This window comes from Danio rerio, chromosome 23 (genome assembly GCF_049306965.1).
Source record: "Danio rerio strain Tuebingen ecotype United States chromosome 23, GRCz12tu, whole genome shotgun sequence".
NCBI lineage: Eukaryota > Metazoa > Chordata > Actinopteri > Cypriniformes > Danionidae > Danio > Danio rerio.
In genome coordinates, this window is record NC_133198.1 from 9912708 (window position 1) to 10056886 (window position 144179).

At 36.5% G+C, this 144179-nt stretch overlaps 4 protein-coding genes and 1 long non-coding RNA gene across 24 annotated transcripts in view; 2 read left to right on the forward strand and 3 right to left on the reverse strand.

The window, feature by feature from the left end:
- Positions 1-17448: 17448 nt before the first annotated feature.
- mapre1b (microtubule-associated protein, RP/EB family, member 1b) lies at positions 17449-30329 on the reverse strand. 2 transcript variants are annotated; one of them, XM_005161949.4, is made up of 8 exons: positions 30267-30329; positions 28582-28705; positions 26505-26650; positions 26008-26206; positions 25703-25750; positions 23733-23839; positions 23492-23644; positions 17449-19439 (listed from the first exon to the last, which is right to left on the reverse strand). In XM_005161949.4, the coding sequence occupies exons 2-8, from the start codon at positions 28700-28702 to the stop codon at positions 19389-19391; spliced, it is 825 nt and encodes a 274-aa protein (XP_005162006.2). In that variant the 5' UTR covers positions 28703-28705; positions 30267-30329; the 3' UTR covers positions 17449-19388.
- On the forward strand, positions 29229-32774 carry LOC141380644 (uncharacterized). The gene is made up of 3 exons (XR_012399005.1): positions 29229-30624; positions 30863-31968; positions 32014-32774. It is a non-coding gene; the product is annotated as an uncharacterized lncRNA (long non-coding RNA).
- prkcbp1l (protein kinase C binding protein 1, like) lies at positions 32403-91816 on the reverse strand. 16 transcript variants are annotated; one of them, XM_073938078.1, is made up of 21 exons: positions 85673-85782; positions 85402-85589; positions 81321-81391; positions 76289-76434; positions 70332-70475; positions 67722-67835; positions 67511-67603; positions 66205-66292; positions 65393-65448; positions 65150-65227; positions 64680-64795; positions 60757-61229; positions 59180-59287; positions 57906-58061; positions 53312-53830; positions 47237-47671; positions 44863-44990; positions 43570-43650; positions 42817-42895; positions 40865-41104; positions 32403-33286 (listed from the first exon to the last, which is right to left on the reverse strand). In XM_073938078.1, exons 3-21 carry the CDS (start codon positions 81343-81345, stop codon positions 33108-33110), a joined length of 3258 nt encoding a protein of 1085 aa, XP_073794179.1. In that variant the 5' UTR covers positions 81346-81391; positions 85402-85589; positions 85673-85782; the 3' UTR covers positions 32403-33107.
- A 2225-nt stretch (positions 91817-94041) lies between these two features.
- On the forward strand, positions 94042-115205 carry slc16a7 (solute carrier family 16 member 7). Of its 4 annotated transcripts, none has more exons than XM_073938709.1 (7): positions 94042-94125; positions 94255-94315; positions 102492-102603; positions 102823-103057; positions 105744-105887; positions 110767-111573; positions 111700-115198. In XM_073938709.1, exons 4-7 carry the CDS (start codon positions 102841-102843, stop codon positions 111927-111929), a joined length of 1398 nt encoding a protein of 465 aa, XP_073794810.1. In that variant the 5' UTR covers positions 94042-94125; positions 94255-94315; positions 102492-102603; positions 102823-102840; the 3' UTR covers positions 111930-115198.
- Positions 115206-132272: 17067 nt separating this feature from the next.
- si:ch211-220i18.4 overlaps positions 132273-144179 on the reverse strand; it is a 15852-nt gene continuing 3945 nt past the window's right edge. The window contains exons 2-12 of the mRNA XM_021469902.3: positions 143000-143103; positions 142793-142901; positions 138856-138943; positions 138682-138769; positions 138114-138220; positions 137862-138021; positions 135803-135885; positions 135578-135685; positions 132939-133008; positions 132766-132858; positions 132273-132608 (exon numbers count right to left, since the gene is read on the reverse strand). Of these exons, the coding sequence (XP_021325577.2) occupies positions 132424-132608; positions 132766-132858; positions 132939-133008; positions 135578-135685; positions 135803-135885; positions 137862-138021; positions 138114-138220; positions 138682-138769; positions 138856-138943; positions 142793-142901; positions 143000-143090 (1182 nt within the window). The 5' untranslated portion in view covers positions 143091-143103 and the 3' untranslated portion in view covers positions 132273-132423. The remainder of the gene's footprint in view (positions 132609-132765; positions 132859-132938; positions 133009-135577; positions 135686-135802; positions 135886-137861; positions 138022-138113; positions 138221-138681; positions 138770-138855; positions 138944-142792; positions 142902-142999; positions 143104-144179) is intronic.

The window sequence follows — 144179 nt, forward strand, 5'->3', positions numbered from 1 at the left end:
TGCATAGGCTCATGATTGACCCAGCTGGTCCACATTAGCTAATCATGATCCTCCAATCAAAGGATCCCAAGTCACTATATATATCCTCATTTTCTTTCTACAACTATCTTTGTCTGGAAGAAACCCCCCTCCTACCCTTCTTCCTCCTTTATCCAGAATGGGCGGCGCGGTGGCTCAGGCCCCGTTTACACTAATGCGTTTTAGTTTGAAAACGCATAAGTTTTGCTACGGTTACGCCAACCGTCCACACTACGCCGGAGTTCTCGAGCGCCGAAAACGGAGCCTTTCGAAAACGGAGCGTTTCGAAAACGCTGGAGAAGCCGTTTTCATTTTGAAACGCAGCTGCTCCGTCAGTGTGGATGATGGAAAACGGAGACATCTGAAAACGGAGGCGGGGCTGCAGACGTTCGCCTCTCTGATTGGGGCTTTTCCTGAATATTAAGTAGCCTAACACACAGTTCAGTCCTGAATCTTCTCCGTGTAAGTTCAGACTTCGCAAGTTTGATCAAGGCTGCAGTCTCTTCTTCTCAGTTTGATATGGAAAAGCAGACTATACCGAGGACACGGGTAAATCTTCAAAGGGAACAGTGTACTTTATAACTTCATTCACATCACCCTGGCTTCGTTGTTTCACTTTCTCAACAATAAAATGTAAACATGATTTAAGGAACTGCCTATTTTCATTTTAATATTAGCAACTTAGACAGCAGACATGTTGAGGCGCCGTGCTGTATAAGATGAGCGTCATCTTCACTGTCTGGATATTTATAACAAAACGGAGCCGATAACAACACTGCCTCCTTTCAATTTCAGTGAAAATACGAAACATCCCCTCTCTTTTGCTGAGTATCAGTTTTAAGAATCGATAATGGCCATTTTAAAAGTATAACATACAATAAGTTTATACATTATAGGAAATAAAGGCAAGCGATAAGTCAATATACAGAATGTACGTGGTTACATTAATCATTAACTTATTTTTGCGCTCAGCCAAAACACGTTACCTGAGAACAAGTAATAGATTCCAATGACCAAAGTCAGGGAATATGTCGTTAGATAAAGACAACAAGATGAATGAAATATCCCGTTTAATAAATATAGTGAGATTAGATCCAGCGGGAGATGCTTGATGAGAAGTCCGACTAGCAGAGCTCTCATCTGGGTACATGGGCTGCAGCGCTTGCCCGAGAGCGTCTGTGTGGTCACGTGATGTGCGTTTTCAGCGTTTTGGTGTGGACGGAGAGCAGTTCAGAAACGCTGGGTAAAACGCGAGTGTGGACGCGGATCGTTTTCATTCTAAAACGCCGTTTTAAAACTAAAACGTACTAGTGTAAACGGGGCCTCAGTGACTAGCATTTTTGGCTCACAGCAAGCATACCAATGGTGTTGGGTCCTCGCTTAGCCATCTGGTATTTCTGTGTGGAGTTTGAATGTTCTCCCCGTGTCCGCGTGGGTTTCCCCCGGGTTCCCCGGTTTCCTCCCACCATCCAAATGTGCTTTATATTATTAAAATAAGCCTAAAACCTTTTATAATATCTCACTCTCAGGAAATTCGCCTTGGCCTCAGCAGCAGGAGAGTTTGAGATCGACCTGAGCTCAATCTCCCCTCGCCCTGCAAAAGGGGGGGGGGGAGCCCAGGGCTCGAGGATCCCTTGAGCTCAGGGCTCTCTCCCGGGACAGCATGCCTAACAAGCTATGTATAAACCATGAGCTAAGTGTGAACTCTTGAAGCAAGCTAGTGGCGACAGCGGCAAAGAAAAAACTTCACCAATTAGCGAAAGTGAAGAAACAAACCTTGAGAGAACCAGGCTCAGATGGGAGCGATCATTTCTCCACTGGCCAAAGGTCTTGTGCAGAGCTGCAGTCCAAGTGCCGGAGGCTGGAAGCTGAACATCAGCCAACTTGTCTGTTTAAACACCCAAATCCCAAAGTGGCTCCGTTACATAAATTGACTGATTCAGAGGTTGCATAGTAAGGGTGACGGTGTATGGCTTTAATGGAAAGGAAGGGAATGCAGACATTTTTATTTTAATTTCAAGGAGCTTTCGAGCCTAAATTAAACAAAAGCATAATTCTCTTGAACAGCTTTTGCAAATCACATTTGAGATTGGCTCAGTGTTAGCGTTACTAACACTTTATTATAGAAAGTTAAAAAATATGGGAGAAATACAGGAAAACGGGACGACAGCCAGACAGAATGGTAAAATATGGGAGAATTCAGACAGAAATGGGAGGGTCGAGAGGTATGTTCACTATGAGGATGGACATTGGCTGAGGGATTTAAGAATGACCAAAACAATCTGTCAAATGTTTTACAATGTGATCGTTGCACTGGTTTGTCCATTAATGTCATCCTATCACACCCATTTTTGTTCAAGCAATCAAGTGGTTTGTTTACTGAATTTAATCAGTAAATGTGTAAAACGTTTCTCCTTCTCAGTTGTGTGCATACGTTTTTTATGTGTATTTTCATCATTTATGCCCATCTTGCCATTTACATTCATTTCCATTTCATCCAAAATTCACATAAAAATAGTTTGATGGAAACAGATAGTAGAGTAAACTATATGTAGACAGTGATGAGAGTACCACAAATTTTTTTTTTATTTTTTGCCATTCTAATTTGCTCAAAAAAAAGAAAAAAAAAAACTCCATGATAGTGTTTTCACAGCTTTCAGAAAAAAATATGAGACAGATAACAGCAGTCAAAAGAGAGAAAAATGTCAAATTTATTGTTCCACCCTAATCACCTCGCATAAGCATTAACTAGTTATTTTGTAATTTGGTGCACAGATTTTATAATACAAGGTTTACCTTTATAAATGTACATACATTAAAAAATCCAAATATGAAAACTTTATTTAAGGATTTAATATGCCGTAGTAGACTGTTATACACATCTTCTTCTTGTGAAAAGGATCTATTCGTGTTTTTATTTTTCAAAATGAATGTTCGTCACTCATTTGTTCTTTCAGTGCCGAGCGTCTGTGAGATGGTGTGATAAAGTACAGAGAGAGTGTTGTTGTGTCTTAAACACAGCTCTGATGTGGCATCTTCATATACTTCAAATGCAGACGAGACCAGACAGGCCTGATCTAACTCTGACGGGACAGTTTGGGATCAATTGACTGCGTACACAAAAAAGGCTGAAAACTATATATTTAACATTGTATGAAGAAATTGGGAGTGATGCGTGTCCATGCTCTATATTGTTAGTGGTTTCTTACACCCACGTTTAAAAAGAATGGAATGTTTTATGCCTCAGAGTACAAAAATAAATTTGTAGAGTTTATAACAAATTCTGAGATGTAATAATGAGAAATACTTGCAATTGCAAGATATGGATACATTTTACTTATATGTATACTATATTCTTAAATATGTGAAAGACAACTGTGAGAAATAGCTGTAACCGAGGTATGAAATCCCTTTCATGAGATATAAACTTGCAATTGTGAGATTGGAAGACAGTTGAGAAAAATACCAATTATGAAAAATTGTCATAAATAGTCAATTAAAGGGCAGCTATGATGAAAATCTACTTTTGGAAGCTGTTTGGACAGAACTGTGTGTAGGTAAAGTGTATACACTGTCAAATTGGAGTAGAAACACAACAAGTATCTTTTTTTTTAATTTCTTGACAATAAAATAGGATCCAAAGTCCCGGTGATTTTGAGACACGTGACGTAGATTGACAGGTGCCATATTTTCATGATAAAATGCATACACATGTGCACAAAACAGTTATTGCTAAGAAACTGGGATTAAAATATTTGTTCCAGCTATCTGTGATTTTTAAAGTTTTGTTATGTTTTAAAGTTTTTTAAGTTTAAAACGTTTTTTAAACAGAGCATGTTTGTAATAAAGACAGTAAAATCACCATGTAATTCGACATCTGAGTCTGTCTGTCACTGTGCTGTTTATCCAACACAATCTCACAGCAATTCGTAACTTTTTGATTTAGTGGCTAATTAGTACAAATTCTTACCATTTAATTTGAACAATTCAGTAAGATTTGCTCATCAACCAATGACAGTTGGGTTTAGGGGTGGGGTCGGGTGCCACGCCTCCTTTTTAAAATCATACATTTTCGTACGACTGAACTCGTGCGGATTCATACGAATTAGCCACTAAACTTACAAAACGTAAAATACTTTTGTTTTCTTCGTGAGATCAGGCTGGTTTATCTGACTTAATGCATGATGAGAATCAGACATGCACGTCTCTTCAAGCGGAGGGAAGCAGCTCATTTTCATTCAAACTACTCAGACACCAAAATGGGCAGATTCTGGAGGCTATAATAAATTATCTGACGGGTATTTTGACATTCTGGAGACACCAAAGGCGAATCTTACATCTTGTAAAAGGCGTTAAATGTGCCATTTAAATCATAACTGAGACATGAAGTTGTTGTAAAATTGGTCAAAATTACCCTAAACCAGGGCTATTTAATTAGTTTGTCATGGGGGCCGGTTCATGAAAAGCATCCCAAACAAAGCGCCGGAGAGATATGACTTGCTATATGAGTGATGACACAACAGCATATAAGAGCCCATATGCTGTATATTTTTTCTCCCTAAGACACCCATGTTGGCTTTTTCTACATTAAAATGTTAATATATTGTATTTTGAAACTACATATTATTACTGCATATTGTCATATATTCTTACACTGTAAAAAAAAATAAAAAACCTAATTTTAAAGAAAATATCCCTAAATATTTTACAGTAATTTTTTTGTCATTTAAAAAAAATTGTAGAACTTAGTAAAATGACAAACAATCTCTCTAAATTCACAGTTTGACTTTCATTTTAGGTACTTTATCATTAAAGACAAATTACTGACATTTTTGTTTTTTATACATGGAAATTACAGTATTATTTATACAGTATTTTTTCTGTTATTTTAAATTGTATTCAAAAATCCGTAAAAATTATAAAACATATCTGTAAATTACAGCTTGACTGCTATTCTATGTACTATATAAGTAATGACAAATTACAGCAATTTTTTTATACAATAAAATTGCCGTATTATATACACAGTGTTTTTTCCTGTTTTTTATTATGTACATTTAAAATTACGTAAAATTAAAGTAATAAATTGTAATTACTTGCTCTGTAAAAAAAAAAAATAAAAATCGTAAAAAATGTCAAATGACTGGCAGCTATATATGGCTGCCAAACAAAAACCATAAAGTTATGGTAAAATTTCTTTGTTGAAATAAAGTGCAAAAAATAATAAATCTACAGATATTTTCATTAAAATGTTTACAGAAAAACACTGTTATTTTACAGACTTTTTCTAGATTATTATGATCAAATCCATTCAATAAAGTTACACACTAAGTGCGCTCACATGCACCTGTTCCGAATTTCTCTGATTGCACACACACAGTCGGAGGATCGTTATGAACTGATTACATGCACTTTAAAAGCAGCATAGACCAATTGCTTAGACTTGGTATACTGTTACTGTGAACATTATGACGCGTTTCTCTTCTTTTGCCTTGCTTTGTTTGTTAATTGTTTACGTTGCTGCCAGGACTGACCATTTGCCTGTTATTTGACCATGACTCTGGATTCCCTGCATAATGTTATATCTGTTTGCCCCTGTGTTGACTGTTGTTTGCCTGACTATCTCTGTGTAATAAACCTGCATTTGGATCTGCACTCCTTTGTCAACGTCCCCTTCACATTACAGTTTCATTTCATTTAAGATCCGTAACTGAATCATTCCATATAACTTAAACCTCTACATGTTTTACATAAACACTATTCAATAAAATGTAACAACTGTAATTTTAAAGTTGTAAGAATTTTAATCAGTTGTATCTCGTTTGTTGTTTTTTCCAAAAAATTTTAATTACATGATGAGCATGTTATTAAAGGTGTTTAATCATAATGATTTAGGGAAAATTCTTTTAAATAACATTGTCTTCTCTTGAACTTTAAGTGCAGTCACTTTATTGATGGTGTTTGATCATAATAATCTAGGTAAAGTCTATATAATAACAGTGTTTCTTTGTAAAACTCTTAGTGTGTAACTTTATTGAACGGATTTGATCATAATAATCTAGGAAAAGTCTGTAAAATAACAGTGTTTTTCTGTAAACATTTTAATGAAAATATCTGTAGATTTATAATTTTTTGCACTTTATTTCAACAAACCGTAATTTTATGGTTTTTGTTTGGCAGCCGTAGCTGCCAGTCATTTGACCTTTTTTTATTATTTTTTTTCTTACAGTGTACATAGTACATTAGAAATAACAAACCTGCATGTGGAAAAGACGTGATATAGAAACGGCTGCTGCTATAGTTAACCCTGTGTGCGTGTGTGCGTATTAGCCTCGGTGTACTTCAAACTTAAAACTAGCGCACAGGCAACTTGGCATTTTGCAGCGGTTTCGTTTCGTTCTGTGCAACAGAAATGTGGCTTAGAGAAGACTTTACGATTAATAAACTGTGATGAATTAAAGCGCAGTTAATAGTGAAATTGGCTAATTGTTGCATCCCTATTAACGATATCAGTGCATTGTACAAAAAACTTTTTCTACAAACATGTTTTCGGCTGCCCGCACCACTTGCTTATGATCACGCTCTGAGCCTTTAACTGCAGCTTGTGCTGTTATTGAACAGACGCACGTAACTTCAAAACTATAGCGGCCGTTTGTCGACTGAACTAAATTTTTTTTATTTCTTGGTCACTGTTTGGAGGGCCGGAACAAAGTGCCTCGGGCACTTTGTAATTTAACGGCTGTTATTTTATGGAAAATTTCTGTAATTTAACCTCTGTTATTCTACGGTAAATTCCCCTAATTTAACGTTTGTTATTCTACGGTAAATTTCTGTAATTTATCCTCTATTATTCTACGGTAAATTTCTGTAATTTATCCTCTGTTATTCTACAGTAAATTTCTGTAATTTATCCTCTGTTATTCTACGGTAAATTTCTGTAATTTATCCTCTGTTATTCTACGGTAAATTTCTGTAATTTAACCTCAGTTATTCTACAGTAAATTTCTGTAATTTATCCTCTGTTATTCTACGGTAAATTTCTGTAATTTAACTTCTGTTATGTAAGTATTGGTTAAGCTTAGTTCAAGTTAATATTAAAAACATTATTATAAAGTGTGACCAGTTTAGATAATTTTTTGTCACCTGTAAATTAATTTAAATATGGTTTTATATATTTATAACCTACATTTTACTCTTTTAACTCTACAATAGAAATGGGGTTTCTAAAAAAAGCCTGTTTCTAAATCTCCCAATTCATCTATATGGGATTTAAGCATACCATCACAAATGACAGTGAGACAGAGAGGAGCCTGTTGACGTTAAAAAGACAAAAGCACTCAGTGTTTATTCTCCCGCAACACACACACACACACACCTGCTGTATGTGTATGTGTCAGACTCCTCCATCCACACATTAATAATTACAGCATGACCTCAACACCTCTAATTCCTTATTAATACAAAAAAACAGACCCGACATCCACCAGCACTCAACCAATAAGGAGCAGAAAATCCTCCTGAACCCAAGCTCATATTAAAGGAAACAGCACAAGCCTGGACCTCAGCTTATTTCACCCCTAGCAAAGACACGAGCCAGCAGCGAGCCATTTCAGTTTCAACAACAAACTCGGTTCCAGTTGAAACAGTGTTTAAGTCCTAATCCTTGATTCACAATGGCATGATGGCTACTGATAAGACTTTCCAGCAGCCTAAGCCTTTCCACATATGTATTTTTAGCAAAGAGCGAATAGCTGGCTGCAAATGATGATCATAATCTGAACAAATATCCCCACAGGTATACGTATATAGGGTATATATAGCCTACAGGCCTATATTCATTTCTACCTTTATTGTGTTGGCTTCAATCCCAGAGAGGTTATTGTGTTAGCATGCTAGCAGCGTATCTGGCTGGATGGCGTGTTCGAACAGGTCTGTAGCATCGCGAAACTACTGATTTAACAAAGCAGTGCTTCCTCTCGCTCGCCCCTCAGTTTTGTTAAGCTCACATGCTTTGAAGTTCAGTCTGCCTGAAAGGAGAAAATCAGAGAGCGCTAACCGCCGATGAGGAACAAAAGGCCGGAGGTCTCGCCAAGAGAGCGTTGAAGCATTACAGACAGACAGACAACACTCAATATAGCCTTTATGATGAGATAGTGGATATGTGTGGTCAATGGGACGCGGAGTCTTACTAGCAAGCGCACACTGATTAGCAAGTGATTCGGAATTTGGACATTAGAGGATAATGTTTATAATATTTGAGGATTTTTGGGAGTCTGAGAGGAAGGAAAAAGAGGTTTTGTCCTTGTCTGAAAGCACAAAATAAAAACAATATGCTAAATCTTTAACTTTGCATCCATTTAGTGGTGAAATTGCTGCTTTAAAGGCAAATAATGGTATTAGCATCTGCATTTAAGACTGTTGGCATACATTTGAGTGAAATGCAGCAATATGAAGTGATAACAACAAGAAAAAGTGAGAGGGATCTGGATGCAGACCTGGTGCAGTGCAATCTAAGCTGCATCCAATGCTTTTTAATGGAGTCACCTAACCCCACCTCTAACCCTACCCGTCACAGTGACGTCACTCCCTTTTTTGAGTGCATTGTGTCTGACATTGCATCGCTGAGTGATACAATCTCAGCTTGCATCATAAAGGCTGCATCCAGATACTATTGGGAAAGGTCCTAAAAATATACTATAATTAGGGTTTTTTATTTATTTATTTAGTTTAAACTTCGATGCAGAACAGGCTTCCAAGGTACGAGGTTAAAAAAGTTACTTGATAGTACTCCAGACACTAGCATTAGCATGCTAGTGTTAACAGCTAAATTTCATTATGATTTAAAGGGCACCTATGTTGAAAGTCAACTATTTTAAGCTGTTTGGACAGAACTGTGAGTAGTTATAGTGTCTCCACAGTCATATTGAGGTAAAATAAACACAGTAAGTCTCTTTTTTTTTCCTGACATTAAAATGAGATCTAAATCCTTTCCATTTTGAGGCCCAACGCAACATGGCATAGGAGTGCGGTACTCCCCGCACACTGAATTGATTGACAGACACGTAGTAACATGTCAACAACACAGGATGTGCAGAAAGCAACTGGGATTAAAAGATCTGTTTAGCTCACTGTGATCATCTACGCCTCAAGAATGAGTTGCGGAACGCGTAGATAAATAGTGCTATTCGCAATTAGCCTAAAAAGACGCGTCAACATTTTGAGTTTACTCGTTTCATTCACGCATCAAATCCGCTTCATTCGCACGTCAAATTCACTTCAGAACAGACGTGGATTCGCGTCATAGGCAGAGCTTTTGTCTGCCTGGTGACTGTAGCTTTGTTGCTAAATGGCTAACATGGATTTTATTGAGAAAATAATTGTTTATGTGCTTTATGAAGGCTGAAAAACAGCGTCTATACATTTGGGGCTGTGTCCACTAGGTGCTTTCAGAAGTGCACCCAGCTCTGTGAGCTCATAAACTTCTCCAGAAACTTAACCTGGATGATGGAAGCTTTCAGCGGTGCTTCTGACTGAGCCGAGCCCAGTTTGATGAACTGTTGTCCGTGTAGGAAGGAGAATTTTCCCCTGGGACACCAACAACAGGCACTACGTCATAATCACGCCCCCACAAGGGCAAGCTCTTGATTGGTTAACGTGGCGCGAATGTCCGCTGAAGTTCTGTTTTTTCAATACCTCGCTCAATTCGCTGGTATTGCGTCATTTGCGCCTCGCCTTTCACACTTATCATGCCGCAGGATGTCTATTCTTTGCATTGGCTTAACATGTAAATCACTCGCGCTTGATGCTTCTTCCACGTCTGGTGTAAACGCAGCATTACAAGTTTAAAACATTTGGAAAAATAGTGCATGTTTATAATAAATACAGTAAAATCGTTGCGTAATTCATCACCACAGTTGCATAGTGTGAGTACAATTATAAAAGAAGACGCTTCAATCCTGGTTTGTTGACTTAAATCAAGTTTACTTTTTACATGAACATAACATATATCCATACAGCAGTGTATATTAACATGTATCCTGTCACATTTGTCATGCAAAAACAGTGCAAAGCTAAACGTATGCGTGTTTGCCAGTGAACTTTATAACAACATTGTATGTGACTCATCGTTGCAGAAAGGCTTGAATTAACGCCACAACAAATACATTAAATAACAGTTGGGAAAGTTCTTACTGTAGTAAGCGAGATCTGCTTCATTCTTGTCTGTGCTGTTTATCTACATGAAGACTACAGGCATGTGAGAAGAGTGGGCGGGGAGAACCGATTCATTTTCATAAAAGGCACAGGTAACAAAAAACAGCTACAATATCCAAACAGCTCAAGTTTTACAGATTTTAAAGGGTATAATGAATAATCTGATGGGTATTTTGAGCTGAAACTTTACAGACACATTCTGGAGACACAAAAGACTTATATTAAGATTTTTTATTAAGATCAAGATATTAAATCTTGAAAAAGGGGTAAAATATGTACCCTTTAAATTTTAGGCTCAACAAATTCTGTTTCAGCGACACTAAAATATAAGTTTCATTGGATCTACTAAATTTAATGAAGGTAACTGGTTGCAAACAATTTATATGGGTTGAGTTTAAACAAACAAATTAAGTCAAACATTACTACATTTAATTTGTTTAAATTCAGCCCATATAAATTGTTTGCAACCAGTTACCTTCATTAAATTTAGTAAATCCAATGGATCTTTTTCATCCAGTGACTTTTGTATGAGAAAAAATTACAAATGCATTACGTTTCCATGTTATATTTATTTTTACACAACACAATACCAAGTTTGTTGATTTTTCTTAAAACAATATTTAGTGGAAAAGGCCTGATGAAAACCTTTGTTGTCATTTTAAACAACTACAAATTCTGTGAAAAAAGTAGATTTTTATTTGAAATATGGTAGAAATGTTATCTGATGTATGTGTATCTCTCTATAATGAATCTAGCCATTATATGATTGAAACTGAGGAAAGGCCACTGGTGTTTTGTGACCTCTGCAATCGAATGGAGATAAATAAGACAAGCTGTGCTGCGAACAGAAAGAGATGGGAGATGGGAGACAGAGAACCTACCAAAACGTGAGTGAAAATAACAGCATGTCTTTCTGGTGAACAGCAGACTGCCGGCAGCTGTGAGATGGTGACTAAACTGAAGAGGAAGGCGACTGCAGCAGGTGAAATCACACATGACAGCTGTTACAAACACAGGACCAATAAATACACAGCATAAAAAATTGCACTGTCACTAATGCTCAAGTGGGCGACGCAGTGGCGCAGTAGATAGTGCTGTCGCCTCACAGCAAGAAGGTCGCTGGTTCAAACCTCGGCTCGGCTCAGTTGGCATTTCTGTGTGGAGTTTGCATGTTCTCCCTGCATTCGCGTGTGTTTCCTCCGGATGCTCCGGTTTCCTCCACAGTCCTAAGACATGTGGTACAGGTGAATTGAGTAGGCTAAATTGTCCCTAGTGTATGAGTGTGTGTATGAATGAGTGTGTGGATGTTTCCCAGAGATGTGTTGCGGCTGGAAGGGCATCCGCTGCGTAAAAATGTGCTGGATAAGTTGGCGGTTCATTCCGCTGTGGCAACCCTGGATTAATAAAAGAACTAATCCGACAAGAAAATGAACTATTGCTCAAGTGATAGACACTATGTTGCCAAAAACACTGAATGAACCTTAATAAAATATAAATATTATAGTAATAAAAAAATATATAAAACAAAAAATGTTAAATGTTAAAATTATCCATTAAACATAAAATTATAAAAAAAACTATTAAAGCACACAAAACTACATAAATATGGGATAAAATAAATATAAAAATTCTAAATATTAATAAATACTACACAAAATAAACTATTATAAGACTGCATTGAGATTTGCAGGTAAAATTCCGGTTAAAAATTTATCTTTTTTATTAATAAGGAAGGAAATTTCATTATAGATATATCATTAAAATTTCAAACATCAAAAACAGGGGATATTTAATTATTAAAGTAACTTTACTGTGAATATTTGATCTAAAGCTTGCAATACCTCAGGAGCTCATTTATTTTTTAAGTGATTAATTTATTGCCATTTTATCAGATAATTGTTTTGCACCAAAATTTATTTTAGTGTCTGATTAAAACATTAATTATTACCTTAGTAAATACATACCATTACAGCATAATAACATGGGTGTTTTGGCATGGCTCCCCCCAAATAATATAAACCAACATATTAAAATTAGATCTGTGACCTACGATTCAGTACATTATCTAGAGAAAAATGTTACCATGAACTACAAAACATCCCACTTAACAAAGAGCATTCCAATATGGTTCCCATTTGGTTCTCATGTGGTAATAGGGTATATGCGTAAGGACTTTTAATTTATCAGTTACCTGTGTTGAGCAATTCCGATGAACTGTGTGCCATTGCAAAATCTGCACAGTTAAAATCTGTTTTCTTTAATAATCAGCGATCTCCACTGGCTGAGTGATATCTGATAAAAAGTGGGTCTTAGATTGTACAAGAAGCACTGCATTACATTACCCCATTATATTCCCCCGCCATGTCTTTAAAATATCAACATTTATTTTACCCAAGCATATTCAACGGAGCTTCTGCTCTAGCCTGCTGATTCTGACGGACATGTGCGAGTAAACGGCTTTTTGTCTCGTTTTACGGTTGAGCGACTAAGTGATTGACAAAGTCTTTTTAACTGATTGTATTGTAATTACATTAAAACATCGATGGTGTAAAAGGAACCGTGTAAAATGGGAAAAACACACATTAACCATTCACCGGAAGTTTATCAGCATGGAAAGAAACACTAGATCTGCATATCCTCTATTCTAGGATGTTCTAGGAACAGGCACTGTATGTTTTTTTTTTGGTAACCAATAACTAACCTTTCCTTTTTTGTAATACCTAAAGTGAACCTAAAAGAGAATGTTCTACTGGGGCTGGGTAATATGGCAAAAATGCAGTCTCGATAATTATTTTCCATATTGAACGATAACGATATATATTTCAATGTAAGTTATTAATGCTTCCAGATTTAAAAGAGTACCACAGCAATGACTGAAGACAGAAAAAATAGAGGGTCCACTAAATGGCATTTTCAGTGGCTGAAAATTCAGCGCATCTCTAATGTCAACAACACACTTTTAGATTTCTATTGTTGCACCTTTCGGCTGAGTGATTGGGTCTTAGATCAATATGGAGTAAAAATCCAGAGCTTATCATTGTTTTTAACATAAATTTCATCACAATTCGATATTATATCTAATTCACCTGTACCGCATGTCTTTGGATTCATGGGGAAACCAAAGCACCCGGAGGAAACCCATGCAAACATGCCAACTCCACACAGAAATGCCAACTGACCCAGCCAGGGCTCGAAGCAGCGGCCTTCTTGCTGTGAGGCGATCGTGCTACTCACTGCACCCCCATAATGCCCAACTAACCAACATACTGGGAACAAACATTTTTTTTTTTTAGCTGGGATGCAACAACGACTAAAACATAAAATAAAGATAAAAGATTGTTTTTGAAAATACATGCGAGAACAGGACATGACAGCCTGATATTCTTCCGAACCGCATTATAGCATTTCAACATTTCAAACTCAAACATGGGTTCTCAGAAGCACATCTGTTTCTGAGATGTGTGAAACTCACACTTGGTCCTACACAGTTATTACTCTTCCACACAGGGACAAGAAGAGCTGTAATCTTCAAGACTCTAATAACGGAGCAACACGAGATTCCCATGCTTCAGCTGAGCCTTCTCAAGTGACGACCACTCTAAAACAGCTGTTTACCCAAACCAGCTAACCTAGTAGAGAGAATGGAAACAGCCCTGTTAAACATGTTCGTTTACCATTTTCAGTCTCAGACTTTTCATGTAGCATAGAGTTGATTCCTACCGCCACCTAGTGGTGATTTAACACAGCACGTTCGTTTTCCCATTGGAAATTTTTAAAATAAGATTTAAACCTGTAAACGGAACAAAATCCTTTCTGAATGATCCTCAACCAAGCTTTAGTGGATTTAGAATTTTTGGGGGGGTTATTTTTCATCTGGAAAGTTCAAAGACACCTTGCTTCAGTCTCCACTTCTGCTAAATCAAGCATCCGTATAACATCTGCTGATCCATGGGTCCACAAAACTAATGAATACATAAAACTTGCTTCCAGAACTTTTCAAAGGTCTTTCCAAATCATTCATTCATTAATTTTCCTTTGGCTTAGTCCCATATTTATCGTGTTGCCACAGCGGAATGAACCGCCAACTATTCCAACATGTTTTACGCAGGATGCCCTCCCACCCGTAACTCAGTACTGGGATACACCCTCACACAATCTCAATCATACGCACACCTACACACTATGACCAATTTAGTTCATCCAATTCACCTATAGCGACTTCTGAGCATTCGGAGTAAATCCACCTGAACATGGGAAGAACATGTAAACTCCACACAGAAGCTATAACTCGTCCAGCCGGGATTCGAACCAGCGACCTTCTTGCTGTGAGGTGGCAGTGCTAACCACTCAATCAGTTTCTGCATTTACTGGTAATGTGGTCAACACAGTGATGTTCAGCAAGATTCTGTTTTCTGCATTAAAATGTGTTTTCAGAAGGTTATCTTGCAAATCCCGGCCAACTGAGGGCAAACAAATCATTCCCCTTGATAACATCCTCCAAGGTTTTCTGGTAAAAAAAAACATCAAGCTCAGGAATGAAGCTGTCAGATGTGTCTCTAAGAACTGTCTATCTGTGGCCATTGACCTTCAAAGATAATCAAGCAACCTTTTTTATAGCTTTTATGAGACATGTTCAACAAATGCATACAGTGTAACAGCTCAAGCTAATTTAAAGGGGACCTAATGCAACCCTTTTTACAACGTGTAAAATAAGTCCCTAATGTTTCTAGAGTGTGTATGTGAAGTTTTAGCTCAAAACACTCCACAAATATATTTTTTATAACTCATTGAAACTACCTCATTTATTACTTTGATGCAAATTGTGCTGTTTTTGGTGACTGTCACTTTAAATTCAAATGAGATTGTGCTCTTTTCACAAGAGAGCGGAGCTACAAATGCCTGTGGCTCTGCATAGCAGCAGATTCAAAACAGGACTTATGTTATCTCTTTGAAAAGCAAAACAAGTCAAAAGAAGTGTCTCAGAAGAAGGCAGTCTATGGAAACCACAGGGTTCATTTGTGCATCTTAAAACTCCACTTTTATAATGCTTCTATAGCTCCCGGTCACACTGCACTTTTCGCCCCATGGACTGCAATTCATGCAAATGCAGCAGACATGCGTGACAAGTTTTGCAGTTCGCTGCATTGTAAAGTTCAAGCTTGGTGAACTCTACCCTGTGAAATTGCATCAAATGACTGCGTGAGACCAGTCGAAGATCAAAACATGACCTCTCTGGACAGAAATGAAAATATGGACCAATCACTTACATTTTTAATGTTGAATCATCTTGTTTAATCCCGCTCATTTTTGCAGCGTTGTACAACAGAATTTCCCATGCACAGCCTCCAGTGTGACCGTAGCATTAAGCTGCAGTCACCCTGGGCTTTTCCTCCCATAGACTTCTATTCATACGCACGCGAATGCATCAGACCGGAAATGCAGAGTCATGCGTCAAGTTTTGCAGGTTGCTGCAGTTCAAAAATCAAGCTTGGTAAACTTTGACCTGCGAAATTGCATCACTAGACTGCGTGAGACCAATCGAGGATCTAAACGTGACCTCTCTGCTCCATATTTTAAATTTCTGTCCAAATCGCTCACTTTTTAAGTGTCTAATCATCTTGTTTAATCCCGCTCCTTTTCGCAGAGCTGTACGACAGAATTTCGCAAACTCAAACTCTGGTGTGATCACAGCTTTAGTTGCTGACATCATCCTCAGCAGGTGAAAACTAATAGCAGACGGCTGCTTCTCACTCAGAGTCTGTTTATCCTAATGAGGGAGAGATTTTCACTAATGGGCAGGGCTTTTGCCCTCAAATAACACGCACAATGGGAGAATGTCAATCAAAGTGTTTCTGCAGATTGTTCTTGAAGTGTGATTGAAAAAAAATACAATTTTCACCATTAGATGCTGACTATATTAACACACTTTTTGCCACATAATTGTTTTAATTATGTGGTTTTTGCATAACAGATCTCAATTAAGAATTGTTAATGTTTGCAAAAGCTTAACTGTTTTAACACAATTTCGCACTATGCCACACAAAACATAACACACAAAAATTATATAATTTAAAAGTATTACTAAGTGACAGTGACTTTAAATTTTCTACTACAGAAACAAGTGGAATTTTTCAACGAAAAAAAAAAAAAAAAAACCTCTTCAGAAAAAATAGATGTTTCATGATGCATCACCATCTCATGATGCAGACCAGACTCAATTACTCTGCTTGTACAACAGTTACCACACCTAAAAACACTGTTCAGATGTTGCATTTCAAGACATTTGTTAGATTTTTGTCCTCAAACTTCTTCTGAGTGCAACTCATCTAGTCAGCTATATTCTTTTGATAAGATTTTTGTCTGTCTGCAGCTGCGAAATAACAAAATAATTCAGTGTAATGATAATGAACTGTAATGCAGTCATAACCTGCCTGGAAATACTTAAAGTCATGCATTTAACTGACAATAACCGATCAGAATTGAGCAACAGTCCAGTAGTATAAAACGAGAAAATAAAGTTTGTTGACAAACTTTACGGTGACTTGAGAAAGTTTGTAGTATGAATTAACATTTTGCTAATATGATTAGTATGTTTCCAGCATGGATTGGTATGTTGTTAGCATGTTGCTAGTATGGATTGATATGTTGTTATAATATCCAATGTAAAGTTAATAGTAGTTTTATATAATGGATGTCTATGGGACAACTGTCATAGCAACTGGGTGCTGCAATTGTTGTCATGGCAACAAGGGTGCTGTAAGTGGTTGCTAGGGTGTGGCTTGTAAGCTGAAACGTCATCAGTGACTGGCAGATTGGTAGTCTGAGTTAAATGACCCCAACATTTGTATGACAGTCTGGCGCAAAGTTATGAGGTCACAAAGTTTCGTCTAATATTAGGTGAATGAGACTTCCAAATTTTTTGGGTCAGTTTTTGGAAACCCAAAATCAGATCAGTTGGAAAAGATATAGCAACTTAATTCCGTACAGTTTGAAGGATTGGAGTTAGTTTAATGGTTGTAGTATGAACAGTCTAGGAGAAGATGCGTTCTTAAAATAGTCTAAGAAGATGAAATAATAAGTTTATGTAGTACAACAGCATGTTGGCTTTCTCAAGCCACCATGATGATTACAAATGGGCACATTCAAACCAATTCTAAAAACAAGGCGTTAGGTAATTAGTAAGCCATTCCTCGTCACTAGAAAAGACACCAACAGAAAGACATGTAAATACTGTTTTATTGTAAGAAATGGACTTCAGTTAAAAATGTGGAATTCTTTAACAGCCTGCAAGTACAAAAAAACAGGGAGAGAGACAGTTTGGTCGTGGCGCGGGGGCCCACAATGTACTGAGTACCTTCGCTACAGATTGTTCTTAAAGGCCACAGAGCATTGAAAGACAGGAAGGAATGGTGAATCACTGCATTTCACAGATATTACCTGCTTCCAAACTACTTCCTTCCACATTTTTATTTGGATCCACCTCATGCCAATATTTAGCTGTCCGGCTTATGTGAAATCACAATGAACTTTTTGTCCAAAAAAATAAAATAATAATAATGCAAACTCAGAGATGCGAGTGTCACTTGTTTTCTTATTATCTCCTATTTAGAACAGATCCAGCACTGTTAAATCCACTCGAGTGCAGCAGTGTTTCCAATCCAATCAACCCAAAACAACCAACAAAAGAGGCTTTTCAGCACAAACAGGCAGGTTCTTAAGGGTCAAGGTATTTGATAGCACCAATAAAACTCTGATTGCCGGTTTTGCATGTGCTATTGACGTAGATCAAACGCAACATTGAGAACTACACACAGAAAAAGTCATAGCAATAGAGAATGACCAGTGCAGATGAAAACAATGAAGCTACACATCAGAGAAAGTTGGCACAGTGATCCCGAATCAAAATCTTTTCACCAATCTCCTAAAAGCGACAAATGAAGTGAGCGATCAAACACAGGGCATCCAACTCAAAACGCAAGAAGAAAAGATTTCATCTAAAAAGCTCCTTTAGTCGATATTTTTAGTGTTCTGCTTTAAGAACGTCAGCTTGACATGGCTATTTGGGGAATGGATTTCAAAGAGTGCAATATTTTCTTTTAAATAACTCACGTTTTTATCTAGTGTACTTGTGAAAATTTGGGTCTGACAATATTCTGCTGCTACTACTTCTGAACTTAATTACAAAAGAAACTAAAGAAAAAAAAACTCTCAACGTTAACTTGAATTACAAACATTTGCCAGTAGAGACGATGCGGATGAAAGGATAGAAAAACGCATTAAATATAAGGCAGTAAAAACAGGTAGAAAACGGGCAGTGTTTGTCTTGTTAACTCAAATTTTGGCCTCGAGTCCACCAACGTAGTTCATACAGATAATTCTTTAAAACGAAAATAAAATTATAATAAAATATTTTTACCCGCGCAACTGTGGTTCTACAATACGCTGCGCTCTGTAGACCAAAGAGCACGACTGAGTGTTAGTACATGCGCCGACTTGAAAAACGACGCTCAACTACATCCAAAAAACAAAGAAAAGACAAACGTCAGACTGGGTCCACTCCCTCCAGACAGTCTGTATAAGGCACAGTCACTGAGGATAGACTGGAGCGGTGGTGACTGCTACCTGCCTTACGCCAAAGCAACCACCAAAACCATGAGTGGAAACTAGGAGGTCAGAGGGGTTTGGCGATGAACTAAACGCACGTTTGGTCATTCCGTCCCTCAGTTTTTGTGTCAGTAACGTACAAATAAGACGTGATCACAGATATGTACCACAGCAGTGAGGGGAGAGACGCCACTAGAAATCACTACAGACGATGTGTTTCGGAGACATTTAAAATAAGATAAATACATTTGCAGGTGTCTGAAGTTGCTGAAAGAGGAAAGCAAAGTTAGATTGTATATTACAAGAGATGAAACGCTCTCTTTCCTTGGGAGCGGAACAGGAGTATCGTGGCAGCCAGAGGTCTGAGGGCTTTAAAAACAGCATGATGTGTGTCTATGCATGCTTTAGCAGATGCGATGGGACTCGATATGGAGTTTGTTCGGAAAAGTCCAAACGCGTAACGTAATGTGTGGATAGGGGAGGTAAGTGACTGTGTGGACAGGGCAGGAATGGAGGGTGTGAGAGGAGGGTAAAACTGCAGCGAGACACGAGCATTAGAACTCCTCCTGGTCCTCTGACTCAGCGTCTGGTATGACAAACCCCTCCTGAGAGAGAGCGAATGAGAAACAAACAGAGACAGAGAGAGAGAGTGAGTCATCTGATAACACAAGCCCTGTCATTTAAAACTTGTTTAAATAATCTTTTCTTCTAGACTATATTTTGGGGTAAAATAAATTTATGTGAATATGTTATCAAAAGTGTCAAAATTTTCAATGCATACTAATTCATTAAATGATTTAGAGTTTAATGAGTATCTGCAACATATTTCATCACATATCATCCTTTATAGTTGGGCTGCACAATTAGTTAAAATGAAATAGAGGATCAGCAAAAGTTACAAATGTCATGCGTATTAGGGCTCGGCTATTAATCGAAAAGTAATTAAAATCGACATTCAGAACCTATAATCGATCTAATTCTTTCAGGTACATTTTTTCTATTACTTACCGCATGTGTAGTCACGTGATCCCATTCTGTTAAGGGTAATTTAAACTTCTGCATCAACGCACGAGTGATGCGCAGTCACAAACCTGCACACCTCTCAAAAAAATGTAACTACTAGTCGCACGTTTGCACTACACTGAAGATGAATGGAAGCTGCACTAAAGATGCCTTAATATGAGGGCTGCTCGATTTTGGGAAAAATCATAATCATGATTATTTTGGTCATATTTGTAATCACGATTATTTCAAACAATTATCAGTTGATGTCAAAATTATTAGCGCTTCTAAGATTAAAAAAAATAAATAAATAAATTTTCCCAAATTATGTTTAACAGAGCAAGGAATTTTAACAGTATTTCCTATAATATTTTTTCTTCTTGGCTTATTTGTTTTATTGTAGCTAGAATAAAAGCAGGTTTAAATATTTTGAAACCCATTTTAAGGTCAATATTATTAGCCCCCTTAAGCAATATATTTTTTGATTGTCTGCAGAAGAAACTACTGTTATACAATGACTTGTCTAATTACTCTAATTAAGCCTTTGAATTGCCTTTAATCTTAATGCTTGTATTTTGAAAAATATCTAGAAAAATATTATGTACTGTCATCATAGCAAAGATAAAAGAAATCAGTAATTAGAAAAGAGATATTAAAACTATGTTCAGAAATAAGTTTAAAAAAATTACTTTCAGTGGCGGAGTGGATAGTGCTGTCGCCTCACAGCAAGAAGGTTGCTGGTTCGAACCTCGGCTCAGTTGGCGTTTCTGTGTGGAGTTTGCATGTTCTCCCTGCCTTCGCGTGGGTTTCCTCCGGGTGCTCCGGTTTCCCCCACAGTTCAAAGACATGCGGTACAGGTGAATTGGGTAGGCTAAATTGTCCGTAGTGTACGAGTGTGTGAATGTGTGTGTGTGTGGATATTTCCCAGAGATGGGTTGCGGCTGGAAGGGCATCCGATGCGTAAAAACTTGCTGGATAAGTTGGCGGTTTATTCCGCTGTGGCGACCCCGGATTAATAAAGGGACTAAGCCGACAAGAAATGAATAAACAGAAATTGGGGAGGAAAAGGGTTGCTAATATTCAGGAGGGCTAATAATTCTGACTTCAACTGTATACATACAGTTATTTTACAATACAATAAATTTATACAACAGAATAAAAATATGAAACCAACTGTGCTTTAAGCATCTTCACTGTAAGAAAAACACTTTAGCTACAAAAATCCTTCAGTCAAGAGCAGAGAGGGATTTTCACGTTTTGTTTGATTAATGATAAAAACAGGCGGCAGCAGGAATATTTCGTGCTGTCTCTTGAATGGTTTCTCTTTCGCGTGTTTTTTTATTCTCAACTTGTTTGTTTATTACACAAATTAAGGTTAATATGAATAATCACTAAACACCGCGTTTTGACACCTATTTGACCATTAAAGCACTCACGTTAAGATGACTTTAGATGTCTGCGTTCCTCTGCTCATTGTGCAAATGAGACCGAATGCTGACCGGCCGCAGCTTCTCACTGTGCATGCGTGCCACACACACACAAAAGCACACGGTCTTTCGCACTTTTAAGAGCAACGCATGGTTACAGCTGGAAAGGGGGCGGTATATGATGCAATAATTGTTTATCTCGAATAATGCTTTTTCATAATCGTTTAAAGCCAAAATCGAAATCCGATTTTCGATTAATTGCACAGCCCTACTTGATATGGCATATTTTCTATTACAGTACAACTATTATTTACATTAAAATATTTGTTTACAGAAGATGCTAGAAATGCACTGTTTAAAATATTATTTACAGGATATACAAGTTATTTTATTTAGAAAGATGCTGCTTATTTTTTTACCTTTAATATGAAAAACACTAAAAATTTTATTTGAGATTTATTTTTTAAGATATATTTTGTTTCCAAAAGTTGGTTTCAGGCAATGTGTGTTTTAAATTCCGTTATTCATCAGTAGTGTGTTTTCTTCCATTATCTTAGAGTCAAGTAGTGCCTTCATGGAAAAATCTCTCACTTGTAATATGTGAGCATTTTTACTGTACAAAACTTAAGTGAACAATGAGGGAAAAAACTAAATAAATAAATAAAATAATCGTTTATTAATTGTAATCGAGTTAAAATGTTCATTTAATCAAGAATATTACTTTAGGACAAATCACCCAGCCCTAATGCATATCTTGTAAGAGAAGCACGGTTCTGTAATCAACAGTAAATTTCCTGCAAAGGCACTGAAAACATCCCACAATGAGACATAGGAAATCAATCAGAGCAGAGGATTTAACTGCTTTCACTGATTCAGCATGACAAACAAACACACAGCTACAAAATCATTTCTATTCATCTTTATACGAGTACTTAATACAAGTTTTACAAGTAAAAGCATGTTCTTAAATATGGTGAATGTGGCCAACAGCTGTCAAATCACAGAATGATTATCTTTAATTTTAGGCTCACAACAATAAAAACGCCAGTGATTTTTCTGTATAGCGAAACAGTAAATTATGGCTCTGTTTAGTTAATACTGGTACGTAAAATTAGGTGCTGGAAATTTACAGCTGATTAAAGAGTCAGCTTTACTGCCAAATGTGCAAGAAAAACCGCTTTGATTAATTGTGCAGCCCTACTTTATAGTCCATTAAATTTTTTGATGATTTTTTGATAGTCCATTAAATTTTTTGATGATAATAGTATATATATATATATATATATATATATATATATATAAGGTAATTTTCCATCAAGTTATTAGAGCAGCTTACTGTAGTATTGGTAACCTAGTAACCAACCGTAAACAAAACAAGTAATGGGACTTTTATCACATGCACAATAACACAGGATGATGGAAGCCCAAATACTGACTAAAGCCTTCCTCACACTGTAAGATCAAATATAGTTTCATGCACTTCTGATTGAAATTTGATATTTAGCATGTGCGAATGGCGAAATTTAGGAATTCACACATGGTGAAAAATGCTATTCAAATCACTCTTCAGGAGTGAAGATAACACCATTGTCACAGAAAACAATGCAGAAATTCTGTACAAAATAGTATCACAGGGTACACAAGCTATTGTGCTCACACTACACAAACCATGATAAGTAAAGGCCAATGCAGGACTTCTGGTAAGGACCCCAGGGTCGCATCCCAAATCTTTACAAGAAGCGCCATGTGATTTTTACCGATCACAGAGAGTCAGCACCTTAGTTTTACATGTCATCATTTTACATGTGGGCATTACTGTACTGTATGTAAAATGTGGACGCTCAAGGATTAGTGTGAGCACCATCTGCTGGTCTAGTTTTCCCAGGTCTTCCATCCAGGTACTGCCCAGGCTAAACCCTGCATAGCTTAAGTGGGCAACCAGTATTGGGCTATATAATTATATAGCTGTGACTTTTTGAACAGGTACAATATATTTTCAGTTTTCTATATTCAGTGTGTTGGCATTGAATTATTTGTCAGATACCAATCAGACAGATTGAGATTCTGTGTGAGATGATATTGTGGTAAAACAGCATCTCAAGAGTTTGTCCTAATAATAGAAGCTCACTCATGACATAAATTAATCACGGCTTTGGTATGTTTAAGGCATGCTTATAAAAGGGAATCCGTTTCATGTAAGATTCATTACTATGACATGTTATACTTACATCTGTGGCATAGAGAATATCCACAATCCTCTGCAGGGTTGGGTCTCCTTCACCCTCCTTCTCTTGACAGATCAGCTCAATGTTCCTCAGTTTGCCAAAGTAAAAGTCCCGCTCCTTCTCCATATCTTGGATCGTAGACTTCAAGATGTTTAACTGAAAGTCACCACACATGCATTTTAGTTGTGGAATATGACCTAACACAGAAACAGAATGATGCGAGTGTGTATACGGTGTAACAAACCTCTTGAATTAGCTCTGCTCTTTCCTCATCGCCACCAGCACCAGGTCTCCGTGCAGAGCCAGGCACCATCTTGGGTGTTACCTTGGCAACGGCCGCCCTCTGTGGTGCTGTTGGGATCAAGCAACTAGTAGTAAGAGACTGACAACTGAGTGTGAAACATATAGGGAACATCAGGCAGTGGTTAATAATGTTCTAACCATACAGCAGAACATTACAGGATCTTAAAAAATGAGCGTAGATAAAATTATTATTTTTTAATTTGTAAGGTAGAAAGCTGACTTGATCAGCAAGAAATCGTCCCTTCAGTCATGGTGACGTCAAGCATCATGCCATTTAGTTTTTTATTAAATATTTATTTTAATTCAGAAATATCTGATTTGGGAAGTAAATTAGGTTTTAAACATGATTTCTTGCTGACTTTACACCTGTCTACTAGCATTTTGTTACAACCAACAGTCTACAATCACAGCAGTCTCATCAAGTTTATCCTTCAATGAACAGTTTCAGTCTAGAACTTTCCATGTGGGTCAGTTAGTCGTTTAATATTGTAATTAAAAATAATTTGAACTTTCAATTCACTCTGACCCAACAAAATCAACAATCCACAGCAATCATGTTGCAGGTGTATTTCTTAACTGACACCTCTCATTGTCTACACCAGGGGTTTTCAACCTGTTGGGAATTTGAGGCGTGCACCCGATTAAATTATGATAAACATTTTTATGCGTTCACTACAGTGAATCTGATTAACATTAATTCCACAGCTGACTATCAGGCACCTGTAGAGTTTATCGAGTAAAATACAAATAAAATGGACCGGGTGTTTTTATTTTAATCTTTTTAATTAATGACAGTGAATGAAAGTACAACTGGTGAGCAGTCTGACAAAAAAAGTGCCCTGCTCATTTGATCCAGAAGGATGCCCTTCTAGATCTTTCACTTTATTTAAAAACACTACTGACTACGTTTACAAGGACATTGGTAATTGAGTTATTTGCCCTTATCTGAATAAGACAACAATATAATTTAAGTGTTTACGTGAAGTGCTACTTGAATGTTGTGTCCCCAGGTTTTCCACGTTTCCTGCAGTTTCATGTAACTTTGGGTGTTTCATCTTAAATTTTTTTTACTTTAACTGCAGTTCGGTAGTTTCACTTTCACTCATGAACATTTCATTCATGCCCCAGGACAAACTGGGGTATTGGACGCGAGCAATGGAGTAAGGACTGGTTAAAGAGTGCTGTTTTAATAGAATTAAATACTGCATGCTGAATGGAAAGAAAAAAACTTCCGCATTTCACAATGTGTGTGTTTGCAGACCTTTACTGACAACCATATGTCTGGATCTTGTTGCAAAATGCAAAGTCCTACATGACGGTAATAGTTTGATAGTAGTGTTTACTTTAATAATACCACTAATACATACATACTCCACATGTATTCATTCAATTTCTGTCTAGTTTGATTATGACTTCAGTCAAATTAAGGTAATCAAAAATAAATAAATTAAAAATAATAAATAAAAAACATTGATTTTTACATGGTAGACTCTTTATCAGAGTACTGACTAAATCATATTAAAATCAATTGAGGTAAAGATGGATTTAAATTCGCACATTCTTTCAGTGACAACTTGTGACATGCTTCCTATAGGGTTTACAATGCTTCCTATAGGGTTTACAACAGTCTAAAATCGCATGTAAATGACTCTAAAACAATATTAGCACTATTTATTTGACTGTGAACAATGTTGTACTTTGATAGCCATCGGCTGCTATTGTGATTTCGCTTTTTAATAAAAAATTTAACAAATCAGTAGAGACAGAGATGTTTCAGAAGAAACATGGCCAGACTGAAACTGTTCTATTAACTAAAAAGCAAACAGGAGATTCAAAGTGTTCCAGCATCAGAATCCCCTGCAGACACTCAAGACATATCAAAGCCCAAGAGCCCATCACACAGCTTCATACCGATTTCAACTGCTGGTTTGGTTGTCCTAACAGGGGGAGGCTGATGGACTGCAGTACACCAATGAACAGACATTTTTGAGAAAATTAAAACAAGAGCAAAAACAGAATGATCAAGTCTCTAAATGTGTCCAATAAAGAAATTAATGTAACTGAAAATAAACATAATACAATGCCTAATGGAAATCACTAAAACGAGGAAGCAAAATGTTTATATTGTGCATGTGCATTTTTTTGGCTGATACAATATGTATACAATATGCTGGGAATAAAACTGAGGTGTATAAAATGAGTTCAAAGTGACCAACCTGCATTCATGATCTTCTTGGGCTTGCTGAGGGCAGACATGGAGGGGTTTGGAACTGGCATTGTGTCCTGGCCCTGTCGCGCCTCCACTGGGTCATACTCTTTCCCATCATAGTTGGCGTCAAAGAACTTTTTAAACCACTGAACATACTCGAAATTGTCCTGAAATTTGCCCTTCACCAATTTGTCAACTGGGATAATCTGATGGAGAAAACATCCAAATATAAATACATGGATTTACCATTCATATTTTTAAAAAAAAAAGCATAAACAGAAGAATACCACCATATATGAAGAATTGTGTTACTTGCCCTGCTAGACAAATATCAAAATCTTCTCTTTTTTGACAACATTGTTGTAAAGCGCAAAACTTATAATTTAGGATTTATTCACTCTTATCTTTAAACCTTTTTTGAAACACATTTGTATGGATAAACTTCTGTTTTGCTCAACTTGCATGTATGGATAAACTCAAGGACAAAAAAGTTCCGCAACTCACCTTATCAACTCCCATCTTCTTAAAGGCAGCTTGCAATATCTTAAAATTGTGAATGTATTCATGCTCTAACTTTGCCCCAAATTTAACTTTCTTCAAAGGTATGCAGCCTGGGAACAGCATGTCCATGAACTGGCAGTAGGCTGCACCTATAGGGAAAGATAATAGAATACAAAGAGATCAATTAAAAGACATCATTTTACAGGAAGAGAAAGTTATTTGTTCATCGTTTTTTTTATTCACAGGACACGGTAGTGGATTTAAAAATATCTGACGTGTGTAAAGGTCTTTGGACACAAAAGTCCAAAATTTCCGTATGGGTTTTTCACGTTTGGAACCAAAACATTCATCACACAAAGACAAAGTAACCTTGCACACAGTCTGATAAATAGTCTAGGGGGCATGGGGGGGGGGGGGGGGGGTTAAATATCCAGCGGGAAAAATAAGTATTATTGAACATGTCATGTTTTATTCCTGGGAAAATTATTATTAAAGCCGTTGACATGGAATTGAACCAGATTTTGGTAAAAACCCAAACAATACAAACATAAAATATGACAAAACAAAAAATAACACCTGAACTAACTAATGAATTACAACTAAGAGATTTCAGCTGCTGTCTGGGCTTTCACTGCCTTTCTACACTACCCTTTCATCATGTGTTCAATACTCTTCTCAGCGCCATTTAATTTCATTATGGATTACTTAATTTGTAAGCTAATTAGATTTGTTTTCTTTATGGATTTCTTTGGTTGTTACCAACCAGTTAATAGTTCATTCCGCTGTGGCAACCCCTGATAAACTAAGGACTAAGCCGAATGAAATTAAATAAAAAAAAAAAAAAAAAGAATGAATACATCACATAACAATTAGGAGTCAAATCAAGCAGCAATGCCTTATTATTTCTCTTCAAAAAAAAAAAAAAAAAAAAAAAAAAAAAAAAAAAAAAAAAAAAAAAAAGGAATAAAGAGGAGTTCACATCATCACAGAGCAGAGCCGGGATTATCCCGAAATTCAAAGTTTAAGAAAATCAGAGGCATTTGGATACTTTGTTTACAATGTTGCAGACACATGACACACATTTCTGTAAACGCCACATTCTTTCTTTATATCACACACTTTGTCAAAAAGTGTTTTGGCTTTTGCTTGTACCCTAACCTGAATTTTTTAATGACTGACAAAAGTTTCAGTGTGTAAACATGATTGACAAAAATGTGTGGTTGAATTATTTTAACATGCAAACACTTTAGACTCAAATCTGAACTGTTAATGCATCTCTGTTGGTCATCTAATTGATACAGCATTAGCAGATTTTGTTGTAAGAGAGCTAATAAACCTGGAAGCACCACCAGCACAAATCAAATATTACAAATCTGTAATTCACCATTGTTGTTGTTACATATGAGGTTCTCCTCCTTTTTTCCAAAAGTCTTAAAGTATTATGAGAAATAAACCAAATCAACCAGCTAAACAGCAGCAAACTTTGATTTGAACAAACAGAGTGGCACAAATCTACATTCACAGTACAGCCCTATTTTAAGCAACATTCTGGTTTATACGAGTTCTATTTTTATTAATGGATTTCACTATTCTTAACTCATTCAGGGTCCTTATTTTAGTCAACGAAAAAGACAATCCCTTAACGCACTGCAAATCACATTCAATCATTAAAAAAATGAACAAAATAATAAACTATAAACCAAAAGTTCCTTTGAAAAATATATACACAAACACTGTAATATTTTGAGAGCATATTGTTACAGACTCAATAACATCATAACCAGTGCATTATGAAAAAGTCCATTGCATCCACAGCTCTTCTGGTATCGGAACATTACTACTCTAATGTATAATTAATGCAGTTTTCACAATTAACAGGGCTGTTATTATAAACAGTTACTTTTGAATATTAAAGAAAATTAAAAGTAGGCTTCAACAACGCAACATGCTATCAATTAAAAACCTCTGAACTTTAATGTTTCACTTTAAGGCTTATTAGTTATTGTTAAAAATGAAGTAAATCTAAATGAACTCAAATCATCCAGATCGTACAAAAAAAAAAAAAAAAAAAAAAACTCACCTGAACATAAAAGCTCAATCTTGGTAAAGTTCATCTGTAGAGACTCATTGATCCACGCAAGCATGTCATGACGACTCAGATTGTCGCTAGTCACTGAGGTGGAATATACGTTCACAGCCATGTCCTGAAATAAAAACGAGACATCAGGAGAAACCATGGGCTCAAGCAGACTCGTGCTGAAACTAGGGTGTAATTTAATACAGATCAATGTAACATGTGACCCTGGACCACAAAACCAGTCTCAAGTTGCAAAGATAAACGTCAGGCTATAGCCAATAAATGCATTATGTGGGTCAAAATGAGAGATTTTTCTTTTATGACAAAAACATTTGAGTATTAAGTAAAAACCACGTGACGTCCCATGAAGACATTTTAATAAATTCCGCACTATATATATATGTATGTATACACATACATATATACATACATTTAAATTATTTGGTTAGTTATGTGCATTTCTGAGAACTTTATTTTAGACATATTTTGGTAGTTTTCTTAATATTTCTTATCCCCCACCCCAGTTTTATTTTTAAATGTATGCCAAACAAATCAACTGTATAAACATTTACTTACTTTTCCAATTCCTTTTAACCTTCAGATTGTCAAATAATTGTATGTATCCCAAATACTGTCTCATCTCAACGAACCAAACACCAATGGAAAGCTTTTTTATTCATAACTCTCAAAATTGACACTAATGAGTGCTTTTGAGATCAAGTGTCACATAGTATAATAATCTAAAATAAGTCAAAATCTCAATTTTACTACAAAAGGTTATCAATAAGCACTTTGACAGTGTATAAAGGATGCAGCATTATGCACTTGATAACATGGGTGTCTCATAAGGGTGTGTACCATGAATGTTTAACCTCAGATTTAACCTCAAGATTTCTGTATTCCCTCCATAAACACAACACATAAACTCTTGCATTAAAAAACTCTTCATTCAATATACACACTGTTATCTAAGACAATTAACACTATGTAAAAACTACTGGTCTTCTAGTTAACATACTGGTTAGTGTAATGCATTTTAATGGCAGAGTCTAAAGACAGCTGAGAAGATGCTGAGGAAGAGGTTTAATAGTGCGTTGATGACAGTCCTTCTAGCTGTTATAAAACATGACAGATTACCCTATTTAGACAGCATTTTGTCCCCTAGAATTGTGTTTATTTTTTTGTTAAAACTACGCACATTTAATTCGAATGCGCATACGACGCTCTAAACGCTCTCTTGGTAGGCAGCTCGCTAGGATTTGAGACACAGCCCTGAGTCATACACCGCCTCAGCTGCTCCTCATTCAGGCCTCGCCTTCCTTTCAAGAGCCTTTAAAACATGCGTATTTGCCGATAATTACTACGAAAACTAGGCTAAAATAAATCTAGGCATTTATTCGAGCAACAAAGGCAAGCCTCGTCCTCCTCCGGACCGACGAAATACAAGACAAGCCCAGCAAATTCTTTTGTCCCATAAAACATCAGCAGCAGCATCAGCTTCCGTTAGCGGCCGGGGCTAACCGTTCATTTCAGCGCACTCGTTTAAAACAGACCGTCTTCGGTGTGTTTATAACGCTTTAACTACAATGTCATTAAATAACCCGCGTCTCTATATCGTCGATTCAGGACATAAAATAAGAAGTGGTAAACGTGTAACGGTATTTGAAAACGTCTTAGACGAGTTTTACCTCTTGTTCGCCGGCGCCTCTTTCTCTCAGATCATGCGTCGGTTTGTTCTTTGGCTGCTTGACGTCATCGCGTAGAGCTACGCAGGGAACGTATTGTGCAAAACATATATGGCAAATTAAGAGTCTTTCCTGGTCGTTGCTTATGCTCATCCTTCAAAACTTTATACCAAAATATGTCAAAACCTTGCGAAAAATAAATAAATAAACTTGCAAAAATGAGGAAGGAGAACTCATTTCTAATAACTGATTCATTTTATCTTTGCATTGATGACAGTAAATAATATTTGACTAGATATTTTTCAAGACTTCTATACAGCTTAAAGTGACATTTAAAGGCTTAACTCGGTTAATTGAGAGGGTGCTCGCTGCAGAGCCATTTGAGGAGAGGTGAGCTCCAGAGAGGGGGAGCATGAGCTGTCGCTCCTCCTCCTGTAAGCTGTTTTAATGCGTACACCAACCCCACCCCTAACCCTACCCCCAGTGACTTCACTCGTAGAAGAAGTGCAAAAAAGGTGGAGCTCAAGCTTAAGCTCCCCCTCTCTGGAGCTCACCTCTCCTCAAATGGCTCTGCAGCGAGCACCACTTGGGTTAATTAGGTTAACCAGGCAGGTTAGGGTAATTAGGCAAGTTATTGTATAACGATGGTCTGTTCTGTAGACTATCGAAACAAAACATAGCTTAGAGGGGCTAATAATTTTGACCTTAAAAAGGGTTTTAAAAATTTAAAAACTGCTTTTAATCTGGTCGAAATAAAACAAATATTTTCTCCAGAAAAAAAATATCAGACATACCAAGAAAATTTCCTTGCTCTTTTAAACATTATTTGGGAAATATTTAAAATAGAAAACAAATTCAAAGGGGGTTTAATAATTCTGATTTCAACTGTTAAACCTGGTCTCTGGCTGGCCTGTGTCGCACTCTGCAGCAACAGGTGTTCCTCCATGGCTGTCGGACCTATTCTTTGCAAATATTAAATTTTCTATTGGAAGTAAACCTTGTAAGACTTTGTCTCCTGATCACTACGAATATGAATTATTGTCCACATGAATATAATTTTTTGGTTTCATGTTTGAGCCTCTAAATAAAACTGATATTACAAATGATGTTTTAATTTTTAATAAATAAAATTGAATATAGGGCAGCATAGGTAGCATGTTGCCTCACAGCAAGAAGGTCACTGGTTCGAGCCCCGGCTGGGTAAGTTGGCATTTCTGTGTGGAGTTTGCATGTTCTCCGCCGTGTTCGCGTAGGTTACCCCCACAGTCCAAAGACATGCGCTAAAGGTGAATTGAATAAGCTAAATTGTCCATAGTAAATGTGTGTGAATGGGTTGCAGCTGGAAGGGCGTAAAACATATGCTAGATAAGTTGTCGGTTCATTACGCTGTGGCGACCCCAGATTGATAATGGGACTAAGCTGAAAAGAAAATGCCTAAATTAATGAATTTTCTATGTTTTATTAAACAACTTAAAAGCCACAAAGGCCTGATGGATGTCAACATTCATTCATTCATTTTCTTGTCGGCTTAGTCCCTTTATTAATCCAGGGTTGCCACAGCGGAATGAACCTCCAACTTATCCAGCAAGTTTTTACGCAGCGGATGCCCTTTCAGCTGCAACCCATCTCTGGGAAACATCCACACACACATACACTACGGACAATTTAGCCTAACCAATTCACCTGTACCGCATGTCTTTGGACTGTGGGGGTCCTTTGGAGCACCCGGAGGAAACCCACGCGAAGCCAGGGAGAACATGCAAACTCCACACAGAAACGCCAACTGAGCCAAGATTCGAACCAGCGACCTTCTTGCTGTGAGGCGACAGCACTACCTACTGCGCCACTACCTCGCCCGGATGTCAACATAGATTTTTTAAATCCTAATTTACATTTACATTTAGCAGACGCTTTTATCCAAAGCGACTTACAAATGAGGACAAGGAAGCAATTTACACAACTATAAGAGCAACAATGAATAAGTGCTGTAGGCAAGTTTCAGGTGTAAAGTCTAAGAAGGAAAGCATTAGTAATGTAAGATTTATTTATTTATTTGTTTTTTGAGTACAGTTAGTGGTATAACGACCCTGTTTAATTAGAAAATGCAGAAAGAACAGACAATGCATGAAACGCCAAAGGTTTGCCTCATGAAGACTTTATTTTTTCATACAGATATCATCTCTGCTTATTCTTTTGTATTTACAGTATGTAAACAAGAGAGTCCACAAGACAAGAGGAAAAAAGAAACATGCCCACAATAAGTAAAATCTTTTCCTTTACTCCTCTAGATTTTTGCTCCTTTTGTTTCTTCATGAAGAAACCTTTCATGGGTGAAAGACATTAAAGATATACATCCTTGAATCTTTCCAAGAAACGTAGTGACAATCCATTAGAAATCACAATCATACTCCCAACGTTTTTGACCTTGTACAAACACGCTCTGTTTAACATTTACCTTTGTATGAAATAAACTCGCTCTTCCCGAGGCACTTCTAAGTGCATCTTTCACATAAAGAGAAAAAAATGATATCAATCAAACACATTTGTCGACGTTTACAAAAGCTGATATGTATAAAAAAAAAGGACAACAGTTTTACAGTTGCATAATGTATATCAAAGGGTGCGTCTTTGTACTAAACAAGTCACAAATTCAAATACGAAATGTACGTGGAAATGACTCAAACTTTTATAGGCGTTATCCTAATGTGGAGTTTGATGTAGTGAACAGAAAGTGAACATGATACAGTCTGTCTGAAATGAGTCAAGGTCCTTTGGTGTTCACATCTGACTCTCTTTGAATGGCACCGTTCTGAAGATAAAAAATAACAACATCTTGAGCTCGGGTTATGAGACCGCAACCGAGGAGCTGCTTTTAGTGTTGTCTGTGGAAGGGGAAGGTCCTCGGTTTGCGGGCGATGTTTTTTCGGCAGATGGTGGTGGTTGGGTTTTTGGGGACTGTCCTACAGGTTTTCCGGCTGCATCTGAACTGGCTTCTGCTTCAGTTTCCTGCTGAGACGATGTGGCTGAGGAGATAACAGAGGAAATCATCCATTTAGACAATGGCTTTTTCCCCTTATTTGTAAGATTTTTATTCTCTAAAAGTGTGTTTTAGAGCAGTTGATATTATCTAAGAGTGTGTGCAGCAAACATGCCAGCAAACATGGTATGTCTGTGTGTAAGATGAATACCCCTGCACAGGAGCAACATTATGAGATTATTAATATGTAGAATAACTGAAAATGTAAAGCACTGATTATATATGTTAAACATGCATATGAAGGTATATGTGTCAGAAGTATTCAGGAAAATAACATATTATCAAGTTATTATGCCATCATGACAATGTACAGTTGAAACAAGAAGTTTACAAACACTCTAAAAAAGGAACATAACCATTTTTTTTTTTAAATCTGATGGTAAATCATACTAAACGTTTGCTATTTTAGGTCCGTTAGGATTACCTAAATTACTTACATTTGCTAAATGCCAGAATAATGAGAGAAATTTTTTTTTTGAGAATTTTTTTATATATTTGTAGACAGTCAACAGTTTACATACATTTTCTTGGTATTTTTTTTAGCTTTGCTTTTAAACTGTATAACTTTGGTCAAATGTTTTGGGTATCCTTCCACAAGTTTTTCACAATAGTTTGAAGGAATTTTGGCCCATTCCTCCTGACAGAATTGCAGTAACTGAATCAGATTTGTAGGCTGTCTTGCTAGCACAAGCTTTTTCAACTCTGCCCACAAATTTTCTATAGAATTGAGATCAGGGCTTTGTGATGGCCACTCCAAAACATTCACTCTGTTGTCCTTAAAGCACATTTTAACTATTTTGGCAGAATGCTTAGGGTCATGCTCTTTTTGGAAGACCCATTTGTGGCCAAGTTTTAATTTCCTGGCTGATGTCGTGAGATGTTGCTTCAGTATTTCTACATAACGTAATTTCTTCATGAAGCCACCTATGCTGTGAAGTGGACCAGTCTCTCCTGCAGCAAAACAGCCCCACAACATGATGCTGCCGCCCCCATACTTCACAGTTGGGATGGTGTTTCTAGGCTTGTAAGCTTTCCCTGTTATCCTCTAAATGTAACACTGGTCATTATGGCCAAACAGTTCAATTTTAGTTTCATCAGACCACAGGACGTCTCCAAAAATCTTGTTCCCAGTAAATTTAGCAAATTGTAATCTGGCTTTTTTTTTTTTTTTTGATTCTGGTTTGTTGATTTTCCCATGTTGTCACACAAGGAAGCAGTGTGTTTGAGGTTTTCCTTTAATACTATTTTACAGTTGTGCCTCCAATAAACTGAAATGTTTTCAATTAGCCAATCAGAAACTTCCAAAACCTTGACACCATCATCTGAACTTTTTCAGAGGCATTATAATCTTATTGTTTTTTTTAAACTTGACTTTCAAGAAAAGTTATAACAATTTCTCCAAAATGATCTCTCTTATTAATCTGCTTTTAAGCATAATAGAAACAAATTTGATAATCCAAACTTACCTAAAAGAGAACAAGTTTAGTCACATTAACATCTGCATTTTTATACAGTGTATGTAAACTTCTGGTTTCAACTGTATGTAAACACTTAGTTCTTTTGCATAAGTTGCATCTATGAAGTGATGTCAAAACCGTTGCTTACATAGGACAGAGCAAGCTGGCAGAGAGCCAAAAATATAACTGATGGTGGTGTGGAGAGATTATGAAGCGCTTTGGGTGTATTTGGCCATACACAATTAATGTGCTATATAAATACACATTACATTACATAACAGAGACATGACACAGGATCATATATGTGTGGACCAAGACGCACAAAGGTGAAACTGCATGTATAAAAGCAGGATGATGGTGGTAAAACACTTTGGATTGTCTGGGGGAGACATTTATTATGAATACAGTCTATTTTCTGGTATCCAAAACCTCCAGTCTGATAATGTCTTATTGAGGAAAAGGTCGGCAACTACAACAGTAACCCATTTATTATCTTCTCAAATGACATTACACTTTCATCAGATGCTCGCCAGATATTATATATCTGAAAATGTCACATTCAGCTATAAATAATTAAATATGTGCTTGCATAGACGTATATTGTGTGCAAAAGAAAGCAGAAAATCAATTAATTAAAAAAAATGTATATTTATATATGTATATTCTGTTATCATTCATTTTTACTCACCCTCCACTTGTTCAAAAACCCTTTTGAATTTGAATTTCTTTCTTCTTATTTTTGTTTTCCTACTATGGAATAGGTTTAAAACCAAATGAGGGACAAAAAGTAATAAGGTAAAAGGTTTTGGATGAACTAACCCTTTAACATCCACAATAAATTAAAATAATATAATTTAAACTGCAGAATAAACAATAAAAAGCAGTCCCAAATGAGTTTTTTCAATACAACATATCAATTTAGCATAGTGGTATGAGACACTGCAGCTCCTTAAAGATTTAAAAATCAATTCAAAATAAAGAATAAGACTAGCTGGATTTTCCTTTCAGACACTGTATTTTACCCCTGAATATAATGTCTTTCTCTCGCACATGAACCATGCTTTCACGCATCTTTCAAAATTCAGTTCACACTTGAATCACACTCAGCTGATGATTGATAATAAAGCGTGGTTGGAATACTGAGCTTAGAATTTCCTTAAGCCCGGGGCTTCCTCCCGTTTGAAGGGCGAGAGGAGAGTTTGAGCTCAGGTAGGTCTCGAGATCTCCCCTACTTGTAAACTGCTGAGATCTATCTGGCTAGCATTGCTTTAGGAATTTATTTTGAAGTACTCTGGAAAAACCCACGCAGAACACGTGGAGAACATGCAAACTCCGCACAGAAACACCAGCTGGTTCTTGCTGTGAGGCAACAGGGCTACCCACTGAGCCACCTAGCCGCCTTATCAGAGAAGAGGAGGAGTAGGGGTGGAAGGGGGGTTTCTTCAAGACGAAGATGACTGGAGTAGAAAGCTCTGGTGATTTATAGTGTGCCAGTATTCATCTGATTGGTGCAAGTATACGGAGCTAATACAGTACCAGCTGTGTTCAATCATAAGCACGTGATCCTCTCGAAATTAGTTTAAAAATAAACCACACTTGTGAATCACAAAAACACTCCACATCCCAATCAAGATGCTTCTATGACTAGCTGATTAATGCTGTATATAAAACTCTCACACAAATGTATCTGCTCATCTCTCACAATGAGAAAAGTTTTCATTATTTATATTAAACTTAGCTCTGGTTTATAGCGCAAAGCAAAGCATAATTTCATTTGTCTTCTTTTGTCACTTTCATTGAGGAGGATCATTTTGGATCTTATTTATTTTATAAGTTGTCATCAAATTACAGAATACTGTAGTGTTTTGAACACAATGATTGAGGGAGCGATGGCAAGATCAACATCACATTATCCCCTTTGGAAAGTCACAGAAATGCGATTTCATCATTTTGCTGTTGGGATAAATTTATTGCCACTAAAGGCTTCCATGCATTTTTGGGATTAAATTTCTTGATATCTTTTTGAACTCTTTTTGCACTCCTATGACAAAAGTGGCGCACATTTGGAAATAACATAATAGTAAAAAAAGAAAAAATATGTTTTTAAAACAATTGCTTTTTTTTTTTTTTCTTAGATTACAAGCTGAAAAACATGAAGCAGCTTTAGATAAATGAAGACAATAAAATAAAAAGCCATTCTGTTTTAGATTGTGGAAAATGTTCAGCATATCAGACAAACAGCACAATGAGTATAATGCTGTTGTAGGGTGTTGTATGTATGTTTTTGACTCCTATAAAGCATAAAAATAGCACATGTTTGCAGATATAAAGATACATGCAAAGTGAACATTCTTGTTTATCTGAAAAACAATAGCTGCGTCCCAAATGGCACACTATACACTATGCACTCATGCACTATGTACTTATGCACTTACACACTCAAAAGGATAGTATATGTATGTAGTGTCGTCCCAAATGGCACACTAATGTTTTTTTTACTAAGCGGAAATTCAAACCTTTGAATTTAGTTTCCCTAATGACGTTTGACGGTCGCCAAATCAGTGAAATAAACGACCGAATTATCATACTCATCAATAATACTTGCCATGAGTATAACCGCATTCACCATCGGGAGGTGCTATAATCACTCTTGTAGGAGAATTTTGCATTCACCATCCAAAATAAAGTCATCCAACATGTGCACCTGATAGCTCCTCCCCTTCCGCTATGTAAGCAAACCTGCGGTCGTTGAGTGCGTGAAGTGTCCATCATTACACAGTTCATTTTAGCAGCTGAATGAGTGCATCCTCCGGGTAATTAAAGTGCACTTAATATGACTAGTAGTAGTAGTAGTAGTCATTGTAGTAGTATCGATCGTAATTGTGATTATTGAAGTATTAGTTCCTGTAGTAGTTGATGTCGTTGGTATAGTGGTAGCAGAAGTAGTAAAAGTGTCGTTGTAGCAGTAGTAATCGTTGTTGGTGTAGTAGTACCAGTAGTAGATGTCGTTGATGTAGATGTTGTAGTAGCAGTGATTGCGGTAGTAGTAGTAGTAGTAGTAGTAGACGTTGTATTAGTTGTAGCAGACGCTGTAGTATCAGTAGTGGTAGTCATTGTTGTGGTAGTATCAGCAGTAGTAGACATTATAGTAGTAATAGTTGTGGTTGTGATTGTAGTAGCAGCAATAGTAGTTAATAATTATATAGTAATATAAGTAACTTTCTGCAGTAGTAGTAGTTAGGGTAGTACTTGTGATTTATTATCATTGTCATTTATTATTACTGTTGTCCTTTCTTTCTTTTTACTGTCATTATTTCTATTATACATTACTAAACATAGTTGTTACTCCCTAACTCTGACTGGTTTCTTTTGTATCTGTTTTACTTATATCTGCGAGACTAGATTCATTTATTGGCTAACATTGTTCCTAATGTATGTAATCTGACCTTCCACCAAGTTACCTTTACATGGACACACGGACACACACACGGACACACACACACACACACACGGACACACACACACACACACACACACACACACACACACACACACACACACACACACACACACACACACACACACACACACACACACACACACACACACACACACACCTAACAGTACCTGACTATATTGTTTTTTTTTTTTTTTTTTTTTATTGTTGTTTTGTTATGGTTTTTTGTTGATGTTTTTTGTATTTGTATGATCCCAATTTATGTACCTTTTTGCATATTCTAATAAAAAAAAAAAAAAAAGTGCACTTTTTAGAGTTTTCAGTGTGAACGCACTACTTACACTATTTATACTACAAAATGGCGTAGAACAGTGATTCTCAAACTGTGGTACGTGTACCACTAGTGGTACGCAGGCTTCCTTCTAGTGGTACGCGGAGGAATTAAATATGTCATGTACATGCTACACACATTTCAAAATTTATCAAAAATGATGTATATAATATGCCATATATGACAAATAGCCGATATTTCTGAGGTAATCTGCCACGTTTTTTTAACTGTGCAGAGTTGTAGCTGCTTTACTGGGCCTACTACGCTACTGTATTTCAATACTGCTCATTTTGGAGGTACTTTTTTTCTGAGGTGGTACTTGATGAAAAAAGTTTAAGAGCCACTGGCGTAGAATAATAAGTATAAGTATGCAAAGTCAGATATTCTGCTTTGAAAATGGGCCTTCAGTGCCAGAACGTCTGTCTTTGCTTTGGTCCCTTTAACCTGCCTAATGCAAATAAGCCAATCATATTTCAGCACCCTGGGTCATCTTGGTGGAAAGCAGCATATTGGATTCATAGTAGTATGGCAATAAATGTCAAGTAAAATGGCATTCAAGCTCACATTATTAGCATTTAACACTGAATAAAGTGAGGTGTACCTGAGGTGATCATTGTCAGTTTTCTGTTGTTCAGCTGCAAGAAATAAAAGCCATTTTTGAAGTATAAATTCGAGGTGTTGGTTAGAACAAAAACTTCTTATAATATGGAACATATTCTATCTTTTGCATGCCGTTGCTTTTATTTAAAACACAACTTAAAGCAGCCTTAAGGCTCCATCGTCAGGGACACTCCTGTTGGTCGTTAATCTGGCAACCTGGGCTTGTGTGCGTTTTGATCCAGGAATGCAATACCTAGTTCAACCACTGGGTGTCAAACTTACATACTGCACCTTTAAAACTGATCGAGTTGAGTTTAATATGATTATTGCTGTTGAAGAACAACCCACCGAAGAGCATCTCTCCCTCATGTATATAAAACGTTCTCATGGATGCTATAAAATCGGAGATGCTCATAATAAGCCTTTATTTTTGTGTGATACAATAACATTTATCTTTGCTATGTTAAAAGTAGTGATTGTGATAACAATCTGCATCAGCAATGCGTGACTATTTAAGAAATGCTTTTTATTTCAGTGACGTTGCGGCTGAACAACAGCATAAACTACTACGACAATGATCACCTACAGATTATGTGCTTTATTCTGTATTAAATAATACGAACGTGAGTTTAAATACCATTTTGCATACATGTATAGCCATACTACTGAAAGCAGCAGCAGATAGTTCACCTCAGATCTTGAAACTGAGGGTGCTTTCACACCTGTGAATCGATTCATTTGTTCCTAAACAGGGATTAAAATTGTTACATTGTTGCTCTTTGTTCTAGGTGCAATTCGCTTTCGCATGGCAAAGTTTCTAAACAGACCAAAATAGCTAAAACAAGTCATGTGTGAGTAAACTCTCCTCACATTGGTCAGTTTCACGGTTTATTTTGCAGAGTCCCACTCAGCTGTCATGCGTCCTTATTTAAGTTATGACGTTGAGCAATAAAACAATATAAGTGATGTGAAGACGTGTCTGAATAGCGAGGAGGGATGCGGTGGGGACGGATGACAAGGGTGCGCGACATGTTTGAAGCCTGGGAGGCAGATGCGCGATTTCCGGGAGATTATCACTCGTTGCGCTTCCATTCGAGTGTCTGTGCATTTGCAGGAGACTCCCAGAACTTCCGGGAGACTTGGGATGTCTGGAATGCCCTCCCGCCTTACTCATCATTCTCTCTTCATATAGCCGTATGCCTATTACATATCCATATTACATATGCCTATTACATATGGTCGGATCGCATCGCTTTCTCACTACAATCCATCCGCTCCAGAGTTTGTTTCAATTGAGCCGAGATCACCTCATTCAAGTGATCTCGGACCGATTGTTTTGACGCAGATGAGAGTGCAATTGCTGGATTCACATATGCCAAACGAACCCCGGCGCTAACTGGGCAAACGAGGCAGGTTCTGAAACAAAAGTCTAGGCGTGAAAGCACCTTAAAACAACTAGGAGACAGTTTGAAAATGAAAGTCAGAACTGTGACTCCACAGTGCCTACAAACAACATCAGTCACTCAGTAGCCTAATAATAACAACGATAAAGAGGTTTAATATGTATTAATTAGATTAAAAAGCCTTCACCATTTGTGCGAGTGAAGTAGCTGGTATTTTTATAATTCTGTCATGTTGGGACAAGTTTGGTGCAGCCAGACAAATAACTTGTCGTGTAACATGTTGTTAGGACATGGTGTAAGGCAGAAGAATGATTACCTGACTGTGTGCAGGACTTCATGTGTTCGGGCCAGTGTGCCTGCTGGCAGGGGTAATCGCAGTAACTCGTGTTCCAGCAACAGTAGAAAATGGCCTCTTTCTTACAGTTTGCACACCACTGCTTTTTCTTGGTCTCATCCACGGCCTGCTGTTTCTCCAGCTCCATCTGTTTCTTCACCTCGGACACCAGACGCTCTCTTTCCTGCTCCAGACTCTGCCTCATTTCAGCCATGGTCAGCTCTATATACACACACACACACATACACACACACACACACACACACACACACACACACACACACACACACACACACACACACACACACACACACACACACACACACACACACACACACACACACACACACACACACACACACACACACACACACACACAAACACACAAACATATATATATATATATATATATATATATATATATATATATATATATACATATACAGTTAAAGTCAGAATTATTAGCCACCTGTTTATTTTTTCCCCCAATTTCTGTTAACTGGAGAGATGATTTTTTCCAAAACATTTCTAGTAGAGATGCGCGGATGGCGGTTACAGCCGCGGAATCCGCGGATAAACCGCGGATCGAGCGGATGACGTGACGAAAAATAATATTTTAATTAAATTCGGGCGGGTGGTGGGCGGTTGTACTGTTTTTGTACACATAGCTGGCGCACCAACGAAAAAGCCTAAGACTGACTTCACAGAATGAGAGGAGGAATCGGATACACTAATTCTGGATGAAGTACAGAAGTCTTCATCTACAAACTTCCATATAGACGGATCAGCAGAGGAAAATCTACTTTCCTTTTGGGAGAAACAAGGCAGTCATTCCCACGTCTACAGCACCTTGCCAAGAGAATTCTATGCATTCCAGCAACAAGTGCTGCGAGCGAGCGCTCCTTCAGTGCAGCAGGGCGCATTGAGGCCAGGCGCTCTCGTCTGAATGTTGAAATGATTTGTTAAAATTAGTTTTCTATTAGGCTACAATAATAATTAAAAAATTGTACAGTACAGTGCGTTTAATTTAGGCTATTTATTTATTTTTGTCCCTGTGCGCCAATTGGAGACGGAGTTCACTGCTGATATTCTGAGAGCTTTATAGGGGTGCTTCTCATTTCTTATTTGTGTATCCTCGTTTCCTTTCCTTGCTTTCTTTCCTCGTCTTTCCACTCCTATAGGATGCGAGGGAAGGACGCAAGGAAAAGACTCAAGGACCGAGGAATCGAATCAAGTGAAAAGACACGTCCTCGTATTGTATCACTTCAAAGCGTCAGTTAATGCTGGATTTGACTTGCACGTTTGGATTAACTGCATGAAATTAAAGTCATTCTCTATTTTCTAATAATCAATAAAGAAACATTCATCTAATAATAAAAAGGAATAAGCCATTCAAATAAAGAGCTCAGTCAGCAGATGGCGGGCGGGTGCGGTTTTAAAATTTGGTCAAAAATGTTAGTGCGGATGGATGGCGGACGGATGATGAGTTTTGTGATGCGGTTGCGGATGAAATAATAGCCCATCCGCGCATCTCTAATTTCTAGGCATAATAGTTTTAATAACTCATCTCTAATAACCGATTTATTTTATCTTTGCCTTGATAAAAAAAGTAAATAATATTTGCCTAAATATTTTTTCAAGACACTTCTATATAGCTTAAAGTCATTTAAAGACTTAACTAGGTTAATTAGGTTAACTAGATAACAGGTTAATTAGGCAAGTTATTGTATAAGGGGGCTAATAATATTGACCTTAAATTATTTGATAATTTTTTAAAAACTGCTTTAATTCCAGCCAAAATGAATCAAATACGACTTTCTCCAGAAGAAAAAAATATTAAAGGAAATACTGTGAAATGTCCTTGCTCTGTTAAACATCATTTGGAAAATATTAGAAAAAGAAAGTTGCTACTGTAAGTGATAAAGAGATGTTACCCAGGTTGTGCTTCATTTCTGACAGCTCCTGCTGATGAAGCCACTGCAGTTTCTCAATCTCGATCCGCAACCGCCGGATCTGAACCAAAATCCACAGAGAACCATAATGAAGAACTGTCATAGTATCAATTAAGTCTGTCAAACTAAAAGTGCCTTGGAGAATGTTTAATGCTTTTTAAATGAATTTACTATTTACACATTGAGAAAGTATGGAAGCTCTTTTGTCATTGAATAAAAAAAAAATCAGTAATTCAGATTTTCTTTTCAGAATTTTATAATTTAGAAAATAAGATATTAAGTTAGTTGCGGGACAAAGTCAGAATTGTTAAACGTAAATTAGATGTGAGGTATAAACCTAAAACTGCAGGAAAAATAGTCAATCAATTAGAATTCTTAGTTTTTATCGTAAAGCGCTCATTTTAAAACTGTATGCAACATACAAAATCAGAGGAAAAAAAAAAACTGAAGAACTGTGAGATTTCCTTAAAATCCTGACTGTGCATTTTGCAATTCAGCGTTTATAAACCACAATCCTGACTCTAGTCTCAGAATTGTGACTTCATTTCATACATTTTTTAAGCGTTATAGCTTTTCTAACTTTCTAACAATTCCCACAGTTTATATTTTGCAATTTAGTCTTTCATAACTCAGAATTTTGACTACACAAGTAACAATTTTAGAAAAATAAACCCACAATTATAAAATTGTAATTACAAGAATAGAAAGATACAATTACCCTTTTCAGACACAAACCTCTGCAATGGTGTTTCCCGTCGTGCTCTTAGAAAGATCGTTGTAGATCTCTGTCATTGTTCCCTTGATCACGTCCATCATCTGCCATTATCAATGATAACAAGAGAGTCACACGCAGCTTAAAAATGATTTAGGCACAATTTGATTAACAGTCCTTAATGCTGTAGTATGTCAACGATATATATTAGCCCCCCTGAATGATTAGCCCCAATTTTTTTCCCCAATTTCTGTTTAACAGAGATAATATTTTATAGGGTGACATTTAAAGGTTTAACTAGGTTATTAGGTTAACTAGGCAGATTAGGGTAATTAGGCAAGTTATTGTATAATGATGGTTTGTTCTGTAGAATATCGAAAAAATATAGCTTAAAGGGGCTAATAATTTTGATCTTAAAATGGCTTTTAAAAAATTAAAAACTGCTTTTATTCTAGCCGAAATAAAACAAATAAGACTTTCTTCAGAAGAAACAATATTATCAAACATACTGTGAAAATTTCCTTGCTCTGTTAAACATCATTTGGGAAATATTTAAAAAGGAAACAAAAATATCAAAGGGGGGCTAATAATTCTGACTTCGACTGTATATAATCAATATATGTTCAAATACTTGATTTAAATTCTGATAAAAACATCAGAACTGATTTCATATAACAAAAGCACATTATGGAATCTTGTCTTTATTTAAATTCTTGTATTATTTTCTCTACACTGGTAAAATATCCATAAATTAAGTTTTGCATATTTTGTGATTTACATTAATGTATTTTTGATTTTTAATTACATTATAAAACCTCGATCTTTCCTTCAACAACTTTTGCTGATGAAAATGTGACTTTTACACACATTTTTAATAGTGTAAATTGATATATAGTCTAAAATGCTGGTTTAAATTATTGTACAAAAACCTGGTGATAATGTCCAGTACTTTACCACCTTAATTTTATGAATTTAGAGTTGAATTTTCAATATACAAAGTAGACAAAGCTGAGATCAAGGTGCCATAATGCAATTCACAATCCAAAAAAACCGAAACAAACACCTGTGAAACACAAATACGGAACCTGTTTAACAACAGATATTTTTACACTGTATAGGTCATTTTCATTCAAGTTTTGACATTCGTTATTTATATATCATTCAATTGAGCGCAGAAATGAGCAGTGGCCTACAATCAATGCAGTTTTCTTAAAGGTCAATTAAGAACTGCTGCATTGTTTATTGATGCATTTACTCTATTTATGGCCTATTTCTCTGAACAGTCTAACAGTTACTGAAGTGAAAATGAGACTCACTTTAGTGGTGTACTTGGCGATGTCGGCAGCGACATCAGCAGAGGCCGGAGGGGTGAGGAAATCTCCAGCTAGACTGGAAATGGACGATCCGGACCCCGTGTTAGCAGGTGAGCTGTCCTTCTGATGAACTGCACGGAAACAAAATTAAAGAATTGATGGCGATGTGAACCAATGTTATGGATTCAATGCAAATGGCATAGGATTTATCACCAGAGAAAATAATGTTGTTGAAAGTCTTTTAAAAGCAAAAATCACATTTGATAAATTTTGATAAATAGTTGATTTATTTTTTATACTACACCCAAAGAACAATATCAAAATAAAAGTTGTGTTTACTAAGCATGCGAGTATTTTACATTGAAAAATGTAAAACTTTATTAATTTATTCAAGAGTTTCATTTTGTTAGATAAATAAATGAACACCATATTAAAAGTACAGAATATTTATTTAAATTAGGATCAATATATTTTTTTTCAACTATTGTGTTTATATTTAGATGTGTTTTAATATATTATCGCAAATCTAAAATAAGTAAGGGATTAAACTTTATTTGAACTTCTCATAAACATTATAGTCATTAAATAAAATAATTAAAAATTAAATTAATATAAAATGTTTATTAAATAAATAAATAAACACCATATCAAAAGTACAAAATGTTTTTTTCAATTAGGATTAATATGTTTTTTTCAATCTATTGGGTTTATATTTAGATGTGTTTTAATATATTATTGCAAATCTAAAATAAGAAAGGGATGAAAACTTTATTTGAACTTCTCATAAACATTATAGTCATTAAATAAAATTATTCAAAATTTAATGAATATAAAATGTTTATTTTCCAATAAAACTTAATTTAATATGTAAATATTTGTAACGTTTTGTTTCTAAAAGCAATATGTGTTTGTACACATTCTAGTTGTTTAATAAAAGATGAATAAATGAAATAAAAAAATAGATGAAATAAAAAAATTAATAATAAATACTTAATACTAGATAAAAAAAATTATCAAGTGTTTTTATTAGTTTTCCATTTTTCAATAATTAGCAAACAACACAACAATAACAAAATACAAGAAATAAGCATGGTGATGCTGAGAAGTAATGGTAATAATAATTAAAATAAAGAAAAATAGATAAACAATTACAAATATTATTAAAAAACAATTAGGATATATATATGGTTTCAATGAAAATGCAAAGAGGCAGTTATAAGGGGTAGTGAGCATATTAAGTACTACACTGCTGCTCAGAATTTGCATTATACTGGTCCAGGTGATGAAGAAATGGTTGTCATATAATGTAAAACTTATCAAGATAATTAATAACTCCATAATGGACTCTTTCCATGTGCAATATTTAAGTGAGATAAGATAACCATGTTTTAATTTGAGGAATAGAATCTGATTTTTTACAGTTTTAGAATGACACTCTTAGCAATTATCATTCCATAAATTATGGTACTTAGTATGGACACATTATAATCAAGCAGAGAACGAGAGTCCACAAATATCGCAATTTCTGGGTCGGGTGTAAAGTTTTGGACAGGTCTAAAAGAGGTGGGTTAGGGAGCCTTCAGCAGAATTACACCGGTCACATGTAGGGGAAATGGTAGGAAAAATTCTGTGTAATTTAGATTTTGAGTAGTGCAGTCTATGCATTACTTTAAATTGAATGAATTGATGCCTGGAATTAATAGAACGAAGAATTGTAAAAGTGTTTCACTGAATTTTTCTCTAAACATGGCTGAAAGTCTTAAAGACTTTTTAGCCTCAAAGGTAGACATCAGATGAACTTTATCAAAATAAAAGTTCTGTTTACTTAGCATGTGAGTATTTTACATAGAAAAATGTTAAACTTAAATAAATCAAGATAAATAAATAAACATCATAATAAAAATATGGAATATTTTTTTAGATTAGGGATAATATATTTATTATTTATTTTTTATATATAATATAATAGATTTTTTTATTTGGATGTGTTTTAATATATTATTGTAAATCTAAAATTAGATAAGAAAGGGATTACACTTTATTTGAACTTCTCATAAACATTATAGTCATTAAATAATTAAAAAATTAAATTAATATAAAATATTTATATTTGCAAGAAACATAATTTAATATGTATGTTTTGTGACTAAAACAATAAGTGCTTATACACATTCTAAATTAAAAATTAAACATTTAATACTAGATTTAATTAAATTTTTTAACATATTTTAGATCAAAAAACGACTTATACAAATCATTCATTTGAAAATATTATATTTATTTAGATTATATAACATTTTAATATCATAAATATTTTACTTGGATTTGTAAAAATTAGTTTAAAACAAATCTTTAGAGTCGCCGCTGATGTAATTACCTTTGACTGATTGTCTGGTCTGGTAGCGCGTGCTGCTGCTGCTGTTGTTGTTGGCTGAGCTCTGGGACTGTGTTTGGCTCTGCGTTGCTGTCTGAGGAACAGTCTCACTTTGCTGCGGCTGCTGCTGTTTCTGCACCTTTTGCACATGCCATTTCCCAGCAGCAGGGCTCCAGGTGGCAGGCCGCTGGGCAGGTTGCGTGCTCTCCTTGGGCAGCAGAGGGCGCTGTTTCTTCACAACACTGGCAGTGGATGGGACGGTGGACACCGGTTGAGCAGCAGAGGAAGAGCTGCTTTGAGTGGTAGATGGAGCTGGGACTGCAGCTGGAGGCTTGATGGCTGATGATGCTGCGTCTTTTGGAGCAGGATTGGAGGATGAAGATGAAGTGGTATCCGTAGAAGGAGAAGCTGAAACGCTGGTAGAAGTAGAAGATTTGCCTAAAACAGAGGAAGATTCAGATTCAGTGTTGCGATTTGTTATTTAAAAAATGCTTTCTTAGATACTAGGGACGTTAATAATTAATTGATGATTGATTGATTAAATAAATACACTTTTAAAATGGGTAATTCAACCAAAATATTTTACTCTCCTTCATGAGGTTTTAAAGCTTTAGTTTATTTCTCCCGTTGAACACTATATAAGGTGACGCAGTAGGTACTGCTGTCGCCTTAAAGAAAGAAGGTCACTGGTTCGAGCCTCGGCTGGGTCAGTTGGTGTTTCTGTGTGGAGTTTGCATGATCTCCCTGCGTTCGCGTGGGTTGCCTCCACAGTCCAAGACATGCAGTAGAGGTGAATTGGGTAGGCTAAATTGTCCGTAGTGAATGAGTGTGAATGAGTGTGTATGGATGTTTCCCAGAAATGAGTTGCAGCTGGAAGGGCATCCGCTGCGTAAAAACATATGCTGGATAAGTTGACGGTTCATTCCGCTGTGGGCAACCCCGGATTAAAAAAAGGGGACTAAGCCAAAAAGAAAATGAATGAATGAATTAACACTATATAAGATATTTTTAAAAATGCTGTCGCTGGGACTTATCGAGTTCTCTAGTAAAAGGATGTCGATGGGTGCGTAAATGACGACAGACTATTCATTTTTAGGTGAATTATTCCTTTAAATCAATACACCTTATTAATTCCACCTATGAGAATTATGGCCTTTGTCTTTTTTCTGATTTCATTACGCTCAAAATTGTTGTTGACACTGGGCCAGAAATTCAACTTGTAAATAAATAATAAAAAGATAGCTTTTAATAAATAGTTTCAATGTCACATGACCAGATGAGTTTACTAAGTAGAAATTTGTTAATGGTTTACGTTCACAATTATTAAAAGGGTTTTAACAATTGAACTCTAAAGCAAATCCGACTATGTTCAAGAGTAAAACAAACATTAAAAAAAAAAATAAGATCAATCAAATGGGTTAATCATGGATGTCATTAAGGTGTATGGTTTTGACATTCATGTGGCTTATGGGTGAAATCTGTACAGCAGGTTGTGACGGAAAAAGGAAGTGTGCACATCTAAAAACACATGCATTATTTAATATATGTTGCAATAACAATTATATGTTGCATTTTGAAGTTTTAAATGTCAGAACTACAAGATACAAACTGAGAATTGTGATGGCATCAGACATTTTAGAAACACAAACTCTCCACTAATGTGCTTGGAGAAACAGAAACGCCTATTAGATTACCATCCAGGGATGTTATGTTGTGTTGTGTTACAATCATTGTGAACGGCATTATCAAATCATTAATTACCTGAAATGGATTAGCATACCATCTAACTCAACTGGTAGCTCATGAACGTGAATTATAGAATTATTTTATCCATGAGGTATGTAAAAACAAATGTAGAAGACTAATAAATAAATAAACAAATGGCATAAGCCTTTAAAGGTGCTGTATGTAAGTTTTTAACTCTTCTAAAGCATAAAATTATGTTTGCAGATATTTAAGAAACATGCTAAGTAAACATATTTGTTTATCTATTGATATTCTGCTTTAAAAATGTGCAATACGGGCTAGAATGTCTCTTTTCAGCACCTCGGGCTGCCTTGGTGGAAAATTAGAGACACTTCATGACTAAAACTGCGACCAAAACTGCAGCCACCAGTGGACAGTAGCTGACTCCGAAATGAGATGCAGATTCAGAGTGCCACATGAGGTTATTATTTAGCAAATAACATATAACATATTCATTACAAATGTAAACATTAGGTAAGCAGGTTATACTGTAACCCCGTATTCTAACAACACGCTACGTGATGAAATTTGCAGTGATAAGCAATTTGGCAATTTTGCACAAGACGAAACACGACAGAAATTTAAATACAGCAATTTAGAAGCAGAGAATAGTGCACTTACTGCACTCCAACAAAATGGTAAGGTTTATAATCTAATTAATACATATTAAACATTGATATGTTTTGGTTTTGAGACACGGTTCCCAAGTTCAATTTCAAATGTGAGGTAAACTATCAGCTTCTGCTTTCAGTTGTATGGCAAAAAAATGTCATGTAAAACTTTTAATTTTTTTCCCTTTTAATATGGAAAATATTTCTTTAATTGCGTGCCGTTGCTTTTTTTTAGAACACGGTTTAAAGCTCTTGGTGACGTCAATCTGGCAATCTGTTCTTAAGTGTGTTTTGAACCAGGAGTGCAATGCCTAGTTCAACCACTGGGTGTCAAACTTGCATACTGCCCCTTTAACAATATATGTTAATGATCTTTAAATTGCCTTTCACATTCTCCAGATTTCACCTAATATGCACAATGTCCTTTACATATTTCAGATTAAAAAACAAAACAAACAAACAAACAGTAAATACTATTTGATCATATGAAATGGTTAATAGTGTGTTTTTCCTGAGAAGCATGTTAGTCATTAACTTTAATCCTTTCAAAATCCTAAAACTGGACCTTGTGTCATCACTTACTCACTCTTGACTTGTTCCAAACCATTTTGGTTCTTTCTGTTGTATACAAAGAAAGATGTACTAAAGATTGTTGAAAACCTGAAACCATTGACTTCCATAGCATTTGATTTACCTTCTATGGAAGTATATGTTTACCAGTTTACAATATTCTTCAAAATTCGGGATGGGTATCGTTAAGGTTTTAATCGAAATACTACTTTTATCATTACCACTTATCGGTTTGGTACTTTAACGGTCCTCTTATCGATACTTTTGGTAGAGTTTTTTAATGAAAAAACTAATTGAACAGAATTAAAAACAGTTTATTTTATAATTAAGTTTTAAATGTAAATTAATAATAATAATTATAATAATAATAATATTAATATATATATATATATATATATATATATATATATATATATATATATATATATATATATATATATATATATATATATATATATATATATATATATATAATTGTAAAACAAATAAATAAAACAATTCCTGTACAAGAATGTAGAATGGTTTAAAGCACAGGTGTCAAACTCAGTTCCAAAAGGGTCGCAGCTCTGCACAGTTTAGTTTCAACCCTAATTAAACACACCTGATTAAACTAATTGAGTCATTCAGGCTTGTTTGAAACCTACAGGTAAGTGTGTTGGAGCAGGGTTGGAACTAAACTGTGCAGGAATCCAGGAATTGAGTTTGACACCCCTAGTTTAAAGGAATATGACTCACAGTTTTTAACAATTCTTCTGAAGAAAAATCAACATATTTGCCTTTTCTGGCAGAAGTCAGGATCTTTCTTGGTTTATTGCGCTCCCTGCAGTTGCAAATACCATCTTTTAGTTGCAAAATGCATTTAAATAATAAGATAATGTTTATGATTTTTCATGAACACATTTACATAAATGAGTCATCTGTGTTTTGGGAGTTAACAATGTAAAAATTAGCTGTTTTTAAAATAAGTTCTCAACAAGAATAGTTTATTATCAGGCTATATTTGTAAATACAGCAGATGTAAAGGTATTTTTAATGCTTTGGATTTATTTAAGCTATCGCAGAAAAAAATACTGTTTTCAATGTGACCGAATGTCTGTATTTATTAAACTATTAATATTTTACTAGTTTAAAGAGACCTTATGTGATTGACTGCTAGCATAACAGATGTGGATGATGTACCATTAGCTAGGCAGTTGAAAACTTTTGCAGTTTTTGCACTTTTGAAAGATGCTTTGCCAGAATAACTGTGTTTCCGCTTATACAAGAAAACAATTTGTTGAGTTTGTTGCAATGGCTATTGTCGCTGTCCACTCGGGAAATATAACCTATCTGACGCCCCATTCACATGGGGCTTCAGCGTCAACGCTTCCCATTCCCTTTGAATGGGTGACGTCAGGCATTGCCGAACTGCATTGTGGATTCTTCGATGCCGCTTCAGAGATGTTGCTCGCTGCAGAAATTGGGACTGGCTCAACTTTTCAAGCGCCGACGGAAGCGTCAGCCAATCAGATCGCTGTATGCAAATACACCAGCTAGACAGTGGCCTATTGCTGACTGAATTTCATTGGCTGATGCTTCTATGACGATTGCTTTAGTCCCAACTTCAGACACGCCTTCAGTCAAACGTTGACGCTGAAGCTCCGTGTGAATGGGGCGTGACCGTACGTTCACACCGAAAGCGGCGAGAGCGTCCAAGGTCGCTCTGGCCGCCCTGGCGACAACGCTCTCTGCCTTCAGCTCCTGCGGCGAGAGCGTCAAAACTCGCTACATTGATCTCATATTTAAAGGAGCCGTTGCAGCATATCAGTTACATTCCTGCATAAAACGTGTTTCTAGCGTGAAAATGTTGCGCACTTCTTATCAAATTCATCCAACAATGGAAGATCAAGTTGCGTGTTGCTTTGCTCTATTTATCCAATATGTGTCCATATGTCTGAAATTTCCTGAAGCAGCAGTACTGTTTTGTACTGTCACATCGCGTGAGATTCCCGCTTTTTAAAGATAAATATATAACATTAATGAACATCAGTAACTCGCCAGTAACTTATTTAATGCATGTTACTGTAGGAAAAAATTGTAAATAATTGGAAATCCAGCGACCGCAATAATCAAACCCTTGGGAACAACTGTGGTCGGAACCAAAGTTCACAGGTCTGTGTTCTCTGAACTGCTATCAAGCGATGGACGTCTTCATTCTGATTGCTTGCCGCCGAACCGCGTCATAGCTCATTACCATAAAGTTGACTTCATTTCAACTCTCCTCGACGCTCACGCCGGCGAAGACGCGCCGCGCTGCTCCTCGCCGCTTATCGCCGCGTATCGCCGCCGGCTCTCATTGAAAATGAATGACTTCCGGCTACTTTGACGCTCTCGCCGCTTTCGGTGTGAACGTACTGTGAGTCTCTCTACCACTCCACAAGCTTACCAGCTGTGTGTGCGCATGCGGGTTTGTGTCGTGAGTAATGCGTGTGCGCTCAGCACGAGTTTCTGCTGAGGGCGTGCGCATAGCCAAGAAATTAAAAGGGTTTTGTACTTGACACACTCGCCGTTGTACTATTGGGTGAAAACACAAGCATTTCTCATGTGAGATGAATATCAATTATTGCAAATATCAAATATTAGAAAAGGTTGGTCAGTTAAACTATGCAATTGAAAGTAATGTTTACTCAGCAATAATTCTCCAGTACTGATAGCAGAGCCATTAATGTCAGAGCTTATCGATACTTTAATCTTTTATAATTTAGCACCGATACCGATAAAGTACAGAGTTTCGGTACCCATACCTATTTAAAATATCTTCATTTGAGCTGAAAATAACAAACAAAAAAAAAAAACTAAAATCCAGTTTGAAACTTATCAAGATTAAGTAAATAATGACAAAATTAAATTTTTGGAGGTGAACTATCCCTTTAAATGTTTCTATCAATTGAATATTCATTGATCCTACAGTAAAACGTTTCCCTTTGAGCTAAGAAAGGAGGATTACGGTGTGTAAAGCACAATTTGCTTCTTCTGTCATGCTGGTGACAATTACTGCGGATTATTAAGGTTAACAACTAATTGATTGTAAATTAAAACAACGATTGTTCATGGAAATTTATGGAAATTGAAGTCCCAAATAGAGACAGAATCTAAAATGTGAGATATCTACCATCGGTTTTAACAACCGTCTGATCTTTCGGTGTCGAAACGGGGGCCGTTGGAGCGTCTCTCTTGGCTTTCTTCTTCTCCCTCCCGCCTTGTTCTTCCCCAAGGTCGATTACCAGCTCGCGCTCAGAGTCTGAGTCCAAATCTGGCTCTGAGCCAGCCGTCCGGACGTCCTTCGCAGACTTTGTCTTCTCCTTCTTGCTCTGCGGTTGAGGTTTGCTCTTCTCCTGAGAGTCTTTCTCTGCACCACCGCTTGACTTCTCTTTGGTCTGGGGATCCGAGGTTTTCTTCTCCCCACCTGATGCTCCTCCAGTGGTTGATGAGTCTTGGTCTTGTCCTTGAGTGGACAGAGTTCTGGGTCTCTTTTTTGAGTCTTTGTGGACGCTGTTGTTGTGGTTAGTGTTTTTGGGTTTCTGCTCGTCATCAGACATTTCTTCACTGTCGCTGGAGTCACATTTATCAGAGTCTTCCGAGTCAGAGTGCTCGACGCCGCCACACATGTCATCTGAGATCTCATTGATTCCTGTGGAAACAGAAAGAGACATTCTTTACTTCTAAATTTGACCAGACAGAACACCGACTTGAAATTTTTACACCAGTAAACAAGACACTGATGCTTTAAAATGTCAGTCAGACGATCATTTGGGTGGTTCTTAATCAAAGAACACAAATAAAGTTCAGGGTCGGGTTGCCGAAGCTGTTCTAAAGTTTGTTCTTAAACTGGGGCACTAGGGGCCAGTGTTGCCAGATATAAATGACTTCTTCCAATCCAAAAGCGGTCCAAAAAAAAAAAAAAAAAACGGCTAAAATAATAGATTAATATTTTATTTAATTTTAATTGATTTTAATTGAAATTAACCTAGTTATTTTAACTGTCATAATTGTTAACCATACAGCACTAGCCACAATAGTGGGCCACAGCGATCCTGCAGGTGGGTCGCGAGATTAAAAAAAAAAACTACTTAAATAGTGTACTATAATAATTTGATTTAATTAATAAATGCCATATTAAAATGATCGAAGTAATGGCATTTCCCATTTTCTGTGATTGAATAAGCTAATTCGGACTCAAAAACAGCCTCACTGTTAATCACAGACACATGGCTTAAATTTCTGCACGTCAACTAGGACTACGTTCTCAGTTGTACAAATCAAACCGTCACGCAAATGAAAGGAACGATGATTAGAGCTATAATAACCAGCTCGTGCCTCGTGTCTGCGACTTGTACTGTATCAGAGTCGCACAAGTCCATTGATTCATAAACTATGCGTGTTCACTTTGAGTGAACACTTTAAAATATCTGCATAGTTGTCCAAATTAACATCCTGCGAGTGTTTTATAATGGACCTGTACCCGTACAGTAGAATATAGCGAGACTTGGTGGTGTTTTAGTAAACAGATGTTCACAGTCAGCAAACACCAATAATGTCCAATACAAACCAAACCGCCTTCAGATCAATGCGTTTCAACAGATTTAGAGTGTTTTTGCAGCGTTTTACATTTATTTGAATGGATATGAATAGTAGATCAATAGATGAATAGTAGTCAATGTAATTCAAAGCAGCAGTTGTTTTTTGCCATCTGTTGTCCTGTCAGGTTCATTTATTGATGAAAAGGCCCAAATACTCTGCAGTTGTTATTTTTTACTAATATATAATATATATTATTGTATTATATATTATTATATTTTACATATACACACATATATATATATATATATATATATATATATATATATATATATATATATATATATATATATATATATATATATATATATATATATATACATACAGTTGAAGTCAGAATTATTAGCCCCCCTAAATTATTAGACAGCTTTCTTTTTATTGGAGAGAAGACATTTTCAACACATTTCTAAACATAAGTTTTAATAACTCATTTCTAATAACTGATTTATTTTATCTTTGCCATGAAGACAGTAAATAACACTTCTACAGCTTAAAGTGACCTTTTATAGTTTAACTAGGTTAATTAGGGTAACTAGGCAGGTTAGGGTAATTAGGCAAGTTATTGTATAATAGTGCTTTGCTCTGTAGATTATCGAGAAAAAAAATAGCTTAAAGGCTCTAATATTTTTGTCCCTAAAATGATGTTTAAAAAAATTTTAACTGCTTTTATTCTAGCCGAAATAAAACAAATAAGACTTTCTCCAGAAGAAAAAATATTATCAGACATACTGTGAAAATGTCCTTGCTCTGTTAAACATCATTTGGAAAATATTTAAAAAAGAAGAAAAAAATTCGAAAGGGGCCAATAATTCTGACTTCAACTGGATGGATGGATGGATGGATAGATAGATGGATAGATAGATGGATACTTTATAAAATAATGTAGAAAAAAAGAATAATAAAAGGCAAAATAAATGTTTTGCTGAAAAATAAAGCTTTAAAACAAGTCCTAGACAATCAGTTTTGGCCATAAAAAAATTTCAGAGAGGGAGGTGGGCTTCGAAGTGAAAAAGTTTGAGAACCCCTGGATTACTCTACCTATTAGAGTATGTTATTGAAATGGGGTGTAAATTCGTCCTATTTGGCATTTTTAATTCTTTTGAACATAATCAGGTGCTGTTTGTTAATCAAAACAATGCTTCTGTGTTTGTTCCTGCTGTCAATTGAGGAAAAAAATTATTGATAAGTGTTATGATAAACCGCTTTGAGTTAAACAACAGGTACTGCGTGATGCATGTGCATGCAAAGGGGAGTCAGATTTTGATCCAACTTTTCTTCACCTCCTCTTGCGAGTGGGCCCACGTGGTTTGCACTATGTACTGGTCACTACTATTTGAATGTAGTAGGAGCACAGAGTAATGTTTTGTTAAATAAGTTGCATTTAAATTTACGTTTCAAAACAGCCCAAATTTGGTCAACCCGCCTATACCATTTTTTGCCCACAGAATCAAATTTAAAACGACCCAATCTGGCAACACTGCTAAGGGCTTAGTAGCTATCTAGTTTGTAAATAAATTTTTTCTTACTTCAGTTTCACCACATGTTCTTAAGGCAAACCGTAGTTATTAGGTCATAAGCTCTTCGTAAAGTCATGCGTAGTTGCATTGAATGTTTTAATATCCAATAAGAAGCATTTAAATCCTTAAACTGCTTAAAAATTCTGCAACTAATGCATCTATATATGACTGTCCTATGAAAATGAAAGTTCATGCGCTATGAAAACATTTGGTCAATTTCTTACTGTAAATATATTAAAACTTAATTTCTGATTTCTAAGTAATATAATAAGTACTATGCATTGTACTCTCAATATTTATTATATTATCTCAATATTTCGACTTGTTTTAACCATCAAATTCCAGATTTTCAAATTTATCTAGGTCAAATATTTACTTATGCTAACAAATCAAAGGAATGTTTATTTATACAGCTGTCAGAATATATATAAATCTCAATGTTAAACAATTTTCCCCTATGACTGCTTTTGTGGTCAATGGTCACAATTTTAAACTTTTTATTTTGTTCTTAAATTCAAAGATCATCATATCATAAAAATTATTTATGGCAATGCAGGTTGGTTTGATTTTTAAAAAATGATGTATTTTTTAGAGCTGTGAACCTACACTAGTCTTACGGTTCGGTTCGGTTACGATTATCATGCCATCGATTCGGTTCAATTCGATATCTCGGTGCATTGACAGTGCTTTCCATACACAGTTTTATATTTTCTTCTCAGCAGCAGTTCTTGTATTAAATGTATGAATATATTTATATTTATATACTATTTGTAATACAATTTTGTCACTTAATACAAACAGTCAGAAATATAAACTGTACCTTTAAACAACACAAGCATTTAGCAAATAATGTAAACAAATATAAATATCCAGCACACTTTCTGATCCTTGTCTAGTTCTCTTACACCTCTTTGATTGGTCACACCCTAAACAAAAACGGTTGCGATTGGCTCTTGTATGCTGCGCTCTTCACAGATGAGTGATACTGATAAGCGGCAGGCGGCAGCGGCGATCACAGTTGATGCATGATAAACACAGTGGAAAAAACTCTGCAGGCACGCGCTCGTTTCTGTACCCAGAAGTAACGCTGTAAAACAGCCGAGAGCATAAGAAATGTCACGCCAGCAGGTCAAGTGGGCCATTGTCTGTGTGTGTGTGTGTGTGTGTGTGTGTGTGTGTGTGTGTGTGAGAGAGAAAGAGAAAAATGGAATACTTTTATTCTCTTGATCTCAGTGAAATAGGGGCTTTTGCTGTTCATGTCAGTGAAAGACTGATCCAGCAAACACACACAGTGAAATTGTGCACAGTTTCTGAGTTTTAAGTAGTTAGAGCATTGTAAATACTCATGCTCGCCTCCCTCGCGACAGAGCGCAAATGAGACAAATGACGTCAGTAATAACCGGTTATGATTAGTACTGAACCGATACCGAATTGTCAGCGTCTGCATCGCGGTGCACCGAAGAAACAATTAATTTTGACACCCCAAGTATTTCTATTAATATAAAGAAAATAAATGTGGAAATATTTCCAAAACCAAGATTTTATGGAAAATAAATGGTCATTATTAAAGTCTACAGTTAATAATTTTTCATGTATTTGTGTGTTCATTACCCAGCTGGGCCTTGCAGCTCTCTATAGTTTTATCCAAACTTCTGGTAGGTTTTTTGGGGGAGGTGAGGAGAACTGATGCCCCTTGTTGCTGCTGCTGTTGCTGTTGTTGTACAGCCTCGCTCAACTCCTTCAGGTCCATTTCAGCCTTAACACGATCTGAAAAAACACATTCAGCAGGAACATTCAATAAATAAACAGAAATCCTTTTGAAGTTCCTTAATCTTTCGAACTCTATAAAATTAATACAGTTGGCCACACTTACAGACACATATTTCAGGCATTCAAGACCAGATACAACATCTCAAACTTTAAGCAGAATACTGCAAATAAAAGCAAATCGAAACAATATCTGACATCAAATGTCATATAAATGTTGTTTCTGACACTCAAATGACATAAACATAATACCATGAGAATTTCTAACAACCAATAGAGTCTAATGACGGAGGTAAAATACATTTCATTTTCTCTATAAGGAATTATTTTTTCAAAATATGTGACAGACCTTTAAAAACAGACCTCTCATGTGTCCTCAGGCTGTAAATTGATTGTTACGCTTTTGTTGAACACATCTTTTGTAATTAATAACCTTATGTTTTAAACAGACCTGTTTGATAACCAAATTTGAGCAGCAAAACTACATTATCCACGGTGCTGTGCAAAAATTCCACATATCAGAGAGAGACAGCAAAGTCTATAAAGAGTAATTTGTGTTGATGCAGTATTACGTTAAGAGTAATTTGATCTCCCAATGCGCAAATATTTATAAATAAAATACTGATAATTTAAATCATACTTTTGTATAAATGCTAGAAATACACTTAAATGGGCAGATTTTATTTTGGAACGTTATTGTTAATTAAATATAATCATACATTTATTGTTAATAAATTTGAGGAATCAATGTTGCTTAAAAGTAGGCGGAGGCTACTTGTTTTATTTTGGGGGGTTAGGAGTATGCTGTTATATTTTGCATTGTCGTTGTATTTGCACTGTCTGTATTTTGCACTGTCTTGAGCCAGCACCTAAGCTTTTCACTTATCATAGCACATGTGCTGCTGATGATGTGTCAATAAAGGTGATTTGATTTGACTAATGTGCTCTATTGCAGATGGAAGGCAGGGCTTATTCTGTCTTAATTTCAATGGAAAAAAACAGTTCTGAATGAATGAGCTACCAGACTGTGCTCGCTAAATCTAAAACCTTTGATTAGTTTAGGTTTAGTGTTTTTCACGTTTTTCCCTTAGCGCTCATTGCTTTGATTCAAGACTCACCCAAATTGAGGTTAAGGATTCCTCCTGTGCCCGAGCTCCTCTCCTGTTTGACCGGTGTAGTTAGCAAAGGCTTAGGGCTGCCGCTTGTCTTCAGAGATGCAGGAGACGCTGTGGAAAAAATGGACATAAATGTGTGTTGTCGGTGTATTCACACACAAAAAAAAAAAAATAAATAAATAAAAGGCTCAATTTGTGTTAAAAATATTCAGAAAAGTATTAATGTTATATTTATGTTCTACATATTATATTACTAAAGCACAACAGCAGCTTGTTTACATTCATTGGATACAATCAGGGCCGGAGTGGGACTCCTTTTCAGCCCTGGAGTTTCAAGCCTTCGACCGGCCCACCTCAGTTCACGACTGACTATATTAAAATAAGATCATTTCCAATTCAGTTTCTAATTACACTATCAAGTCTTTTTAAAGCTTTAGAACTTCAAATGTTCAACAACCTTACAGTTTTATATGTCTTAACAGTTAAAATGAAAAAAAAAAAAGTTCAACTCAGATGAGGATCGAACACAGGTCGGCGGCGTGATAACGAAACGTGCTGACCACTAGACCACAATGACACTGCTCTGCTTGATTTGCCGGAATGATAATTCATCATTCTGCAGGCTACATTCTGCTCATGAGGCTGCGACACGATAAATAAGAAGAGCGGAGCTGCGGCAAAGTAATGGATAAAAAGAGTGAGGCTATGGTCAAATAATTAAATAAATGAAAAATATTGCGACTGCGACTGCTGCTTTCTCCGTTCACCATGCTGGAGAGAAACAGTCTGCGCAAATGAAGTGCAGAGTTGGTGTCATTGACTACAGCTCTCATCTGATTGGCTGAAAGGTACGAGTTGCCCTGCCTCTGCCAGGAAAGTCTCAAAAATACACACACACGTATCCAGGGGGAGTCGTACGTGAAAGAGGATTAGCACATTCTCATTCAGGATGAACTCGCAAGTTTTAAACATTCAAAACTTTTTGTACACACTTATACATCTGCAAATCGTGTTTTGCATTTGTGAAACGTATTTTATGAAAATGTATTTTTATTTTGTGCACGTACAAATTTTTTTGTGAATATAAATAAATATTTTACACAGGTGAATTTGATTTTATGCACGTGAATTTGGCTACGCATGTGTACATCGTGTCTTTTGCGTGAATTTCTTTTGAGACTAATCTGATTCCATACCTATTCGCGTGAGTAAGTTACATACAAAGTCAATGCAAATGTGAATAGAGGCGAATTATTGGTGTGTGGCGCGAATGACGTGTAATGAACACGAGAGAAAAAGCATCCAGTGTGTAAACTAAAGCTTATTTAAGTATCTGAATAGTCTTGACAGCTAAACGTAACTCATAAATATCTGCAGAAACCACAGCCTTGTTTACTGTTTATTCTCACCCACACATGCTGGTAGTCAGGCACAAGGTAATGCTGGATCGATTCAAATAAATTTTGGAACTCAAAAGATGAAAACCAAATATTTTACGGGATAGGATCAAATTAAGCACTGGTTGGTTTCAGTGTGGCAAATCAAAGTTGAGTGAATGATGACAAATCTAGAAAAATCACCTGTACAATCCATTGAGTCTTCACCAGCGCTGCAGTGACTTGACGACATTTTCGCCCCCCGTTCGTCCTGCTCCAAGTCTGACCCGGTGTGAACTGAAGAATTGGTGCTCATTGGTGACCTGGGCATGTCCGTCACAGAGATCCGACATCCCCCTCCTCCTGACATCACTGACTTACCGAGGAGCATCTTGGGGGATGCCGTCATGTCAAAGTTGAATTTGACTTTGTCCTGTTTTTCAGACTTCACTGTGCCTTTTTTAGGGTTATTAGGGTCCTGAAGCATCTGGAACAGGTTGTTGGGTGTGTAAGCCGTTCGGAATGGGGCATAGTTGAACACGCCATACTTCTTGCGCACATTTTCCACATAGACCTCCATTTCTTGCATGGCGCTGTTGAAAATGCTTTTGGTCTTCTTCACAGAGAAGGGGATCTCCTTAGACATGAGGTAACAGTTGTTGATTGGCACCCAGGCTCTAAAAGGTGAAAGAAAGAGGGGAAATTATTTATTTCATTCGCTGATTTTCCTTCGGCTTAGTCCCTTTATTAATCTGGGGTCGCCACAGCGGAATAAACCACCAACTTATCCATCATATGTTTTATGCAGTGGATGCCCTTCCAACTGCAACCCAGTACTGGGAAACACCCATACATACTAATTTGCACACATACACTACAGCCAATTTATTTTATTCAGTTCACCTATAGCGCATGTCTTTGGACTGTAGGGTAAACCGGAGCACCTGGAGGAAAACCACATCAACACGGAGAGAACATGCAAACTCCACACAGAAATGGCAGCTGAACCAGCCGGCACTCGAACCAGCGACCTTCCTGCTGTGAGGCAACAGTGTAGAGATCTGCGCGGAACTAAATTTTGAATCCCGCTCCTGCCCGCACCCGCCAGGTTTTATCCCGAACCCGACCGCTCCCGATTATATTAAGAATTTGTTGTCCCGCAACCCGACCCGCCCCGTTTTCTGCCCGCCGCGCCCGATCCCTAAAGAGCGCGGGAGAACAAAACCGAAAATGACCCAGCTATACAGTCCAGACAGCCAAGCTGTCTGTATAAACACACACACACACAGCACCGCACACACACACACAAAGCTCTCTCTCTCATACGCGCACGCTCACTAACACACACACAAGCACCAAGCAGACACACAGGCAAAGCTCTCTCTCTCTCATACGCGCGCGCGCGCAATAACACACACACAAGCAACAAGCACACACACAGGCAAAGCATAGCAATATCCGCGATATTGCTAAACAGCCCGCTCCCGTCCCAAATAAAACCCGTTACCGACCGCTCCCGCGATTTATTCGGACAGCCGCAGGAATGCAGACCTCTACAACAGTGCTAACCACTGAACCACCATGCCGACCATATTTTTTAATATAAATAAATAAAGTTTACATTTACTCTTGTTCTCTGAAAATTGTGTAAAATAAACAGTAAAATATTTCTCTAAAAATATTTGTAGACCATAGGTCAAGGTGGACACCCATGACATGTGGAGTCCCACATAGCTCAATTCTGGCACCTCTCTGCTCAACCTTTATATGCTCCCTCTTATCCAAGTAATGCGAAAGAACCAAGTTTCCATCTACAGCTATACTGATGACACTCCGATCTACTTGGGCTTACTGCCTAATGACTACAGCCCCATTGACACCCTCTGCCAATGCATTGATGAAATTAGCAGTTGGATGTACCAAAACTTTCTTCAGGTAAACAAATAGAAAACTGAAGTCATTGCGCTTAGGAATAGAGATGAGGTTCAAGGTGAATGTGTATCTTTGCTTTAAAGATGAAACAACAAAAAATAAGGTCAAGAATCTTGGTGTGACTCTAGAGTCAGATCTAAGTTTCAATAGTCATGTCAAAGCAGTAAGTAAATCAGCATACTATCTCAAACACATTGCAAGAATGAGATGCTTTGTTTTCAGTGAAGACTTGGAGAAAAATGCTTTTATCAGCAGCAGGGTGGATTACTGTAACAGCCTCCTCACTGGCCTTCCCAAAAGAAAATTCAGAGAGATGCAGCTCATCTAGAATGATGCTGCCAGGATTCTGACCAGAATCAGGAAATCTGAGCACATCACACCTGTCCTCAGGTCTTTACACTGGCTCCCAGTTACCTTCAGAATAGATTTTAAAGTATTATTACTTGTCTATATATCACTAAATGGCCTAAGAGCTCAATACATTACAGATATGCTGACTGAATACAAACTTACAGATCACTCAGATCTTTAGAATCATATAAACTAGAAATTCTAAGAGTTCAGTCAAAGCAGGGTGAATCAGCTTTCAGCTACTACACCCCCTCACTGCTTGACTCAGCTTCCAGAAATGATCAGATGTGCACCAACATTAGGCACATTCAAATCCAGACTGAAACACATCTGTTAAGCTGTGCCTTTACTGAATGAGCACTTTGCTACGTCCTACAGATCGCACTATTGTGTCTTTCTTTTTTTCATTCTTTTATAACCTGTTTTAACACATTTAATCTATTTTAATCATTTTTATTACTTGTTTTTTTATTTTCTTATACTTGTCTCTTTTATTTCTGTTTATTTAAAGCATTTCGAATTGCCACTGTGCATGAAATGTGCTTTATAAATAAGCTCACGTTGTCTTAAAACTACAACAACAAAAAAAAAAAAACAGTAATAGTGTGAAATATAAAATATCAGATCAACATATATTTATTTATAATAAAATATTTGTTTTAAAGTACTATTTAACAAGTTAGACATTTTAAAATGACCTATGAAGTTAGTTGTATGTTTTTGTCTGTGTAGTACATGTGTTAGATTTTCACAATTTAACATTTTAGAATTATTTAGATTTATTCATGGTAAATATTGTAACATTTAAAATGTTTTCATTTTTGTTTAAAATATCATGTTATTTATATAGTAATCATTCTTTGTCTAAATGGGGGGCGACACAGTGGTGCAGTGGTTAGCACCGTCGCCTCACAGCAAGAAGATCGCTGGTTCGAGCCCTTGCTGGGCCAGTTGCCGTTTCTGTGTGGAGTTTGCATGTTCTCCCCGTATTGGCATGGGTTTCATCCAGGTGCTACGGTTTCCCCCACAGTCCAAAGACATGCAGGTATAGGTAAACTGGGTACGCTAAATTGTTTGTAGTGTATATGTGTATATGTCCTGGTCCTCCAGGTTGGGGGTTGAGCATTGAGCTAACAACCCACTTCATAAAAAAAAACTAGAGGTTACAAAACACCAAGATGGTGTGGCTTAATATCAACTTTGATATAAATGGCCATGGGAGTAAGTAATTAACTCAATGCATTGTAAAAGTTAAGCTCTAAATCACCCAATGCTGCTTTTTTTAAAATCCCAAACAAAATCACTATTATTAAAGGTGCTGTAACTAAGCATAATAGCATTGAGAACACATGTCACTCACTGCTGTCCAAATCCATGCCTCATGAAGTTGTGAAAGCACACACTGAATAGATGACCATAGACATCCTTATAACACTAGATCATGTCATTCACCAGTGAGAAAACATTATAATACTTCATAATACTGCTATTTCAAACTTAAAAACCTTTTGAATTATTTAATCTTGCCCGTATCAAAACTTGTCAGTGCAAAATTTCATGCATGTAAGGATTTCCATGGTGACAGTCTGGTTGGCTCTGCTGACTGTGCATCATAATTTTTGACCCGCAATTTTTTTGATTGGATAAACATTTTTTAGTCCTATGCCTTGAATACAAAAAATACATTTAAATCATTTACATTAATCATTTCTATCGAAATGCGAAGACACTTTCAACCAGCACAACAAAAGAAATTTCTGAAGAAAGTCATCTATTGTAACTTTAAGTAAATCCATAATTCCTGGAAATCAGTATGAACACAGAATTAAGAGTAGCAAGATCACCTGTCATGCTGGCCAAAGAACCGTGCATCCACCTGTCCATCCTTGTCCCTCAGGGCTTTAGCAGGCCAAAAGGGAAAACCTTTCAGTTTGGCCCACACCAGAGGATGAGGCTGAGACTGCATGAAAACATAAGAGACATGACCATCAGCTACACCTGAAATACAGTCCAGATGTTCAACTGGATCAATCGGAATAATTCTTAACCAGAAACCAGCACTGGTCAGCACTCACATACTGTATATCAGTGGTCTCAAACTCAATTCATAAAGGCCAGCAGTTCTGCATAGTTTAACTCCAACCACCTCCAACTTCACCTGTTTAATAGTCTAGCAGTCTTGAACAGCTTGATTATTTGGATCAGCTGTGTTACATTAGGGTTTAAACTGTGCAGCACTGTGGCCCTCCAGGAATCGAGTTTGAGACCCATGCTGTATATAAACAGTACAATTTTAAAAAGAGGATCCTCTTACACAAGGTTCACAGAACCAGTTGTCCCTCTTCTGACAGGCGGACAAGTAACACTCCGGACAAACCTCAATTTCGTTCATCTGTAGATTATTTATTGACACTGTAAAAACTTTTACAAGACCAACCAACATAAATAAAAAACCTACGCATGCTTAGCTTAGTTTTACAGATCTTAAACATTTAAACTGTAACTCATTTCTTTATGTAATCTGTTTTACATTTTGTAATGAGATCAGAAAACTCACTTCGTGTTCACAGATCTTGACAATAACTTTAGCAGTTGCGGTCAGCTTGTGGTTCCCTGAAATAAACAAACTGAGACTTAATGATTGATGCAAGGAGAAATAATTGTATCAGATTAAAATGGGCTTTTGGACAATACAAATGTATCCTGTTAATTAAATTAAATTAAATTAAATTAATTTTTGTCTGAGCAAAAAATAAAGACTATCATACATTACCACCATGGTTTACAAAAAAATATCACTAATAATTCAATGTAACAATAGAATATGTATATCACACAGTTTGCTCAGGGACATTCAGATCAAGAATCATTTGATGACATGTTAAAAAACACTATTTGAGCATCGTTATAATCTTTTTGATCTGACATTACCTGTTAAAGCTCATGATTTTATCGATTTATCAGCAGGAATTCTCATATGTCATTATAAATACATTAATTAAGTCATTATAAATATAATATACTGCTCAAAAAATAAAGGAAACACTTAAACAAAAAAAAGTAACTCAAAGTGTTCCCTTTATTTTTTTTAAAAAACAGTATACAATGAAAATAAAATGCAGCATGCACACTTATTATTTGAATATGTTTTAATAAATACAGGTCAGAATATGTATACACATATTAGAAAAAAAATAAGTTAGAATGACAATAAAACATTACTTCACCCATATTTATAATGTTTTACTAGCACTTAATGTTTTTTATGTATATAAATTTACTTTCGTACATTTATTTTGACCCAAAGTCCAAACCCATACATCTAGATTTTGAGCCACATGACCAATGATTTTATGATCCAAAACTAACCTCCATTATAAATGATACAGTTGTGTAGAATCCACTTCACGTCGGCCAGAAATGCTTCTGTGCAACCGTACATTTTCTTCTTGATATTCTACACACACAGATTTCTCAGTTAGCTTTACATGCATTTTTCAAAAACACATTTTACCAGAAGAAAAATTCTCTTTAAAGCTTCACAGGGAACTCACTGAAACTGAGTGTTACTGAGTATTACTAAAAGCTAGACATAAAAATAAAAACCTATTTTGTAATAAATGAATTTACCACATACATTGACTGGCCACCTTATTAGGTACACCTTACTAGTACCGGGTTGGACTCTCTTTTGCCTTCAGAAGTGACTAAATCGCTCGTGGAATAGATTTTACAAGGTACTGGAAATATTCCTCAGAGATTTTGGTCCATACTGACATGATAGCTTCACGCAGTTGCTGCACATTTGTCAGCTGCACATCCATGACTCGAATCTCCCTTTCCACCACATCCCAAAGGTGCTCTATTAGATGGAGGAGGCCATTTGAGTACAGTGAACTCATTGTCATGTTTAAGAAACCAGTTTGAGATGATTTACATTATCCTGGTGAAGGTAGAATGTTGTAACACATCAGACCAGGCAACATTTTTCCAATCTTCTATTGTCCAATTCTGTGTGAATTGTTTGCCTCAGTTTCCTGTTTTTAGCTGACAGAAGTGCCACCTGGTGAGGTCTTCTGCTGCTGTAGTCCATCCGCCTCAAGGTTAGGCGTGTATTGCATTCAAAGATGCTCTTCTGCATACCTCGGTTGTAACCAGTGCTTATTTGAGTTACTGTTGCCTTATTAGCTCAAACCAGTCTGGCCATTCTCCTCTGACCTCTGGCATCGACAAGGCATTTGCGTCCACAAAACTGCCGCCAACTGGATATTTTTCGGATTATTCCCTGTAAACCCTGGAGATGGTAGTGCGTGAAAATCCCAGTAAATCAGCAGTTTCTGAAATACTCAGACTAGCCTGTCTGGCACCAATAACCATGCCATATTCAAAGTCACTTTTAATCACATTTCTTCCCCGTTCTGATGCTCAGTTTGAACTGCAGCAGATCGTATAATGTCTACATGCCTAAACGCATTGAGTTGCTGCCATGTGATTGGCTGATTAGAAATTTGTGTTAACAAGCAGTTGGACAGGTAAACCTAATAAAGTGGCCAGTGAGTGTATAGTTCCTCACCCAATAAATGGTTAAACTAAAAAATTCTAAAAATATCTTATTAGATTTAATCAGATTTTAAATGCAAAAAGCTTCTTGCAAAACAGAAAAGCCGCAATTTACCTTCTCAAGAGTACTCAGATCCATGGGGTGAAATATATACTCGGCATAATCCGGGTGTTGATCCAGTGACACTGGCTTCTGAAATGGTTCGGTCTGACGAAACCAATAGTTCATAAAGAAACACAGCAGCAGCAAAATCAATGAACCACTGTTACACTTAAACAGACACTGTCAAAATGAAAGCATGGTGTGATTAAATAATTTGACTCACCCCTGGCTGTTTCATCTTCTGCAGTGCAAACTTCAGCAGGTAGGACAGCTGCTCCAGATTCAGCATGGTCATTGCTTTACTCTGAGTCTCAATGCATTCAGCCACTGTTATTTTCTGAAGCAGAAAGTGAAATCACTGTACTGTTTATGTAAATCACACACACACACACACACACACACAGGTCATAATCATTCATGTGTAGTCAGGCATTCTTGAAAAGTGCATTGTGCTAATAAGTTAATATATATGAAAGTGTATATGTTAATTTCAAAGTAACTATATATTAATAAAGTAAATTGAAATACAATTATTTATAACTTAAAAGGAATAAATCTAATTATATCTAATGGTGGTAAAATGAATTAAACTGAATTTCATTTGCTATAAATGATACATGTAATATTATGATGTACAATGAAACATTGTACATTATGCATTGTAATACATTGATGCTAGTTGTAAAAATTAGCATCTGTACCAGAACAAACTGACTTGTGTTCAAAGTTCAGATTTCAAGATATATTAAGATTTAATATATTAGGAGTGTTGTCAGAGCAAATATCTGTACCTCAACACAACAAATTCAAACTGTTTGGCAAGTTTCTGAATAGTACCATTCATAAGCAAAAGCTTCTTAGCAAAGTAGCTAAAAGTGATAACAGTGAGACTGTGCTGTAGTTGCCTTTGTAGGCGGCTTCCTTTTTAAACAGCACACAAACAGATAAAGAACTGTCTGATATCACATACGCTTCAAAGAGGAAGAAAGCAATTTTAAAAATATAGCGATCAAGGGAGACTGACAGATTTTAGTTTGCGGTTAGCATGTTGCTAAGCTAATAAACTTAACAGCTCTACTTTTAATGAAACCGTCATTTAGTTATACAGTTGAACTATCTTAAAGTTAACTTTTTCTGTATTTAATACAATGTGTATTTATAAATCACCATTCTTTAAAAATAGTTTGTATTTTTGAATAAAAAAAAACATACTGTGACTCTAAAGAACATGTAAAGAAATAGGTTTTGTATAGCTTTATGTATTTAATATCTTTAAAGAAATAGTTTGTCCTTCAGAACACAAAAGATGGCAATCTGATGAACCAGGTATTAATAGCTAAAAGGATATTTTGAGAGTATTTTTGTCCATAAAATTAGACATTTTAAAAAATTAAAAAATAAAATAACTTTTTTTTAAAGGATATATTATTATACGTATTAATGATTTGAAACGGCTTTTTTTATTTGAATTTTGGCTCCAAGTTTTAGCTTTTACTTCTATTCATCTTTGAGTTTTAGTAATGATAGTACTTTCCACATGTTTCATTTTTACATCTGATATTCACATTTTATTTTATTTGTTTCAATTTACGAAAACTGTTTTATTCAGTTAACAATAACACTAATTTGTAATGACATGAAGATGAGTGAATAACTAAGATTTGTTTATTTGTTGTGAACTTTTTGGTGAAAGGGGAATTAAACCTATACACAATTTAAAGAACAAGTTTTCATATTTAGGCTTTACACAGTACAAGGCATACACAGTACAACAGTGTTTTTAAGATCTGAAAATGCAAACTTTTATAGAAAAAAAAAGATTAATAAAATAAAATAAAATAATATATTCTCCATCTCGATTTTGAGAAACATGATGGTGGTTTCGCGTATCTAAAAAAAAAAAGACATTTTTTGCATCTTTAATGCATCATTGTTATATAAACATATACATTTTAAATCAACTTCCACATTAGAAATGTGCCTACGCCACAAAATGGGCAACCAGCTCTCTAGGTTTTGAACAGCACCTAAATTTCCATCTGACCAGTATGTATCGCTATATATCACACGGCAATCTGGAGTACTTGATTCTGATAGTCAATCACAACATTCCAAAGTATGTTATTCCCAGATAACAACCACTTAGACTAATAATACAGGCTCATCTGGGTATGCTTTTGCTTGTCTGTTAGGCCATCACTTTTGACAGTTTGGCACCATCTTGTGACTGAATAATACATAGGTTAGTATATGCTCCATTCAGCCATTTCAGTTAACTTTGCTTTTACTGAAAGAATTAATAATATATTATGACTTGAGTCTGATTTTTACGGTTTGCAGTAGCTGTGTTATAAGCAGGATAAAGTGTATCCAGGCGGGTGTTTTTTTGTGTTTTTTTATAAATCAATTCAGTCAATCAATACATGTCATTCGTATCATTTGGGGAACAAATTCTCGGGGGGAGGGTTTCTGATCAAACAAGACTTTCTGCAGATTTTGTGTGATTCTAGCGTTTAGAAATGAAACTAAAAAGACAGCTGTTGTTTATTTTTACAGGTGATTTCTCATATGAAATTTAAATATATGCTTGGTCGAGCTATTTAGGAGGATTTGATGTTTCACCAACTAAACAGAATGGCCAAGTGGCGTTTTAAAGATCGCCAGAGTAAAATGACTTGCCTTAACTTAACTTCGGTCTTATACAACATTCTGCGTTAACAATCGCCTGGATGTACTTTATCCCTTACGTGAAGCAGCTCTAGACACTCTTGAACACATTATAATGTAAAACTTTACAAAAAACAATTCAGACGCAATCCAGGCGCAACAGTACCTCGCACTCTGGACAGAACCAGTCACCCTCCGGCTCAGCGGCCAGTTTGAGGCACTTGGCGTGGTAGACGCGCGGGCAGAGCTCACAGCAGAGCACCTGGCCCTCGCGGTGGCACACCCAGCAGTAGAAGTCATTCCGCCCGTCCTGCGGTACAACATCAACAGGGTCTGTGGTGAGTGCGGGCTGCTTGACATAGTAAAAGGGACCATGTCTGAGCTCACACTGAAATGCAGGCAAGAGAGACAGGGCAAGGGGTCAAATCACAAGCCACAACACTCGCAGGGGAAACATAGCAAGGCACTGCAATAAAATCAAGCATGGACAGGTAAGCAGTCACATGACCACTGGGTCAAAAGCAGCACACTGGAAAGACAATGAGCACATTTACATGCACAGCAGTACGCCAGAAACTCAAAAATCAGCTGACTGAAGGAACCAATTGTCCTTATTTACATGCAAATTAATAACCTGGTAATCCAAGTAAACTGTTTATTAATAAGAAAAAAGTTCATCTCCCAGCAGTGTTGTGAAAATTTACTAATTTGCATAATTTTAACTTCAGGTTTTTCAATTGTAAAATCAGTTTACATATTTTATAAATCATTAAAAACTGAGGAAGAGTTTTGCTATGTTAGTGGTAAACTTATTACCCAAATATGGACTATTTTCAAAAGACTGCTATGACTTATTTAATAATCAGCATCTTAAATACTTGCAAATTTTAATATTTCGAATTTTATTTAAAATGTATGAACATTTATAAAGCTATACTTTGTAATATATCATCTAATTTGCATCAAATTACAGAAAAAAAAAATCGAATTACCGCTTACGCAAGGTCTATCTAATGCAGTGTCTATGGGGCGGGACAGTAAAGTTGACGTTTTCTCTTCTGGCTACCGTTATCAGTCTCACACAATTTGTAATCTAAAAGTTTTGAAAACACAATCTCTGAGATTTTCCTTTATTATTTGAGCAAGTAGGAATGCAAAAACATATATTTGTTGTACTCTCTAAGCTCTAAGTTCGCCCAATTACGACGACTTCCAAAGCTGAAAAATTTAGAAATGTGAAAAGGGTCCACTATCCTATCAAGCAGCATTTTGACTATATTTCCATTGCTGCTGCATGAGATGAGAACACATTTATTTAAGTCTTTGTATTAAGAAAGCATCTAAGTTTATGTTATATTTCCTCTTCGCATAAACACTTGCTAAGTCTGGACACACTTTAGCATGCAGTAAGGGCACATTCCTGACACAGGTTTTTCAGTAGTTGCACCTAGACTGTGAAACCGCTTATATAAGAGCAGCTTCAACTATTTAATATGTTGGTTAATAAAACACATTTATTATCTCAGGCATTTCATTTTACTTGGTATTGAGGGATGATATTGAATTTTACTTTAAATGTTAATATTGTACCCTTTGTAAATAATAATAATAATAAAATAGTAAAAATAATAATAATGATAAAACAAATTACTGCCCGTTTCAAACGTTTATTTACAATGAAACAGCTCCAGATTAACATTTTTAGTAATTTTGAGTTTTCACATCCCAGTGTTGACAGGTATAGATTACTATGGAGGTCAATGGCAACTTCTGTTTTTGGAAATAACTTCTCTTGTGTTAAACAAAAGAATGAATGTCAAACAAGTTTGTAGCAATTGAAGGGCGAGTAAATAATGAACGAAATTTCATTTTTGGGTGAACTATGCCTTTAAGCAATTTATGACCTGACTCCGATAAAGGAAAAACACAAAGCGCTTAACACATCTACAAGGTCAGCTTTTGAATATAAGGCATGATCAAGTTAATAACGTGCATGTAAACACACTCACTGTAGGATTTCATTGCCATAAACACACTTCATGACTGATGTGTGATCTGAGAACCATGTGGTTTCTGAGATCAAGTGTGTTTAGCAAAGATCGGAACGGAATCCTGAATTAACATATATGATGCCAAATACAGATGAGCAGGATGACTTTAGACAAGAATTTATACAATGGAAGTGTTGCACATTACTAATTATCACTAGCATTTCCCAGTACTGGTTTGCAGCTGGAAGGGCATTCGCTGCGTAAAAAATATGTTGGAATAGTTGGCGGTTCATTCCACTGTGGTGACCCCTGATAAATAAGAGACCAAGTTGAAGGAAATTGAATGAATGATTGTAGTCATATAAATTTGCATGCTATTTCTAGATAAAACTAGTAAGCAAATCTACATTTGGCATCTTTCATGAAACTTTGTTGATATGCATTGCAACACACCACCACAATGACAGCACAACACTTGATCTTTAGCGGTTATTATGAAGGGAATAAAGAGTGGGACACCCCAAAAAAGCATTTAGACATCTGACATTTAATACAAGCTTCATCTGAAACCAAATTATTAGTAGTGAAAGCAAGAATCTAACTTCCCCTGAGCTGTTTTTGATGTTTATCAATTGATCTGTACACTTTAGTCCTGATATTTTGAGTCAGTTTAAGACTTATTCATGTAAAGAAATTACTCACTAGTTGTAGTAATGATGAATTAAATCCATGCAAGTTAATACAATTGCAAATAGTAATCTTTTTTTAATGTTCTGTTCATTTCACTAAAATATTTAGCCTGCACATCTGTCTGTTTAACTGTCTAATAAATAAATAATGTTTTCCTATGCATCAAATCATTCGAATGATATTAGTAGACCACGTGGCATTAAAGACTGGATGCTAAAATATTCAGTTCAACAGGGAAAATACTTTTGAAGTAAATCAAAATAGATATCAAAACGGTCATATTATTTAAAAAATATAACAACTTGGAAATTAAAGCTCTTTAAAAGCATTTTAAAATCGAACTGACATCTAAATAGTACACAAACATTTGAAATTTTTACTTTATAATAAATGCACTATTTTAACAAGTGAAATGGGAAATTCTTTAAATTAAACCTCACTTAATTTTAGGTTTATCCAATTAAATTCCCTAAACACACAACAAATATATATTTCACCCCCAAAATACTAAATGTATTTATTGTTTTATGCTCTGTGAAACACAGAAGACGATTTATTTTGCTTGTCACTTTGTTTTTTCAAATGATTTTGTCCAGATTTTGTTTAATGCACCTCAGCTAAAATATAAATATCTTCTCTTGTGTATCATAGAATATTTACAACAGCATGGGGGTGAGTAAATTCTTTATATTTGGTTCTGCTATTCGTTTAATTATGCAAGCTGCATCCAAATGCTTTTTGAGACCCCCATAGCTCATAGGAGAGAAATCCCCACAAGGGGTCGACTTTGTTCATGCAAATCAGTAATAGCACTTTGGTCCCTCATTGTGACCAGTGTTTTCTCATTTACAACTATAAACCAACATCAAACATGTGGGTCAAAGACACAAAGGTGTTTTCAAGCGTCAAAACAAAATGCCTAAATGTGTAAATTAGAACGTGTCCTTTTTAAGTTTGAGTTTTCAGGAAAAAAATAAAGACTATCATACCTTTATTTTTACCATGACATACATAAAACACCCACTAAAATGTTATTCTGTGTGTAACAATAGATATCATACCAAAAGTATTTAGAACAAGAATAATTTGTTGATATTAAAAGACTAATTAATTTATACTTTCAGCAAGAAGTTTTAATCATTCAAAATATAGTTAATAATGATAATAAAAAAATATATATTTAGTATAATTGCTTATTCTTTTATATATTTGAATAAGTATAAGCATGTTGTAAAATAATTTACATTTTGCGATGAATGGCAATGGATTATTTCACCCCGAAATTAATAAATAATACATTTATTTGAAACTACAGACACTTCACTTGGATTTACAATCCATGTGAAGTTTTTTCATTTCAGTATGTTGATGTTCTTCCAACTGAAATGGTATATTGACTAGGGAGTGGGGCTAACGGTCAGAGGGGCTTGATTTACAAGATTGTGGCTGAATCAGTCAAAATAAATTACATTAGAGAAAGGCCACCACCTCAAAAACAGAAATGGATTGTCAGTCTTTGATTGAAGCTTCCCAAAACAAACATTTTGTTTTTCAGTAGCTTAACTTGCATGTATTAATTGTTCACATGAAGAACAACACTAGCTATGCTAATCCAAAAATGCAAATGTCACATAAAAGATTTGCGAATTAAGCAGCGTTTCCATTTAATGAGTCTAAATCGTCACTTCATGATTAACTGGCGCCAAATATAAATGGTAAAACTAAGTTTACTGCGGTAGGAGAAGCTGCGTGAATCTTTTCTTTATAAAAGAAATGACTTGCGCTTTAGAAGATACGTAATAAACATGTGGTGGCGTTTGAAGGCGTAAGACGCGAAGCACAGATGCTTTTGACAGTTCTGGAGGTAATTAATTATGAATAACACTAATACTGAAATGGTTACAGCATTTTAGAATGACCAAAACAACACTTAATCTCCTAGGGCTTAGTGGCCACATACGTGGACAGCTCATTTTGGCTCTTAAGTGGCTATTTAAAATACTTTGAATGTTTTATATTTTGTTACAGAAATACAGTGTCATCCTGCAACTGTTTTGCAGCATATGAAATGTCCCAAACACTATTTTTAGCTGTCCAAAACTGGTAAAAAAAAAAAAAGTTTTTACTCAAAAAATGGTTATGTTATATATTTTATGTAAATTCAGACTAGAAGTCTGCATATAAATGCAATAAACTTCCAAATAAAGCGCGGAGCGGTCAGTAACTAGTTTAATTTTGTATGGGAGCGGGCGGTCTAACAATATCGCTCCCTACTCCCTAGCGAGCAAGCACGTGTATGTATGTGTGTGAATGAGACAGCGAGTGTGTGTGTGTGTGTGTGTGTGTGTGTGTGTGTGTGCGCGAATGAGAGAGAGCTTTGTGCTGCGTGTGTGTGTGTGAATGAGAGAGAGAGAGAGAGTGATGCCTATGCGTGTATGTCACTTGCTTGGTGCTTTTGTGTGTGTGTGTGTGTGTGTGTGTGTATGTGTTTATACAGACAGCTTGTTGGCTGTCTGGACTCTGTAAAGCTGGGTGGTTTTCGGTCCTTAGCGGGAACGGGCGCGGCTGGTAGAAAACGGGGCGGGGCGGACAGTGGGACAACAAATGCTGAATATAAGCAGAATCGGTCGGGTTCTGGCTAAAACCTGGCGGGAGCGGGATTCAAAATTAGTCTTACGCAGATCTCTAATTCGGACCACGAGTCCACATATATGGACAGAATTTTTCTCTAAAAGTACATCATATTAAAAGATGATACTTAGGTTTTATTCTAATTAGGTTCCAATATGCCCAAATAGCAGAGGGGGAAAAAAAGTAAAACACCTTCGGGCTTAAGAGGTTATAATGTTTTACAATGTGCTCAGCCTGCTGGTTTATCTATTAACACATTTTATATCATCACATGATCTCTTATAACAAAAATCACATGACTTTAATGCGCACACTGGAATTTGTTTGGTAAAAGTGTTTCTATCAAAGTTTATGCGCATCTTTTCTTATGGAATAAAAAGTTTATCCTACTCAGTTATGCTCATGTTTTTTATGCGCACTTTCAAAATTTATGCGCATCTTGGATCCAAGGTGCGCAAAAAAATAGGTGGATGGTAACATAGCTACTGTAACCAAAATAATCATTTTTGATTTTGATTCTATGTGGACTTTAAGAAGCTTTTTGTGTGCAAACAATTTTTAATACATTTTATTTGACGCAGAAACCAAAAATATCTTTGACCCACATAAACAATCAACCCTGATTTGGTCATTTGAATAGAAAAATGCAAAAAAAATGCAAAAGTACACAAGAAAAAACAAAAGCATGACGTATAAACAGAAAGTCTGATAATGTTTGTTTTTTTTCATTCATCATTTGAATGGAAAGTCTTTGCTCAAACCAGAACAAAAGGATGAAGATGAGAGCAGTGGAGCCTGTAAGAAAACATACTTGATCTTTATTGCTGTTGACTAATCCTGGTTTCTTCTTCTTCTTTGTGGGACTGGGTGACGTGTCGGAGGGAGAGTGTCCATTTGAGGAATGTGGAGGACTTGGTGCTTTTCTCTTCTTCTCTGTTGACTCTACATCAGAGACGGCTGCAGAGAAAACCAAAAACTGCTTAATTATGCAAAGCCTACCTTAATAATACACCCAGGGTTCCCTCTCTAAACCAAATGTCAAATTTGTTGACCTTTTTCCTGAGTTTCAATGACTAATAAGCTGAATTTCCCAAACTTGTAATGAATAGAAAAAAATAATCAGCTTTAGTATCTCTATAGAATTTAGCGAATTTGCATAATATTTAAGAAAGTTTTTAAAGAAAGTTTTAATTGGCACAAATAACCTTTGGACAGCAAGGACACTTACAATTCCTTCTGTGCCGTCTGCATTGCTTTGAGTTTAAAAACATTATAACAGAGTATATGAAGAGTTGTCATACAGTGACCCACTTTAGATGCATCAGGTAACATTACTGAAAAGCAAATTCAGCCAAAGCCTATTTGAACAAGGCTACGTTCATTATATCAAATCACTAAAATTGACATTTTTAACATGATGTTGTTGAAGAAATGTTAACAGTCATTTTAGTAGATATTTAGTAGGCTTTATATGATTAAGAAGTAAATACTTTCTCTCTTTGTTCCTCTCAGAGTTACTTTTAATACAGAGTAAGTAATGTGTATTTATATAGTGCATTTATCGTGCATGGCCATACACCCAAAGTGTTTCACAATCATGAGGGGGGTCTCTTCACACCACCACCATTGTGCAGCATCTACTTAGGCCCCGTTTACACTAATGCGTTTTAGTTTGAAAACGCATAAGTTTTGCTACGGTTACGCCATCCGTCCACACTACGCCGGAGTTCTCGAGCGCCGAAAACGGAGCGTTTCGAAAACGCTGGAGAGGCCGTTTTCATTCTAAAACGCTGCTGCTCCGTCTCAGTGTGGATGGGGAAAGACGGAGACATCTGACAACGGAGGCGGGGCTGCAGACATTCGCCTCTCTGATAGGGGCTTTTCCTCAATATTAAGTAGCCCACACACAGTTCAGTCCCGCATCTTCTCCGTGTAAGTTCAGACTTCGCAAGTTTGATCAAGGCTGCATCTCTTCTTCTCAGTTGGATATGGAAAACATACCGAGGACACGCGTCAATCTTCACAGGGAACAGTGTACTTTATAACTTCATTCACATTACCCTGGCTACGTTATTTCACTTTCTCAACAATAAAATGTAAACTTGATATAAGAAACTGCCTATTTTTATTTTAATATTAACAAACAGACAGCAGAAATGTTGAGGTGTCGTGCTGCATGAGCGTCATCTTCACTGTGTGGATATTTATAACAAAACGGAGCCGATAACAACTGCCTCCTTTCAGTTTCAGTGAAAATACGAAACATACACTCTCTTTTGCTGAATACCAGTTTTAATAATCGATAATGGCCATTATAAAAGTATAACATACAATAAGTTTATACATTACAGGAAATAAAGGCAAGCGATCAGTCAATATACAGAATGTAGGCTACGTGGTTTAATCATTAACTTATCTTTGCGCTCAGCCAAAACACGTTACCTGAGAACAAGTAATAGATTCCAATGACCAAAGTCAGGGAATATGTCGTTAGATAAAGACAACAAGATGAATGAAATATCACGTTTAATAGTGAGATTAGATCCAGCGGGAGATGCTTGATGAGAACTCCGACTAGCAGAGCTCTCATCTGGGTAGATGGGCTCCAGCGATTGCCAAAGAGTGTGTGTGTGGTCACGTGATGTGCGTTTTCAGCGTTTTGGTGTGGACGGAGAGCAGTTCAGAAACGCTGGGTAAAACGCGAGTGTGGACGCGTATCGTTTTCATTCTAAAACGCCGTTTTAAAACTAAAACGCACTAGTGTAAACGGGGCCTTAGATGATGCAACGGCAGCCACAGAACAATGCCGTTAGTGCGTTCACACACACACACATGCTATAGGTGGAAAAACAGTGATTCGGTGCCAATTCGATGAATGGGAATGATTGGGAGGCCATGATGTGTAAGGGTTGATGGAGGGAATTTGGCCAGAACACTGGGGTTACACCGCTACTTTTTACGAAAAGTGCAATTGCCTTTTTGTGACCACAAAAACCAGGATCTTGGTCTAACATCTCATTTGAAAGACGGCGCTCACTGACAGTATAGTGTCCCCTTTACTTTACATGGGGCATTAGGACCCACACAGACCACAGGTTGAGCGCCCCTGCTGGCCTCACTAACGCCACTTCAAACAGCAACCTAGTTTTCCCATGTAATCTCCCATCCAGGTACTGACCAGGCTCAGCCCTGCTTAGCTTAATAGAGTAATCGGTCTTCAGCTTCTGGGTGATATGGCTGTGACCAATAGTCTTTGAGACAAAAACAATGTAATTGAAAACTAAGAAATTATACCTTACTAAATTAATAAATGAAACTAAATTTCTGTTTATTTATACAGAAAAAGAACACCAAATTCTGCAAACAATGCAATAAATTGAGAAATTTTGGTAGCAAATCAGTTTTTTTGACTGCAATTTCAGAATCTCGTCTTTTGCGTACAAATTTTTTAGCAATTTGGCATTAAATTGCACGTGGTGACTACCTGCATGTGTGCTTGTTTGAATAAGTGCGAGTGAAAACAAGCCAGCAAGACTGTATGGGGTTAGGCAGACATTTAGAGGTTATGTTTCACTGAATACATTTACATGGACATTAGTAAGATTATTTACCTTAATCTGTTTATTTATTTACTTATTAATTGCCACATCAGCAACTTATGGCTATTTCATGGCAAGATGTATATACATAAAAATAGTACATGATAAAAACAAATTCGTATTACAATAAAAAATTACTATAACAAAAATATAAATAGAAATTAATAAAATTCACAAAAATATATATTTAAAGTTAAATATGTTTTTTTAGTTAAATTTTTGCTAAATAACTTAAGATTCTTTCTGGTGGTACCTTTTTAAAAATGTCTATCAAAGTACTCTCCCTATAAAAATTGTCTAATGGTTTTCAAACTTTTACATTTCAACAAAATATGTTTCATGGTAAGAGCAGCTTGGCAGTAATTACATTTAGGTGGTGCTTTGCTATTCAGTATATACAAATTGAGTCAACAGAATGTCCAATTCGACATCTAGTGTAGACAGTTTGTTCACGCTTGGTGTCAAAATTATCATTTGCAAAGTGTCGTTCATTTATTTTCAGGTTTATTTCCTGATATTCTGTGTCCCCTTTCGTTTGCCATGTTTTGTTTATTTCCAGACTAATTGTATAGGTAGGTTTTTAGGTTTTACCTTAATCCAAATAAAGCAATAATATAATTAGGGATTTTTATATGAGCTGCTTTAAGAACGTTTCTTTCAGGTTCCTGTTTTACATGTTTTAGTACATAGACCGATTAATGTCATTATGTCACCAAGCTCCATAACGCTTCCTTTGGAGTTTCACGTAATTTTGTTTCAGGTACTGGATGAAAGTATGAAGTAAGGACCAGTTGTAGAGTGTTGTTTTAATGGAATTTGACACCGAACGCCGCATTAAAAGTATCCTTCCACATTTCACAGACAGAATAAAAGTGTGTTAAGTGATGATGATGATGATGGCGGGTGTGACGAGTCTCCAAGAGTTCCACGTCTGTGTGTATGTGCAGTTGGAGATGTCTGTACTGACTCTGTAGGTATAGAGAATGCTGTCAAACAGTTGTGTGTTTATGGAAAATCCTGGCTTAAAATGCGGTGGAAAATCCTACATGATAGTAATAGTTTTATTCAGGGTTTTACATGTCTGTACAGCACTTCAAAAATGCAACTAAAATAGGAATACTCCATGTCTTAATTCAATTTGTGTTTAATATGATTATGAGTCAGATTAATGTCATCCAAAATCTCTGTTTACATGGCAGACTCTTAATCAGAGTATTGTCTTAATCACATTAACAAATTGGTGTATAGGTGTCCATGTAAACGTACTTGCTGCTTGCATTTAGTGACATAATGCTTTGGGAAAAGGGGCACAGTGGTTCGCACTGTCGCCTCACAGCAAGGTCACTGGATCGAGTCCCTGTTGGGCCAGTTGGAATTTCTGTGTAGAGTTTGCATGTTGTCCCTGTGTTATAGTGGGTTTCCTCCAGGTGTTCCGGTTTCCCCTACAGTCCAAAGACTTGCGCTATAGGTGAATTGGATTAACTAAATTGGCTGTAGTGAATGTGGGAATGTGAGAGTGTAAGGGTGTTTCCCAGTATTGGGAAGGACTGGAAGCGCTGTATAAAATATATGCTGGAATAGTTGGCGGTACATTCTGCTGTGGTGACCCTTAATAAAAAAAGGGATATAGCCAAAGGAAAATGAAGGAATGAATTGATGAATTGTTGGGAAAACAAAGTGTGTGGGTGCCATCGATTACAGCAGCTTTTACTTGCTCTTTTTTTTCCAAAAATTATTCACTTACAAATTAAGCAATGGTCAAAATATTCAGAAATTTTTATAAGAGGTACAATTTTAAATGACAAGCAAATTCTTTAATATTTTCCCCTAATACTTGGACAAAATATAAAACATTCCCTGACTTTCAATGTCTGAAATAGACCCTTTAAAATTGAAATTCCAGAATTTCCATGGTCTGTGAGAACCCTGAACACCTCACTTGCTGTGATTGTGGCCTTTGATTGTGACCTTTCAAAGACAACACCAAAAATACATCAAATCAAACGCCTGACTAACCCACTAACACAAAGCTCCAGATACTAACAAACAACTGCCATGATGAAAGAGGAAATCACATGCCACGTTTGATGTGGCTCATTCATTTCATCTTGAGTATTGAACTCTCACAATCGCACATCTAAATTTGGAGTCTTTTATGTAAGATTAAAGCACATTTTGAGAGGCCAAATCAAATTCATACATCAAAAGGAGTCAAAATCGTAGAATAAAGTGGGGGGAAAATACCTTTGGGTGGCACGGACACCTCCATCCCGTCAACAGCATCGGACTCCGTCTTTACTTCCTCCACAGCCAAACTAAATGAAGCAGAGAGAGGGAGAGCAAAGGAAAATGCTGGAATAAGACACTGAAATCTCATGAGGTCTACCCCTGAGATAAAAGACTTGGGTGATGTAATCTAATCTCCAGAGTTATGTTGTTGTTCTTTATAGCAATTGTCCTCCATTCCACATCTCAACCACTTTTGCTTTGGTAAAAAAAAAAAGACACTGAGAACGACATGCTTTTTCTAAGCAGTGCTGAAACAGACCGAGGGCCTGTAGAGGAAATTTACAAGAGAATATTGAGTGTTTTAACCTTAGGTCATTTGGCGAGGCATAAACTCTCTCTCTCTCTCTCACTGTGTCTAGTTATAGAGCAACACCTCCCTCAGATGAAGCAAACATGTTCATGGGGAATATATTGCTGTGAATAGGTCCACTCACGGGGGATTACGACGAAGACAACGACTTCTGAACAGTGGCTTTAAGTCAGACTCAGTCTACTTCTGGTCTGAGAGGATTTGGCTTTACCAAAGTTCAGCCATAATACCATCAGCTTCTGACAGTGATGCATGAAAATGTAGCCTATACCTGATGGTATTTACATTAGGTTCATTAGCTATGAGTAGGCCCACGTAGATCGCTGAATCAATTGATTCACTTGTGTAAATTTGTGTAAATATATGTCGTTTTTGAGTTTTTACATTTGTTTCAGTACACTTATTGAATAATATGCAAATGTTTAGATGATTTATGAACAATTCAGTTTATAAACTAATGCTTTACTAGATATATGCAAGACTTACCGAAGATTAGTTTGCCAAACAAGTGGTTCTAAATGAATGTGAATTGTAAACCTTAAAAAAAGTTGTTTTTATTCATGTCTCAAGTATTTAGTTACTATGCTCTCGAAATAATTCCACAGTTTTTACCAAACTCTGTGCAGAAATAGCAAAATAAGTCTGGGTCATAGATTTCCTCTGCCTTGCCGTCTGAAAAGAAACATGCAAGAAAGGCAATATAGGAACAGACAAGATTTTGAAGTAAACCAAAATAAGGCGGTTTAAGATTCAGCATTTAAACTAAATTTCTAAACCAGTTAAATTAATATTTCAAATCAATTTAAATACAACAAAAGTAAACTTACAATATAACATATTTTCCATTGAATGATTCAACATGAACAAATGAAATATGATCAATTAAGCTTATTAACGAATAAGTGTTACAATTAATCATTAATTTTATTACAACAACCAACAAACAAAGACAAAATTTATTGAAAATAGTGAATTTGATGGGTCTAAAACTGGGCATTATGTTTGCTAAAAATCTTTAAAAGAATATTAATAGAATATTATTATTGTTTTCTTTGTTTCTTTATCATGAGCATCAGAAAATGTTAACCATGAAACAAAGTTTCCCCAAACTACCAACTACAACTACCAAGAGAAGGACAGAAAGTGCTTCTTCACCATATGATACAATGCAAAAAGTGCTCTAGACCAAGAGCTCAGATACTAATAGATATCTTAACCCTTGTGCACTGTTCCAAGTTTACTACTCTTTTGTTATGTTCGAAATTATACCATCCACTGAATTAAACTGCTGTAAAAATGTATCAGACAAATGTTGTTTTACATTGCATTAACATTACATAAATCTGTCTATCAACCTCAGTCCTGTTTAAAAATACTATATTGTTTAGAAAATTACAGGATTTTAACTCTTTAATTGCCAAATTCATAAATCTGGTCACTGATTTAATAAAAAAAAAAAAAAAAAAAAAAAAAACACAAAATGATGTATTTTCTATAAAAAGTAACTTTTGAGTGAGCACAGCCATTTGTAAATTAACTTTCAGTCTGATTCCAAGTATTTCTTGCTGTACAAAACTAATTTAATACCGCAAACTGCTATAGCAGTTTATTATTTTATTATTTATTTATATAATATATTATTTACCAAATTAATTTAATGTTTTGTTAAAACACCATATTGTTGTAATAACAAAAAAATATTTTTTAGCGCAACCAGTTTTCTGCATTTTGTTATTATTATGTCTCACACATTCACAAACTTATTTTAAAAATTAGGCCAATTGGTCTCTTTGGTTCTGTATTGGTGGCATTAGCTAGATAGTCCCACCCACAATGAAATCTCATAGGACAGATGAACATTTTGGACATTTTGAGTGTGAATTTTCAATTAGTATTGTTGCTTTTCTCTTATCATATAAAGGCCTTTAATACAAGCAAACATTTTCCAGCACAATTCTGACAATATTTGCATGAAACCGTTTGACGGTTCATATTTACCTTATTTTTCACAGATGAGGCCGTTTGCAAATGACTTCTGATTGTAGTTATTGCAAGCTGGTATTTTTTTACCATACTATTTTAACATAAAGGGTCCTATCATACACCCAGCCCGGACGTTATACTATTTTCAGACCAGTGCAACCTTAATTTTCCTGTTTTTCTCCACGTTTTTTAAATGACATCTATTTGCGCCACTTTGTGAACTCATGGGTGTTTCAGTCTTGAAAAGAGGTGTGTTAAGGCACATTGCTATTTTGAGAAAATAAAATAGACTGTGCAATAAACCAGATTCTATATACTTGTGCTGCAGATGGTCTGTTTAACTGTTTTCTCACTACTGAAGCATTCAATTTTTCCACTTACAAACTCCACCATGTAAATAGCAAATGTGCCATGGCGCAACGCAACTGACTCTTTAAGAGAATGGGCTAGATTCTCAAAACACACCCATAACTCATTAAGAAAATAAGCTCAACCCTGTTAGACCATGCACCGGGGTGCAGACAGAGCGTATTTTTCCTTCCTTAAAATAGCAAAACTGGATTTGAACACATCCTTAATGCTTTTGCGCCCTGCACTTTAGACTTTGCACCTAGATCATTAAAATACAGCCCATAGTGTTTATTATAAGCAACAATTTGTAGCGCAAACATTTATTGCATATTTATGTTACAATTAATTTTATCATTATTCCCTTTACGCAGCTAACGAAACAAGTCTTGCATGTTAGTTTATCTATGGGTTGAAAAACAAGGTAAATATTGAAATGTAAAGGATTTAGTTGAGAAGACTACTAAAGAGTAATTTGCACAAATAATTTAGCATTTTATGCAACTTATGTAATGATTTGTAGAAAAATCTTTGTGTTTTGTTCGGCTCGTGCCCAGTACTTGGGCAAAAGAACTTCTAATCATATAGGCTTAAATTTAATATTATGAATAAAACTTTAAATTGAAGAATCTTAACAAAATATACGGCACAAATTCAGCAATAATGTAATCAGATCATAACAATAGTTAATAAAAAAGGACAAGATAGAAGAATTTAACAACAGCAAAAAAAAAAAAAAAAACTGACTACTTAACACTCTACTACACCATGACCACAATGAGGCCTTATTCACCACTAAAACTGAGAACCCCACTATAGTCAGTCAATCAATCAACAAAAAACCTCCTCAACCGCAAGAGTAGGACGGAAATGATGGGTACCAAAACGAAATGCGTAAATGACAGGTGAAAGAAAAGAGGCGGACCAAGGCCAACGGCACAAACACAATCCTACAACGACCAGGCCTTGATCCTGGCCTTTGTGTAGAAGAAAGGAAAGACTAGAGAGGCTTAAAAGCCGGTAACGGATCTCTATTACATCAGGATTAGACTGACAGGATTGATCATCAGGCCACTATGAGGCCTTAGTCTTTCACTAATTTTCATTGACAGGGCCACAGTTTAACACTGCAGGGAAAAAATACACGTTCTCTTGATTCTTTAGGACAAGAAAATAAAAAATTCATCAGATAAATCCAAAATGCCACATAATCTTCCACAGCGAGGAAAAAAACTCACCTTTTTCACAAGAAAATATTCCAGCAAAAAAAGAAAAAAAGAAAAGTCATAAGTAATCAGCAGATTGAGTCAGAAACGACAGTAATGACATTAGGAGAAAGACTATCCGCTTCAGAAAATCTGAATTAGACATAAGATGTCTGAGAAAGAAACGCACATCTAAGTGTGTACCCAAGGGCCTGAGAGCTCTCCATTTTGGAGTTTAATGCGAGGCCGAAAGGAGCCGCATGGATAAAGTTTCACATTAGGGCCAAGTCACAGCAGAAACTCCCATCCACTAGGCCTCCCTTTTCCTTTTGGCTTCGGAAAGGTCAAGCCAACTGTGTGGCTGAAAAATCCAGATCCCTACACAGAAATCAAAGAAACAGGAAGTCCTGAGGCTGATCCGGTGAAGAGGAAGAAAAGCACCAATCTGCAAGCAAACCTGCCTCCGAAACCAGATCTTCTAGAACGATCTGAGACAAGCAGAGGTCCTCGCAAACAGACCAAATAAAGAGAAAGGCAGCTGTGAATGTGGAGATAACTGGTCAGAGAGTGAGCCGAGGTCTCTCTTTTTTTCTCTCTCTTCGCAGGAAATGAGAGTGCCTCCCTTCCCCCACCGCTCCGTTCGGCTCGAGCTCCCCTTCCCCCCTCCCTCTAGGCCACAGACGCGGGCTCTGGCACGTCCATGGCACAGGAGCTTACAGTAAACAGGGAGAACGAGAGAAAACCTTGCGTTTAGGCCAGTCTCAAGAGCCACAGCTGAGAAAAAAACAAGTCAAGTGGTAATGCACTTGAGTATCAACATGCAAACTAACCTCATGCCACACAGATGAGGCAAAACCTTCCTCTTGAGCTGTTAAAAAAAAAAAAAAGTAGTGTGGCCGCTTTGCGAATCACTTCAAGGGCAACACGGTTGCTTCCTGTCACTGATGCTGACGTCGATATGATTTGACTGCTTCTGTTGCTCTTTACTCAGGCAAAATAGCCTCGTCAAACCACTGTAGGTCATTTATTCCTCCAAGTGGAACCTAGCCGATTCTTTACAACGTCTTTTCCTTGACAAGAATCCCAGTCGCAGTGGTGTAATATCCCTGGGAACACACAAAACCTGAACTGCACTGTATTAAGACAAGCTAGGTTAACAATTTATACAAATCTACACTGTAAAAAATGTTGGGTTCCACACAACTCCCACATCTAGTCCCAACACAAATCGTTTTTACAAATTTAAGTGGATTAAACAGAATTATTAAGTTGCCCCCCCCCCCCCCCCCCCCGCAAAAAAAACATAAGAATTGTGTTGTTCCAACTGATTTTAAACAAGTAGTTTGAACAAGCAGCAAAAGTCTTTTTTGAGTGTAGGCAACTATATTGTGATAGCAATTACAATAATTGTCCATAATTACAAGAGCCAACTCACAAACCATTTGCTGTTTGATAAACAGGCGAAATATGATACGTATTGGATGGGGTTTTTGAAACGCTGCCATAAATATCATTAGAAGGGCTAAGGATCCTTTGGGAATGTGGCAGGAGGCTTTTAGTCCCGTGTGGTTTGTGCTCGCTTGTTTTGTCTTTGGGATCAGCTGTGTGTGTGTGTGTGTATATGTATGTGTTGCGGTGCTATTTTATTGTTAACTTCATCGTAAATCTTCAACCGAGATGAATAATATGCTAATTTCATCTGAATAAAAGGCGAGTTTTATGTCACAGCCTGCTCCTGCTGGGTTTTGTTTTTACACAAATTCATTTGAAACTGAAACTGAATTCAAATTTGATGCATTTCAGCTCAGCTAAAGAGCTAAAAACTAAACATCTGCTCGTAAACGGAAATGCAATCGGATCATAGTTCTGATGACCTTTAAAACCTACCATATGTCTGTTCGCATGCAAACAGACAAAAGTACATACGTTTATGCATAATCAGTGTGAAGCTGATGAACTCTTTCTACAATATAACCCACATGTCAAAAACAGTAGAACCTTAAATTACAAAATGGCATCTCTGGCTAGTCATACCTGCTCACACTATATGTGACTATACATTAAAATGCATGCAATTCAAAAGCAAAGTAAATAAATAATTATTGTTGATTTACTTAATTAAATTACATCCTGAAAATAAAACAAAACACAAATGCCTTCATAATATCTAAATAATTCTTCAAATTCAACTGAAACCCCGAACAAAATCATCTGGTTAGGCATGGGCATTTATAAGATTCTGACGGTATGATAACCTTGGATAAAAACATCACAGTTTCACTGTATTGTGATTACTTCCCTAAAACATGTTCGTTTTAAATGTCTTTCCCCTCCCTTTGAACACAATATATTTTATTTTGGGAAACATTTATAATATTTTGCAACAGCAAACATGTCAGGCTAATTGATTAAAATAAATCATTGACTTCTGCTGTCTTCATTTGTTTCAAAAACACTGAATTCTGTACAATGTAAAACGGCATCTTTGGAAATCTTTTCAGCTAGTGATACTGTTGTCCTAAAAAACATCTTGCATATATCGTAGGAACGGTATAGCAGAAAACTTTGGCAGTTTTTAAAATTCTTGACTTTTACAAACCGTGGTATACCCTAAAAACGGTTATCGTCCCATGCCTACATCTGGTCCTTGAGATCTCATGATGTACTTATTAATTTTTTTAATAACTCAGCAGTGCTAATGCTCACTTCACATAATCATAGTGCTTTTGAAAAAGGCCAAGCCAAAAAAAAAAAAAAAAAAAAAAAACACAAACGCTGCTCACTAAGAAAATGAAAGTGAATAATTAATCTGATCAACTCTAAAACCTGTCATACGGCTTTTGCCATTGTGGCTGTCTGCATTTAGTGTCTGTATTTAAGCAAACTACGGGCCTTTGGAAAACAATTTAGAAAACACACACATATACATATATATACACACACACACACACACACACACACACACACACACATATATATATATATATATACATACACACCATTTTGAGGGATGTAAACAAAAACAATGGTCCTAACGTACTTCCTGTTTTACATTTTTAATTTTTATAGTTTTCGAGAAACCAAAAAGTGTCACATATTGATAAATAATGTTTATATATATATATATATATATATATATATATATATATATATATATTTTTTTTTTTTTTTTTTTTTTTTAAATGTTGTTTTGGCAATTAAAAATCATCTATAAAAATAATCCATGCTTGTTTTCAGACTCAAATTTGTTCCAACACTGAAAAAACCCATCCTAAAACTACATGAGATACCATCCCAAATGACCAATTACATATATTATTTAATTCCTCATGTGTTAACATGCTTAGCAATAAAGCTCTTTCAGATTCGGATAAATTCCCTACATATATATATGGAATAAAAATATTTAATATAAGAAAAAAATATTTTAAATTCAGCTCTCACTCTCTCATTGGTCATTCTTGTCCTGAATTACCCATCCTGCCCCTCTGTAAAATGACCACAGCTGGGACTCCCAGCTCTCTCATAGGGCCCAAGCAGATGCCTCCATTTTCTGTGGCGTGGCTTGTGACACAAACACAGACAATGGGACAGGCAATCCGCTTACCAAAGTACATCACTCAAAGCACACCCCCCTGATCTTTTACCACCACCCCCACCCCCACATGGGGCAGACCAACAGAGAGGGCACACACACACACACCACATCCAGAAATGACTGAGAATGTTTGCCACTTCAGCAATGACTGATAGCTGCCTATGTTTGCCACGAAACCATGTGACTGAGCAGCAGCACACAGGCCAAAGCTCAGGAGAGGGAGAACTGACCCCCCTCTCTTCCCCTCCTCCCTCCTCCTCTCTGCCCTGTTTTTCACACACAGGCCTCTCTCTTTTTTTTGCTAGGCCTCCCCAGTCACTGGAGAAGCAAATCTGCAATTCAGAGTGTTAGCAGTGGATGAAAACAGAACGATGACGAGAAAGGACAGACGTAATAAAACATCAGGCTTACCTCTGTGGATGCATGGCTGAAACAGTGTAATGTCAATACTTATAAAACATGGAGGACAAGCCTTTAGACAAGGGAGGGCTCTCCTCTCCACACTCAGAGCTCAGGCCTGTCTGATCAGAGCAGGGCCGTGACTGGCTGCCCTCCCACAAGCAGGATGTAAGGCCGCATCTGATTGGCCGAAGCGCTTCCTGAGTAATTATCTTTGTTCGGCACTGGCAGGATCAGCAGTGACTGCTGGAAAGAGCACAGAGGAGAGGGAGAGAGAAAACTAGGCCTCGTTTACTCAAAACATATGCTTGTTTATAAGGAGTCGGTGTGGAAAGGCGGCTAAGCGTCTTTTAGCTGTGTGTTCTGGGGTTAGGTTTGTGTGTTGGAGTGCTTTAGTTTGTGTTCGTGCGTGTGTGTGTGTCGATTCAGTGTGGAGCCATAGGCCTTTGTTTAATCCCTCCCCCCACCGGAGCCGCTTGAGAAACAGGAGACACTCCTTTAGTGAAAACCCAACCAGCCCTGAGCAAAAATAGTGCAGTCATTGTGACTTCCTGTGCTTGAACTGCAGCCTATTTATGAGTGACATGTGAAGCAGACCAAATACTCACACTAAAAACGAGAAATGCCATGCTGTTTTTGTGTCAGTTAGCAAAATGAACTACATTTGGATTGTATATAATGTATATAATTTGATTAGCAAGCATTTTAAGCAAACATTCATTCAAAACTATTCAAGAAAAGATTGAACTCAACACAATATAGGTGCTAGGTGATTTCCTTACACTCTTAACCCTTGACTGCCCCACCAAAATAAATGTGGATAGCATTTCTTAACTCCTAATGCCGCTAGTTAACACACTCAATGCATTTTTTTTCAAGGCGTCGCATAATTTCTAAAATATTAGCCTCTACCAAATGGTAAATATGTCGGTTTATGGTAAAAGTACCGGAATTAATACATATACTACAAAAAAATCTGAAAATATAAAGTGTAAGACCAATTTATTTAAAAAAAAAAAAAATCAAAATACGACATTTTTGAATACTACATCATCTTTATTTTTAAATGTATGCCATAAAATATTTCAGATTCTCATTTAACATGTTTAAAATGAAAATCGAGAGTAGTAGTGCAGCAGGATTATGTTTGCTTATTTTGTAAACCAACATTATTTAAAGCAGTCAAAATAAAGGGTTAAAGTGGTGGTTCACCCAAAAATGAACATTCGGTCATCATTTACTTACCCTTCACCTAGTCAAAATCTGCTCGAGTTTCTTTCATTTAAAAGCAGATATTTTGAAAAATGATGGACCCACAGACTGCCATAGTTCCAGCAACCAGCACTCTTTTGTGTTCAACAGAAGAAAGAAACTTATAAAGCTTTAAAACGACATGAGGGAGAGTACATTTCGAGGTAACTTTCCTTTTTGGGTGTTGTAACCCTTTAACTTTTAAATGCTATTCGTATTAAGGCTTTGGCACGTTAAGAGTGACTAGTATTTTTTATTAATAACATGTTTAGGCCTTCACAGCCAAAGCTTCAACTAGGCCTCAAAACAACACCGCCTGCTCAGTTACACTGACATCTACTGGAGACACAGAGCACCGATTTACAATCTGAGAAATCACCATTAGGGCTGACAGAGCAGGATATGATCTGTCATAACTGCTAGACCAGAGGTGCCCAATCACTGTCCTGAAGGGCCGGTGTCCTGCAAAGTTTAGTTCCAACCACAATCAGACACACCCGGGCTAGCTAATCAAGCTCTTACTAGGCCTCCTAGAAAAATCCATGCAGGTGTGTTGAGGCAAGTTGGAGCTAAAATCTGCAGGACATTGGCCCTCCAGGACTGAGTTTGGGGACCCCTGTGCAAGGCGAATAAAAATCTGTCTGAAACAGTGGTACTACTGAAAGTAAAACTCTTTAAAATTGGATTTTGGTAAGCGAAATAGTAGTGAAATATAAACAGTAGATGAGTAGAACAGTATAATTAATACATGAAAATTAAATGAAAGAAATATTGCGTTGGCAATTAAATAAGCTAATGTTAGCTCACCATAATTATTAAATTTAAAATAAACAACTAATAATTGTCACATCTAAAATACCACAACAACAAGAGAAAATAAAAACTTAGGAGTTTTAAGTGAAGTAAAACTGTATATAAATATAAAACAAATGACAAGCGCATAACAAATAAGATAAAGCACAAATTAAAACTAATCTTATATATAAATCGCCACAGTGGAATGAATCATCAATATATCCAGCATGTTTTTATGCAGAAAGCGGCCTTCCAGCTGCAAACTATCACTGGGAAACATCTATACACTTTTACACTACAGACAATTCAGCTTACCCGCTTCACCCAAAGCGTACGTCTTTAGACTGTGGGGGAAACCGGAGCACTTGGAGGAAACCCACACGAACACGAGAGAGCATTCAAACTTCACACAGAAATGTCAACTGACCCAGCTGAGGCTCGAATCATCGTTCTTGCTGTGAGGCGATCGTGCTACCCACTGCACAACAATGACGCCACATTAAGAGTAACTTATATTTAATAGAAACATGTTTAGGCCTTCAAAGCCAAAAGCTTCTACCAGGCCTCAAAACAACACCGCATGCCCAGTTATACTTACACAACACTGACATCTACTGGAGATACCGAGCACTGACTCAAATATAAGAAACAGACATGGCAAGATCGGCTGCATCCAGATACTATTGAGATCTAATGTCATGTAACTGCTAGTTAGAATGAAAATCTGTCTGAAACAGTGGCACAACTGAAATTAAAACTGAAATCATAATCAAAATAATACTGAAAAGCGAACAGTATAGATGAAATGGCTGAAAATTAAATAATAGACATGTTCCTTTGGCAATTATATGAAATTTTCATTCATTTTCTTTTCGGCTTAGTCCCTTTATTAATCTGGGGTCGCCACAACAGAACGAACGGCCAACTTATTCAGCATATGCCCTTCCAGCTATAACCCATCACTGGAAAACAACCATACACTCATTCACTACAGACAATTTAGCTCACCCAATTCACCCGTACCATATGTCTTTGGACTGTGGGGGAAACCGAAGCAAATCCACGCGAATGCAAACTCCACAGAAACGCCAACTGACCCAGCCGAGGCTCAAACCAGCAACCTTCTTGCTCTTTGGCGACAGCATTACCTACTGCATCACCGTATGGCGTTATATAAAATAATTAACAGGTAAATATAACTAAAATACCACAACAAGAGAAAATAAAAACATTGGAGTTATAATTTTAAGTAAAGCAAAACTAAATAAATATGAGACAAATCAAATGACAAGCGCATAACAAATAAGATGAAGCATAAATGTTAGATAAAAAAAGCTAATCTTGAATGTAAATGATTATATACTGCATGTTGTACTGGCAGCTAAATAAACACATTTAAGCTGAAGCACTAAAAGTATTAAACTTACTTATGCTATAATACAATTTGGGCACATAAAATTAAATAAAACTAAAATAAAAATTTAAGATGTAAAAATGAGCACAAAAAATAACCAAGAAATAAAAAAAAATAAATAAATGTTGCTTTGAAAATTAATTTAAAACTACATGCAAAACTTACAAATGAAAAAAGGGAAACAAAATGATGTAAAGGAAGGAATATGGCAATATGTAAAAATCACTAAATGTAATTACAAAGCATAATAAAATCAATAAAAAGTAAATAAATAAATGTTTCCTTTGAGAATTAAATCAAACAAGCTCAGGATGAAGTACTAAAATTACTAATGCAGAAATGAAATACAGAATAATCAAATAGTAGTGATGTGACGTTGTGCGCCAAGGCTTCGAAGCATGTATCAAAAAAAATGATACATCTCGCAGTGAAGCAGTGTACTGGAGCTTGATTCGTTTTGCCATCATCACGTGATCAGTGACGTCCGAAGCTTCATTTTCGCCTTTACCCACGTGACTGCTTCAAATTTTGATTCAAAGGTTTAAACACCCTTATAGTAAAGTGTATAGCGAGAGATTAGGCGTCGATTACATACATTTGTACTGTTTCAAAGCACTGCACCAGTCCCACACACCAGTAATTAAACTAAAAAACAATAGTAATTTTTAGTAAAAAGGTTTTGAACCATACTAAAGTGTATTAGCGTACTTTTTTTACAACTATCTTTAAAGAAAACCACCGCATATCGTAGTATTGTCTTTAACAGAGACCATCTGGCGAGCGCATCCTTATAGTATCAATCACATGGCGTCCTTCTAGAGTAATCGCCTCCCACACAGGAATCGCTGGTTTGATCCCCGCTTGGAGCAGGGCTAATTGTATTATGATAAACTTTTGATTACCTTGGATTTTACCACAGTCATCAGTTGTGTAATGTAATATATCTTGTGTAAAAACTACAGTAATTGAGTAATTTGTTTATATTGCTGTTGTTGTATTACTACATGAATGAGTTGGTCAGTTGTGAACATTTGACATTATGGCAACACAGTGCTTTCCCACACTTTCACCAGAACAGGTCCTCATCGAGCTCTGATTTAGAAAGCTTCGAGTAACGAACCTTTTTCCGATACAATTGAGTCGAGCGCTTCACTGGTTCAGAAAGCTTCATTTTTACCTTCACTATCAAATAGAATTACCAATAGGACAACATTTTCTCATATTTAGCTACGACTCGGTCATCAGATCAGTCAACAACTCTCATAAGGAACTCCATTACCCAGCATTCCCCTAATTCCCCAGCTGCACCCATTTTTCCAATCAGCACACCTGCCATCAATTACTTAATTCCCCTCACCGTGATAGCACCTTTCCCAGGACCCTGCTCTTGTATATGATTCCTGCTGGTCTTATATACCCAGCTTTTGTGGCTCTAGATTTGTTCACATAGTCAGGCTGCAAGTGCTGCTAAGGTTTTATCTATATTCCATGTCTGACCCTACCTGTGTACCGCATACCTGGAATACATACCTAAATCATTGGTCTTGGATTACAGTGTACTTATCTGTCCTTCTACCCGTCACCAGTCTGTCCATTGCTGATCCGTTCTACCTGGAAGAGAGGGAGAACAAACATTATCCTTAAAGGGTTAGTTCACCCAAAATTGAAAAAAATCTTTAATTACTCAATCTTGCGTGATTAACACCTCATATTCAGGGTTAAATTTAAAAAAAAAATTTAATCTGAATCAAACTGATAGAAATATGGAAATCTCATGTTTTGCTATCCAGGCTTGACTGATCTACTGTATGTTTTATAACAATTTCTTTTTTTTTTTAAAGGAGCATCGGGACTGGATCACTGAGTACGTTTACATGGACACAATTGAATTCTAATGCGATTAAGACTGTACTTTGATTAAGAAATTATGTAAACAGTGATTTATTTTAGTTTTTTTTTATTGCTTTTGATTAATTTAATCAGATTAAGGTCATAACCGAACTAAAGAGAAATCGAATAAAGACATGTGGAGTTTGCTGATTTTAGTCGCATTATAGAAGTGCAATACAGGCATGTAAACCTCTTAATCGAAGTATTACCGCCATGTAGGACTTTTCGCCATGTTTTGCGACAGGATAGTCCACACACACTGCTATTTGACACTCTTTGCACCTACGGAGTCAGTGCAGACCACAGACACATGGATTGTGAAATGTGGAGGTTTTTGTTCTTCAGTTCAACTTGTGGTATGAACTTCCATTAAATCTACATTCTTCCAACAGTTCAAAGTTGCATCCATTATCTCGTTTGTCATAGGGGGCATGCATGAAATGTTCATGAATGAAAGTGAAAGTGCCAAACTGCGTTTGACAAATTAAAAATGAAATACCTGAAATTACATGAAACTCCGAAGGAAATGCGCTGTGACTTATCGGATTATGTGCTAAAACATGTAAATCAGGATCATAAAAGGAACATTCAAAAAGCCACTCATGTAAACACCCTAGTTTTATTATTCTCTTAATTAGATTAAGTAAATAATTACTGATGTCCATGAAAACGTAGTCACTGTGATTAGGATAACCAAATCCTGTTTACCAGAGCCTTAAACGGAACCAACAGTGTAGCCTACTGGTTTACTAAAGAATAACATGTTGGCAAAATACCGGTGGCCACAAACAGCCATTCAGGGCTCGAAATTGTGACCATTTTGGCCTGAAAATTAATCTATGCGACCCCATAATATATTTAGGAGCATTTGTGCAACTGCATATAATGGTTGTAGGGCGACCTGTTTTGATTTGAATTGCTCTTCACTGCTGCTGTATTGGTTCATTTTAGCTGTCAATCATTCAAGTCATTCCATTGTTCGATGACAGGGAAGGATCTTTAATAACCGCGGGAAATGCAAACGGCTGAAGAGTGAAAAGCAGTTTTGCAAACCCCACCTAAAGTTGAGGCGCAGATGAGAGTGATCAAGACATGGTGAATGTTGATCCGCCAGCTGAGATCAATCGAGTCGGAAAAGGTGCCCGAATCTCAATGCGTTGCATTCACCGCATGTTCAGCGCAAATATCCGCTAAATGTAAAATCTAATACTGTACGTATCATCGCCAAAGAAGCTCGCCTTTACAAAGTTTACACTGAAACTGCGGCTTATCCCAGGTGAAAAAAATATATAATTAAATGCAACTAAAATACACTTAAATACCCGCAAATACATTTTTAGTACATTGTTATTTTTTTGTGTTAAATAAAAGTTTCATGGTTTTACACTATAAATATACTAATTAAAAGTATGTTTATACTTCAGTTGGACTTTAGTACACTTGACAAAAGTATACCAAATACCAGTAATACTTAAATAAATTTTTTGTGTTCTACAATAAAGTACACTACAGAAAAAACATCCAAAAGACTTTTATTAGTGTGTTTTTCAAAAGTGTGCTTTAAATGCTTTAAACATTAGTTGATTTTAGTACACTGTTTACATAATAATCCTAAGTTTAAAATAAGTTAATATATAAAAAAATCTATTAGTAATTTATTGTAGTAGAAGTACATTTTCCCAAAAGTTGTACTTAAGAACACTTAATGCGAGTGCATTATTATCACTAACACTTAAATAGATTTTGAGTGTGGTATTTTTAAGTTTATATTAAATTGACTTTATTAAAAATCTATTAGTAATGTATTGTAGTAGAAGTACATTTTCCCAAAATGTCTTTACATTTCATATATGTGCTGTAATGTTGCATCTTATTTATATTTTTGTGTTCTCAGTTTTTGCTAAGTTTTTGTTCCCTTCCATAAGGTATTTTTTGGACTTGTGGTTTATTGCACAAAAATATTAAAGTGTTTTAATTTAGCACAGATGCTGTTTTCTTTGTACACACATCACATTATCCCAGGTAAAAAAAAAAAAAAAGTGCACTAAAATGCACTTTATTTAAGTATACTTAGTACATTTTTTAGTAATGTACTAAAAGTGCTCTATTTTCGCACACTAATTTTGTACTTAATGTACTAAAAGATAGTATTAATTATATGTTAAGATAAACTTAATACCATCTAAGTGCACTCAACTGTACTATTTTGAGACACCCAGAAATTGAACTAAAATGTGCTTTTAACATACTATTTCTGTATTTAAAAAAATATGTTTAGTTACAACTAGAAAAACACTTGAACCCTAATTTTAAACATTTAAATATATTTATGACTAATTTAAAGTCTGCCTCTGCCTGCTTATATATTGGCTCAGCTAATTCGTCTGCTTTTCCACTAACACAGAAAAATGAAAATCAGCTCATAAGGAGACTGAACATTTAAAAATGACACAAACTGAAACTAAAAATTTTAAAGAGTGATAGAAGTAAGATTTTTCTTACTTTTGTCTTTTCTTTCTTGAGATGTATATTATTTTGCTGTTTAGTAACTGATGACTGTTTTGCAGCTTTTAACCTTGAATTAAAGGATTTAATGTCTTTTGTTTGTTTTGTAGCAGAAATATTATTTATTAAATTGACATGCATATAAAAATAATAGTGCAAAATAAACATTTCTTATTGCAATGCTTCATTTTTGTTTGATGCTAACCATCAATTTATTTTTCGTAGCTTTTTATAGCAGATAACTTACATTCAAGCACATTCAAGGCAGCATGATGATGAGAAATGTAATTCATTGTTAGTATTATTGTCATCTTCGTCATCATTAATATTTTATAACTATTAGACATACCTTTTGGAATTATTGCACAGATATTGTCATCACAGCATTAGTTAGATAGTTGTTTCTGGGTTTTGTTAGTCCTAATTGGTGGTGTTATTTGCAGTGGAGCTCATTCATTTTTGATGGGTGCTCCTAAATTTTTTCTGGTGCTTCTAAATATTTGGGAGTTTAAGTTGGGAGCACTGGTGCTACCAAGTAAAAAAGTTAATTTCGAGCCCTGCCATTGTTTGTTTTAATGGTCAGAAACAGAAACGCTGCAGTCAACAAACATTTTACTTTTTTTTTTTTTTTTAGTTTGTTTCAACACAGTACAGCTTTGATATTTTCTTGTTGTATACCCTATCTCATGAGATGTGACATGCTTCATACAGGCTTCAAATATGAAGGAATTTACAGATCATTGGTAGCCATTAAGCATGTGATCATTCACTTTTCAAACAAAATCTTTTTAATTTATTTGGTTTATGTGGTTCAAAAATCTACCATTCTGATGTGATCAGGATAATCCTATTTTTTTTTTTTGGATCACTCAGATCCTTATCTGAGTTCAAGGTTTTGAATAACCCATAGTGCAGGTTTGATCCAAATCAAATATAAGATTGGATTACATAATCTGATCTTAATTCAAATTCTACTTTTGAAAAATGTATTTCTAAGATTTGAACTAATCTGTGATCCAAAATCCCTCTGGATTACTTTAGAAAAACTGGGCACAGAACACTGAGATATTTTTTTATGAAGTCTGAGAGCTCCCTCATTCTCCATAGACAGCAAAGGTCCTGACAGGTTAAGAGTCCAGAAAAGGACCAAAAACATTCTCAACACAGACCTTTGGTGATTTGTGAAAACATTTAACAAAATGACTATATCTGGGTGATATGACAAAAATCTCATATAACAATACAAGTCATCCCATATCCTCATAACGATATACTGTATATTACGGTATATCACTATTTCTGTAAATTCAATCAATTAATAATTACCCTAACCTGCCTAGTTAACCTAGTTAAGCCTTAAAATGTCCCTTTTAGGCTGTATAGAATTGTCTTGAAAAATATCTAGTAAAATATGTGCTATCATCATGGCAAAAATAAAATAAGTCAGTTATTAGAGATGAGTAATTAAAACTATTATGTTTAGAAATGTTTTGAAAAAGTCTTCTTAGAGGGTCTTCTTATGTACACTGTTGAAATCAATATTTCTGATTTCAAAAGTGTATATATATATATATATGTGTATATATATATGTGTATATATATATATATATATATTAGGGGTGTAAGGATTTATCGTTGAACGATTTATTGCGATGCAAAAATGTCACAATATGCATCGTGGCGTTACGACGATTTGATTACGATATGACGTCCGTTTTCTTTTATTAGTTGAGCTGTTTGCACGTGAGCTACGTTCCACCTGCTGTCGCACGTGAGTTCAGATTGCAGCAGCAGTAATGTTAGCAGACCAAGATGAGTGGAGTTGAAATAGAGGATGGCCCATCCTCTCAAAATCAGACGTCTGGCAACATTTCGGTTGTACAGTCATTGCTTTAGACTCGTCCGCTTTTTGACACGCATACTGGGTCAAACATAGCCTAAGTTTTAAAGTCTTCACAGTGATTTACATACTTTGCACAGCGACATGGATACCTCCTAATGGTGTTGAAAGAGTCACATACTGTATTTATAAGGTACAATTCACCCTAAAATATCATTCTGTCTTCATATAATGATGTATTGGCGGCCACAAAATCACACATGACGTGAGCTGACCATGAGCTGTTACTACAGAAGGCGGACAATAGCCCCTTTTACACAGTGATACCGGTAAATATCTGAAAAATTCCCGGAACGACTTTACCGGTATATTCAAAAAAAGTGCTGTTCACACAGGCGAGGACGTTACGGAATTTTTCCGGAAAAGACCGTTCACACATCCATTCCAACATAGTGGTAAATTCTGACATCATTCACCACAAATGAGCCTTAAACGGCTGCGCTTGTATTTGTAAACATTTGGCTACATTAAAAACTCTGTGGATGATCAGTATTGTGAACAACTTCGATGAAAACATATGGAGGATCACTTTCGCATGTCGAGATGTTCATAATATGTGTGTGCTGGCGTTCACGGCTGTTTCACAGGCACACGCAAAGCTTGAAGGTAAACAAACAGCGGCTTATCATAAGCATCTTATCGATGATTATTTACACGGTTGGCATTAAGACGAACATATAAACGTTATCTGACTAACATCTAGCAGCTAAATGCGTCTGGGAAAATATTCAAAGGCTTTTGTTCTCATAAACCGCATAAACGCGTCTGACTGTTCTGATTGGCTAAAGCAGACGTCTCACGTCAGCACGTTCTAGACGTGCACGCGCTCTTTCCGGCAATCTTCCTTCTGCATTCACACAGCGCAGCATTCCGGCAAATTACCGGTAATGTTACAACTTCTCTTTCCGGAAAATAGCCAGAACGAATTTACCGGTATTTTCAAGAAGGACCTGTTCACACATACAACCTTTCCGGAAAATTGCTGGTAATTTTCCGGAAAGGTCTGTAAGTGTGAAAGGGGCATATGATAGACGCGGGCGCGCGCATCTGCTTCAGTGAACAGAACCTGCAGGTTGTGACTAACGGGTAATAAAGTAGTAAACAACATTCAGTTTGTGGAACAGAGTAATCCTTCAGGAGCCGCGTGGGAAGTATGAACAGCAGTGGAAATGAAACCAAAAGCGTGCACATTATTTAAATAATCATATCGCATTTTAGAGTTATGATTACGACGAGCATGAACTCTTTTGAGTACATAGGTACACAAAAATGCACGTCAACATGATATACTTGATATCGCCGACATCAGCAACGCAGAGGAAATGGTAAACCTGTCTAAACTGCTGAAAAGAGCCACGACTGTCCTGTGTAATGAAAAGACGGCCACCCTGTCACTCATCATGCCCAACATGAAGACATCCATCCATAAAAACCTCTCAGACGGATACACATCAGTTCAGGATTATTTTATAAAACTGCTGATTACCTGGAAATGTAGATTGCACACACAAAAAACACAAGTGACCAAGCAAAGCCTTAAGCTCTTACTGTTAAATTCAATTGAATTGAATAATTTCAATAATATTTTATAATAAGTTTTTTAATTGCTTTATTTCCAGAGACAGTCCTGTTTAATTTATTTTCTTAAAGAAGGTTCGGTTTAACAAGTTGAAACAAAAGAAATACATAAAAAATTGTTTACTTGGTAATTAATTTATTTTGTAAATAAAATTTGCATTTCAGTTTAATTTTCAATTTTTATTCCAAATATCGTGATACATATCGAATCATGAACATTATATCGTGATACACATTATATGAAGACGTTAACGTGCTGTGTTAACTTGAGACTCTTATGGCAATATAATAAAAATAATACCTGTTAATCTATTCTCAAAGTTGGTTTGGGAGCTAGGGCTATTCTACACAAGCTATGTTGTCTTTCACCTTGATATAGCGCGAATGTATACCTGACCACTGAGCCGTCTGACAAAAAAGTGCCCTTCTGAATCAAATTAGCAGGATGCCTGATCTTAACTGCAGTTCGGCAGTTTTACTTTAACTCATTAACATTTTATTTATGCCACCGTGACAAGCTAGAGTATTAGACGCAAATAAGGAGTAAGGGCTGGTGAGAGTGTTATGGATTTTATAACACATGCCGAATAGAAAGAAAAAAACTTCCGCATTTCGCGATGTGTGTGTGCGGTCCTTTTACTGACAGCCGCATGTGTGGATCTTGTGGGAAAATATTGCAAAAAGTCCTGCATGACGGTAATAGTTTGATTGCGGTGTTTACTTAAATAATGACCCATTAGATCAAAAATTACTGTTAAAAAAATTGAGCTTATGTAGGCCTACAGTTCAAAATTCATGTTTAACTGAATAAAAAGTTAGTAAACACAAGTACATCTTATTGAACATCATTTATTTTCATCACCAATTATCATTGAGTAGTTTCTCAAGCAGTTTGGGATGCATTTTGGAAACAGGAGATAAGCCCCTGGTGTAATGCGCCACCTGGCTTGAGAAACCCGTTCTCAAAGACATTATTTGGGTAGCACATTTTCTGAATGCCTTTGGCAGAATTCCAACGAGCCATTTTAATCTAGATTATTCCGAGATTAGAAATACTGTATATCATCTGCTACACCCACCCCCTTCCTCCCGGTCCTCGGCCTTCCATACGAGTAAAGCGCCGTGATTTCCGTTTGCATAGAGCATCAGTTCAGCTTATTCTGGCCCTGCATGTGTTTAACGTTCAAAGAAATACAGCTGAGGACTGAATCATTAGCCCCCGTGTTTATTTTTTTCTTCAATGTCTGTTTAACAGAGAGAAGATTTCTTCAACACATTTCTGAACATAATAGTTTTAATAACTCATTTTTAATAACTGATTTATTTTATCTTTGCCATGATGACAGTAAATAATATTTGACTAGATATTTTTCAAGAAACTTTTATACAGCTTAAAGTGACATTTAAAGGATTAACAAGGTTAATTAGGCAAGTTATTGTATAGCAATGGTTTCAGGAAAAATATAGCTTAAAAGGGCTTTTAAACTTAAAATAGTTTTTAGAAAATTAAAAACTGCTTTTATTCCAGTCAATATAAAATAAATAATACTTTATCCAGAAGAAAAAATATTATCAGACATACTGTGAAAATTCCCTTGCTCTGTTATAATTTTGGAAATATTTAAAAAAAATAAAAAGGTGGGCTAATAATTCTGACTTCAACTGTATGTTACAAAATTTTATATTCATAAAGTATTTGTTAAAAAAGCAAGTAATTTATTCATTCATTCATTTTCTTTTCGGTTTAGTCCTTTAATTAATCTGGGGTCGCCACAGCGGAATAAACCACCGAGACTAAAAACTCTGACTTGCAAATCCTAAATTTATTTATAGATTTACAAATTTTCTTTATTTTGGTTTATTTTAAACCGCGTACCAACATGTTCTGAGCTGCTAGAACTTTAACTGTACTTTCGGTCTCTCTCTCTCGCTCTCCCTCTCTCTAAAAAGGGCATGTCACTCCACGTGATACTGAGCATTACAAGAAAAGCACCTGATAAGAACAAAAGTTTGCGACATGAACATGTAGCCATCTGAAAGCTCTGTCAGCTCATGCAGAAAGGTCAGTTCACTCATTTTGTGTCGTATTACTGTTGTAATTTTTATCATTTACCTAGATATTAACCAAAACAAATCCATATTGAATTTATAGGCAATTGTATATGTACAAAGATTTCAAAACTTAGAGATTCTATAGCAACGGCAGACAGATATTTGGTTGGCTAATAAAATGCAGCCTACAGCAGATTTTATTTATTTATTCATTTTTTTCCTCTTCTAGGAAAGCACACCACGAAACATGCCCCCTTCAGCCAGCACAAACCTGGGCTACACCCCTCCAGATGGAGGCTGGGGTTGGGCTGTGGTGTTTGGATCGTTTATCTCCATCGGCTTCTCCTACGCCTTCCCCAAATCCCTCACCATCTACTTCAAAGAAATCCAGGAGTATTTCTCCATCTCCTACAGCCAGATCGCCTGGGTCTCCTCCATTATGCTGGCGACCATGTATGCAGGAGGTTAGAAATGAGTTTAGAGTATTTAATTTGGTAAAATGACTTTACTGAGGTAACCAAACGTCTCTTTCTTTTTCACGGGAGAGCACCACATTTCAGCTCTATTTTATTGTGGAATATGCTAATTAATTTTACCAAAAACTAGCTGAGCTAGTACCTTAATATGCTGTCACGCCAAAATAGACTACTTCATTGTAGCAAATCATGTTGTATAGTATTTATTAAAACAAAAAAGCAAAACAAAAAGCATACACAATTACCGTCCAATCACATTTTCCATATTAACAACGCCAGTGTTTTTTTAAACGAAAGTATGGAGAAGTTTAATCTTCAGTTCACACAATGAAAAAAAATTTATGAATATTATTTATTTACCTATTTATGTGTTTATTTATTTATTTATCTATTTTTGTACAGCTAATCGATTTACGATTTGTGTTTTAATTATTTTTTGTTCTACAAACTGTTTCTTCCGAATTAAAAAAAACTTGACATTTTGTCATCTAGAACAAGGGTTCCCAAACTTTTCAGCTCGTGACCCCAAAATAACAATTCCAGTGACTTGCGACCCCAGGGTGGCTATAAACTAGGGCTGCTTGATTATGAGAAAAATCAAAATCATTATTATTAAGGTCATAATTGTAATCACGATTATTCAAAACGATATAGAGTTGAAGTCAAAATGATTAGCTTTCAAGTGAATTAAAAAAAAAATTTAAAATCCTAAACGATGTTGAACAGGGCAAGGGATTTTTCGCAGTATTTTCTCTAACATTTTTTTCTTCTTGAGAAATTCTTATTTGTTTTATTTTGTCTAGAATAAAAGCAGGTTTAAATATTTTTAAAACTATTTTAAGACGATTATTATTAGCCCCTTAAGCTATATATATTTTTTTGATTGTCTGCAGAAGAAACGACTGTTATACAATGACTTGCCTAATTACTATAACCAACCTAGTTAAGCCTTTAAATTGCACTTTAAGCTGAATGCTAGTATCCTGAAAAAAATCTAGTAAAATATTATGTACTGTCATCATTGCAGAGAGAAAAGAAATCAGTTATTAGAAATGAGTTTTTAAAACTATTATGTTTAGAAATGTGTTGAAAAAAATCTTCTTTTGCGTTAAACAGAAGTTATGGGGAAAAATATAAAGGGTCGCTAATAATTCAGAAGGAATATTAATTCTGACTTTTACTGTATATATACAGTTATTTTCCTCCCTGTAAACAAATGTGTAAAACTGAAAAGTCGGCGGTATATGATTATCAATTGTCATTTTAATTCGATTAATGTTTTTTCATAATCGTTAGAAGCCAAAATTTAAATCGAAACTGAATTTAGATTAATTGCACAGCCCTATTATAAACATACAAACATTGCACAAAACGAAGAACACACACTAATAGGTACTATATAAACAAGCTTATTGACAACGCAAAGTGTAAGTCTAACAATCATATATTTTTTATAGTCATTATTCATTTGTGTCATATTAATATAGTATTAATTAAATGGTGGGCATAATGTTTACAGCACAAGATTATTCTTGGTTTAATTTTGGAGATTGTACTCCACGTTTAGTCACAGCCTTTATTTTTAATATGGTGAGTGCTATAAATGTGTCAAAGTATAACGTTGTGCCGTATAATCAATCTGCTGCAACTAACACTATTGCTGCACTGTAAAACCCAACAGTCAACTTTATCAAAAGAAATAGGCGTAGTTAACTCAAAATTGATTGAAAGTTAATTCTACTCAATAGAAAAGAGTATTAAAGGTAATGAGTTAATTAAAACCTCATTACTTCAACTTAAATGAGTAAGCTCACAGTACTCTATAGATTAGGTTTTTTTTTTAACTCAAATGGTTTGAGTTGCCTTAACGTATTGGGTTTTACTGTGCTCAAATTGCTTCGTTTACTCAAATGGATTAAGTTCACAGTACTCATTAGGATTAGTTTTTGAACTTAAATGGTTTGTTGCAATCAGTTTCCTCAAATGGTTTGATTTACCTAATGTTTTGGGTTTTACAGTGTGTGTCATTTATCCATTGTAATAACCCCAATCTAATACAAAAAGAGTTGAATGGCTGATGGTTTAATATTTGCGTGTTGTTGTTTTTTTATGTAACTATTAACAACTAGATTTACCTTTGTAGCTATGGGTAAAATCTGGTAATTCTAATTGTTTAATAACATATATATTTTTGGAAGTCACCAACCGACTTCTTTTTTCTGGGGGAAATGCTCTAAAATGTTCTAAACCTTTACACAATAAAACAAATATTAACATTTTACTGAAGCACATAAATACTAATCTAGAAAAACTGATAATTTTCATGTTTATTTTGTTTAAATTGCTTTGTTAATGATTTAAAGTTGCACTATTTCATTTTTGAGTGTGAGTGCACATAATCTTTTGGAAAGCGGCGCCAATGCTTTGCTTTCCAGGTACTCCCACATTCAAGCAAAGATCCATGTTTGCTAGAGTAACCAAATAACAGGAGGAGCCAAAATCAAAGATTACTTTGTCCTCATGGTTTCACAATGACCCTTGTCAGTTTTTGTAGTGTAGTTTAGTATTTAGTATGGTTTCATGCCAAGGTTTTATTTACAGATCAAAGTTTAATGAGTTCATGACATAATAAGGGCTGTGCATTTTCTCTTTCTCTTGCTCTCTCTCCTTGTAGGACCTGTGAGCAGTATTTTGGTTAACCGATATGGGAGCCGTCCTGTGGTGATTGCTGGTGGGCTTATGGTTGGGGTTGCTATGGTAACGGCTTCTTTTGGCACCAGCATTTTGCATTTGTATTTATGCGTTGGAGTCATTGGAGGTACTTCTTTTAATATTTCATTTAGACTTATTCAGATTGATCACAATCCTTTCCCTTCATGTCACAAGGTTCTACAAAAAACATGCTAGATTCTGATTGGTCTATGTCAGTGTGCTGGGGTTCCTCCCCTGTGTGTTTGATTATTACAAACTCAAGGTCAAAGCTGTCTGTTAGGTCAGAGAATATTCAGTGATAATTCAAGCTCTGTGTTGAATCTGGTCTTTTTGTTCTACAGTTTTGAAAAACATGGCATTCATAGCCTTTTATATTAAAAAATCTGAGATCCAATCCTGTTCAAACTGTTCTACTGAACTATTATTTGAATTAATCACTTCATTTTTTTTGTTTTGTTTATAAGTAAACCATGATATTTTTTAAGCTAAGACAGAGCAGCTTTCCGAGAGATGGGTTGCGGCTGGAAGGGCATCCGCTGCGACCACCGATTAATAAAGGGACTAAGCCGACAAGAAAATGAATGAATGAAAGACAGAGCAGCATTTTCCTAAATGCGCACTCTGGCTACTTTATCATGCACACCTTGCTAGTATTGGTTTCGACCCCATTTTTGTCTTGAAAGCTGCCTTAATATTTTAGATAATTACAACAAATATTGATCACTTAACCCTTTTGAGGTTAAAATTCATGTATTGGGATGTCTAACATGAATATGGACAAATCTGAAAGCAAAACACGGTTTTAGTTTTTTAAAACAAAGAAACAAAAACAAATATTAACTTTTACTCAAACACATAACTATAAATCAAAGGCATAAAAAGAGAGGCATTGATTCACTCCGCAGACATTTTAGTCCATATTGACATGACTGTATCACACATCTGCAAGTGTATGCCTAGTGAAAATGAACAGTCTAGAAATTCAAGAATGTCATGCAAATAAACACTGAGATTTAAAAAACCTAGCCTGTAGACATCTGCACATAATTGTCTATTTAGAAATCACGCAGTGCATTCCAAACAGGATATATCGCCCTCTGAAGGCTAGGCATGGCTAACATGAAACTGACATTTTGACACCGCGTCGAGATCCTCAAGTGTAAGTGTTTCGAAACACCAGGTCATGTGACTAAAGCAATTCAAAGCTCTGTCATTTCAGAAGCCTTTCGAGACTTGGCGAAACTGCGTTTGACTGACAGAAAAATTTAATGTAGCCCAGTGGACCGTGCATGTGCAGAAAGTTACTTTGCTGCAAATGGCCCGGGTTCGAATCTCGACTTGTACAAATACTCTTCAATTACGACTTGATGTATTTTAATAATGTTACTGTTTTATGACCAAATTAAGACATGTTTATTTACAAAGTGTTCATTTGGATGTCAGACCAAACAAAAGATGTTACAAGAACAGAGCATTTAAAAACAAACATGTATAGCTGCATCATCCTGGATTCTAACCCATTATTTCTGCAACTCTCACCGCTTCGCTAAATTACTTGAAACCTTAACTCTACAACGTGGGGTTTAAAACCTCAATCTGCTTAATTGTTTCTTTGCTGAAGCTCTTTCAGAGCAATACATAAATGACCACTACTGTAGGTGTCACTATAGAGTGGGGTTTTGAAAGCTTCGAAGCCTCGACACATTTGCTTCAACTTGTTTCAGTATTTCATGAAGCCTCTATGAAAGGCAATTCAGAATGAGGCATTTTGAAGGGTACAACTAATGGATACTTAGTTCCCTCATGATCAATGGTTGATGGCAGTTGATTGGTTTCACACACTGGGTTCTATCCAGAAAGATTTATTCTTTATAGGTGTTAAACTCAGTTTTTAAAGGGCCATAGCTCTGTACGGCATAGCTTTAACCACAAGTAAACACACATGATCAAACTAACTGAGTCTTTCAGACTTGTTTAAAATATACAGGCAGGGGCGAACTAGCCATAGGGAGCACCAGGACATTTCCCGGTGCCTGACAATCAATTTGGCCTGCCACCATGACTCTGAACTGCTGCGTAACACCCCCCAACCTATGGCCCGCTAATTAATCACCTTTTCTCCATTCCGATGCTCTGTTTAAACTTCAACAGATCATCTTGACCACAACTACAAAATTGCCCAAATCTATTATGTGACTCAGGGGGGCCTGCAGGATTTTATTCGAAGGTACGCCCAGTTCCCAACCGCCCCGCCCCCTTCCCCCTATCTTATCAAGAAACACTGATGCTTACTGTCAAAGGCAACATTAAGGATATTCGTTAAGACATTCATCTATTCGTTTCCTTTTTAAAACTAATATATTTTCTTTAAAATCTAAATTTAATAAAAGCACATCAGCACAAAGGAAAAAACAGATGCTCAAGACGTAATCTTTAAAATGATGACATATTTAAAAAATTGAAAATATATGACAGAAGATTGTGATACAAAACAATTAGTGAAGCATTAATTAAATCCTTACTTACACTGACTGAAAATCATCCACACACACAGTTGAGTGGTGGACGGGCTCAAACAAAAGTATATTTTTCTTGGAAAAAATATCTTTTCAAAACGAATTCCGTATATAGTTTGTCTCTTTGTTTAAATATTTTTCTTGGTCAGTTATCTTCTAGATACAATAGAGGAATGAATAACATTTAAGGTGAAGTGCTTCAAAACCAATCCGCTATTCTTTATGCCGAATCACAAACTGAATTGTCAAATAAAATAATAATCTAGCCTAAATAAAATGAAAGGGAAATATTCAGTTTCAAAGATGCCTATATTAAACTGTTTTCCATAATGCGGCGGTCAATTACACTTTAATTCATTTAATTTAATCAAGTTATTTGAATGAGCAGGACAGGCGTTTACAAAGTATTCACAAATGTTCCCACATTACCTCGGTGGAACAAACTTGGTTGGAAGAGTGAGAAAACTCAAACTCGTTGTGGGAATGGAGATGTCTGCTTATTTATGCCAGTCTGTCAGACAAAAAAGTCTGATGAAAGAGACAGTTCCCCTAGCAGTTGTTGATGATGAGACTCCACCCCGTGCGGGAGATCAGTATTTGTATCATCAGTTTTAGGCCTTTTGACTAATGTCTCAATTAGGTTTATCTGTTTAAAGAGTGTTTACTCATTTTGAACCTTGTTTTAAACAATAGCTATCTGAATTGTAATTTTTAGGTGGGGAAAAACCGCCAGCAAAGCTAAAGCCAACAGATTTCTTTACCCATTTTTCTTCCCACCGTGCAAGTACACACACACTTTAAAACACACAAACACACACCTTTATTTATTCTCATTCTCTCTTGCTTTGTCAATATACCGTAGTGTATACTAGAGCTGCACGATTCTGGCTAAAATGAGAATCACTATTTTTTTTTGCTTAAATAAAGATCACGATTTTCTCACGATTCTGTAGATGTAAAATGAAGGTATGGTAAAAACAAACATATGGCACAACATCAATAATAATATTATGTGTAGGTCTACTGGTTTCTATAAATAATTCTATTCTACTTATAATAATTCTGATGATGAATTATTACGTTTGAGATATATGCTTGCAATCTGTCATATTAGACCATTTTATTCACTGGTAAAATCAGACATTTGCCATTATCAGATTATATTCAACAATATATAGGCTAGATTAGTTATACTGACACTGTAAACATTTATTTTCATGCACAACTGTGGGTTCGCTATGAAAGAAAAAGCATATCAAATGCTTATCGTGATCATAACTCTAAAATGCGATATGATCATTTAAATGACGTGCACACTTTCGGTTTCATTTTGACTGCTAAGAGCTTCTTCATACTTCGCGCGCGGCTCCCAAACGATCACTCTGTGCCACAAACGTAATATTATTTACAACTGTATTACCTGTTACTCGCTACATATGCAGGTTCTGTTCACTAAAGAAGACACTTGCGCGTCTATCATTAAGTAGAGTGCGCGCGCGCCCTCTCTGTGATAACAGCTCACGGTCAGCAGCTCACGTCACGTGTGATTTCCCAGCCGCGAAAACATCATTATTTTAAGACAAAAACGACATTTTTAGGTGAATTATACCTTATAAATACAGTATGTGACTCATTCAACATCATTTGGAGGTGTCAATGTCACTGAGCAACGTGTGTGAAACAATGAAAAGATTCGTGCGGCTGCCTTTTCTTCTCTCCTGAACTTGCGATCTTTTAACGATTAATTGTGCAGCTCTAGTGTATACTGTTAATTATTTAATTTAAATTATGTAATAAATAAATAAAAAAGCGGCATTAATTCCCACCCTCTCATGGTAGGTACGCAAAGTGCGTACAGCCGTATGCAGGCGCAACTAGTGTGACTGATATTCACATGGGTGAGCAGTTAAATAGGAGTACCAAATAACCTGAGCAGTGAGTCTGAAATCTTCTGTAACATCAGGAAAAATAAAAAATACTGACCTCAAGTCTTTTTTCTGGTCTCATTAAATAAATATTTGGTCCCACATTATATGTGGCCTTAAATAATATGTACTTATTGAGTAAATACATGTTTACATTGTATTTATCACTGGTTAAATACCTGCATGTAGTTACATGTGTATTTCATTTCTGTATCTACATTTGTAATTACACTGTTGTCCACCCTTTACACCTTAACCTAAACCTACCCATCCTACCAAACCTGTTCCTAACCTTACCCGAGTCTCACCTCAAGAGCACCAGAAGTGTTCTTCAATACATTATGTACATATTTATTTGCGTGTTTAGTTTATGATGCAAGTAGGCCACCTAATATAAAGTGGGATTGGATATTTTGTGTATTTTTAAGAGACTTTTTTTTAACTTTACTCAAGTAATGAACTTTTTACCAGAGTAATATGTCATCAAGGTATCTATTCTTGTCAAATGTTAACTACTGCACATAAAACTGCTTTTGCTTTACAGGCTTTGGCTTGGCTTTTAACCTGCAACCAGCTCTTACAATAATCGGCAAGTACTTTCTTGTCAAAAGGCCAATGGCAAATGGTATAGCAATGGCGGGCAGCCCAGTCTTCCTGTCCACCCTGGCTCCAGTCAACCAATTTCTTTTTGACCAGTTTGGATGGCGAGGAAGCGTCTTCATCCTCGGAGGAGTGCTGTTCAACTGCTGCGTAGCTGGATCTCTAATGAGACCCATCAAAATCCCAGTGAGCAAAACCACTGAAGACAACATCAGCCCTCAGACAGCAGGACAAGACGAGTCCAAACCCTCAGGCTGTTCTTCAAAGCTCAACCAATTCATAGACATCTCTCTCTTCAAGCACAGAGGCTTCCTCATCTATCTGGTAGGAAATGTACTCATGTTTTTTGGATTTTTTGCCCCTGTGGTCTTCTTGGCACCCTATGCCAAGCATCAGGGAGTAGACGAGTACTCTGCAGCATTCCTGCTCTCTATATTTGCCCTTGTAGACATGTTTGCACGACCAGGAACCGGTTTGGTTGCCAACACTAAATGGATCAGACCCAAGATCCAGTATTTCTTCAGTTTTGCTGTGACATATAATGGTTTGTGCCATTTAATGTGCCCACTTTTACCAGGTTACATAGGCCTGGTGGTTTACGCGGTGTTATTTGGCCTGGCTTTTGGCATGGTTTGCGCTCTTTTGTTTGAGGTACTCATGGATTTGGTTGGAGCTCAACGGTTCTCCAGTGCGGTTGGACTTGCTACGATTATAGAGTGTGGACCCGTCCTGCTGGGGCCACCAATATCTGGTGAGTTCAACGATTGGTGTACTTCTCTCTGATATAATGTTCAGGATGTTTATTAACAATAAGTATGGCATAAAGCAATTTATACAAGTAAACCTGAAGATTATTCACAGATCTCTTTTTTTTTAGGTTTACTGGTCGACATCTTCATGGATTATAAATACATGTACTTTGCTTGTGGCATGATGATGCTGGCTGGAGGTGTCTTCCTCTTCATTATGAACTATTACAACTACAGATGGTTAAAAAAGGAGGAAAAACAGAGAAATGCAGAAGAGCTACAGATCTTCTCAACCAAAGAACTTGGCGCCATTGATGAAGAGATCAAACTTAGTATTGAGGAGAAGCTTAAAGACTAGAGCTGCAAATACCATTGAATCTGTCCTCTTTTCTTTAAGAAACTTCCATCTATCCATCCATCTATCTAGAACAGGGGTCACCAAACTTGTTCCTGGAGAGCTGGTGCCCTGCTGAGTTTAGCTCGAACCCCTTAATCAAACTCATCTGAACAAGCTAATCAAGGTCTTAGGTATACGTGATTTCTCCAGACAGGTATTTTGAGGCAGGTTGGAGTTAAATTCTGCAGGAACACCAGCCCTCCAAGAACAAGACTGGTGTTTTAAAGATTAAATTGGTTTATAATATTACCTTTGAGACTTTTGCTAAGAAAAAGGTCAATTATAATGTGCAAACCAATCCTAGCACCAGGGAAAACACTACAGCATTTAATAATATATATATAAGGGCCAGGGGCGGACTGGCCATCTGGCAATTCTGGCAAATGCCAGAAGGGCCGGACCATTTTTTAAATGTGGGCCGGTCAGCTATTTTTTTAATTAATTTTTTTATAAGTTTTGTTTTTACATGCAGGCAGCTTTTATCTCTTGTTAGATGTGAGTATTATGATGATGATGATGATTATAGTAGTAATAATAATAATAAATGTTAAGCATTGGCCCAATCGGCAATGACCGACTGGTTTTGAGATGGGCCGACCCAATTAGAGGTTATGCTGCGTAAAACATATGCTGGGTAAGTTGGCGGTTTTTCCGCTGTGGCGATCCCTGATTAATAAAGGGACAAAGCCGAAAAGATAATGAATGAATGAAATGATTGCATAGATAAATTTGTTATAAATAGGTTATTTTTGTTCCAGTCACATGCATTAAATGTTTAAATATCTATCATATGTGGTACTGCTTATATTATTTCACCATCTGTACACCAATATAAGTAGTGAATGTGCGTGTTCGTGCATGGGGCTGTGTCGGTGTGGTAATGTGGGCTGGTGTGGCTACAGTGCCAGGGCTGATTTTTAGTCCCAGTCCGCCCCTGATAAGGGCTGTGCAATTAATCGAAAATCCGGTTTCGATTTCGGCTTCAAACATTTATGAAAAACCATTAATAAAATGACTAAAAGCATGTACCGTAATGTAACGTCTGCAGCACAGGATTCTGCAATCATCATGCACTGATCATTCATTGATGTACGTTTGAATCATTTATATTTTTTTAAAAGCGCGAAAGAGCACATGCTCTTGTGTGTGCGCACTGCGTTTACCCTCGGACAGGCTTGGAGACAAGCAGAGCACACACATCTAACGCCATCTTAATGTGAGCGCTTTAATGGTCAAACACATGCACATTTGTGTCAGAGCGTGGTGTTTAGTGATTATTCAAATTAACCCTCATTTGTGTAATAAACAAACAAGATGAGAATCAAAAGACATGTGTAAGAGAAACCATATGAGAGCCGCACTATTCCTAAAGTGACAGTGCAGCCAACTGTTTTTATCATTAAAACAACAAATAAAGAAAATCCCTCGCTGCTCTTGACTGAAGGACTTTTGTGGGCAAAGTTTTTTCTAACAGTAAAGATGCTTAAAGCACATTTTAAACATAACAGATTCATAAACTCATTTATTTTATCTTTGCTATGATGACAGTACATTATATTTTACTAGATATTTTTCAAGACACTTCTATTCAGCTTAAAGTAACAATGAAAGGCTTAATTAGGGTAATTAGTTACAGTAATAATGATAAGTAACAGTATTAGTAACAGTGGTTTCTTCTGCAAACAATCAAAAAAATACACTGCTTAAAGGGGCTAATAATATTGAGCTATCGGAATAGGTATTAAAATATTTAAACCTGCTTTTATTTAAATAAAACAAATAAGACTTTCTCCAGAAGAAATATTATTATAGGAAATACTGTGAACAGTTCCTCTGTTAAACATCATTTGGGAAATATTTATATATAAAAAATATTCACAAAAGGGCGAATAGTTTTGACTTCAACTGAAAATCGTTTTGAATAATCGTGATTACAATTATGACCAAAATAGTTGTGATTATGATTTTTCCAATAATCGAGCAGCGCTAATATATATGCGCTATAAAACTGCAGGTTAACTATGTTTATGTATAATAATTTCTATCTGACTGTAACTTTAACTTCATTAAAGCTGCTTTGAAACAATAATTATTGTAAATCACAAAGGAGAAAACAGCACGCATGATGACGTTATAGGACATAAACTCCATTTGTAGTGTCCACACGACCACTGTATCCAGAGTTTTGGAAAATCTTCATGCCGGAGTTTCGATTTCAGTCACCTATCAGTGTGTTTTTGTGGGGACAAATAGCGAAACTAGGGCTGGGCGATTTTTTTTGATTAATTAGAATTTACTTTTTAATACGATTTTATTTCATATTAAATCGAGATATCGAAAATTTTTTTTAATAAAAATATTAGATATGTCATAATTGCACCAATGCGCTTTGGTTCACTCTCTGTATGAAGCAGGTCGCACACCAGAAGCGCCGCTCGGTGACGCGCCGTGCAGTTCATATTTCAGCCACGCCACAGAGCGCCATCTGATTAGTTTTATGTTAAATGTCATGCAAATGTGCGCGTCTGGTGTGTGAAACTTTCAACTGTCATGTGCGCGCCATGTTGCGGCGCTTCTGATGTGCGACCTGCTTGACTGCCTGTCTGGGTTTCAATCATGGTAGTGACGGACTGAACACAGAGACTGGACAGGCTAATTTAAACCCAATGCATGAAGTTGTGGGCGAGCATCGCAGAGTGCAAATACAACAATTACAATCATATAAATATCATTTAAGTGTCTTCAGTTGCGTTTTTTTTCTATTGTTAATACCCTTGCATCAAACGCGCTGTGGTCCACTCTTTTGCTAAAACCGCACCGATCTTATAGTTCGTACCGCTCTGATCTTAGCTTGGTGAGAGAGTGATGCAAAGCGCATCAAATGATCGGTATTTAAAAGGGGGGAAAAAGAGAATAAATATATTATTTTATATTAGACACACATCTGGTGCTTTTATTTGCTCCTGCTAAACGTCCACAACTTCACGCATTGGGTTAAATTAGGCTTTACATTTTCCATGACAGCCAATCTTTCTTAGGCTCAGCAAAACTTGCAAAAAATACCTCTGCATTCCTGCAACTGCAATATTGACACAAATATTTTTTTTTATTCAAATCTTCTGCAGCGATATTCAACTTGTGAATTTGTTTTACATTTATTGACATCTTGTTGACCAATTTATATATGGCATGACCATTAAAAATACAATGTTCCTTAACCAGATGGTTTGTCAAGTTACTTATAAAGAGAATGTTACTTCAGTCATGTTGTTGTAATGTTTTAAGTTGACTAGTTACACAATAAAAAAAATCGAAATCGAAATCGTGAATCGGTCAAACTTTATAAAAAAATAAGCGAAACCATGTCAAAAATGCATTTTTGAAAATTACCTGTGTTTGTGTAGACGGCCTGAAACCCTGCATTGGGAAATGCAAACAATTTGGCCCAAGAGGTTATATTTAATTACTTGCTCTTATGTGCTGAAATACTTAACACTTTCCTTTACTTTAGATATAATAAGCTACATCTTTAAATTAAGGGGAATCACCTAATAAGTGTCACAAAGCCTATGGGGAAAAATTCATGTTTCAGTTCTCTCCTTAGCATTTGGGCTGAATGTTTGACAGCATCTATCTAAATGAGGATGTTATGAAATACATTTTATACCGAGTTATTAATGGAGAATTTCTGTGGTTTTATATTATGTATGGTGCGCTTCTTGCGCTATGTCCCTCCGTTAGTAGCAAGACCACTCGATTTAATGCCAACAGTCGGTCGATGAGTATATGAATATGATGAATGAGATCACACAGGTATGTGCGTATAGACATACTGTACAGTAACAGGTCATTTGTTAGTTTTGGATGTCTTTATTTGAATTGTTTCGTGATGATGCGATACTGTGCTTTATCTGCCTGATTCCTGCTAAAGTGGGTGGGTTGTGTGACGTTTGATTCGGGGGACGTTCTGGGGTTGGGGTTTGCGTGACGCACTGCGAGCTTCTAGCCCGACAGTGGAAACGCGACATGATTTTGGCCTCATTGCTCAACCTCCGGGGCGATTGGCCAGGCCTGGCCCGGCCCGCAAAAAAGCCCTGGCTCGCACTGGCCCGAAAGTGGAAATGCGGCTAATGAGAGCCGGGGGTGATAAGCGACGAGGAGCAGCCACATTAGATCGCCATGATAACATGATATATGCATTCTTCGTCGGTTTGGCCGTCGAGGAAATTTAAAATCAAGTCAACTTTATGGTAATGAGCTATGACGCAGTTCAGCGGCAAGCAATCAAAATGTAGAAGTCCACCGCTTGAGAGGAGTTCAGAGAACATAGACCTGTGAACTTTGGTTCTGACCACAGTTGTTCCCAAGGGTTTGATTATTGCGGTCACCGAATTTCCAATATTTACTATGTTTTCTTACAGGAACATGCAATAAATAAGTTACTGGCGAGTTACTGATGTGCATTAATGTTATGTATTTGTATCTTTAAAAAAGCGGGAATCTCATGCGACAGTACAAAACAGTATTGCTGCTTCAGGATATTTCAGACATATAGACACAGTGGATAATTAAGTGGAGCAAACCCACACCACATGCAACTTGATCTTCCATTGTTAAATGAATCTGATAAGAAGTGCGCAACATTTTCACGCTAGAAAGCATGTTTTATGCAGGAATGTAACTGATATGCTGCAACAGCCCCTTTAAATACGAGATTAATGTAGCGAATTTTGACTCTCTCGCCGCTGGAGCTGAAGGCAGACAGCGTTGTCGGCCAGAGCAACCTTGGACGCTCTCACCGCTTTCGGTGAGAATGCACAGTATGAATTGGGACAGCACTACAGCACCTGCACACGTCATCCCGCTCTCATGCTTCATATGAAATCAGACGATTGCGACTGCTGTAGTTATTCCAGATGCATTATTGTTTTATATTTATCTTCAGGAAATCACTGAAGGCATATATCATGTTATCATGACGATCTAATGTGGCATTAAGATTGTAATACTGTGCATTTAACACAGTGGCCATATTCATCTGTGTAAACACATCAAAAACAACATTATAGCAGACACTGGAAAAAGCTTATTCCCAGACACTAGACTTTTTTGACGGGGTTTTCGAGTGTCGTCGACTGTCAGAATGTTGTGGGACTGCTATACAGAAGTTATGATTATGGATCATAGACAGCGAAATTTCGCATTTTTTATTTTAGCATTTTTAAAGCATGACGGTAAAACACAAACGCGGTTATGAATTATTAAAACATGTGCTTGTTTGTTGTAAAAATTCGTAATAATGACAAAAAATACTAATTTGTGGATGTTCTTCCCGGTGTAACTATCTGCCGTTGTGGCTGGTGTTTTCTGGGAAATTTTCTAACCACTAGGTTTCGAGTTTGGTCCTGAAAAATCTTCATCCAAAGGGCTATTCACCCCTTCCCCTTAGCCCTACGCCTTCAAGCTAAAGAGAATTGGGACACCCCTACCTCTTGACGGTGAGAGGATGGCCATAAGTTTCTGTTTACAGTCGCTCTGTGGCTGTGTCTGGATACCTTCATGTTTTTTTAACCATTACAAAGCACTGTGTCTCGTGTTTTTTAGAAGCAAAGATCAGTTTGGTGTGAATAAGTTAGAAATACTAAGAGCTCACTACGAAGGAAAGGGGAAAGAAAGAAATGTGAGGACAGTAATGTAGGGCCTGTACAGAAAGATCTGTCTTACCAAAGCAGCAGAAGAAAGGCTCATCTGAGGAAGATAGGAAGATCCAGAAAGACCATCAGGCTGATGAACTCCTCAAGCTTCATCAAGACATTGCCTGTTTGATATCAGGTTAATACAACATTATAATGATAGATACAGTAAGACAGAAAAATAATTATTTTATCATGTCATTAATTTGTTATGCTGTCATAAACTGTGTATTCCTAACTGGCCAGAAAATTCACCTGACCAGCTGAAGATTTTCTATGGAGTATTTTGAAGAGGAAGATGCGATATGCTAGACCTAACAATGCAGAAGAGCTGAAGGCCACTATCAGAGCATCCTGGGCTCTCATAACATCTGAGCAGAGGCACAGACTGATCCGCTCCATGCCACGCAACATTGTTACAGCAATTTAGAAAAAGGAGCCCCAACTGAGTACTGTGTGTGCTCATACTTATCAGTTGGCCAAGATTTCTAATAAATCTTTCGTTGAAATTGGTCTTAACAGTGGCGAATTTAGGCATGGGCAATATGGGCGTTCACCCAGGGCGCATCATGTGGGGGGCGGAATGAGACCAAACCCCAACTCTAGTCGTTACTTTTGTCCGTGGCAAACCGACCCATCCCTTTACCAAACCCACCCCCTCTCTACTTCCGTCCACGACTACCATTATACAAGTTTCCCTTCTTGAATTCAATTAGTGAAATAAATAAATTTTTTGAAGATATTCTAATTATATGACCAGCATCTGTATATAAAGGTCAAGCATCCAGTAGACACTATAAATTTAAAAGAGAGCTGTGTGGGGTGTACTCGTGTATGCTGAGCACCATCCTATTCATTTTACATTCACTTAAAGGTGCAGTAGATGATTGTCTTCAGAAACATTTTTTGTTGTGCTGGTTTCTTTATAGTCCAATAATAATGATTAAAGTAAATGATCTGAATAGAGGTGTGAACCTACACTAGTCTCACGGTTCGGTTCGGTTACGATTATCATGCCATCGATTCGGTTCAATTCGATATTTCGGTGCATCACGGTGCATTGACGGTGCTTTCCATACACAGTTTTATATTTTCTTCACAGCAGCATTTCTTGTATTAAAATGTATGAATATATTTATATTTATATACTATTTGTAATACAATTTTGTCATTTAATACAAACAGTCAGATATATAAACTGTAACTTTAAACAAAACGAGCATTTAGCAAATAAAATAAACAAATATAAATATCCAGCTCACTCTCTGATCCCTGTCTAGTTCTCTTGCACCCCTTTGATTGGTCACACCCTCAAAAAAAAATGGTTGAGATTGGCTCTTGCGCGCTGCGTTCTTCACAGATGAATGATGCTGATAAGCGGCAGGCGGCAGCGGCGATCTCACAGCTGATGTATGATAGACACAGTGAAGAAAAAGTCTGCAGACACGCGCTCGTTTCTGGATGCAAAAGTAACGCTGTAAAACAGCCGAGAGGAGAAGAAAAGTCACGCCAGCAGGTCAAATGGGCCACTGTGTGTGTGTGAAAAAGAGAGCAAGAGACAGAGCGCGCGCGAGAGAGAGAGAGAAATGGAGTAGGCTACTTTCATTCTCTCGATCTCAGTGAAATAGGGGCTATTGTTGTATATGTCAGTAAAAGACTGATCCAGCAAACACACACAGTGAAATTGTGCACAGTTTATGAGGTTTAAGTAGTTAAAGCGCTGTAAATACTTGCGATCGCCTCCCTCGCGACAGAGCGCATATGAGGTAAATGACGTCAGTAATAACCAGTTATGACTATTACTGAACCGATACCGAATTGTCCGCGTCAGCATCGCAGTGCACCGAAAAAAACTATCATTTTTGACACCCCTAGATCTAAATGTGCCTTTATGTATTTTTATATTCGGGGTGAGGCATAAAACTAAAAAATGTTCATCCAATTAAATATTGTCAGTCACATCACCCATAATTCCGATTAGTAGCTCAAAACTGTCTGCCAGCAAAAGTAGATTCAGACTTCTGCGCATCTGTTCACGCAGATCTGCCATTAGCGCGTTTTTGGAGGTGAAAGATGCTCAAGACAGTTCTGGAGGTAATAATATAATAATATTAATAATAATAATAATAATAATAATACTGAACCACTGTGATGACAGACTTTTGCTGAGGAACTTTTAAATGAGCAAACCAACATTTCAGATGTTTTACAATGCGCTCAAAATGCTGGTTTGTCCATTATTGTTGTCCATCACACCCATTTTTATCATCACATGATTTGTTTAAACTAAATCAGATGGCTTTTTTAATGTGTATGCTGGAATTCATTTGATAAATGTGTTTCAATCATAGTTTATGCACATGTTTTCATATTGGATTAAAGTTTATCCTACCAGGTATGTGTGACTACGGGCTCTATTTTGACGGTCCATGCGCAAAGTGCAAAACACAGGGCGCAAACGCTTTCAGGGCGTGTCAGGACACGTTTTTGCTAACTTAAGGACGGAAAATCTGCCTTGCGCCGCGGCGCATGTTCTAAAAGGGTTGAGTTTATTTTCTTAATGAGTTATAGGTGTGTTTTGAGAATAAACCAATTAGAATCTTATCTCCCATTACCTTTAAGACCCAGCTGCGTCGCGCCAAGAGCGCATTCATTATTTACAGGATTCAAAGTAAGTGGAAAAAATGAGCATTTCACAAGCAAACAGTTAACAGTTAACAGTTTTTTTTTTAACAGAACTGTTAAACAGAGCATCTACTGCGTGAGAATGAGAGATAATGGATCACTTTCACTTTTGCTCTTGGATAGGAAAACCTTTACGCACAGACATCAATTAGTCTATAAATAAATACTTTTGTTTGTTAAGCGCAAATATTCGTTTCAAAATTATTTCTAAATTCAGTTAAAATTTCCAGCAAACGAATAAATGAATAATAATAGCAAAATGTGCTCTAAAACCTGAGTTATATCCTAAAACACATGCTGTGCCCCATATGGTCTAAAACCTGACAGGTGGACAAATCTAAGATTGTTTTTAATAAAACAAATATAAATATGGATATAATAAATAATACTGCTAATAATAATAATAACATTATACAAAAGCAAATTGTTATGAATGAACTGAAAAAGCCTCCCGAGATGAAGACATAAAAGCAGTGATTTTTCATATTTATGTTGGCTAGAAAATAATATGTTTTGTAATATTTTAATCCTTTATATTTATATTCTATATCTATTCTTATTATATACTATATATATATATTAGGGATGTAACGGTATTGTAAATACCGTCATACAAGCAATATTAATTTTTTTCGATATTACCGAAGTCGCATGACTCGGTAAAACTATAGGTCTTCTGAGAAAATTTGCTTAGGCGAATGAAGCGAACGGGAGGTAGCGAAAACTACAATACCCATCAGCCCATGCTTGACCATCATCCCTTGCGGTCTGTTGTCGCTACAGATCCAGTAATGCGGAAATGGAGTGTGCTGCTAGAAGCGGGGATGAAAAGAGCTCTCGAGCGCCGAAAACGGAGCGTTTCGAAATGTGTGGATAATGGAAAACGTAGACATCTGAAAACGGAGGCGGGGCTGCAGACGTTCGCCTCTCTGATTGGGGCTTTTCCTGAATATTAAGTAGCCTAACACGCACAGTTCAGTCCTGAATCTTCTCCGTGTAAGTTCAGACTTCGCAAGTTTGATCAAGGCTACAGTCTCTTCTTCTCAGTTTGATATGGAAAAGCAGACTATACCGAGGACACGGGTAAATCTTCAAAGGGAACAGTGTACTTTATAACTTCATTCACATCACCCTGGCTTCGTTGTTTCACTTTATCAACAATAAAATGTAAACATGATTTAAGGAACTGCCTATTTTCATTTTAATATTAGCAACTTTGACAGCAGAAATGTTGAGGCGTCGTGCTGCATAAGATGAGCGTCACCTTCACTGTGTGGATATTTATAACAAAACGGAGCCGATAACAACTGCCTCCTTTCAATTTCAGTGAAAATACGAAACACAGCCTCTCTTTTGCTGAGTATCAGTTTTAATAATCGATAATGGCCATTTTAAAAGTATAACATACAATAAGTTTATACATTATAGGAAATAAAGGCAAGCGATCAGTCAATATACAGAATGTACGTGGTTACATTAATCATTAACTTATCTTTGCGCTCAGCCAAAACACGTTACCTGAGAACAAGTAATAGATTCCAATGACCAAAGTCAGGGAATATGTCGTTAGATAAAGACAACAAGATAAATGAAATATCCCGTTTAATAAATATAGTGAGATTAGATCCAGCGGGAGATGCTTGATGAGAAGTCCGACTAGCAGAGCTCTCATCTGGGTAGATGGGCTGAGTGTGATTAAATGTTGAATGTGATGAGTTTTCAACAATACTAAATTGAAACTTTATTGTTTTTACATGGTTTAATAATTTTTTGTTATTAAAATTGAAGTTCCTGTTTCAAAGCTTACAGATAGATGGCTAATTTGTATGTCATTGACACTTTTGGCACTTTTTTGGAGTATTTTCATAAGTTTTGTTTTTTCCTGTAAATGATTCAATAAATACCGTACCGTGACATTCATACCGAGGTATTACCGTACCGTGAAATTCTGATACCGTTACATCCCTAATATATATCCTTAATATTTACATCTTTTCATATGTAAAGATATTTGCCTATTGCTCTCTTGTGCGTATTAGGCAGTGCGTAAGCGAGGCACAACTCTGCGCCGGAGTTTAGACCGGGTTAGTTTTGGTCTAATGAAAAATCTATTATAGATTCTCAAAATAGCAACGCACCAGCAGTCCGCCTCAGAACGCCTTCCTTTTTAGACCAGAACGCCTATGGGCGCACAAATGAACGCTAATGCATTTGCTATTTAAAGAGTGTAGCGCAACGCCTCAAAACGACTCTTGCGCCAAGCTTAAACTACCAAAAGACTACTGCGCCACGCCTTGCGCCACACTGCGCCGGGTGTATGATAGGACCCTACATTTTGAAAATGCGCATGCTCATCTTGGTGTTCCCATCAAGAATTTTGTATGCGATTAATAGAATAGAAACATGATATTAGGTGGATGGAAACATAGCTGATGACAAAGGGATTTCCAACATTCCTTCACATCCAAGACAACCGGGAGACCTGAAACATATGAATCAGATTTAAATCAAGTTTAGTAACACTGAAATATTGAGACTTGGTTCATACTGCTTACCATGAAACACGCTCTTCATGATGGATGATCTCTCGATGCTCAATCCTTTAAGAAAGTTTAAATGATATGTTACGGTTGTATCTAAAGGGTATTGAAATAATGTTTTATAAACAGACAGCTTCACCACTGTTTATACAAATATTTCAGTACTAAACAAAAGTACTAGAGGTCCCTTTCAAAAAGGATGATCAATCAGCTTTGAGTTTAAACTTGAACTCTGAGTTGAGTTTCTGAATAGAGTTAATTCAGTCATCACTGATCAGGCTAAATTTCAGTTAACCTGCCACAGCTAATGCCATAATGAGTATTACATTTAATTAAACTCATTTTATATTATCACATGAGCAAAAAAAACTATAGAAATTAATAATTTAAGTGATTTTATTTCTTATTTTGCAAATTTTCTGCTGACAGGGTAAGAAAAAAATGGCATCAGCTCTTTACAATAAGTGCAAATAGCATACTTAGCGATCAATTAAAATAAGTGCAAACTCTGGTTACTAAAGCTCAAGATATATTCTATACCATGTAAAAGTAGCAGATATCGGCAATAAGTGTAAATTATAATAACTAGATGCTGTGTATGTTTATACTGATATATTACTAACAGTTGCTACAGTTCAGTAAAAGATAGTAGTTTAAAATCATATAAGCAGGTAAGATAATCAGTTTATAGCTATATTATTCATTCATTCATTTTCTTTTCGGCTTAGTCGCTTTATTATTGTTGCCACAGCGGAATGAACCACCAACTTATCCAGCATGTTTTTACGCAGTGGATGCCCTTCTGGCCGCAACCCATCTAAAAATGGGAAAATAACTATATTAGATATTGTTTAAATGAATAACTATATTAATTAATTTTAATGTGACAAATTGTTGTTTGCTTTTTATATTTTACAACAAAGCGATTTAAACCAAGTATGGCAATATTAAGATCCTGAATTAGTTTAGTACACTTAATCCTACAATTAGACAGTCTGTTATGTTTTCTTTGTGAATGTGGACATGTGAATAAAATCATAAGTGTTTAAACAATTATTTTTATTTACATAAATCAAGTTTAGAAACTGCAAAAATTTTAAAATGATAGTTACCATATAATAATGATACAATGACTGAAATGCGAAAACCATATTTATGAAATTCAATAGGAGGTGATAATGCTCCTAAGGAGTCAGTAACCATATATGGTTTGCCTAAATCGTGTGCTAGATTGTTCATTCATTCATTTTCTTGTTGGCTTAGTCCCTTTATTAATCCGGGGTCGCCACAGAGGAATGAACCGCCAACTTATCCAGCAAGTTTTTAGGCAGCAGATGCCCTTCTGGCCACAACCCATCTCTGGGAAACATCCACACACACACTTATACTCTATGGACAATTTAGCCTACCCAATTCACCTGTACCGCATGTCTTTGGACTGTGAGGGAAACCGGAGCACCCAGAGGAAACCAACGCAAAGGCAGGGAGAACATGCAAACTCCACACAGAAACGCCAACTAAGCCGAGGTTCGAACCAGCGACCTTCTTGCTGTGAGGCAACAGCACTACCTACTGCGCCACTGCCTCGCCCTGTGCTAGATTGTGTGTGCCTAAAACGTGTGTGGTACTGCGGGTCTGCAGCTGGATATATCTTGTGCGGTGGCAGATTCAAAATTCTAATGGCAGAACTGTTTAAGTAATGAAGGAGAAATTGTCACCAATGGCGGGGCTTTCTCTCTCTAACGACATCTAAAAAGGGAAAATGTCAATCAAAGTGTTTCTGCAAACTGTTTTAATCTGTCTAAGAGTGATTATCAATAATGGTATTAATTTATTTTTACCATTAGATGCTGGCTATATTCAGTGTTACCACACAACCATGCTTAAACCCCTTTTTAGCTAGATAAGCATTTCTGCAGAGTGCATGATTGATTCAATGATTTTCATTCATTTTAATTGATCATTTAATTATATTTTCTTTAAAAAGTATGAGGAGGACAAAAAAACTCTGGGTTTACCAAAGAAAACGCTCCGGATCAGGTTAGGTCCATAAACCATGTTAAAATCTCATGGTAAACCTACTCAGTTTGTTTTCACTTAACTTTCTTAAATGGGGCACCAGTTCACCACACCATCCCAACTCGTCACCATCATTGTCTTTTTGCTCAACAGGATTCCTTCTCCTAAAACTAAAACAAACTAAAAAGTTTTTGTGATTTGCTGAATCAATGACGGGTGGCGCAAAGGCGCAGTAGGTAGCGCTGATGCCTCACAGCAAGAAGGTCGCTGGTTTAAGTCTTGGCTGGGTCAGTTGGCATTTCTGTGTGGAGTTTGCATGCTCTTCCCATGTTGGCGTGAGTTTCCTCCAGGTGCTCCGGTTTCCCGCACAAGTCCAAAGACATGCGCTGTATGTGAACTGAATAAGCTAAATTTTCTGTAGCGTATGTGTGTGAATGAGAGTGTAAGGATGTTTCCCAGTGATGGGTTGCAGCTGGAAGGGCACCCCCTGTGTAAAACATATGTTGGATAAGTTGTCAGTTCATTCTGCTCTGGCGACCCCAAATAAATAAAGGGACTAAGCCGAAATGAAAATGAATAAATCAATCAATGACTCATTTGTCTGATTGGCAGTCAAGACCCCAAAACAGAAAGGGATTTCAAATAATTTGTTCATTTACCCTGTTTCAAAACTAAAGATTGAGATTTGCTTTTTATTAAAACCAGATCTGAAGACGAAAACACTAATAACGAGCTAATAACAACATTTAGCATGCTATTAACATCATTTAGCATGCTAATAACAACATTTAGCTTGCTATTAACAACATTTAGCATGCTAATAACAACATTAAGACCGTATAGCTCGAAGTTAATGTTGACTCTGCACACAGTGAACGTAATTTTGTCAGAGCCTGTCGAATCAAAAGCTTTAAGTTAAACATCTTTAATATAATTATGATCATAATCCGGCTCGCAGATATCACAGATATAGCGAAAAGCACGAGTGAACAAACTAACGTAAGTTAAGTTACTCAGACCGATCTAGAACTGTACTGCAGTAGTAAATCATTATTAAGTGGTTATTATGGTGCTGTTTGTATAGTTAGACGGTTAAATGTAAAATAAGTAAAGCTGAAAATACAGAAACATCTCAGGATTTTACCTTAGACCGCTTCAAGGAGTTCTGGCGTTTCACCAGGGCTTTTATTTAGTTATTTGTTCAATGTAATCATGTGAAGTGCCACTTAACGTTACACAGCTGTAATTGATAAGTAAATGAGTATTTATAGAGCCTACCTGTTCCTGATCACTTCATTTTAAATAAACTTGAACTGTCATGCCATCATGCTCCCTGCGCTTGAGCAATTGAATGAATGCTACGTTTACCTAAATTATTAACTTATATCCTAATAAAAGTAAATCATCAATGCTGTTAAATGAAATTGGAAACGGTCACTTTTATTGACCGAAGCATATTAGTGGCTCGGCTTTGCAGAAATCCACTCGAGCAGTCCTGGGGGGTGGGCAAAAGCATATGTCCGTTGTGATTGGCCGGACCACCTGTCAATCAAACGGCCAACGAAGAGTCAAACGCTGGTCTATCGTTCCCAGAGTCGCACCTCCGATCTTGATGCGTTGTTTAGTATCCTACACACCTTTTCCATTAAAAAAATAGAGAAAATCTTGATTTGGATTTGTCTGGAAAGCAAGATTAACACATCGCGTTTTAATTGCCGCAATGCATTGTGGGAAATGCATTCAATTAGCTATTTCAAGGATTTTAAATGCTAATAACAAATATTTCAACCATAAAAACAACCCCATGTTGTACTTAAACATCTGGTTCTTCTGTGTAGGCAGTAATTAGCGAAAGTTTAAAAGATGTCACCGTCCACAAGAAGTAAGCCTCATATACGTACTATAAAACATGGCTGATGATCCGGCGGATAATGGATGTGTGGGAGGAGCTTGGTGTGGCTCGGGCGGGGCTACCTCTCAAGTGAGATCCCAGATCATCCGTGTGCGCACACGGATGATCTGGCAGGCTCACAGCTCCGCGCTCCCATACGATCCCCCGAAGCTCGTACGCCACCAAGGGAGATGGACGTGTTTCCCTGGCGTACGGGTGGAGGCTTTTACTCAATCTTAGCCTAAAACCTCACTAGTTTTTTTTCTTACTTGCATTATTCACTTATTCTGATCCACAAATAATCTCATCAATTTCACATCTGACACCAAATTACACCTTGGACCCATCACTTTCTTCTGCTAAACAGAGGAAAATCACACTCATCACTTTCAGCAGTCTAACATGTCGTCCTGCAATGATGGCTGCTTATTAGCAATTAGAAACTTGGAATTACAAACATCCATTGCATATAATAAACGCAAAAAGATCAACAAAAATTACATTTCACAGGAGCATTCACTCACCACGACCACTCTCTTGGCCGGCCGGCCGGCGCGAATAGTAATGACCTGTCCGGAACTCCTTTATAACATGCCACCAGCCAATGAACAGAGAGGGGGGTCATTCAGAATAAAAGGGCCAGAAAAGAAAAGCAAGTGGAAACATTTTTAGAACCTGTTACACTAGCTGACGCTGCTGGACTCACTCATTTTACAGCTTTTATTACAACAAATCAAACTTAACTAAACACATTTATACCGAAACAAAACCCGTGGCTCTGTGAACCCGCATGTAGTATGGTTTTTCAATAGCTCAGTACGGAGCGCACTCGCGCCGTCGCTTAGCAGTCACAAGGTCTAGGGTTCGAGTCCCGCATAGAGCAACTTCTTTCTGGCTTCAATTTGCACATTCTCACCGTTCTCAACTTCTCTCATCCACACTCCAAACACACGATGTAAAGCTCTCTCTGTGTGTGTTTGTGTGTAAATGAGAAGTACAGCATGGTTTTCCCAGCACCGAGGCTTGTGGCAGCAAGAGCTATGAGTAATCGACGGTACATTCCATCGATAAAGCAGAGAATAACGTGAGAGAGCTTTTTTATATTTCCTTTCACAAATTCATCGAACTCTGAATTGTGAAAAATATATGTATATATACCTAAATTAATTGTCTAAGTAGAAAGAAAACCGCATTTATCATTTAAAATGTATTTAGAAACAGTTGAGTTCCCCCTCCCCTTCCTCAAAGTGGTTCGGTCCACTGTGTGCTTTTTCTTTCATCTCACCTACTCACACACAATGCGGCTGCGGCTGTGTAAAGTAGGGGGGTTTATCCACCTTAAATAAAGCGATTCTCTTTGATGTAGTTAATACAGACTCGTTCATGAATAAGTTGCGGCAAAAATGCTGATTACAGATGCAATTGTCCATGAGTCTGCTGTATTAGCGATTAAAATTACGTATCTAGTTAACGTTAGCTTGTTGCTAACGCTAAAGCCGTTATCCATCTATTGTTTAATTTGTAACGACTTGGCATAATGTTAACATTATGTTGTTATTGCATATTGTTTAGTTGCGTATTTGCTAAATGAGCACTATGCTACACTGTGCACACTAACCCCACTATTATTGTATAATCAGTTTCTACTCTGTTTTAAGTGACTCAATTAATTTGAAATTTAAATGTTAACCCTTTTTAATTCTTTCTTTTTATTGTTGTGATTAATTTTATGATAGTTTTGCATTCTTTATGTAAAGCACTTTGAAATAATGTGTATATTAAATGTGCTACAGTATAAATAAACTTGCATTGCAGTGTCATGTATTGGCAAATACAAAAAAAAAATGACAGAGAAAATAGACATAATCATGTAGAAAAAGTTCACATATTATGGCAATTTGGCTTTAAGAATGAGTGCTTATGAAAATACTAATGTCACAATATTAATCACCGGCAAAGGAGAAAGAAATGATTAAGGAACAGGCAGAGCAGGGTCAATCAGATGCAGTGTCAGGGTGTTCTTTATTGAAGGGATAATGATAATTCTTTTGGGATGAACAATTTTTTGTGTTTTCTGAGTTGTGGCTGTTTAGCAGATGAACCTCACAGGCTCGATTTACAGTATGATCTGTCATTTTAACAAGTGTAATGTAAACAAGTAGTTATAAAGAGTATGGAAAACGTCTTTTACTGCATTCTGCTTCAGGAGTCAGTCAGTTGACTGTAAACAACGCAACAAACAATGCAATAAATAGTTTTGAAGAAAAATTTGATTTGTCGTTGAACCTGAGAAAAACTTTAAAAATACTCATAATGACTTAGTCTCCATGCTATAATAATAATGATGATGAAACCATTTTTAACTGCGGGGACATAACTTTATTAGTACAATTCGCCTGTATTATTTGTGTCCCCTTCTAAAAAATGCTGGAAAGAAATTTTATATGTATTGTCCCCAGATTTAAGCCATTGCAGTAAAAATGCAGTAAATTGCAGTATTTTTACCTTCTTTATTTTAGCTGACACGTTTACCGAACAGTTTGTGAATATTTTCTTTTCATTATTTTAAAAGTGCTTTTTTTGCTCGTTGGCATCAAGTATACAGATATTTTAGCGCGTATGATTTTTATTAAACAAATAGGTTTATTAAAGTATTCAAAATGACCTGTTCATCTAGTATATTTATATTAAGGTCTTTTAATTCTATTACTTTATTCGCTTCAGTTTAACTTTTTCACTTTTTCAAAACTTGATAAAAATAAGACCTTCAGATTATTCCGTTTTTAAAACTGTTAATGGCCCAGTTTGAGTCTTGTGTTTGAATGTGGACTTCAGTCACATTTGTGCAGATGTGTGTGAAATATGTGCGCATAAGAGTAAATAAAGGTAAATGCAGTCAGAAGATTAAACAATCAGCATCGTGAACTCAAATTGGATTAAATTTTTGTTTTAATAAAAGAAAACACTTTAAAGATTCAAATGAATTAATGAAGTATTTTTTTCTGACTGACCAAAATAAAAAGAAAAATAGGCTAATAGCCATATCAAGCTGTTGGCGTCTGTTTAAACATTGTTCAGTATTTGTGAATGAATAGTGAGCAATTATTCAGATTGATATTATATTTTATTATTAATATTAATATATTGATTATTGTCGTTTATTAACTTTAAAATTCGCATTTATTAACTGGCGCTTTGTGGGTCGGCAGACGCGCTCTTCATCCTAATTGCTCAACATTTTATATTAGAATTTCGGAATCAAAATAATATATTAAAAAAGCTATTTTCTTTTAAATTACAGCCCATTGTTCACAAATAATAAAGCAAGCTGTTTGACATGCTGTTTTTTAAGAATTTAAGCTTCAAGTATTTTAGGAAACAGCTAGCTAAGTGTGATAAATGAACTTTTAACTGTTTTTCTTTATTCTCTGCTGTTTTGCGCGCATTATAGTTCACAAGCCTCTGCAAACAGTGACAGAAATCAAGATTAAAAACACACGAAAGACACTGAATCTTGACCGTAGTTTTAAAAAGCATAATCATAATCTGAAGGAGAATTATTTTGTGCGACGCTTTAAAACCAAATAAAAAACAAGCGAAATTAGAGAAACTTGCAGGAGAATATTTAGAGCAAACCCCGAGCTAAATTATTTTCATTATAGAGAAGTGTTCTGCAATACATTATAAACACATTAAGTAGGCCTACATTTATTTTATGATGCAATTACATTTAAGTTAAACCCCCCTAATATAAAGAGGGAACTGATATTTTGTGCATTTTTGTCAATTACAATGTGCAAACCAATCCTAATACCGGAAAACACTATACAGCATTTACATAATATTAATCCTGACCTCTTCTCTGGAAATCTTTATGACTTGATGAATGAGAACAAAGTATAATGATTACCACAGTGGTTTATTTATATGAAATACGTGAGTGCGAGTCCATAGTGTGACGGAGAGCACATAAAAGCAGCAGCATCAGTTGCGTAATAATATAATCAGTCGGTATCAAGTAAGACACAAACCCTCTTTTGTTATCATGTTGTAATAATCTGTTGCTTTACTTTTATTTTATTTATATATTATTTCTTTAATTAAAATATTAATAAGGTTGTGCTCATGTCATAATTCAAGTGATATTTTTATAACATATTTTGTCAATATTTTAAATTAATGTTTAGCTTTTATTTCAGTTATAATTATAAACATATACTGATGGGTCATAAGAAATAAAACATTTATCTATGGCATTGTTTATCTCTACATTCACAACACGCTACTTACATCACAAATCAGCATCAGCGAACCGAAGGGATCCATCATGGTCAATCAATTTTTTAGTCTCTAACACATGCAGAGGAATACAGGCCTTATTTAAGAGTGGAATGTATTTACCAGACAAATAGACACATTCCTGAAATGCGTTTGCTATGCCAGCTGTGCTGTGTAAATATTTAATACACACAAAATAATACCCACATTCCCTTCTTTAAAGGGGATCTATTGGATGTAAAATAAGTGTCTGATGTTTCTAGAGTGTGTATGTGAAGTTTTCGCTCAAAATAACACAAATAATTATTTAAAAACTCTTTTGATACAGAGGGGATACAGAGTTATAACAGGGTAGAGCTATAAACACCAAGGTAGAGCTATAAACGCCTGTGTCACAATATTTTATATATGAGATACAGATAATATGAGAACAGATTCAAAACTCTAACGGTGGATAGCTGCTTGCAGGGCTGTTTATGCTAATGGGGAGAGATTATAAATAATAGCGGGACATTCCCCCTCTAATGACATCTACAAAGGGAAAATATCATTCAAAGTGTTTCAAAGTGTTTCTGTTTTCATGAAGTGTGATTATAAAAAAAATAGAATTACTGAATTTTTACCATTAGAGACTGGCTATGTTGACAGACTGTTGCCACACAACTGTGTTTAAACCTCTTATAAAAGTGGTTTTTTCATAATAGGTCCCCTTTAAAGGGACAGGATACAATAATTCACCCAAAAAATAACATTTTGGCCACATTTGAATGTGTACCCTGCTGAAAAATCCAGCTTAAACCAGCCTAGGCTGGTTGGCTGGTTTTAGCTGGTCGACCAGGCTGGTTTTAGAGGGGTTTTGGCCCTTTCCAGGCTGGTTTCCAGCCTGGTCTTAGCTGGTCAGGCTGGAAAATGACCAGCTAAATCCAGCTAAAACCAGCTTGACCAGCCTGGTTTAAGCTGGACATAGCTGGTTTTGGCTGGGCTCCCAGCCTGGCTAAGCTGGTCAAGCCGGTTTTAGCTGGTCATCTCCCAGCCTGACCAGCTAAGACCAGGCTGGAAATGGCTGGAAACCAGCCTGGAAATGGCCAAAACCCCTCTAAAACCAGCCCTTGTCGACCAGCTAAAACCAGCCAACCAGCCTAGGCTGGTTTAAGCTGTTTTTTTCAGCAGGGAGAAAGTCTTGCAAGTTTAGACCAAACAAAAGTGAATAAGAGTCTGAATTTTAGTTTTTAACTGAATTATTTACGGCCCATTTGGAAAGTAAGCCTTTACAGTTGACAAATACTGAACAGCCTATAAAGGAAAACCTCACTGAGTGCATTTTTCAAGTTTTACAAAGCCTGAAAGGATCACAGTTTCAGCCAGGGATGTTTAAGACACTGAGCTGCTGTGGCTCTCCTCTCTGGCAGGTAGTTCAACATCTGCAACAGGAAATCAGAGAAAAGTGACGCCTCTCTGAGGAGAAAGTGATATTTCTCCACCAGCACTTCATACAGTCCCCATGGTCGAAGAACAGCGATTCGCCGCAGGTCACCTGTACAACCATCAACATGGACAAACACTTTTGTTGTAGCATAACATATTTATTTTAGTTTGGCAATGAACACAAAAATCACTCTTGCATTCAATATCAGAGAAAAAATAAACACAGCAAGTTAAATTAGATCAGAGAAATCAAGTCTCTTACTCACCCTTGCGGTTGAAATACTCGTAGTAATATTTTCCACACTGAGCCACAGAGACTGGGATCTTTCCCAGGAGCTCAATGATGTGAGCCAGGTGGTCTAAGAATCACAGAAATGGTCAACAGCGCTAATCGACACTCGTCTAGCAAAAACATGGAGGATATATTTAAGTGGTTTACCTTCCTCTAATGAGAAATTAGGCCCTGCTTTGGGCTCAAATAAGGAATCGCCCGTTGCAAGCTCAAATGCCTGTTGATAAAATTATATAAAAAAATTAAATGATTACAGAGGCAGCAAAAATAAAACTGTAAATAGATATATTATATTTTATAACATGGTGTAAAACCTCAGCAAATGTTTTAAAGGTACACTAACCACATTTTGAAAGCGCTAAAACAAACACGTCCACAAACTAACAAGACCTCATCTGTTTAAGAACTATCAGATATCCTTCCTAGATTACTAGACACTTCTTTTTTAAAGGTAACACTGGCTATGATACACTTGATAATGATTTGAAATTGATTATTTTTTTGTGAAATTTCACATACATGAGGTAACAGTAATGTCTCACTGCTTTAATTTGTTAAAGCTAAAAATAATTTATAATTCTGTTTTAGATCGAAAGACCACAATAATGATGGAATGAGGATACGTGATGAAATGTGTGGCTTCTGTGAGAATAACAGAAAAACAAAACAAAGCTGTAATAAACCAATATTAAAATCAATTCATTCATTTTCTTTTCAGCTTAGTCCCTTTATTAATCTAGAGTCACCACTGCGGAATGAACCGCCAACTTATCCAGCATATGTTTTACACAGTGAATGCCCTTCCAGCTGCAACCCATCACTGGGAAACATCCATACACACTCATTCACAAACATACTCTAGGGTCAATTTTTAGCATACCCAATTCACCTACATGTCTTTGGACTGTGGGTGAAACCGGATCACCCGGTGGAAACCCACGCAAACTCCACACAGAAATGCCAACTGACACAGCCGAGCTTCTTGCTGTAAGGCAACCAGCGACCTTCTTGCTGTAAGGCAATCGTGCTACCCACTGCACCGCCGCGTTGCTCCAATATTAAAATGACATGTCAAAATGTAACAACATTACACTTTAAAGTGAAACTTATCATAACCCTCTCACATTACATTCGGGCCTGAGCACACTTACGTCATCGATGATGGGCTGTTTAGTAAGTGCTTTCGCTCAGCACAGTGGAGATTTAGTTATATTGTCGTTTGCGATGCGGTGACACGCAGTCAAATATATCGCAGAACAGATCAGCCATTTTTGACATTCATAAACAGCCATAAAGTCCTCATACTGCAGGAATTAGGAGGTTTGCTGAAGGTGCAGCTGTCGTGCAGTGAGGGGTTTGTGTCTTTAATATTTTATGAAAGTTTTCATTCATTGAATAGTAAGAATGATTAATAAATCCATATGAAACAATCCTGAAAAGTCACGTCTCGTCTTCAGTTTCGTCTCCAAGTGTATCACACTCTGGCACACCTCTTCCAACCGGGACAGGGCCGGCCAAGTGAATCGTGCCTGAGCCCGATTTCAGGTCACTCACACTTCTCAAACGATCTAAGAAACGGGCCTGGACACGGTTTGGATGGCATGTGCGAGTATGCCCTTAGTGTCTGATTTCTGTGAGTACTATGAGTGTGTTTGAGAGGTTTCAGCTTAAAATATCACACAATAAATTTTTTACAACTCTTTAAAACTGCCCCCTTTGATTCAAATTGTGCCATTTTTGGTTACTGTCGCTTTAAATTCAAACGAGATTGTGTTCCCAGCCCTCTTTTTAAAAGAGGGTGCAGCTATAAATGCTTATGTATCAGCATAGCAGCTAGTCAAAACTGGGATGGCTGCTTCTCACTCAGGACCGTCTATGCTAATGAGGGAAAGATTATCACTAATGGGCGGGGCTTTCCCTCTCTGATAACACTTACAAAGTGAGAACGTCAATCAAAATGTTTCTTCAGATTGGTTTTATAAAGTGTGATTATAAATAATAGAATTAATGAACTTTTACCATTACATACTGGCTATATTCACACACTGTTGCCGCACAGCTTTGCTTAAACTCATTATACAAGGGATTTTTACATAATAGACCCCTTTAACATTCAAAAATATTATCTTCGGTTTGTTTTTTTCTCTCTTTTTCACCATTTTTTTGTTTTTGCTTTCTGTCTATCTTTGATTTTTATCTCTAGCCTTTACTTACTGATTTCCTAGGGCCCAGGAGAAAGTGAAGTGGGATTTATGGAGATGAGTATTCATGTTATTGTGAAAAATATATATCATTTATTGTTAGTTTGGTGTTTATTCTGTTTGTTCCACTGGTTTTGTTTTGTGGGTGTTTTCGGGAACCTCCTTTTGAAGTGGCAGGTGTGATAATGCCAAATCTTCAGACCCCATTGGAGAATGTGCTAGATCCTGCTTGGATGACTGCGTCACTAATCATGAATTGGTTGTTTAAATGTGTATATAAGAGTTGTGCTAGTTGGGGGAGGATGGTGTGGTTAGTTTCGTTTAAATTAAATAATTTGCCTTAATACTATTTTGTTGGTTGATCTATCTTTTTATGTCGCACCTTAAATGAGCGGCTCGTAACAAATGAATCGTATCAAACTCCAGGCAATCGTGTTTGCTTTGCGCATGTCTGGAGGAGATTTTATGTCAGCTTGAATATAGTTAAAACAACATTTCCACTATTTCCACTAATGATATAAACATTGCACAATCCTAGTAGAAAGAATCGATTTGGTTGAACAACATTAACGACTATAGACTCACCAAGCAGGCCACACTCCAGATGTCAGCTGCAGGACCGTATTCAGAGCCCAGCAGGACCTCCAGAGAGCGATACTGTCTGGTCTGGATCTCTTGACAGAAGTGTTTGTACTAGAACAACAAGATAGGAAGTCAGGGTGTTTAATCGGGTTTTAACAACAGAGAATATTCATGCAGTAATCTTTAGTTTTAGCAAAGAGTTCTGCAAATCCATTGATTGTATCATACCACCCAACATGAGCTGCCAAGATCTGCAATCTTCACTGTGATATCTTCCAAGTTTCCCCAAGTTCCAAGTTTTCCCGATTCTCCTGCATGAACGTAGATGACATCCTTTTCACCAAAATCCTTCAGATATTACCAAAGTTTTGTGGCTTATGGTAAAATGTTTATTTATTACACTGATGCTGTGATTAGCATTGGAAGCGTTGCCTCAAAAAAAGTCATGTATTACTAATGAAATGTAATTTTCTAATTAATTTGTCTGATCAGTAATTTAGTTATCTATAAGTTTATTTACTTCAATTTGTGTTATAAATTAAATTTATTATATACATTTAAAATTAATTAAATTTGATTACATTTTAGTGATTTGATTACTTAACTAAATAAATTCTACTTAAAAACCCAACAAATCTCAATGCATCTACAAATTTAACACTTAATTATTTAAATTTGAATCAAACGGGGCCTTTTATCTCTATTAAATAAATGTAATACTAAAAAGAATAGTTCACAATATCAGTTAACTAATAGCTAAGTATCAAAACATGAAATGTTTAAAAGTAATAGCATTTCATACACTCAAAAAAATGGATTATGGCATTAGTTGGTCTAAAGAATGGAACGATGTTTAAATTGAACAATTCACATATGTTTGTCTATTAAAACCAAAAGAGCTGTGTTGGAAAAAAATAGAAAAGTATGTTTGTAAATTTAAACAGCTCACTTAATTAAAATGAATGAAAGGGAGTTATGCCAGACTGGTTTGAGCTGATAAGGCAACAGTAACCCAATTACCACCCGTTACAACCGAAGAAGTATGCAGAAGAGCATCTCTAAAGAGAGGGGTCTGGATGCAGACCTGGTGCAGTGCAATCTGGGCTGCATCCAATTCTTTTTAATCAGCTCACCTAACCCCACCCCTCACCGTGATGTCACTAGCTCCATTTGAGTGCATTGTGTCTGACACTGCGTCGCTGAGCGATGCAATCTCAGCTTGGATCAAAAAGGCTGCATCCAGATACTATTGTCTCTAAAAGCACAACATGTCCAATCTTGAGGCGGATGGGCTACAGCAGCAGAAGAGCACACTGGGTGCCACTCCTGTCAGCTAAGAACAGGAATCTGAGGCTACAATTTAAACAGGCTCACCAAAATTGAACAACAGAAGATTGCCTGGGAAACGTTGCCTGGGCTGATGACTCTCGATTTCTGTTGTGACATTCGGATAGTAGGGTCAGAATTTGGGGTCAACAACATGAAAGCATGGATCAGTTCTGCCTTGTATCAACAGTTCAGGCTGGTGGTGGTGGTGGTGTAATGGTGTGGGGAATATTTTCTTGGCACACTTAGGGCCTGCTAACACCAATTGAAAATCGTGTCAAAGCCACGGCCTACCTGAGTATTTTTGCTAACCATCCGTTTATGACCACAGTGTACCCATCTTCTGATGGCTAATTCCAGCAGAATAACGTGTCATGTTATAAAGCGTGAATCATCACAGAAAGGTTTCTTGAGTTCACTGTACTCAAATGGCCTCCACAGTCAACAGACCTTAATCCAATAGAGCACCCTTGGGATGTGGTGGAACGGGAGATTTGCATCATGGATGTGCAGTCAACAAGCCTGCAGCAACTGCGTGATGCTATTGTGTCAATATGGACCAAAATCTCTGAAGAATATTTCCAGTACCTTGTTAAATCGATGCCATGAAGGATTAAGACAGTTAAGGCAAAAAGGGGTCCAACCCGGTACTAGTAAGGTGTACCTAGTAAAGTGGCAGATGAGTGTATATCTGGCTGAATTTGCTGTTTATCAAGCTTGTGCAATTTTCAGACAAATTTAGTCCCCTTTAGTTGAAAAATAGCATTGTTCCGCAAAATATATTTAAACTATATTGCTATATACAGGTATGGTAAATAATATTAAAGGCAAATACATTATAAGAAACTGTAATTAAATGATCTAAAAATAAAATTAATTTAATTACATTAACTATTTACTTTGTAACTAAATACACTTAACTCTAGTGATTTACTGAATTCACATTTACTGATTTTCTCACCAGGAGCCTTGAGTACTGTGTTTCTAATGGCTGAAGAGGAATATGTGTGTATATCTCCTCCTGGTGGATGAGGTGTGAAACACAGCAGTATGTTCTCAGGCTTGATGTCTGTGTGAATGATCTTACAGTGGCTGTGCAGATACTCCAGACCCTCCAGTACCTGAAACACAAACACTTTTCAGGTGTTATAAAGGTTTACATGGTCTTTTTAAAGACATAAAATGTAAATGAAATGATAAAAATGCATCTCACCTGAGTGATGACGTGTTTGACACAGGAGAGAGACAGACCTGGATTACCGAAACACATCTGCCAACAACGCAGGTCTGGCCCCAGCAGCTCCAACACCAAACAAATATCTACATTGCGGTCAAGAATCAACTAATAACTCAGAAAGTGTAGCTGAAATTGCCAACATAACAGATCTGAAATGATGAATTCATGTAACACCCATGGTTTTAAACAAAGAGCATGAAATGTCAATGTATTTATTCACTTACAAATTTTGCACTTTATAAAGTGTTTCTGCAACATAATAAAAATAAGAAAGGTTGTTTCGTTTTATCTCACAATTCTGACCTTTATTTTAACATTTGCCAGTTTACAGGACTTTTAAAGTGACACATTTTTAACTAAAAACTTAAATTAAACATTCATTTACACCAAAATAATTTTTTCCTTCAAAAATGATACTGTTACTGTCTAGTAGTTAAATGCATGAGTGTTTAAAAAGTATGAGCGAGGACAGGATTTACAATCTAAAGGTGTGATAAATATTATTTCAAATCCAGCATTGCTACATGATATTATAAAAGGATACGGATCCCGTTTACACCAGCTAACTTAAACTCATCCAGTAACTGTACTATACGTCCTTTAAGTGGGTTACGGGCTGTGGGACCACTGGCCTGGAGATACAGAAAAAGTGTTGATACCCACGCACACAACAGAAAGAAAGAAAGAAAGAGGGAAAGAGAGTGTAAGACGCACTCACACATCGCAGTAATGTGAGTTCATCTTGGCCAGCCTGAGTGAATCCAGCTCCGCTCTTCAACACCTTTACTGCCACATGCCTGCCGGACCTGCAAAACCACAGACAGTAACTTGATACATGCTCACATGCTTCAGTAGTGGTAAATATTGCTAAACACTCACTGACCAATCTATTAGCTGTTCAGCTGCTCTTTAATGCAAATATGTAATCAGCCAATCAGATGGCAGCAACTCAATGCAATTAGGCATATGGTAGATAATGGTAGGTACCATCAACTGGAGTTCAAACTGAGCATCAAATTGAAAAGAAGCATGATTTAAGTGACCTGGCTGTTGGTGCCAAATGGGTTGGACTGTTTTTTTCTTTTTTATTTTTTTTTATTTACTTCAACAATCTTAAAACTAGAAAAGTAAAGTTTGTACACAAACTTTATAGTGGCTTGAGGAAAGCCTATACGGAAATTTTAAATAGTTTTAAGTTTAAATAACTGAAGTTTAAGAGGTTTGAAATAGTTAACTAAATATAGGTAGCCCTGTTTCTATGCATTGACATGTTTCTTGCTAGGCTGTTGACGGGGCATTCTTTTTTTTTTAAAAGGACAGTGTTTCAAACAGGAAACAAAGTGGGAGAGAGAGAGGGGGGGGGGGGGTGGTAGGGATGGAAAAATATCTTTGAGCCAGGATTCGAACGCCCTACTGCACCATCAGTGCGCTAACCACTAGGCTATTGCGCTGACGACAGGGGGTTCTGACTGGTTGCGAAGGTGTTGCTATAGTGGCTGCTAGGCTGTTTTGAATGGTTGCTAGGCGGTTGCTAAGGCGTTGCTAGGGTGTTTTGACTGGTTGTTAAGGTGTTGCGAGGTGGTTGCTAAAGTGTTCTGAGTGGCTGCTAGGTGGTTGCTAAGGTGTTGGTAGGGGGTTTCAGGTAGTTGTAAAGATGTTGCTAGGTGGTTGCTAAGGTGTTGCTGGGTGTTCTCAGTGGTTGCTAATGTGTTGCTAGGCGGTTGCTAGGGTTTTCTGGGTAATTGCTAAGACATTGCTAGGTGGTTGTTAGTGTTTTCTAAGTAGTTGTTAGGCAGTTGCTAAGGCGTTGCTAGTTGGTTGCTAAGGTGTTTTGAGTAGCTGCTAGGCAGTTAATAACATAAATTAGCATGGCTTTAGTATGAATTAGCATCTAGCATGTTTCTAGCATAAATTAGCATGTTGTTAGCATGGTTCTAATATGAATTAACGTTGCTAGCATGTTTCTAGTGTAAACTAGCATGTTGCTAGCATAATTTAGTATGAATTAGCATGTTGACTGTATGTTTATAGTATGAATTAGCATTTTGCTAGTAAGATTAGTGTGTTGTTAGAATGAATTAGTATATTGTTAGTGTGTCCAATGTAAAGAATGGTAGTTTTTATAAGGGAAGTCTATGGGACAGTTGATAGGGTGCCGTAAGTGGTTGCTAGGGTTTGGCTAGTAAGTTGAAAGGTCATCAGTGATTGGCAGATTGGTAGTCTGAGTTAAATGAGCCTGACCTTAAAGGGGTGACCCAGAATGTAATGTTAAGGCTTGGTTGTGTTAGATGCAAAGCAATGTGTGCTCATGTTTCACTTGAAGGAAATCATGTTATTTTTTCATAAATCTCACTTTGATTATGTACAGCTACTCAGCTAACATGAAAACGATTCATCGTCATAATGTGCTGCGATTCGTGGATCGGCTCCACGTCACGCCCGTACAAGCACACGCGCTTACACAGTCAGTCAGTCAACAAGTGTCTGTAATGAGTGAAAATGGGATGCGGCTCCTTTAAGAGAGAGTGTGTGTGTGTGTTTGTGCGTGTGTAACCATAAACTATCTGTAACATAAAAAGCGCATGTGCACGGGACCGATGTTTAATTTTTTTTTTCTCTCATGCTCGGATTAAGTTATTTTCTGTGGTGCGTTACACAATCTCTTTCATACATATCCGGAATATACCTGTGTAAGTAACATGAATTGTACACATAACTTGTGCGACTTCATTGTCTGAGATGTAAAAAAAAAGCAATTTGACTGATAAATATGGATTTGAAGCTAAATCGTTAGCGGTGTTGAACATTATTTGCAGTTGTTTACATCTTTGTTACAACATACCGTTAAGACTTGACACTGTACATGTCATGATCAATTTTAACAAATAAAAACACTTACAGGTCATGGCTCAGAGTTCATAATGTCTCCTTGTAACGTTAGATTCTGGAAGCTGTTTTTTGTCAAATCATGCTTGCTATGTATTTTATAGTTCTCCGGAACATAATTAATACTGAACTGTAAGCACTTCTGTGTTTGGATCTTGTCATTTGGAAGCCCAAGAAACAGAGAAGCTCTGTGGAAATAGCAGGATGGCATTTCTTCCTCTGCAGTAACGTTACAGCGCCTCTAGCCATGGCCCTTAGCTGTGCAGTGTGTGTGCGTGGTAAACAAACCTTTGTGATTTCACAGGGGGCGGAGGTATTTTTTGTAGTCCCCAAAATGCGTTCATTGTAGGCTTTGCTAAGCTAACTTTGTAAAAACCAAGATCTCCCTTTGTATTGAACTTTGAGCATTTTACATTCAGAGATGCTGTTAATGTTCACACAGCTACATTACACATCAACTAAAATTTAAAATATGATATCGTAGTGGACCACCCCTTTAAGTTTGTATCGCAGTCTGGTGCAAAGTTATGAAGTCAGAAAGATTGGTCCAATGTTAAGTCAATGGAAATTTTCCAGCTCAGTTTTCGGAAAACTGTAAATCGCATCAGTTAGAAAAGATATTAGCAATATTAGCAACTTAATTCAGCATAGTTTGGAGGTTTGGAGTTAGTTTGGTGGTTAACAGAAGGTTGTCTTTCTCAAGCCACCATGAAGACAAAATGTCTAGTAAGTAGCAACTCTGTGAGCAAAGATTTCTTTAAATAACTAGCACTTCATGTATTTTATTGCCTCTTCATGTTGAAACGCTGAATGGGTCTCAATTTGATGTAAACAACATGAAAGCATGGATCCATCCTGAGTTATATCAACAATTCAGGCTGTTGGTGGTGCAACACTGTGGGAAGGGCCATATCCTGAAACATTTTGGGTCCATTGCTACCATTTGAGCATGGTTTAGACCAGGTCGAGGCAACATTTTCAGTGGGTGTGTGGTCAAAAAAACAACAAAAGTTTAATTTTTTACTTTTGACTTTTATTTTGAAATGCCTGCACCACAACCCTACTATTTGACATGTGAAATTTCATGTTGGATTTACACATTTTGACGACAAAATAGACTTAACGCCTCAGTGTGTCATAAATAACGAGGTGCTTTCACAAGAGAGCACAAAACCTTCTAAATTAAAACAACATTTAGAAACCAGACAACATGTTTTATTAACAGTTCAGTTTATTTCATGGTAACTGAACCTTTCCTTACCCTAACCACTGTTTACAGTATTTGTCGTTTTTACTTTGTAATGTTTCGATAACTTGATACATTTTGTTCAATGACAGCAATAAATTATTGTTTATTTGTAAGTCTTGGTGAATTTCTTATGATTTATCGGCCACTGCTTGTCTTAAAGAAATACAATTTAATTATAAGTCCTAAAATTGTATTATAGTTCCTAAAACTTTGGGTCGTGGCTTGATGACCATGTAAAAATGTGGGTCCTGTGGCTAAACCAGCTGAGAACCCCTGGTTCAGACTCCACAGTCTTCCTGAGTATTTATTTTTTCTGACTTTTCCCTGTCCTTTTTCTTATGACCATACACACAATAAGTCATAACAATATCTGAAGAATGTTTACAGCACTGTGTAGATTCTCTCACAAAGAATAAAGTAAGTTCTGTGAGCAAAATGGAATCCAGTCTGGTACTGGCATACCTAACAAAGTGGTTAGTGAGTGTAAATGCTGTGGGGTGTAAATTCTAAATTTCAGTACCTGAGGTCAACGCAGAGCCACACTGTAGAGAAATAACCCCAACCCAGCTTTGATAAAACCTTGTATCTCTTATTAAAGATGTCTCCAACCTGGACTGGGTGATATCCACCTATAGACACACAAGTCAGTGTAAGATAAACTTAATTTGTTAACAATGTGAATGATGATATTTTATGTGGCTCTCGTGTGTTCATGTGCAAGACTTGCCATAGCAGTAATCTCTTGGATCTTCAAATTCCTCTGCAAGATCAGGTTCAAGATGTTCATAATGTCTGAGTGATTTCAGCTTAGAGTCCATTACTACATGAGATCTGGATTAGAACACAACACACAAACTGTTTTAGATGTGACATTTTACAATTCACTGTGAGACATATTCCCAGTTAAACTCTGTTTGGTTTGAGCCTGATATATATATATATATATATATATATATATATATATATATATATATATATATATATATATATATATATTTGACTATTTACATTGAAACAAGCAACCCTGTATACATTTCTGGATAGCGCCAAATATGTCCCTTGAGCGATGTTTTTTTAGCAGTTTTTCTTCTTGCGAATCCACCAGAGGCCGCCGAGTACGCTTTTTCAGATCTTAAGTTTCTCTTGTGGCATTCACAACTACTCTTCTCCCGTAAATCCATCAGAGGTCGCTGTTTCCTGATCTACTGACAGAGTGACTAAAACCCTAAACCCAACCGATAGTGTTTTCAAAAGCAATCCAGTAAAATAAAGCCCTCGTGGCCACCCAATTTTACCACCTTTTACATTTTTTTAAAATCTCACCATTATTTACTTGTTTATTTTATTTTTGCCTTTTGTTTTTGTTTTGTTTTACCTGCTGTAACGAGGAGCCGGACATGGACGGATCCATTTGCAGTATATTTATTAAACACAGTTCAAACACAATCATACAATACGCACTTACGTGCAAACTCACATCAATAGCATTCAGTATGGGTCTAAGGGCTGGCGGCTGGCTGTCAAGGAGTAATATAGCAGGCATGGATCAGTGGCAGACGGTGTGGTTCAGAGTTGAGATATCAAGCAAGGTTTGGGGCAGGCAGAAGGCAACACAAGGTCAGTAACAGTCCAGGTAATACACAGGGAATCAGGCCAGGAGATAACGCTCAGTAATGTCAGACAGGGCAGAACAAGACTTCGCAAATATGTGTGAGCGTGGGTCGTTAATGGGATGAGCTGCAGGTGTGTGGGGTTATTAGTTTAAGTGGATGACGTAATGCTTAGAAGTCCGGTGATGGTGGCCTCTGCTGGATAGCGAGGGGAATGACTGACCGAGTCAGTGACACCTGCATTCAGGAACCGTTCTTTGCTGAACTAAAACCCCATCATCGTGGTCAACTCCTCTC

Coding starts and splice junctions, on each gene's coding strand:
- prkcbp1l (XM_009296662.5), bottom strand. Junction 65,228..65,392: donor TCAAGATCTGTGAACACGAA/GTGAGTTTTCTG, acceptor AATAATCTACAG/ATGAACGAAATTGAGGTTTG. Junction 59,288..60,756: donor AGACTCAATGGATTGTACAG/GTGATTTTTCTA, acceptor TTTTTTCCACAG/CGTCTCCTGCATCTCTGAAG.
- mapre1b (XM_005161949.4), bottom strand. CDS start 28,702: ATGGCTGTGAACGTATATTCCACCTCAGTGACTAGCGACAATCTGAGT. Junction 26,207..26,504: donor AGAAGATGGGAGTTGATAAG/GTGAGTTGCGGA, acceptor TTTCTCCATCAG/ATTATCCCAGTTGACAAATT. Junction 25,751..26,007: donor CAAGAAGATCATGAATGCAG/GTTGGTCACTTT, acceptor GGTGTACTGCAG/TCCATCAGCCTCCCCCTGTT.
- slc16a7 (XM_073938709.1), top strand. CDS start 102,841: ATGCCCCCTTCAGCCAGCACAAACCTGGGCTACACCCCTCCAGATGGA. Junction 103,058..105,743: donor GGCGACCATGTATGCAGGAG/GTTAGAAATGAG, acceptor CTCTCCTTGTAG/GACCTGTGAGCAGTATTTTG. Junction 111,574..111,699: donor GCTGGGGCCACCAATATCTG/GTGAGTTCAACG, acceptor CTTTTTTTTTAG/GTTTACTGGTCGACATCTTC.